General features: G+C 44.7%; 1 protein-coding gene across 3 annotated transcripts; it reads right to left on the minus strand.

Moving 5' to 3' along the window:
* Positions 1-12,388: 12,388 nt before the first annotated feature.
* Positions 12,389-116,201, minus strand: LOC147625897 (K(+) efflux antiporter 2, chloroplastic-like). 3 transcript variants are annotated; one of them, XR_015268737.1, is made up of 20 exons: positions 113,917-116,201; positions 113,601-113,769; positions 101,774-101,864; positions 93,302-93,438; positions 86,934-86,993; positions 86,581-86,700; positions 76,881-76,949; positions 76,564-76,629; positions 67,936-68,025; positions 67,722-67,826; positions 60,982-61,110; positions 17,109-17,318; positions 14,804-14,953; positions 14,659-14,728; positions 14,508-14,566; positions 14,319-14,385; positions 14,067-14,243; positions 13,921-13,977; positions 13,070-13,144; positions 12,389-12,943 (listed from the first exon to the last, which is right to left on the minus strand). XR_015268737.1 is itself a non-coding variant. In XM_086817444.1 (20 exons), exons 1-20 carry the CDS (start codon positions 115,920-115,922, stop codon positions 12,797-12,799), a joined length of 4,038 nt encoding a protein of 1,345 aa, XP_086673570.1. In that variant the 5' UTR covers positions 115,923-116,201; the 3' UTR covers positions 12,389-12,796. The 3 variants fall into 3 exon arrangements, 2 of the variants coding, with proteins under 2 accessions (XP_086673570.1, XP_086673571.1); XM_086817444.1 differs by having other exon boundaries at positions 14,659-14,712; XM_086817445.1 differs by lacking the exon at positions 76,564-76,629 and having other exon boundaries at positions 14,659-14,712.
* Between the last annotated feature and the right edge of the window lie 27,978 nt (positions 116,202-144,179).

Consider the following 144,179-nt stretch of genomic DNA (forward strand, 5'->3'; position numbering starts at 1 on the left):
AATCGCTTGGGTGTGTAAGTGGTGTGACTAGTTTTATGTTGCATGAACTTCCGGCTAGGGGGCTTGGGAACTCTTTTCCCTGGTACCCGTCGAGACAAAACCTAACCAAATTCTAAATTGGATCCCATCACTATTCCATCCGGCCGCCTATGGGTTAGCCACCACCCTACCACTGGAATCGGTAGAACCAAACAATTACTCACCCACCCATAATTGAATGCCTTTCTTAGCTTTAGCTTTAGAAAACAGATACGCACACACTCCTCTTTAAAACTTGAACTTATAAAATGATCCATTGAACACACAATTATTGATCATAACTCAAAATTTCCATCGAGTTCCTTGTTTCTCAAAAATAGGTATCACTCTGGACTCTCCGTCGAGACCAGTACGAGATCCAGTAATAGATTACAATAATTTTTTTCGTCTCATCATACATATATATCTTCTCCACTACATACGCATGGGTGTCCTAAGCACCGCGAGCCCATGCATCGCCTAGTCAGAACCCTCCAGGATCCTCCTTAGGTGTCCTGGCACTTCACTCACGGATCGCTTCATCGGCCCTCACCCATCGTACACCGGAAGCACACCATTTTTCACCGAGGCTAGTCAAGACCTGGGCAGGTTTTTGCCGCGTGAGCCGTCCCTTGAACACTCCCCGCCAGCTGTTACAACCGCACTTCCCTTAGAAAAACACATATACCAAATGCTCCCTCCAGCATTCTGGCGTAAGACAGTCCTTTAAGAAAACAGGGTTTCTATGCAAGTTTTGAATTTTGATTTTCTTTTGAATACAATGAGTATATCTTAAATCTGTATCCAAGACTTCTAGATCGCAAGTCTGAATTCCAAACAGAATTCCTCGAATTCTGTAACCTTGATCCCTTCAAAGCTTTTGATGTTGCCTAATTATTCATCAAGGAGGTCTTCAAGATTCATGGTTTACCGAAGAGGATATTGAAAAATCGAGACTCCAACTTCAGTTGAAAGTTATGGAATTCCTTATTTCAAGCTTTGGGTACTCAACTTTGTTTCACTACAACTTACCATCTAGAGAGATTCATGGGGTGAGATTGAGAGAGGCAACCAAGTAGTTGAAGACATTCTCAGAGCATACTGCTGGTGGGCGGGAACCCAAGAAGATGGATTCAATACCTTTCTCTAATAGGATTTTCCTATAATACATAGAACACCTACTCCATAATGATTGAGTATAGTTTTTAATGACCAACATGGATATTGGCAAAAGACTACAATGCCAAACACTTGATGATTGACTATATAGGGTCCATAATATCTTGGGTTGAGTTTCTTATATTTTCCAAGTGATAGAAAGCTATGCTTGGGTCGCACCCACACAGAACTTTCTCCTTACTTGAAGATCCTTTCAGATCTCCTTGTGTTCGACGTAATGCTTCTGTCAATCTTGAGAAGATTTAATATCTTTTTGCATAACCTTGGTCTACTCTTCCATATCCTCGAGCATTTTTCTGGAGGCTTCGACTCTTAAGGTTTGACCATAGAAATTTAGAGCAGACAAGCATTCCTTCCCATAGAGTGCCTTAAATGGTGACATCCCTATGCTCTAGTGATAAATTCTATAGGAGAAAGGTATTGAATCCATCTTCTTGGTTCTCGCTCACAATATGCTCTGAGAATGTCTTCAATTACTTGGTTGACTCTCTTAGTCTAGCCAATAGTCTCTAGATGGTAAGCTGTACTAAAGCAAAGTTTAGCATCCAAGGACTGAAATAAGAACTTCCAAAACTTTGAAGTGAAGTCGGAGTCCCAATCGCTAACTATTCTCTTGGGTAGACCATGAAGCTTGAAGACCTCCTTGATGAATAGATAGGCAACATCAGAAGATTTGAAGGTTTTCTCTGGTAGCATAAAATGAGCTACTTTGGTGAGCAGGTCCACCACTACAAAAATGGAATCATATCCTCCTTGTACATTGAAGAGACGTGACAAAATCCATACTAATGCGTTCCCACTTCATTTGAGGAATATCTAAGGGTTGAAGCTTTCCAAGCATCTTGACTCTTTCAGCTTTGATCCTTTGACATGATGCCCATCTTCAATAATAATATATGTCCATTTAATAAATGAAATTGATGTAATATGCCCATATTCAATAAAAATATATTTTCATTTAATAGATGATTTATGTTCCTTTTTATAGTATAAAAATCATCACTTTTAAAAATGAGCACGACCAAGTAGTACTAGTTCGCGGGAACACAGGTAAACCCAAGTCTAGGGTAGTCAAAGCAAAATATCTTCCCAAGGGAGCACGTAAGGGACAACAAGTTTTTCTTGTGAATTTCAACAAATCTAGTGAACTCCAAGAATCATCCAACATCTTTCCTAATGAGCTCATAGGACTACCACCTCCTCGAGAAGTTGACCATGAGATCGAGCTAATTCTTGGTGCTTAACTTGTCTCCAAAAGACCCTTAGAAGATGTCTCTCCCAAAAGCCATTGAGCTCAAGGAGAAACTTTGCCAACTCACTGAGCAAGGATTTGTATGCCTCAATGGCACTCTTTGTCTTTGCACAGATTATTGTTAGAATTCATGGTGCTCATGCTAGATTCAAACATGTGGAGGAGAGAGACCCCAAAATACAAGAAGAGATCTTGCTTATTAAGTTGCTCAAAATACAACTAAGCTTCATGCTCCATACAAATGCCTTTGGCATGTGCCTTTAAATAGGCTTGCTAGTGGCCTAGGGTTAGGTGGCTCCCTTAGGACCATTCACACCCACACAACCTTCTACACACCTTAGGACCATTCACACCCACACACCTTCTACACCCTTGTTCACTTAGGCTCCAAGGCCTATATCTTAATACCCCCCCTCAATACCAGCCCCATGAAAAAAAATGAGCTTGGAATGGGTGGTATTGGACATATGAAAGAAAAAAAAACTTGCCTTTATAACATTAGGCTTACAAGAATGTTTAGGGTGGTGTGGTTATCTAGGACTTACCACTATGTTCCTAGAGCCTTAGAGGCTAATACAATGATGCCATCTAAGTCTTTATTTTATGTCGATGAAAATGTACACCTTAATGATGGTGCACCCCACTCTTTGTGTGCTTGCTTGACCTCTTGTAGTTGACATGCTGTGGACATACATGCCATTGCTTCCACATGCTTTCCATGACCATTCTCACATAACGATGGTGCACCCCACTCTTTGTGTGCTTGCTTGACCTCTTGTAGTTGACATGCTTTGGACGTACATGCCATTGCTTCCACATGCTTTCCATGACCATTCTCACACAATGATCAACACAAGGTTGCCACTCTTGCTTAAGTGGTTTTCACATAGATGTTCCTTCAACATGCTTGATGCTTCTCTGCATACCATACTACCTCCATGGGCAATGAGGGAATTCCTTAGAGTAATGGTTATGAGGTAGATTTATATGGGAAAGGGAAAGGGAGGGTCTTACCACTTGCCTTATAGATTGGTCAAGGGCAGTGTCTACTCCATAATTACAACAAGAGTTTTTGTGCATGTTGGTTACATGATACCCAATAGGGTTTGAAAGCACAAGCTTAATGAAAGTGAGTAAGTGGCTGAGGTAAATGCTCAAACCAACAAGGTACATCATTCTTTGCTCAATAAGGTGAGGGCATGGCTCATAATGTTGCTACAAAGACAATGCCAAGATATGCTTATCAAAAACATGACAAACAACAAGGTAGAGTACTTAGATATGCTATGCTCAACCTTAAAACTCATCTTAGGAGATGAAAATGTTGAGTATGTAGCAGAATAACATGCCTTGGGCTTGGGAAGTGAGAGCATATGGCTTATGACATGCCTATGCTTCTTACAAACAAGAGCCTCAAGGGTGATACACAAAAACATTAAAGATGAGCACTTAGTGTACATGTGCCCAACTTTAAACCACTCAAGGAACTGATTTTGATGATGAAAAACCAGAAAACTTTAACGTCTTTGGCTTATGGGATGAAGACAATGGTTTATGGTTGCACCATTTCTCCTTGGAAGCTTGCCAAGGTAAGCATAGAAGCGGGTTGATGATGAAGACTTATAATGTGGCACTTATGGTGTGTGCCCAGCCTCCACTACTGATGTGAAGAAGAGCCTCATTAGTGTTAAAGACCTCCTCCTTTGATGGTTATGACCATTATTAGTGTTAAGCAACACTATTAGTGCTTATAAGTACACTTTGAGAAGCTTTGTGCACTTGAAGATGTTGATGAAGCTTGATGACAATGAGGCTTATGAATACCTCATGGTCCACTGGCTGGGGGGTTCTTCTCTACAAAAAATAAAAGGTGGATAACCTAGTCTACACCAACCAAAATGTGACCTAATCTACCGAAGCTCTAGATACCATGTTAGAATTCGTGGTGCTCATGCTAGATTCAAACATGTGGAGGACAGAGACCCCAAAATACAAGAAGAGATCTTTCTTATTAAGTTGCTCAAAATACAACTAAGCTTCATGCTCCATATAAATGCCTTTGGCATGTGCCTTTAAATAGGCTTGCTACTAGTGGCCTAGGGTTAGGTGGCTCCCAACCATTCACACCCACACACCTTCTACACCCTTGTTCACTTAGGCTCCAAGGCCTATATCTTAATAATTATCAGGGTCTAAATAAGGTCACTGTGTTAAGAACAAGCACCCTGTCCCTTGCATCGACGAGCTTCTTGACAAGCTTCATGGGGCCAAGGTTTTCTGTAAGGTAGATTTACGATCTGAGTACTATCAGATCATTAGTCAAGGAAGTAGACATACCCAAGATAGCTTTTAATACCCATTATGGGCCACTATGAGTTTACTGTGATGTCATTCGGGTTAACCAAAGCTCCTACAACTTTCAAGCACCTAATGTAAGATATATTCCATCCTTACTTGGATGTGTTTGTTCTTGTCTTTTTTTATGACATTCTAGTATACTCTAAGTGTGCATAGAGTGTTGTAATTGCTGCATAGACGTAAACTCTATGCTAAGAAAAGTAAATGTACCTTCTTTACTCACCGAGCGATTGAGTATCTTAGATTCATTCTCTCCCAAGATGGTATCTCAATAGATCCCACCAAGGTTAAAGATATACTAGAATGGCCACCATCTAATTCATTTTGCAAAGTTCGTGGATTTTTGGGAATCATAGGATGGTATAGGATTTTCATCAAAGATACTCCTCGGTAGATACACCCTTGACCAATATTCTTAAGAAGGATTGCAAAATAGTTTGGTTACCAATCCATCAAGTCAACTTTTATCAGCTCAAAACCATCCTTACCTCAATACTAGTCTTGAAACTTCTCAATTTCACCTTGGAATTTGAGGTGATTACTAATGCCAATAGTCTAGCACTTAGTGGTGTCTTAGCCCAAGAAGAAACATGAATGGCTTATACTGCTTTGCAAGCTGAAGCAATATGAGGCCAACTATGCCACCCATGATTTGAAACTCTTATCAGTTGTTCATTGCCTCAAGATATGGGGACATTACCTCTTGGGGCACAAGTTGCAGCTCGTAACCAACCACAAGAGTCTAAAATGGATCTTCACCCAGCCTAACCTCAATATGAGGCACAAAAGATGGGATAAGATCCTACAAGAATGCCTTCGATATCCAATTCTTCCCTAGTAAGGATAATGTGGTAGCAAACACACTTAGCCACAAATCTTTCTTGAGTGCAATTTCTATGCCAAATGACCCCATACTAGTCAAGGTAAAAGAAGTCTCATTTCATGATCTTGACTACCAAAGGAAGGTGAACCTTGTTGAAGATACTCCAAATTCTTGACAAGATGAGGACATCTCAATTTCTTTCAAGGGGAAGGATGTAACATGCCCATCTTCAATAGTAATAATATATGGCCATTTAATAGATGAAATTATTATCCTTTTCATAGTGTAAAAGTTAACATTTTAATAATTAGGCTATTTCTAGTTGGAATCTAAAAATTTTGAGTCCTAATTTGAAATCTGTGCACAATTTTGCTTAATATAGGACTTTTTAGCACTCAAAACGGACACCGAAATAAGCTTCTACGTAAATTTTTAGTTAAATTACATGAACTTTCAAGCTTGTTTGAGTGTTCGATGATGAATGGATTACACTCTTGCAACTAGGAGAACACCCCAAAAAACTTCACCAAAAAACATTTCGACAGTAGTCGCAGCCACACTAGTACACATAGCAAGGTTTGTGCTTCAAAAAAAAGGAGTCCTTGCCCCAATAGATGCCTCCTTGGGAAGAGTGCATCAAAGGACCTTACCCTCAACTGTACACACACCAGGGAACCCATATGCAAATAGTCGCACATGGACCAAAGACCAGCCACCCTAACACAAAGTCTTCCCCTAGACCACGTGGACACCCATGCGGCCACTACCCTGGAAGGCCCATGCATACCCCACCTTTAGCCCACTTATAGGTGCCACCCTTTCTATAGACTCATGCAGCCATTCACTAGCTTGCTTGCACATGCAACCTCGGGTTGGGCTCATCATGCAGCCACAAAATGGCATACTTTCACATACTTCATCCTTTCCACCCCCCTTTTTCTCTCTTCTTACCCATACCCGTACCAGACCTTGTACCAGACCTTGTATAAATCCCCCAGTCCCAGCACCCCCCCTCTATAGCCACCATCCCCCCCTCTCTGGGTGGAATGTCTCCCGAAAGCCCTTTGCAGAGTAGCTAAGCTCCTAGTAACCCTCTACAGCCAAGCTCCCTCCACCCCTATGCAGTCAAGTTCCCACAGCGCCCCCTTGTGTTGTGGAGGGGGTGTTATACACCTCTCCCCCATAGTGAATAGTCTTAAGGGGATAACCCTCCTAATCCCCCCTAACCATGGAAGACCCCTCTGGTCCTCATTCTAGCCAAACTTGCTCTTCATTTAAGGACACTCTACTTTTTGCCCCCTCCCCCCCCCCCCCCCCCCAGTAAAGGGACTTAAGCAAACACACTCTAGCCCTAAGAGGTGGTTTCCACAGGTGAATCTTTTGCTCATAAAGTGAGCAAACGGACTCCAAATTGCAAGCCGTCTGGATCATTGAGTTTGTGATTCTACAAACTCAATGATCCACAGGTGAATCTTTTGCTCATAAAGTGAGCAAACGGACTCCAAATTGCAAGCCGTCTGGATCATTGAGTTTGTGATTCTACAAGCTACAAGAGAATGGACAGTATGGATCCTCCTTTGAAGATGTTAAAATTCTTCCTCGAGAACCGTGCACACAATGACACAAGAGGGGATGCTCCAAACGTAGCCCCAACTCTTCCTTTGGAGTCCCCTCATAGAGGTAACGGCTAGGTTAGCTTGAAAATCATTCAAAAAAAGGTTTTTGGATTAGGAGTTAGGTAAATCTTTAAGATGTTACTTTTCCTTGTTTTGAGAATATAGGCTTCCATATTCATCTAAACATAAAAATCTGATTTCTTGTAGAAAAAGATGATGTGGTTTCTCATATCTTATGAGATTGGGTTGAACTATTGTGTTTCTATGTTGCTAAAATTAAACTGCAAGTACATCTTCTCCCTGCATAAATGCTAGTCCAGTTCTTGTGCTTATGTAGCCAGGCAAAGACGTTAGCGTGGCCCGGAGTTGGCCCAAGGTATCCCTCCTACCATTGGAAAGTTGGAACTCTCCGGTTTGGTGAGAGTTATAGATGTTGTGTAGTTCTGCGGGCCCATGATAGTGCGGTGACCCTAGCATGTAGATATGCCACTGAGAAGAAAGAGGATCAAGTGGCGAAGCATGAGAGGGCGAAAAGCTAGCTTGATTCCTCCCCAGACGCCGAGGTGTATGCAGCTTAAAGTGCTTACCCTTGTACTCTGCTGGAGTATGAATGACCGAGAACTAACGATTCTGCCCTTGATGTTCAATGGCGGCATAAATCTGTCGTCTTTATTCCTCCACTACATCAGCTATTGTGCGGCTTTGGTTGCTAATGTTTGGGGTGGAACTCTCACTCTCTCTCGCTTCCCCAATTCTGGGAGGGGGATCTGAGACTACTCTGCATTGAGGCTGCAGGCTGAACTGGCATTCTTCGAGGGTTTCCCTAACTTTGGGCGAGAGGGACCTTGATTAGATTGATACGAAGGGGTTGGTCTCGGAACTCTAGGACCTTGGCTTCTCTGGCCCACTAACATAGAAGGAGTTGGGTAGTCCTTGAGATGGTGCCCAAAACCTTGACAGCCAAAACATATGTTCTCGCTTCGACGCTCTTCCTTCTACATCCTGGAAAGAGCCAAAGTTCCAGAGAATGTGTTCCGAGGAAAAGACCTTCCTTCTATTCTCAAACTTCTCGTATCCTGGATTTGATTAGGACCTTGCTGTCTTTTAGGAGGCAGAAAGTTAGAAGTACTTCATGGGGTTTGGAATCTTTTGAAAGATGAGGGTGCTGGTTTCAACGGGACCTTGACAACAAAGGCCTTGGCAAAATCCTTCACCATCCGCACTACTTCCTCTATTATGTGTGTTAGTCACTTTATCTTCTTTGTAGACCTCTTTTCTTGTGTGAAGAAGAAAAAGAATTTTCAACCTCTCACCTTGTGTGTTCTCTTCTAGGGTTTGTGTGAGTGTGTGTGTGTGTGCTTGCAAGAGCTCAAACTCTCTTCTCCCCTACATCTTTTCACCTCGCATGCGCCACGTCAAGTTGTGAGTCCGAGATGTCTGGTTCTCAGTCCGAGATGTCTGGCGATCATTCCTTACCCAGTCGCCTACTACCTCTCATAAAGAGATATAATTGCAAACATTATGGTGATTGGGTGGGTGCATCACTTCTGGCTGATGGAGAGATTTTCAGCTTCCAGAGTACTTGCTATGTGATCGCAGCATCTTTGATTGTTGCCAGTGGGGGTCGAGGTCTTTTTATTACACAAGATTTACATATACAAGTTCACTTTAAGATCACTCGTATGACATTTTGTGGACCTATCTATTCATGGGGTCCATGGCATTAGCTTTCTCACTACATCAAGAGTATGACCACATATGGGCTATGTGCTAATGCTCTCTCTCTTGTTGAAGAGGCATTACCCATAACAAATCACAGAGATTGTATATCGATGGCAGAGCTTACACTCAAGGAAATATATCAGGGCTAATCAACAGTAGAGCAGAGGGAGGAATGAAAGAACTAATTATACTTTTGTGAGGTTGTGACAGTGGTCATGAGCCAGTGCACATGAGTAGAGATGTACCTAGATACATTGTAGTTAATGCTATTAGATTGTTGCGTGGTGGTGAGGAGTTGCTATTGAATTATGGTTGATGTAGTGGATCGAGAGCTCCACATAGATAATAGATGTATTTATATCACTTTTAGTGCACATGTCTTTTGTAAAACGGGTTGCGATCCATGACATTCTATTAGTATATTTCTATTTTTCACTTATTATATCTTGTGGCACCAAAGGTCCTATTAATTTAAGTATATTTAAAACATCATGTGTACATGATGCCAGAATTTAATTTGATGAGACTTTGCAAATGCGTTTACTCGTGCTTTGTTGTCACTTGTCTTATTATGAATTATTCTGTCTTTATGATTGTCTAATTCATATTGGATCACGGGTTCCAGACTATGATATTACAGACGATGTGCCCTTATATCGTCAAGGTCACTCTCGATTGTTAGTAGAGTGTATGCAGATTCTTAGAGCACAGGATCCTAGTACTTTTGTTGGGAGAGCAATACACATGTCAAATAAAGCAACCTAACGATGCGGAGCAATATGCGGACGCATGATTGGATTTCATGATGATTGGTTTCAGAGTAATATAGATGACAATGATACTCATGGAAAATATCTCCAAGAATAAGCACTCACAAAGATATATGAGGGTTCTTCTATGACGAGATTATCTATGACCTTCCTCATCCTGAATATCAAAGTTCGCTACTCTTAGAGCAATGTATCAGTTTCAGCATTACTAACGTAAGTGGATCATATACAATAATACATGGATGCCAAGTGATAGGGTATGTTTATTTCCTAATAAATTGTTATTGCTGTTAGATTTCTTTCTATTCTACCACCTAGTAACACCACCCCAAAAACAAGGAATGAGGCACTATTTTTTACCTCTAAAAAAAGATTAGTGCAATGTTCTACACTTTCATATAGGATATAACCTTGTTAAATTTTTACGTAATTCTAATCGTGTTGCATAAGAGCTTAAGGTAATTGACAAGAGGGTTATGTTTAGGCAACTAGGGTGTGTAACTTGGGTTTACTATATCTAAGGTCTAATGGATTGACAAGAGTGTCTTTAACATAACGGCCAAGTGGGATGTTGCTATTCTTTCTTTTCATGCTAAAGCACTTGTGGTCATATATGCTTGCTTGGCTGGTTTATAGTTTTCGGCTAAGGTAATTGACAAAAGGGTTATGTTTAGGCAACTATTAGGGTGTATAACTTAGGTTTCCCACAGCTAGGTCTAATGGATTAACAAGAGGTCTTTAACAAACTCCAAGTGGTATCTTCTTGCAAAACGTTTGGACGTAATAAGCCTGTTTGTTTATTGGGATGAAAGAAATTATCTTGACTCAAAGATATCTTAACTTTTTGAACTTGTCTTCTTATCACCCTTTTTTTTTAACTTCTTATTTGAGCTCTGCTACTATGGATCTCACGGTGAAGTTAATAGCTCTTCTATATGGGAAGGGTTCTTGAGAAGGTTTACTCCCAAGGCTGCAGTTGTCCCTATGTCTTCTTCTCTTGGTAATCACTTGAAGGCTCTAAACAAAGAGTATATTTGAAGTGTACGGTTAGATACACCAGTAATTCCTTTTTGGATATCTCTATAAGGTGGTGGTGGTGGTACAATTTCTCTCTCCATAAGAAAATTATTTAATGAAAGAATTACGTGAATTACTTATACCCTTGAATTACACAATTCATGGATATATGAAATACTTCTCAAGTTTGGTAGACCGATTTTGATTTAAGATAAAGGAAATGCTTTTTATACAAAGAAAAATGCCAAGCTCTGAATACCAATGCTAGATTTTTCCTTTACACTCCCTTTTTTCGTTCTGCTAGGTTTGACTATGGAATGTAGTATGAAAAACTCTAAGGTCAAGTCCCATTGGGCCATAGCAACAAAAATGCAAATTTTAAAATTGCATAGTGTGTAAGAGAACAATGATGGCTAGATAAAAATCATTGGTATAGCTTGTAGGAATATATGGATAGACTTTAGCTTAGTGGGTCGCATTTAAATCCTTTTTAAATTTATTTATGCTTTTTTTTTCTGTCCACATCCTTCTTCTTTTTTGTATTTTTGTTTACATATTGACATATGCGTTTAATGGATTGTGGCTTTCATATTTATAAGAGGAGATCCTTTCAATTTAGGGGTGGATAATTGTATTATTGCCCTTCTTTGGAAAAAGCAAGGTTTTAGTAGCATTCCAATTTTTCTTTAATGAATAATGAATATTTTACAACGAATATGTAACCCTTCACTCAGTCTCTCTCATGGCCCTTTTACATCCCTGTACCCCTTCCCAGGACAATGGCTATATTGAGGAGCTTTGAGTTCTCTTTGTCACATCAGGAACCCATCTATGCTATTATAATGTATATTCGATGTCCTCAAGTTCTATATAATATAGCACTACTTATTTAACCCTGCAATTTGTGCTCAAGTTTTAGCACATTATTATATGGACCTTCAATAAAAATTATAGAGTCATTTTTGGGGAGTTCTTTTTCTTCTTTCAAGGGAAAGATGTTTCCTCCATAGAAAGAAGATTTGCTTCTGCGATTGAAGACCCACTTCTTTGAGTTTGCATATGCTAGAATCTGTTTAAAATGGTGGGTCTTTAGCTAGTTCAGCCAATGTGTCTTTGTTCACAAACACTATCAAACAGGGTGTTCACCAAGGAGGCCAATGACATGTATGAGAAACTAGTAGCAAGGAAGATGTGCCTTGCTTACAGAAATCATGAGAACAAAAAGGATAAGTTTAGCCAGTGCTCACATAACCCGGTTTGTAGTGTGAATTATTCAGATCTGCCCCTCTGGAGAAGAAAACGCAGGCATTAACCACTGTGAACAGCCACCAAGTTTGCGTGAAATCGCAGAAAATGGTTAGAATTCCATGTTGCCTTTAATTTTAAGGGATGAAATTTGTACATTTAGTTATAAATCCCAGCATTTGTATGATTTCTAGTATCAAAATCTTGGTTAAGCCTAAGCATTGCCCTTAGTTTAAAGGGTTGAAAAAAATATTTTTTTCGAGCATTGAGTTGAGTGACAAACCCATTGTAGTTACGTGACACTTACGAGACGACAATCGGTCAGTCTAGAGGACACATACCTGTACATTCACAGCAATTACAATTGATTGACAAGAACGTGTCTCCGGAACCAAAGCCACTGATATGTTATTAAGTAATCAGATATTTGTTTAACTGAAGAACAAGGTATTTGAATGGATTTCATCCAGTTTCCTGACCTTTCCCTTCATTGATTGGGTGTAAGTGGTCCCCCCACACCCTTCAAATAATATGTGTAGGTACAAACTGTACAACAAAGAGGGAACTCTTTGACCTTCTATAACATCAATTGCATGCACTGATATGCCACACCTGTGTTATTCCCGGTTCCAAGGACCGTCTGTGTAAATAAGCCATCCACTAGTTTGATTTCAAGGCCTTGGTATCTTCAAGAACAATTCACTTATTGCCTCCTACTTGGCTGTGCCTTGAGTAATGGCATTATACTGCAATCGATTCAAGGGGGCCTAAATTGCCCTTATTTTGCAACTCACTTTTATGGAACCACTAAGGCCTCTTGCTGTGCCTCACCAGCTTCATCATCATCTGGCTTTCCTTTCACAGAAGGTGCAATTTGCAGTTTTGGTTTACCCATGATGCGTGAGAATCCATACCCCAGCGATGTTCCACTTATCTCGGATAGCTGCCAAAAGTTACAACATATTAATTCATCATAAACTAAGTAACCCCCTTTCCCAACCGACCTGCACACAAATGCAGCTCAAACAATAAGTTAATAGTGCAAAGCTTCCATTTGCAAGCTCTTTACCTCTGTAAGCTCAGACAAGTGCCTGGATCTAAATTCATCAACAGTCGCTGCTATCTCTGATGCCGGGAGTTTAACCTATGAAAAGCATTCAAGTCTATAATTATTGTAGGGCACAATGACAAACAACCGTGTGTGTTTCCTTCACAGATTGCATCTGCTGTTATTTTTATGACACGGTTTTAAATCTGCAGTACAGAAACATCATTATTTTGTGGTGTGGTGCCTTCTAGGGGCATCTTAATAGACCTGTCGGTCTAAGGAAAAGACTTGGCTGCAGTAAGGATAGCATGGCTGACTGAGGCTGCCTCATGTAACCTACCGTGATCAACCTGCATCCAAAGCACCAAATGCAGATGCATGGAAAGCAGGTGACAGACTCACTCACCCAAACCTCGTGCAACCTACCGTCATCAACCTGCATCCAAAGCACCAAATGCAGATGCATGGAAAGAAGGTGAAGGACTCACTAACCCAAACCATGATCTCAACTTCTCTGGACCACACCCCATCATAAGAGAGTGACAGATAATTCGTATACACTACGGTATGAGGCCTCCTGTCCAAAGACCAACGTGCCCATGGATGAATACCAGTCACATCCCATACCATGGCTGGTAAACACCCAGGGTTGCAGCAGTCTTATATCCGTGTCACGGGCTAGCCTGGAACCAGAACCACATAATGTGGCTCCACTTAGGTATGCGCACAACCATGCACTTATAACCAAGATTTTCTGCAATTAATAACCAACTCTCCAATAGGAAGCTGTTAACGCATCACAGCTGTTCCTACCTTGTAATGCATCGTCCCAACCCAACCTTAACTGTATTTTATGTGATAGGGGTACTTACCTGGGCCAAAACTGCTGCTGCTAACTGCAAGCTAGGCTCTAATGTTTCGGGTACAACCTAAAAGAACAAAAAGTGGTAGTGTTAACAAAGAAACAAAACCCTATTGGAGCATATAAAGCTCTGAAATTAAGGTGTTCCAAACATACAGCTGTAGCCCCTGCTTTCTCTAGGTTGATTCCATGCTCGACATCATGTGCACGAACGAATGTCTTCACATTTGGAAAATGCTTACTAAGAGCCCATACCGTGCGGTAATTTGCACCTGGGGTATCAAGGGTGATTACTGCACACGATGCTCTCTCTGCACCAACTTTGTGCAGCACCTGAGGTGGCAGAGGACAACTAAAATCTCAGTAGCAAATATTTCAACTAAACAAAGAGATTTTCCAACGGCGTACCTCCTTACTGCCTGCATCTCCAAAGTATACAGGAAGATCAAGTGCCCGACCAGCACTGACACGTTCACTGAAAATTCAAACTAGCAGACTCAAAAAACCAAACCCTCCCAGGTAGAGTAACATGGTCTTTCAAAAGACAAGATCCCACACCCTGAGGATGAAAATTTTATCAAAATAATATTAACTTACCTCCTAACATCTAGAGCTACAAAAGGTATCAAACGGTCTGACAAAAGCTGGGCAATAATCTGTAAAAAAAGGCATGCGAATGTAAGAGAGCATTTTGAGAAATAGAATGTCTCAATGTTGATCTCAGTTACTCTTTCGCACAATTTCTTACCTGTCCTACACGGCCAAACCCGCAAATTATGATGTGATCTTGCAGGTCATCAGTCTGCATGAACAAGCGGCTACCGTCACATCAGTTTAGTACATGTAGACTAGAGAGAGAATTCATATTGAACATAAGAGCATCATTTCCTTACCTCAGTTTCAGCTGGAAGCAAGCTGCGTACATCCTGTTGCTCAAACCGGGAAGATATGAATTGGCCAAGGGCTCCTAGCCAAGGTGTGAGAGCCATGGACAAACCCACAACTAGAAACAGTAAAGAAGACATGCTCGAAGTCATAATCCTCTGCATACAAACAAGTGGAAACAACGTCCATTAAGGTATAAATCTTACAAACTATAGGACCACGGTTTTCCATTTCCTTCGGTACACAAAACCAATTATAATGCATATGCTTCTAGAGGTTTCTATGGCATGCATACACTGCAAAACGTCATTAAAATAAGCTGGAAGTGTACAGGTCTACAAGTCTCGTCTCTTTATGCGACTCAATAAAAATTTACCTCACACAGTCCATCCATAAGGCTTCCCTAAAATCCTCTCCTCATAGAATCAAGTCAAAAACCACATCATCAACAAGATTGTTCCCCTAAAGTAGCATGAACCATGATGAAGAATGCAAAACTAGTCAAGCTCACTGCAATCAGCCATGAGTTTCACTTGGCCAATAATGCCAAGAGAACACAACAGAGGTTTTGTTTTGTTGGAAGAAGAGAGTCCTCTCAAGGAAGGACGTGGAGAACATGATCGGCCTACTCTTGACTCTTGAGTGATATTTTCAACAACCGTCATAGATTCCTTGCCGAGCAGCCTTCCCATACACCAATCACATGTCCCAAGGCATGGAGTCGATAAACAGAGGCACTTCTTGAGGATCCCAACCACTAAACCAGCCATCACCAGATCTATCCTATATACACAAGCCTTATGAATCAGTTGGTTCACTTTGACATTGTGAAACTGCATACTGGAAGAGCAAGGGATTAGAAAGGATTGCAAAACCTATTTTGGCTTATGGCTGGAAGATCTTGGCTCTAGTATTAGCTAGACTTTTTTATGCATTTGCCTGCCAAACCTTCCTTCTCACTTGATTTTATCCCTATCCAAAAGAATAAAATGACTACAGGACCACACGATGACTCAAACCTACGCATCTAGACTTGCATTAAAGTTGCATATCGATGAGGTGGCTGATATCATTGAAAGGATCATGTTCTACTCAAACAAGCTCTCATTGCTAAATTGCTTTGTGCTGCTATTGTGATGCTGATTTCCTCTTTCCCTGAAAGGCTTCAGATGCAATTGACAGTAGTTGAGTCTGTGTATTGTAGTTGTACTTATTGGCATATTACCACAGTACTAGACCAATTGTGATCTTTTGTAAGCATCAACGAATATTTCTCGTGTTTCTTAATTTCATACTTTACCATCAACCCCTGTGCTTCATATGCTATAGCTCATAATGAAGTGTCACATTTGGAAAGCTTCCATACACCTTATTTTTCTATTTTATTCAAAAAAATCATGGTTTTACGGTTGTGGAGAGCCCTGGCATATAGATAGCTCATGCTAAGCACGGTGAACAGACTCCTAACTGAGGCAGAGAAATTATTCCAGGCTTGATTCCAAAGCAATACACCAGCTGAAGGGGGATGGCTGGAAACCACGTCACATTGCTGGAGTTGGCGAACGGCTCAAACCAGAAGTGCAATGGGTGATTGAACCCCAATGCAGGTCAAACAATAGTCATTAACTTTTGAAACGCAAAGAAGCGGGTTCAGCCAAACAGTGAGTGTGAACACGTCAAGTTCTGTTCATCAACAAGGAAGACGAAGCCTCACAAGTTCAGCAGGTCCAATGATAGATGGCAATTGTAAAACCATCTCTAGCAGTATAATTTTAGCTCATTGAGCTCTTGACTCCGATCTTTAGAGGAACAATTGTATATCCTACTGATTAAAATACAGAATGCATATAATAGCATTACAATTGTCTCAATCATTCTTCAAAACTCCAGTATCTTTAACACACTGCTGTATCTTTATAAATTGTCTACCTGGGTCTTGTAATTGCATAAAATCTCTGTAGCCGATCTCAGTAGACTGAACAAGAGCAGGATACTAACTAACAAGAAGTCTTCCAGCTTAGGTCTGATCAGCCTAGGCTATAGTGTCTTGCCTATCCTGAATCCAGAAGACACCCTCCTACTTGATTGACCCATGTATCACACCGGTGGATGAACCACCGCATGAACCCGCGTGAAGCCTGAGAGCAAGCCCTAACTTCATACCTTGGACTATCATGGAGTAGATTTGCTCTCTCCACCTTGTTGATTTGATACACTATGTTAACTCTCTTCTATGGCCAAGTAACCAATTTTTTGCAAATATCAGACAAGATGCTTGAATGAAGTAAAATAATTGCAAACAAGAAAACCTACCTGATTCACTGCTTCGCCAAAAGCCACAAATGCAAATTCACCACCTGGAGCAAGTAAGAGCCCAGCTCTAACAGCAGCCACAGTAGAAAGCCCAAAAACTCGGCCTACTGAAGCCACCAGGAAAGTTTTGCCTACAAGTAACAAGCTTAATGCTCCAAGAATGATGGGAAATTTTGAGATGAAGAGTTTAGGATCTATGGACATGCCAACCTGCAGTGTAGAAACAGCACCATTAGCACTCCCCCACAGAAAAAACAAAAAACTTAATACAGTAATGAAAGAAAATCATAAAAATATTATTTTTCTTCCACCAGAGTCAAATCATTAGCAGCTTGAAGGCAAGACCCAATGACACATGCTTTGGCAAGGCTAAGGTAAGCTCTTGACTTGAATTTCCCTTTACAAAACAATGCCTGACATTTTCTATACAATGTCATCAAAAGATAAGGATAAGGCAGAAAATCAAGAAAGGGGAAGAAAAAGAAGAGGGGGAAGGGGATGTGGTTGTTCTTTTTTACTCGTCTACACAAGCTGCCAAACAGCTAGCATGTGGATTATTTGGCAAGCTTCAAGAGTCTTTTTTTTTTTTCCATGAAAAGATCCTTTCATTAGTTATAAAAAAGCCCAATGGACTACAAACCCTCTCCTGCTCATAAGAAGGCAGAGCAGAGACCAATCAAGGCAGCTAGGGAGACTCTCCCTCGGTGCAGAAAAGTACAAATAAACTGAGAGGCTATATCATACAATAGGAGGGGGGGGAATCCAAACAGGTGGCCTGTACTGCCAGCGGGGGTTTCCCGCATGTAGAGTATAGAAAGGGCCGCTGCGCCAAGTGGTGTGGAAAGCCTGGCGTCGCAAGATCACTCGATCCGAGTCGCCCCGGATGCGGTCATACTGTCCTCGCAGGGTGTGAATCAACTCCTGCCAGATAGCCCGAATAGTCTCTACTGGTGCTCTCTAGGTGAACCATACGAAGAGGCTGCTGAGGAGCTCCCATCGTAAATCCCTCTCCTGTGTCCAGTCGACTGTCGAGAAATCTGGTGAAGGAACAAGGCGAGGATGGCCCCCAATGAATCTAATGGCCTGGCTGGCCTGTTTTGTCTCATATCCCATAGCCATCCCTGACGAAGTCGACCAAGCAGCGGCTCCCCACGTATACATTCCCTCTGGAGAGAGGGGGGACAAAATACGCAGAATCCTCAACCAAATCTGTTGTGCCTGTGGGCAGTCCCATAGGCAATGTCGCTGTGTCTCCAATGGGTGGCCGCATCGGACGCAGGCCGGCGGAAGGCCACTGTAGACAAGCCAGGTGCCAACTGCATAGCCCCTGTGGACAACCAGCCACTGGAAAGCCGAGATCCTGCGTGCCTGTCTGCTAGCCCAGAGCCTGGTCCAAAAATCCTCCAGGAACTCCTGTGAGAGTCCCTGTAGTAGCCGCCAATGCTCCGATGCAGCTGGAGAGACCATCCTCCACGCAGTCAAAATATGCCTCCCCAACCGAACAGTGTACTGGAAAAAGGTGATCTCTGTGGCCTCGGGGGACGCATAAGGATCATGCCACTCGTACTCGCCAGGGTCCCACTGGAGCCAAGCCAAGGGGCGCGCAGCATATGCCCATATGCGCCAATCAGAGTCCACATCTGCAAGGTCTAGATCAATATGCCACTTCCGAGAAGCGGCGGCCACTACCCGTATCCTCTGAAAGATGCACTCCGCAACCAAGGGCGACTCCGCCTCCACTCTCTGAAGACTGCCCTCATCCTGTATCTCATAGTAGAGGCATCTACCATCCTCAGTGCAAGCTCTGACAGCAATCAGGATCTCCAACTGTGTAAAGGCTCCCATCCACCGTGGGGCCGCTGGCTCGACAGGCGTGAACCACTCCTCAGTGAGTGCCTCCTGAATGTCATCCCTCATAATCAGCCCCCCTCTGAAGTGACTCAACCTCTCCACCTGGATCTCCTCCGGGAGACTGCAAAAGGCTTGCCAATCTCCAAAACTGCGTGCTGGACTTGCCGCCAATGGTCCCCAGGCTAGACAAGGCCAAGAACCCAGCATATGACCCTGCTCTGTGCGTACCGCGGGGCTCCAGATGAGCGGCTGTCTGGCCCGCTCCTCATCACAAGTGGGAGGTCTCTGAGAAAGCCCCGGTCTCAGCAACTCCCAAGCTCGCAGGATGCTCAAGGCAAATCTGTCCTCCCATCCTCTACTGAGGCCTGACCTCCTCATCTCTATGAAGATCCACCGTATTTCTGGTGCCCAAGTGCCCCCTGTTGGGGGAGCTCTAGCCTGCAGCCGCTGAAAAAGAAACTCCTTCCAAGGCTCAGCGCCTGGAAGCAGCCCCCGAACAATAAGCTTCCCCAACAAGGCTCTACTCTGATCAGCTGGATCTATAATGCCCAAGCCCCCCTGGGCCAGCGGAAGAGTAATAACTGCCCAAGCAACCTTTGCTTGGGCCGGCTGACCATCCCACCCTGACCAAAGAAAGTTCCTGATCAGCCTTTGTACCTGGCTGATGCAAAAGCTCGAGAAAATCCAGCAAGACATGATATACCACATAGTCGCTAAACGCACCTGATTTGTCACCTCCCAGCCAAGGAAAGCCGAGCTGTACTCCAATATAGAAGCTTCTTCCGAATGCTCAGAACAAGCAAGGCGATCTGCTGCTCAGGGGACAAATCAAGTCCAATCTGGCATCCCAAATACCGCACTGCTGTGCCAGGAGGAATCCATCTAAAACCCGGGTCTGGCTCCATGCCAGAGCGGGAGCGCTACTGATTCAAAAAGCCACTGTCTTGCGCCAATTGATCAATGCTCCCGAAGCCACACCAAAAACCTGTAGAGACTCCTCTGCCCTCTGTAGATTGGCCTCCTTGCCATGCAAAAACAATCCCGTGTCATCAACAAACTCAGAATCAAGCAAGTCCTCACCCCAGACTGGAAGCTCGAGTCCTCTCAAGCCAACCTCCTCTGCTGTCAGATACATGCTCATAGCCTCTACAAAGAAAAGAAAAAGGAACGGAGCGAGAGGGCATCCCTGACTGACTGATTTTCAACACCTGGCTATGAGCTATGGAATATAGAGCCGCCACTCCTCGAATCCAATCTGGCTCAAAACCTAGGCGAAAGATAGTGCCCTCCAGAAAACCCCAATCGACTCTATCGTATGCCTTCTCAAAATCCAGAAGCATAACGACCAAGTCCTCGCCGAGAAACCTAGCTCGGGCTGTCGCCTCCCAGAAGGTGAAGATGTTGTCAAGGATACTGCGCTCCTTGACAAAGCCTGTCTGGGTAGCATGAATCAGATCCCCAAGGAAGGGCTGGATCCTCAAACTCAAGGCCTTGGCTAGGACCTTGTAAACAGTATTGAGGATCGTAATAGGCCTCCACTGCCGAATATCATCCGACACTCCCTCCCCCTTGGGGATAAGAAAGATCAAGCCCTCTAAAAAACTCTGTGGCATCACCCTTGTGTCCAAAACATGCTAAAAACCCCTAAGGAGGCCTAGCCCCAAAAGGTCCCAATAGCGCATAAAAAAGGCAGGCGTCAAACCGTCCTCCCCAGGGCAACTATGACGCGGGAGGGCCCTCAAAGCCTCAACAAGCTCATCCTCTGAAAGGGGCGCACCCAAAGCTGTGCGCATACGATCTGTGACCCTCCTCTGTACATGGGTCCACACAGTCTGTCTGCAAGCATCACGTGTCTCCGTGGCTGGCTCCGCTGAAAGCAGGTCTCTGTAGAACTCAGTGGCAATAGCTCTAATCTCCTCGGGCTCACTGGCTAAGGATCCGTCCTGCCTCCTAAGCTGGCGTACTCTTGCTCGAGCATGGCAGGGTCCAGTGATCTCAAAAAACTCCCCAATCACTCTATCACCAAGCTGAGTCCACTGAGAGGCCTGGCGATGATAGTAAAACTCGTGTCTCTGCTCCTCTGACTCTCTCGAACCTCCTGACGTGCCTGGCTCAGCTGGGACGCCACCCACTCACATGTGGGTTGCTGCTCCTGAAGGCGCTGGAGCGAAGCAAGGCTACGTCTCAAGCGACGCTCCAGCTCTCGTGTCTCTCCTAGCCGTGTCAAGGCTGTAGCGTGCAAAAAAGAGCTGAGCTCGATGAGCCCCTGGGCACACTGGCCTGCTGCATCCAGGTCAGAGCTCTGGCTATCCTGCCATATCCTCTCAATGTCCTCAAAAAGACTGGGGTCTGTAAGTATCCTCTCTGGGATCCTCAACTGCAAGCTAGTCTCGCGTGTCCTCTCCTCAAGAGTCAAAATAACTGGCGCATGGTCTGAGAAAGAGGTTTCTTTCTAGAATGCCAACGGAGCCACCACGCTCCCCGACCCTGTCACCCACATAGAAGCGATCAATCCGTGATAAATTAGTCCCTCCCTGCCGGCGATCCGACCGAGAAAAACTAAGACTGTCCTGAGAACGGGAGAAAGCCTCATGCTGCCATGCATCAGTGATCCGCAGTGTCATACAAAATCGCTCCCAGGCTGCAAGCTCCGTGCCGTGCACTGTAACATGACTGCCTCCCACGCTATCGGCCGGGTCCTCAAGCATGTTCAAGTCTCCCCCAACACACCAATGTGCGGCCTCGGGCAATGCATCTGTAACAAGCGTCCACAATTCTGCTCTGGCACTAGCATGATTGGGCGCATAGACATTGAGCACACCAATGTGCTCATCGTGCATCCTCAGAATAACATACTGCGCTCTACCAGGCACAATGACCCCGCGATTCACAATGGCCTGCCGCCATGCATCCGCAATGACCATACATACTCCTCCCTGCCCTCCCAAGGGGCCAAAACCTGCAGACCAAAAATTGTCCCATCTACCAGGCATCACCGAACCATATCTCCGAATCTCACTCAAATGGTGCTCTTACATCATCAAAATATCAATACTGCCCCCAACTAGGCATCTCTGAAGCTCCTGCCTCAAGCAACCACGATAACCTACATAGTGTGCGCTGCCAAGGCCCTGTACATTCCATGAGATGATCCTCATGGATGACCTGCTGAGGTGGAGGCTGTCTCAACCATACGGCGGGCCTTCGCAAGCGGCTTGGATGGAGAGTAATCCCCATCCGAGCGACTACGAATTTGCCCACCCGGTGTGCTGCAAGAGTCTTGGACCAAGCGCCAGTGGGACTGTGTCCCATAGCGACTGCCTCCCGCTCGGAGAAAGAATCCTCATGTATGCATACATAGCCAGGGTCTCGCGCTAAGTCTGCCACTATGCGAACCACCAAGTGTCGATTCCTAGAGGCATCCGCACTCCAGGTATCAAAGAAATGTGCCAACTCCCAGAGTCGGCCTACCATGTCTGTAATCTCCAAATCGCTCACATGGTGAGAAAACTCAACTGCCTGTGTCTGCAAAATACTAATAGCAAGATCCAGAGTCCACTCCCGGTCGCTAGTGCCGCAAAGAGGGAAGGAGAAGGCCACCGCTGAATCAAGTGCCTCCTCCCCTCGGGCTGGAAGTATCACCACATGAACTCTCATAGGTGCTGGCTCATGGGGGCCCTCCGCTCCAAATAGGCGTGTAAAGGAGTAGTCGAAAGCTTTCGAGCGCTGTCTAGTGTCGAGACTACTCAGCCGACTGCGGATAGAGGATATCCATGAAGCACGAATCGGCATGGTAGGTCTCCTCTGCGGTACACGAGCAAGGTTGGTGCTCAGTACCCGCCGGACTGCAGGTGAGCGCCAGGGCACTGCCAGTGCCTCCCGGGGGGCTGAGGCGAGCGGAGGGGGAGGAGGGGGGGGGAGAAGGGGGTGGGGAAGGAGACACTGAAAATGCGGGAGCGGGAACGTGAGGAGGCGAGGGTGGAAGCGAGGCGGGAGGGGGGGACGGGGGAGGGGGGGGTGGAGGTGGAGGTGGAGGTGGAGGTGGAGGTGGAGGGGGGGGCGCTAGCATCTCCTGATCCTCAGTCTGCGCTGGGGTCTTCTCCTGGAGGGGAGCAAAGCTGTTCCTCACTGGAACCCAATGATGCTGAGGCTGTGTCTGCTGCTGCGTCGGTCTCGAGGCATGCTGTTGTGGCTGTCTCCCTCTATGGCGCCCCTGTCCAGGCTGCCAATCAAAAGTCTCTGTGGGCTGAGCAGGTGTCTCGGAGGCTGCCTGCCGAGCCACATCTGTGGTGGACGGGCCATCGGAGGTCTGCTGCTGCGGTGAAGGTCGGGGTCTCCTGCGAGGGCAGGCTTTGGCCACGTGGCCGACCTGCCTACATATAAAACACTGGTTCGGGAGCCCCGAAAACTCCACTCTCTGACCGATCCATCCCCCCCCCCCCCCCCCCCCAACCTAGGTAACTGAATGACCTTTGGAAGGGAGGAGATGTCAGGAACCAAAACTCTGACCGAAGGCAGGCCCGCTGCTCTAGCCACCACTGAAGCTGCTGTGGGGCCAGTGTCAAGACCCTGTGTTTTTCTCTGGACAATATGCAGGTGTGCACGGGGACATGGTGGACAGTGTGAATGGCATCAGGTGGGAGTGAAAATGGAAGCCCATGTGTGGAAAACCCCAAGTGTGAAGGGGGGCAAAGAGATTTTAACTTAAAAGGTTTTAAAAACCTTTAAAATCATTTTTAATGCCTTTTATGAAAGAAAACGTGGCCCATATGCTATTTTGGGGCCACGTGTGTGCTTTTCTGAAGAAGAGGGGCTGGCGGGCAGAAAAGGGGCGCCTATCTCTTGTTGAGTGTGTGCTTTTTCGCTGAGGAGGGCTGGTCGCCTGAAGATACATGGGCTGGCTTTTTCGTTGGAAAGCAGGCTGCTTGGCTGGGCGCACAGAACTGCACGCTGAACTCTCTCTCATGCTCGTGTGAAGGGCGGGGCAGGAGATACAGAGGCTACAGGTGACTGGCTGGTTCTCTTCTTGGATACACAGTTAGGCTGCAGCATCTGTGAGCAGGTACAGCTGCAGGAGAAGGAGGCGGACTGGTCAGCAGGGACTTTCCCTTGCAGGCGGCTGTAGGACAGCAGGCGCACAGAGCTGGGCGTGCTCTCTCTCTTTCCCTTGCCAACAGATGGGCTGGACTGCAGGCTTTTCCCATGTTTCTCTCTCTGTTTTCTCTTTCTCGTGGAAGACAGTGGACAGCAGGAGGAGCAAGTGGAAGGCGGTGGACTGTTACTGTGTAGAGACTGCCGGCTACTGTTTATTTTCTCTTCTCTTTGTCTCTCTTTTCACTGGCTTGTGACTGTTTCTCTGGCCCTTTGTGAGAGGAAGGGTTTGGCAGTTTGGAGGGTGGAAACAAGGCAAGGTTTTGGACTGTTTTGAGGGCAGTTTATGGGCTGTTTTTGCTTGGCTGCAAATTCAGCTATGTACTTGGGTTATTGGCTGCAAGTGCAGGTCATTTGGTTATGTTTCTTGGCATGGGAGTGATGCAAGCTCGCATGGCTGCGTGCTCATGGAGCAGATTGTTTTCTTCCTGCTAGAAAGGAACAGTGGGACCTACAATTATGGGCATCTCTATGTTGCCAGATGTTTCATGAGGGAACAGGTAACTAGATGTATGGAAACAGGACAGAAGTTTCAAAGGGAAACAGGCCTAAGAGTTCATGTGGAAACAGGTCGTAGGGTTCTCGAGGAAACATGTTTTTGGGTTTCTCCAGGAGATAGGTCACATGCAGGCAGAAGGTACAGGACTGGACACATGTTTGGTACAGCCTTGCTACTGATTGGGCAGGGGACAGGGAATCCATGACAGAGATGGATAGTACCCTTGGAAGGTAGAGAGGGTTTGTACAGGTGTGTCAACTGTATGGTATGCTCTGCTGTGATACGAGTTCTCTTTTGAGTGGCCCATATGCTATTTTGGGGCCACGTGTGTGCTTTTCTGAAGAAGAGGGGCTGGCGGGCAGAAAAGGGGCGCCTATCTCTTGTTGAGTGTGTGCTTTTTCGCTGAGGAGGGCTGGTCGCCTGAAGATACATGGGCTGGCTTTTTCGTTGGAAAGCAGGCTGCTTGGCTGGGCGCACAGAACTGCACGCTGAACTCTCTCTCATGCTCGTGTGAAGGGTGGGGCAGGAGATACAGAGGCTACAGGTGACTGGCTGGTTCTCTTCTTGGATACACAGTTAGGCTGCAGCATCTGTGAGCAGGTACAGCTGCAGGAGGAGGAGGCGGACTGGTCAGCAGGGACTTTCCCTTGCAGGCGGCTGTAGGACAGCAGGCGCACAGAGCTGGGCGTGCTCTCTCTCTTTCCCTTGCCAACAGATGGGCTGGACTGCAGGCTTTTCCCATGTTTCTCTCTCTGTTTTTCTCTTTCTCGTGGAAGACAGTGGACAGCAGGAGGAGCAAGTGGAAGGCGGTGGACTGTTACTGTGTAGAGACAGCCGGCTACTGTTTATTTTCTCTTCTCTTTGTCTCTCTTTTCACTGGCTTGTGACTGTTTCTCTGGCCCTTTGTGAGAGGAAGGGTTTGGCAGTTCGGAGGGTGGAAACAAGGCAAGGTTTTGGACTGTTTTGAGGGCAGTTTATGGGCTGTTTTTGCTTGGCTGCAAATTCAGCTATGTACTTGGGTTATTGGCTGCAAGTGCAGGTCATTTGGTTATGTTTCTTGGCATGGGAGTGATGCAAGCTCGCATGGCTGCGTGCTCATGGAGCAGATTGTTTTCTTCCTGCTAGAAAGGAACAGTGGGACCTACAGTTATGGGCATCTCTATGTTGCCAGATGTTTCATGAGGGAACAGGTAACTAGATGTATGGAAACAGGACAGAAGTTTCAAAGGGAAACAGGCCTAAGGGTTTCATGTGGAAACAGGTCGTAGGTTTCTCGAGGAAACATGTTTTTGGGTTTCTCCAGGAGATAGGTCACATGCAGGCAGAAGGTACAGGACTGGACACATGTTTGGTACAGCCTTGCTACTGATTGGGCAGGGGACAGGGAATCCATGACAGAGATGGATAGTACCCTTGGAAGGTAGAGAGGGTTTGTACAGGTGTGTCAACTGTATGGTATGCTGTGCTGTGATACGAGTTCTCTTTTGAGAGACAGTTTGGGAGTCTGTGTTGTGATGCAGAAGCACTGGATGTGTCAGGGTGTGATGCTATTCATAGTGTGAGAGGCTATGGATGGTTGTGGCAGCCTTGATCATGGGAGAAAGCTTCTGTATGCAGACTCAATGTGAGAGAGCCTTTTGATATGAACAATGGCTAGACTTGTTTGGGGATGCCGTGTGGATTGGAAGCCATGATGCAGGTTCTTTGCAGGCTTCAGGAGTTCTATTGTGACGGCTGAGTTCCCAGCCTTATATTGTAATCAAAGCTCTTATAATCAATTAAAGAAATACCGCAACGGGCGCCGCTGCGTTTTGGGGCCAATCGGTGTCCGTGTACTGTTTGCAGGAGCACTCTAGCTCCCCTTGTTTGTTTTCCTTTTCTAGGTCCTCAATGGCGTTGAAGTGTTTTATGTGCGAGTGTTTGTTTCACCGCCCGTCAGGCCGGTTTACAAGGTTCCGTTGCCGGGACAATCGCCAACTTTCCTAAGGGGGCAAGCTCGTGGTTGTCTCATGAGAGTCACATCAAAAGCTTCAACATGAGGAAAGTGAAAAGGAAGTGCAGGACACATTGCAGGATTTTGTGTCTTTGCCTATATGAGGTGAAGAGCAAGAGCTGAAGATGAAGTTCAGGAGAAAAGACACCAAGAACAAGAAGTAGTCGGCCAGGAACAAGAAGCAGTTGAAGTGTTATGGTGCAGGAGATGCGTTGAAGGCTATGGCTTTCGACAGTTTGTCACCGGTGGTATCTTCACGGAGGCTTCATGGGTTCGGAAGACAGTTTCTTTCTATGTTTAGCAGTGGTGATCTACTATGCTTTATCGAGGACTTGTGCTTACCACTTGGGTGGAGTGCAAGCAAGTTTTGGGTGCCTGAGGATGTATCAGATGAGGCTCAGACGGAAGTGGAGGAACTTGACGAGGTTCTTATTCCTAAGCATATACTGGTACATAAGGAAAGAAAGGTACAGGGTAAGGTTTCCCGTCGCTATCCTGTGAAGTTCAAGAGCTGTTCACTGATGGATACGAAGTGGATGGAGGAGGTTCACTGATGGATGCGAAGTGGATGGAGGAGGGTGACTTAGCAGATTCACCTCAAGATTTGCAGCTTTATCTTTATGCCTATGAGTTGGAGTCGACTCTTGTTACGGCTCATTCAGGTTCAGCAGAGCATAGGTCTGGAGCATTGCGCCTGATGCTCAAGAGGGGGGTAGCACCTCCGCTCCCTTGTTACAGACAGGCTCAGTTGTTATCTAGGAGTCGCTTGGTGACATCTTTGTATTCACGCGAAGGTACTGAGGCTGACAGTACATCTACTTATGGGACTTCTATGATATTGTGTACTAGTCACATGAGATGGTAAAGTTGGGTATGGTTCACAGTCGCGCGCACCTTGAACTATAACTGCAACTATGGATAACTCTATGGAGGGCATAAGTCTTGCGAGCAGTCCTAGAGTTGGTTTGGTTCATGGAAATATGGATCGAATACTATTTGTGCATGTATGCATACACTTTTTGAGGTAGAGGTATTTTTGTATTCTGGTGCCATTGGATCGTGGTACCACTGAGAATACATTGGGAAATACTCTGCATTGTCATGTGCTGCATGTATGTTGGTATGATACATCAAGTGCTTTATTATGTTCATGGATGCACCATTGGGTGTAACTCCTGCGGGATGGCCATGAGACATATGTGGGAAAGTACTTGGTAGATGTAGTGTTTGGATGCATTGACTGCTTTCATATGCTCATGTTGTACCATCAATCGTGGGTCCTGCGGGATGCCCATGGGCGTAAGGCTTGCGAGCAGCCCTTAGACTGTTACTTTGGAGTAGGTAGAGCATCTTGAGGAGCATATTGTTTGCGAATGCATGTATGTGTCATGCATATGTTTGTCATATGTAGAATGATGCATGGTTTTGTTTTTGGCTAACACAGTTAACGTGTTTCCATTTGGTTTTAGACTTTTGCTGTAGGTTCTAAAGGAACAAGCAAGAGTTGTTCGTCACTTTGGCGTGACAGTATGGCCTATTGTGCAGGATGATTGTTTTATCACCCAGATGCATTGGAGGGCCATTGCTTTTGTCGTTTGGGGAGTCTTTGCATCATAAGATGCCTTACTGTGCCATTGAGTGCAATCGAGGATGCTTGCTATTTTTCAAGAGGGGGGTATGTCACGACCCTGTGTTTTTCTCTGGACAATATGCAGGTGTGATGTCACCAATTGGCCGACCATTTGGTCCATTCCTACTTTTTGCGTCTCGTTCACTTGAGGCCAGGCCAGTGTCTCGTGTGAAGAGGCCAGTATTTTGCTGACATGGACGGGAGCCAGACTGGTGCCACCCGTGTGTTAGCAGGATGGTGTCGTATGGACGGGAGCCAGATCAGTGCCACCCGTGTATGACCTGGACTGTGTTCGATCCATGGGACTGTCACGCCATGGAAGAGCCAGTATTCGTGCCGTGTTTTACCTATGGGACTGTCACACCTAGGGAAACTCGTGCCTGGAACTGTGTCTTACCTATGGGACTGTCACTCCATAGTAAGACCAGGTTTTTATGTTTTATGTCGTGCCAGTTTTGTGCCGACAGATATTTTGTACATGTTCCATGAACGGGAGATATGTCCATGTTACTTTTTGCACATGCACACATATTTTGCATGTTTGAAACTGTTTTCGCATGACATGTATTTGTGTGTTTGCCTGCTTGACGTGTTACTTACTGAGCGGGGGCGCCTGCCAGTGAGTCGTGAAGTTTGCCCTGTATTCTGACAAGTTTCAGTGCATGTGAACAGGTGGTAAGTATATGGTACATGTTGTTTATTGTTATTTTATTCTAACCCCTTTATTTTATAAGGTTAGGGGATTCACACTTATTTAAAAGTGGGCACCCCCTTTGGGCACCCACTTTGGGGCCAAGGTGGGGAGCCTCACTTTTAAGTGAGTGTGGGGGTGGGCATGGTCACCAACCCCCACTAATCCCCCACATGCATGCGTAAGTATCTCTAAGGTTAACTTCACTTGAATTTTAATTAAAAGAAATCTCTCTCTCAAGCGTGGGGACCCATCGCTTCCTTCAGGCGTTTATTTCACCAACCTGCGTTTCCTTTCTTGGAGGCGATTGTGGACTGGCTGCAGCCAAGCATGCTCTCAGGCGGCTGCTGCTGAATCCATATGTGCTTCTGCTCCTACAGCAACCAGGCGCATGCTTTTATCCATCTCTGCTGGCTGCGCCTGACTCTCTACAGGCGGCTGACCCTGTTGTGCTGGCTGCGCCTGCTACCCCAGGCGACTGCTGAACCTGCATCTTCACAAGGCACTGCTGCGCCTACTACCCCAGGCGACTGCTGAACCTGCATCTTCACAAGGCACTGCTGTGCCTACTTCCCCAGGCGACTGTTGAAATCTACAGAACAGGCTGCGCTTACCACTCCTTCAGACGGCTGCTATTGCTCTCAGACGTGGGCCAGCCATCTTCACAGGGCATTGCTACGTATGTGCTGCTACAGCAAACGTGGGCCAACTTCTCTCCACACTACAGCCAGGCTTCTCCACCAAGCAGGTTCTCCTTCTTTCACAGCAGGTGGCTGTGATCTCTTGCAGTGACTCTTGTCTTGGTGGTTCACCACGAGGCAACTGCTTCTTCATCAAGGGTGGTTTCATCTTCTTCATACTTCGAGTATGGGTTTTCTATCAACCATATTCAAGTAAGTGATTTTCAGATTTGAGTAAAGTATTATATGTTTAAATCTGGTAAAAGATTCGTCCCGCTCGGCCTACACCCGTTCGGTGCCGGGTTGTCCAAGCTATATGGGCGAACCTCGGTCCAAAGGTGCTGAGATCGGGAGAGCCAGGCGTTAGTACGAGAGCGCCTGTCTGTGCGTGGTCTCGGAACACCAGTGTGGTGCTCTCCGCGGAGTCCAGTGAAAGCACAGGACCGTAGCGATTGGACCACACCAGTGGTCGTTCTGCTTCGAGTTTTCTTCATCGAAATCCGAGCCTACTTGTTTGGTACTGTTTTCATATGTACATGGACATTATCTGGTTCTCAGAACCCATGGAGCATTGTATTCATTAAATACTCCCAATAAATATATCATATATATTGAGGGGGGGGTCGGCCCGTTCCGGCCCCAGTGCTGGTGTCCATCTTTCCATTTCTGTTCATTTAAATTCAAGTTATTTTAAAGTTGTCCATTTCAAATTTGTGGTTTTAAAGTTGTGCTATTAAGCGTGTGGGTGTCCAATGGAGTCCTTCCCACTTGACGGGATCGGTTTCATTGGTATCAGAGCACGGTTGTTTCCCTCTTCCTAGTGGGGAAACGAACCTGTGTACTGGACATCCCGCTTTTAGCAAACTTTGAACACAATGGACAGCCAAGGCAACCCTTTGGAAGTACCAAATTCGAGGGGTCCCTCTAGTGCTTCTCGTGGGTCTGATGCCCTGCGAGGTAGACACAAGCCCCTTGAAAGGGTTATGGATAGTGAATCCAAAGGTCAACTGTCTCCAGGAAAGACAGTTATGCTTGAACAAGACCCTGATGCTATGAGGGCTGAAATGGAACATATGAGAAAACTTTTGCAGGCTCAAGAGCAAGAATTGAAGTTTTTGCATGAAGATCCTCATCTTCAAAGTGCTATTGAAGCCAGGAAGGCTGATGCTATGGTTGATGTAACCTTTGAATCAATGGCTCGTGAAGTGGGCAAGAAACCAAGGGAGTTGGCACTTGCCTATCTCCTTCGCAAAGGTGATATCAAAGAGGGGGATGACGGAGAGCTGAAATTCAGAAATCCACCTCGTTTAAAGCATGGAGATCCCGCATCCCAGAGGCTGAAATCTTTTATGCAAAAGGAAGAGGTGACTGTCACCTCTCGTCATGCATCCTCTCCACAAGGCACTAAGCCTGATAGATTTGTGTATGCCAGTGCTCATGGAGGGCATGAGAGTCACATGCATGCAAGATATGTATCTCATGGTGACAGGACTACTTCCAGAAAAATTTTGCCTTCTGAGTTGTCCCATGGAGAGACTATGCCATATGCAGGTAAGTCACATGCATCTGAGCTTCGAGTTCGTGGAGCACATCCCACCGTGCCCCATGAAGCTTCTATGACGGCCCATGGAGCCCATGCAGACAGGGCTACCCCGTTGGATAAGGGGAAAAGAAAAAGAGTAGACCATGAGCCTCATGCCAGGAAGCTCAAGGAATTCAAAGCAGGTGATAAATCTGTCAAATTTGATGTCTTTCATGGTGAACACGATGCTTCTAAGGTGTTAGCGTTTGTGGCATAGTTCGACATTGCTTTTAGCGATGAGGACTTTACAGAAAAGTCAAAGGTGCGCCATGCTAGCATGTTTCTGAAAGGCACTGCTGCCCATTGGTGGATCACCGAAAAGATCACCAAGGATCCCATCTCTACTTGGAAGGAATTCAAAGATAGATTTTATGCTCAGTTCTTACCACCCAATGCAGAGCAAACTCTCACTCAAAAGTGGGATAGGCTGGAACAAAAAGATAACGAGAGTGTGCAACAGTATGTTAACAAATTTTGGAAAGTGTTGCTGGAAGTGACTCCCTTCATGCTAATCTCAGAGGAGGAAAGAAAAAGGAAGTTTCGTTCTGGATTGCAACCTGCATATAGATCGGGTATTGAATTGCACCCAAAACATACGTTGCAACAACTCACAGCTTCTGCCCTTGCTACAGAGCAATTGGTGCTCAAGATCAAGCAAGATCAAGGAGGTTCCAAGGCAAAGGACAAGGCTGCCCCAAATCAGCAAAAGGGTGGACAGCCACCTAAAAAGAACTTTCGGGAGCCTTACAAGGGTGGTAAAGCTGAAAATAACACATCCAAAGAACAGGGCCCAAGAAAGAACAAATTTGGATTAACCCCGGAGCAAAGAGAGCAATATGCTAAGGATGGAAAATGCTTTTCTTGTGGTAGCAAAGACCACATGTTTCGGCAATGCCCAGATCGCAAACCAAAGCACGAGGACAAGTACACCAAAGCAAATGTTCATGCAGTTCCTGATGTGCAAGGTAATACAGGTCATGATGCAAAAGAGCGTATGGTTTGCAAGGCTTGGGGGCAAATCAAGGATCAGCCCGCATTATTCATGTTTGATGACTGTGCAATTGACAATTTCATCTCTATGCAAATGGCAGCTGCATTGGGAATTGAGGTTGAAAGCATGGGACCTCAGATTGAAGCCGAAGCTGCATTTATTGGCAAAGAGGTGCAGGTTACCCCTTTGATTGGGAAGTTGCGTATTCATATACAGGGCTACCTTGACAATGAGCATTTCTTAGTTGCTCCTCTGAATGGATGTGATGTATTGTTGGGCAAGCCGTGGCATCATAGGCTTGAGCCCCGCAAAGACTACAAGTCAAATATGATTTCTTTTATGCATAAAGGCCGCATGCACTTTATTGATGCTGGCAAAGAAGGGGATTCCATCCCAGTTGTATCACACATCCAAATTAATAAAGCAATGAAAAAGAGTCTTTCTGCGTACTTGGTTTTTGTGCGTGATAGTCTTGTGCCAAATCATCAAAATGTGGATGCTATGTCTAATGATAGGCTGAATTTTCTTAATGCATTCAAAGACTGTTTTGCTGACTCATTGCCAGGTGAATTACCTCCCCAAAGGCCCGAAGATCACCGCATAGATCTTGTGCCAGGTAGTTCTCCACCTAACAAACCCGCATACCGAGTGAGTGCTGCACAACAAGAAGAAATTATGAAGCAGGTAAACGAGCTTTTAGAGAAAGGTTTGGTTCAGCCCAGTTCCTCACCTTACTGCTCTCCTGTGCTTCTTGTTCAAAAGAAGGACGGATCATTCCGTATGTGTGTTGACTATAGAGCTTTGAACAAGCTTACCATCAAGAACAGATTCCCAATTCCACGTATTGATGATATCTTGGATAAGCTTGATGGTTCAGCTTGCTTTAGCAGACTTGATTTGAAGAGTGGTTATCACCAGATACGCGTGGTGCCACAAGATGTCCATAAGACTGCATTCAGGACAGCCTTCGGATTATATGAATTCTTGGTAATGCCTTTTGGTCTCACCAATGCTCCTGCTACTTTTAATCGTATGATGGATAGGATATTCCGACCCCATCGCAAGTTTACAGGAGTCTTCTTTGATGATATCTTGGTTTTCTCCAAGAATGAGCAGGAACACAGAACTCATTTGGTCACAGTGTTCGAAGAGTTGCGGAAGCATAAACTTTTCGTCAATGCCAAGAAAAGTGAGTTTTTCCTTTCAGAGATTCATTATCTGGGACATATTGTATCCAAGGATGGAGTTACAATGGATCCTGCAAAGATAGAGACTATTCGGAATTGGCCCGAATTGCAAAACGTACATCAAGTACGTAGTTTTCTGGGATTATGTTCGTACTACAGGCGTTTCATAAGGCATTTCGCCATGATTGCCACTCCTCTACATGATCTCACGAAGAAGAAAACTGTTTTCAAATGGACTTCAAAGGAACAGGATGCTTTCTTGCAGCTCAAGCATGCGATCATATGTGGTCCAGTATTGATTGTTCCTGACTTGCACAAGTCATTCGTGGTTGAATGTGATGCTTGTGGTGATTGCATAGGAGCTGTCCTAAATCAAGAAGGGCATGCAGTTGCATACGAGAGCCGTCGTTTGCATGATGCTGAGCTTCATATGGATATCTATGAGAAAGAGCTCTTGGCTGTAATTCACGCCTTAAAGATTTGGAAACACTACCTTCTTGGGGCTGAATTTGTAGTCAAGACAGATCATCAAAGCTTGAGATACTTTCTATCTCAAACCAAGCTTTCAGAGAAGCAGATGAGAATGGCAAATTTTCTTTCCATGTTTCATTTTCAGATTGTGCATACTCCAGGAAAGAAAAATGTCGTGGCCGATGCACTATCTAGGAGGCCTTATATTGCTGCAGTCTCAGTGGCCTCTCATGGAGATCTATCTGCTATGAGAGATTTGTATCATTTGGATGCTGATTTTTGCCATATATGGACTGATTTGATGGCTGGTCATTCACATGCCTCTTATGTTATCAACGAGGGTTATCTCATGAAGGATAATTGCCTATGTGTGGTGAAGGATTTGCGTCCAAAGGTTATGGACGAATGTCACGCTCCACCTTATGCTGGTCATAGAGATATTATGCCTACTACTCACATGATTCAGAGGTACTTCTTTTGGCCAAGCATGCGTAAAGACATTGAGGCTTATGTGCGTGCATGTATCACTTGCCAAAAGGTGAAATTTGATAGACAAAAGCCTCCAGGTTTGCTTCAGCCATTGCCTATTCCCTCGCAACCTTGGGAAAGTATCACGATGGATTTTATTATGGATTTGCCTAGATCCCAGCATGGGAATGATGCTATTTGGACTATTGTGGACAGGTTTAGCAAGCAAGCTCACTTCTTGCCCGTCAAGAAAACCATCAAAGCTGATCATATGGTAAAGCTTTTTCTTGCTAATATTTTCAAGCATCATGGTATGCCTAAATCCATTGTTGGGGATAGAGATCCCAGGACTACAAGCCTATTTTGGAGGGCTTTGTTTGATAATATGGGTACTAAGCTTGAGTTTTCATCAGCTTATCATCCCCAAACGGATGGCCAAAGTGAAGCTGCAAATTCAGCTGTGTTGGATTTATTGAAGTGTTATGTGGCAGATCAAAAGAGTGCATGGGAGAAGTATCTTCCACTTGTTGAGTTTGCCTACAACAATACAATCCATGCTTCCACAGGAAAGGCTCCGTTTGAGATTATTTATGGCAGAGTGGTCTTGCCACCCATCCTTCGTACAAAGGATGAGATTTTTGCAGCTGATGAATATGTTCGTGACTTGGATGTTGCCTTTGGTCAGGTGCGGACAGCCATTGCAAGATCTCAGGATAAGCATAAAATGGCTGCTGACAAGCATAGAAGGGACATGGAAGTCAAAGAAGGTGATTGGGTATTGCTGAAATTTGAGAAGGCTAGGCTTCGGAAGAGGCCAGGACGAGAAGGATCATATCCTAAGCTTTCTCCTCGCTATTATGGACCTTTCAAGGTGATTCACAAAATCAATGAAGTGTCCTACAGGCTTGCTCTACCTAGTCATTGGAAGATTCACAATGCTTTTCATGTGAGTCTATTTCGGAAATATGTGGGGCCAGATCCTGATGAGCCTGTCACAGAAGATCCGCCAGAAATTGAAGAGCTTGAGGAGATCCTCCAGCCAGAACAGATTGTTTTTCACAAGGAGAGAAAGTTACCCGCAGGAAAGCTTTCCAGGAGATACCTTGTGAAGTTTAAGAATTACTTGCCTATTGATGCCAAATGGGTAAATGAAGATTACTTTGCAGATTATCCGCAATTGTTGCAGGCATATCTTGAGGCTTTTAAGTTGAGGTCAACTCTTTAGAAGCCCGGGGGGATGTCACCAATTGGCCGACCATTTGGTCCATTCCTACTTTTTGCGTCTCGTTCACTTGAGGCCAGGCCAGTGTCTCGTGTGAAGAGGCCAGTATTTTGCTGACATGGACGGGAGCCAGACTGGTGCCACCCGTGTGTTAGCAGGATGGTGTCGTATGGACGGGAGCCAGATCAGTGCCACCCGTGTATGACCTGGACTGTGTTCGATCCATGGGACTGTCACGCCATGGAAGAGCCAGTATTCGTGCCGTGTTTTACCTATGGGACTGTCACACCTAGGGAAACTCGTGCCTGGAACTGTGTCTTACCTATGGGACTGTCACTCCATAGTAAGACCAGGTTTTTATGTTTTATGTCGTGCCAGTTTTGTGCCGACAGATATTTTGTACATGTTCCATGAACGGGAGATATGTCCATGTTACTTTTTGCACATGCACACATATTTTGCATGTTTGAAACTGTTTTCGCATGACATGTATTTGTGTGTTTGCCTGCTTGACGTGTTACTTACTGAGCGGGGGCGCCTGCCAGTGAGTCGTGAAGTTTGCCCTGTATTCTGACAAGTTTCAGTGCATGTGAACAGGTGGTAAGTATATGGTACATGTTGTTTATTGTTATTTTATTCTAACCCCTTTATTTTATAAGGTTAGGGGATTCACACTTATTTAAAAGTGGGCACCCCCTTTGGGCACCCACTTTGGGGCCAAGGTGGGGAGCCTCACTTTTAAGTGAGTGTGGGGGTGGGCATGGTCACCAACCCCCACTAATCCCCCACATGCATGCGTAAGTATCTCTAAGGTTAACTTCACTTGAATTTTAATTAAAAGAAATCTCTCTCTCAAGCGTGGGGACCCATCGCTTCCTTCAGGCGTTTATTTCACCAACCTGCGTTTCCTTTCTTGGAGGCGATTGTGGACTGGCTGCAGCCAAGCATGCTCTCAGGCGGCTGCTGCTGAATCCATATGTGCTTCTGCTCCTACAGCAACCAGGCGCATGCTTTTATCCATCTCTGCTGGCTGCGCCTGACTCTCTACAGGCGGCTGACCCTGTTGTGCTGGCTGCGCCTGCTACCCCAGGCGACTGCTGAACCTGCATCTTCACAAGGCACTGCTGCGCCTACTACCCCAGGCGACTGCTGAACCTGCATCTTCACAAGGCACTGCTGTGCCTACTTCCCCAGGCGACTGTTGAAATCTACAGAACAGGCTGCGCTTACCACTCCTTCAGACGGCTGCTATTGCTCTCAGACGTGGGCCAGCCATCTTCACAGGGCATTGCTACGTATGTGCTGCTACAGCAAACGTGGGCCAACTTCTCTCCACACTACAGCCAGGCTTCTCCACCAAGCAGGTTCTCCTTCTTTCACAGCAGGTGGCTGTGATCTCTTGCAGTGACTCTTGTCTTGGTGGTTCACCACGAGGCAACTGCTTCTTCATCAAGGGTGGTTTCATCTTCTTCATACTTCGAGTATGGGTTTTCTATCAACCATATTCAAGTAAGTGATTTTCAGATTTGAGTAAAGTATTATATGTTTAAATCTGGTAAAAGATTCGTCCCGCTCGGCCTACACCCGTTCGGTGCCGGGTTGTCCAAGCTATATGGGCGAACCTCGGTCCAAAGGTGCTGAGATCGGGAGAGCCAGGCGTTAGTACGAGAGCGCCTGTCTGTGCGTGGTCTCGGAACACCAGTGTGGTGCTCTCCGCGGAGTCCAGTGAAAGCACAGGACCGTAGCGATTGGACCACACCAGTGGTCGTTCTGCTTCGAGTTTTCTTCATCGAAATCCGAGCCTACTTGTTTGGTACTGTTTTCATATGTACATGGACATTATCTGGTTCTCAGAACCCATGGAGCATTGTATTCATTAAATACTCCCAATAAATATATCATATATATTGAGGGGGGGGTCGGCCCGTTCCGGCCCCAGTGCTGGTGTCCATCTTTCCATTTCTGTTCATTTAAATTCAAGTTATTTTAAAGTTGTCCATTTCAAATTTGTGGTTTTAAAGTTGTGCTATTAAGCGTGTGGGTGTCCAATGGAGTCCTTCCCACTTGACGGGATCGGTTTCATTGGTATCAGAGCACGGTTGTTTCCCTCTTCCTAGTGGGGAAACGAACCTGTGTACTGGACATCCCGCTTTTAGCAAACTTTGAACACAATGGACAGCCAAGGCAACCCTTTGGAAGTACCAAATTCGAGGGGTCCCTCTAGTGCTTCTCGTGGGTCTGATGCCCTGCGAGGTAGACACAAGCCCCTTGAAAGGGTTATGGATAGTGAATCCAAAGGTCAACTGTCTCCAGGAAAGACAGTTATGCTTGAACAAGACCCTGATGCTATGAGGGCTGAAATGGAACATATGAGAAAACTTTTGCAGGCTCAAGAGCAAGAATTGAAGTTTTTGCATGAAGATCCTCATCTTCAAAGTGCTATTGAAGCCAGGAAGGCTGATGCTATGGTTGATGTAACCTTTGAATCAATGGCTCGTGAAGTGGGCAAGAAACCAAGGGAGTTGGCACTTGCCTATCTCCTTCGCAAAGGTGATATCAAAGAGGGGGATGACGGAGAGCTGAAATTCAGAAATCCACCTCGTTTAAAGCATGGAGATCCCGCATCCCAGAGGCTGAAATCTTTTATGCAAAAGGAAGAGGTGACTGTCACCTCTCGTCATGCATCCTCTCCACAAGGCACTAAGCCTGATAGATTTGTGTATGCCAGTGCTCATGGAGGGCATGAGAGTCACATGCATGCAAGATATGTATCTCATGGTGACAGGACTACTTCCAGAAAAATTTTGCCTTCTGAGTTGTCCCATGGAGAGACTATGCCATATGCAGGTAAGTCACATGCATCTGAGCTTCGAGTTCGTGGAGCACATCCCACCGTGCCCCATGAAGCTTCTATGACGGCCCATGGAGCCCATGCAGACAGGGCTACCCCGTTGGATAAGGGGAAAAGAAAAAGAGTAGACCATGAGCCTCATGCCAGGAAGCTCAAGGAATTCAAAGCAGGTGATAAATCTGTCAAATTTGATGTCTTTCATGGTGAACACGATGCTTCTAAGGTGTTAGCGTTTGTGGCATAGTTCGACATTGCTTTTAGCGATGAGGACTTTACAGAAAAGTCAAAGGTGCGCCATGCTAGCATGTTTCTGAAAGGCACTGCTGCCCATTGGTGGATCACCGAAAAGATCACCAAGGATCCCATCTCTACTTGGAAGGAATTCAAAGATAGATTTTATGCTCAGTTCTTACCACCCAATGCAGAGCAAACTCTCACTCAAAAGTGGGATAGGCTGGAACAAAAAGATAACGAGAGTGTGCAACAGTATGTTAACAAATTTTGGAAAGTGTTGCTGGAAGTGACTCCCTTCATGCTAATCTCAGAGGAGGAAAGAAAAAGGAAGTTTCGTTCTGGATTGCAACCTGCATATAGATCGGGTATTGAATTGCACCCAAAACATACGTTGCAACAACTCACAGCTTCTGCCCTTGCTACAGAGCAATTGGTGCTCAAGATCAAGCAAGATCAAGGAGGTTCCAAGGCAAAGGACAAGGCTGCCCCAAATCAGCAAAAGGGTGGACAGCCACCTAAAAAGAACTTTCGGGAGCCTTACAAGGGTGGTAAAGCTGAAAATAACACATCCAAAGAACAGGGCCCAAGAAAGAACAAATTTGGATTAACCCCGGAGCAAAGAGAGCAATATGCTAAGGATGGAAAATGCTTTTCTTGTGGTAGCAAAGACCACATGTTTCGGCAATGCCCAGATCGCAAACCAAAGCACGAGGACAAGTACACCAAAGCAAATGTTCATGCAGTTCCTGATGTGCAAGGTAATACAGGTCATGATGCAAAAGAGCGTATGGTTTGCAAGGCTTGGGGGCAAATCAAGGATCAGCCCGCATTATTCATGTTTGATGACTGTGCAATTGACAATTTCATCTCTATGCAAATGGCAGCTGCATTGGGAATTGAGGTTGAAAGCATGGGACCTCAGATTGAAGCCGAAGCTGCATTTATTGGCAAAGAGGTGCAGGTTACCCCTTTGATTGGGAAGTTGCGTATTCATATACAGGGCTACCTTGACAATGAGCATTTCTTAGTTGCTCCTCTGAATGGATGTGATGTATTGTTGGGCAAGCCGTGGCATCATAGGCTTGAGCCCCGCAAAGACTACAAGTCAAATATGATTTCTTTTATGCATAAAGGCCGCATGCACTTTATTGATGCTGGCAAAGAAGGGGATTCCATCCCAGTTGTATCACACATCCAAATTAATAAAGCAATGAAAAAGAGTCTTTCTGCGTACTTGGTTTTTGTGCGTGATAGTCTTGTGCCAAATCATCAAAATGTGGATGCTATGTCTAATGATAGGCTGAATTTTCTTAATGCATTCAAAGACTGTTTTGCTGACTCATTGCCAGGTGAATTACCTCCCCAAAGGCCCGAAGATCACCGCATAGATCTTGTGCCAGGTAGTTCTCCACCTAACAAACCCGCATACCGAGTGAGTGCTGCACAACAAGAAGAAATTATGAAGCAGGTAAACGAGCTTTTAGAGAAAGGTTTGGTTCAGCCCAGTTCCTCACCTTACTGCTCTCCTGTGCTTCTTGTTCAAAAGAAGGACGGATCATTCCGTATGTGTGTTGACTATAGAGCTTTGAACAAGCTTACCATCAAGAACAGATTCCCAATTCCACGTATTGATGATATCTTGGATAAGCTTGATGGTTCAGCTTGCTTTAGCAGACTTGATTTGAAGAGTGGTTATCACCAGATACGCGTGGTGCCACAAGATGTCCATAAGACTGCATTCAGGACAGCCTTCGGATTATATGAATTCTTGGTAATGCCTTTTGGTCTCACCAATGCTCCTGCTACTTTTAATCGTATGATGGATAGGATATTCCGACCCCATCGCAAGTTTACAGGAGTCTTCTTTGATGATATCTTGGTTTTCTCCAAGAATGAGCAGGAACACAGAACTCATTTGGTCACAGTGTTCGAAGAGTTGCGGAAGCATAAACTTTTCGTCAATGCCAAGAAAAGTGAGTTTTTCCTTTCAGAGATTCATTATCTGGGACATATTGTATCCAAGGATGGAGTTACAATGGATCCTGCAAAGATAGAGACTATTCGGAATTGGCCCGAATTGCAAAACGTACATCAAGTACGTAGTTTTCTGGGATTATGTTCGTACTACAGGCGTTTCATAAGGCATTTCGCCATGATTGCCACTCCTCTACATGATCTCACGAAGAAGAAAACTGTTTTCAAATGGACTTCAAAGGAACAGGATGCTTTCTTGCAGCTCAAGCATGCGATCATATGTGGTCCAGTATTGATTGTTCCTGACTTGCACAAGTCATTCGTGGTTGAATGTGATGCTTGTGGTGATTGCATAGGAGCTGTCCTAAATCAAGAAGGGCATGCAGTTGCATACGAGAGCCGTCGTTTGCATGATGCTGAGCTTCATATGGATATCTATGAGAAAGAGCTCTTGGCTGTAATTCACGCCTTAAAGATTTGGAAACACTACCTTCTTGGGGCTGAATTTGTAGTCAAGACAGATCATCAAAGCTTGAGATACTTTCTATCTCAAACCAAGCTTTCAGAGAAGCAGATGAGAATGGCAAATTTTCTTTCCATGTTTCATTTTCAGATTGTGCATACTCCAGGAAAGAAAAATGTCGTGGCCGATGCACTATCTAGGAGGCCTTATATTGCTGCAGTCTCAGTGGCCTCTCATGGAGATCTATCTGCTATGAGAGATTTGTATCATTTGGATGCTGATTTTTGCCATATATGGACTGATTTGATGGCTGGTCATTCACATGCCTCTTATGTTATCAACGAGGGTTATCTCATGAAGGATAATTGCCTATGTGTGGTGAAGGATTTGCGTCCAAAGGTTATGGACGAATGTCACGCTCCACCTTATGCTGGTCATAGAGATATTATGCCTACTACTCACATGATTCAGAGGTACTTCTTTTGGCCAAGCATGCGTAAAGACATTGAGGCTTATGTGCGTGCATGTATCACTTGCCAAAAGGTGAAATTTGATAGACAAAAGCCTCCAGGTTTGCTTCAGCCATTGCCTATTCCCTCGCAACCTTGGGAAAGTATCACGATGGATTTTATTATGGATTTGCCTAGATCCCAGCATGGGAATGATGCTATTTGGACTATTGTGGACAGGTTTAGCAAGCAAGCTCACTTCTTGCCCGTCAAGAAAACCATCAAAGCTGATCATATGGTAAAGCTTTTTCTTGCTAATATTTTCAAGCATCATGGTATGCCTAAATCCATTGTTGGGGATAGAGATCCCAGGACTACAAGCCTATTTTGGAGGGCTTTGTTTGATAATATGGGTACTAAGCTTGAGTTTTCATCAGCTTATCATCCCCAAACGGATGGCCAAAGTGAAGCTGCAAATTCAGCTGTGTTGGATTTATTGAAGTGTTATGTGGCAGATCAAAAGAGTGCATGGGAGAAGTATCTTCCACTTGTTGAGTTTGCCTACAACAATACAATCCATGCTTCCACAGGAAAGGCTCCGTTTGAGATTATTTATGGCAGAGTGGTCTTGCCACCCATCCTTCGTACAAAGGATGAGATTTTTGCAGCTGATGAATATGTTCGTGACTTGGATGTTGCCTTTGGTCAGGTGCGGACAGCCATTGCAAGATCTCAGGATAAGCATAAAATGGCTGCTGACAAGCATAGAAGGGACATGGAAGTCAAAGAAGGTGATTGGGTATTGCTGAAATTTGAGAAGGCTAGGCTTCGGAAGAGGCCAGGACGAGAAGGATCATATCCTAAGCTTTCTCCTCGCTATTATGGACCTTTCAAGGTGATTCACAAAATCAATGAAGTGTCCTACAGGCTTGCTCTACCTAGTCATTGGAAGATTCACAATGCTTTTCATGTGAGTCTATTTCGGAAATATGTGGGGCCAGATCCTGATGAGCCTGTCACAGAAGATCCGCCAGAAATTGAAGAGCTTGAGGAGATCCTCCAGCCAGAACAGATTGTTTTTCACAAGGAGAGAAAGTTACCCGCAGGAAAGCTTTCCAGGAGATACCTTGTGAAGTTTAAGAATTACTTGCCTATTGATGCCAAATGGGTAAATGAAGATTACTTTGCAGATTATCCGCAATTGTTGCAGGCATATCTTGAGGCTTTTAAGTTGAGGTCAACTCTTTAGAAGCCCGGGGGGATGTCACCAATTGGCCGACCATTTGGTCCATTCCTACTTTTTGCGTCTCGTTCACTTGAGGCCAGGCCAGTGTCTCGTGTGAAGAGGCCAGTATTTTGCTGACATGGACGGGAGCCAGACTGGTGCCACCCGTGTGTTAGCAGGATGGTGTCGTATGGACGGGAGCCAGATCAGTGCCACCCGTGTATGACCTGGACTGTGTTCGATCCATGGGACTGTCACGCCATGGAAGAGCCAGTATTCGTGCCGTGTTTTACCTATGGGACTGTCACACCTAGGGAAACTCGTGCCTGGAACTGTGTCTTACCTATGGGACTGTCACTCCATAGTAAGACCAGGTTTTTATGTTTTATGTCGTGCCAGTTTTGTGCCGACAGATATTTTGTACATGTTCCATGAACGGGAGATATGTCCATGTTACTTTTTGCACATGCACACATATTTTGCATGTTTGAAACTGTTTTCGCATGACATGTATTTGTGTGTTTGCCTGCTTGACGTGTTACTTACTGAGCGGGGACGCCTGCCAGTGAGTCGTGAAGTTTGCCCTGTATTCTGACAAGTTTCAGTGCATGTGAACAGGTGGTAAGTATATGGTACATGTTGTTTATTGTTATTTTATTCTAACCCCTTTATTTTATAAGGTTAGGGGATTCACACTTATTTAAAAGTGGGCACCCCCTTTGGGCACCCACTTTGGGGCCAAGGTGGGGAGCCTCACTTTTAAGTGAGTGTGGGGGTGGGCATGGTCACCAACCCCCACTAATCCCCCACATGCATGCGTAAGTATCTCTAAGGTTAACTTCACTTGAATTTTAATTAAAAGAAATCTCTCTCTCAAGCGTGGGGACCCATCGCTTCCTTCAGGCGTTTATTTCACCAACCTGCGTTTCCTTTCTTGGAGGCGATTGTGGACTGGCTGCAGCCAAGCATGCTCTCAGGCGGCTGCTGCTGAATCCATATGTGCTTCTGCTCCTACAGCAACCAGGCGCATGCTTTTATCCATCTCTGCTGGCTGCGCCTGACTCTCTACAGGCGGCTGACCCTGTTGCTGGCTGCGCCTGCTACCCCAGGCGACTGCTGAACCTGCATCTTCACAAGGCACTGCTGCGCCTACTACCCCAGGCGACTGCTGAACCTGCATCTTCACAAGGCACTGCTGTGCCTACTTCCCCAGGCGACTGTTGAAATCTACAGAACAGGCTGCGCTTACCACTCCTTCAGGCGGCTGCTATTGCTCTCAGACGTGGGCCAGCCATCTTCACAGGGCATTGCTACGTATGTGCTGCTACAGCAAACGTGGGCCAACTTCTCTCCACACTACAGCCAAGCTTCTCCACCAAGCAGGTTCTCCTTCTTTCACAGCAGGTGGCTGTGATCTCTTGCAGTGACTCTTGTCTTGGTGGTTCACCACGAGGCAACTGCTTCTTCATCAAGGGTGGTTTCATCTTCTTCATACTTCGAGTATGGGTTTTCTATCAACCATATTCAAGTAAGTGATTTTCAGATTTGAGTAAAGTATTATATGTTTAAATCTGGTAAAAGATTCGTCCCGCTCGGCCTACACCCGTTCGGTGCCGGGTTGTCCAAGCTATATGGGCGAACCTCGGTCCAAAGGTGCTGAGATCGGGAGAGCCAGGCGTTAGTACGAGAGCGCCTGTCTGTGCGTGGTCTCGGAACACCAGTGTGGTGCTCTCCGCGGAGTCCAGTGAAAGCACAGGACCGTAGCGATTGGACCACACCAGTGGTCGTTCTGCTTCGAGTTTTCTTCATCGAAATCCGAGCCTACTTGTTTGGTACTGTTTTCATATGTACATGGACATTATCTGGTTCTCAGAACCCATGGAGCATTGTATTCATTAAATACTCCCAATAAATATATCATATATATTGAGGGGGGGGTCGGCCCGTTCCGGCCCCAGTGCTGGTGTCCATCTTTCCATTTCTGTTCATTTAAATTCAAGTTATTTTAAAGTTGTCCATTTCAAATTTGTGGTTTTAAAGTTGTGCTATTAAGCGTGTGGGTGTCCAACGGAGTCCTTCCCACTTGACGGGATCGGTTTCACGTGCACAGGGACATGGTGGACAGTGTGAATGGCATCAGGTGGGAGTGAAAATGGAAGCCCATGTGTGGAAAACCCCAAGTGTGAAGGGGGGCAAAGAGATTTTAACTTAAAAGGTTTTAAAAACCTTTAAAATCATTTTTAATGCCTTTTATGAAAGAAAACGTGGCCCATATGCTATTTTGGGGCCACGTGTGTGCTTTTCTGAAGAAGAGGGGCTGGCGGGCAGAAAAGGGGCGCCTATCTCTTGTTGAGTGTGTGCTTTTTCGCTGAGGAGGGCTGGTCGCCTGAAGATACATGGGCTGGCTTTTTCGTTGGAAAGCAGGCTGCTTGGCTGGGCGCACAGAACTGCACGCTGAACTCTCTCTCATGCTCGTGTGAAGGGCGGGGCAGGAGATACAGAGGCTACAGGTGACTCGCTGGTTCTCTTCTTGGATACACAGTTAGGCTGCAGCATCTGTGAGCAGGTACAGCTGCAGGAGAAGGAGGCGGACTGGTCAGCAGGGACTTTCCCTTGCAGGCGGCTGTAGGACAGCAGGCGCACAGAGCTGGGCGTGCTCTCTCTCTTTCCCTTGCCAACAGATGGGCTGGACTGCAGGCTTTTCCCATGTTTCTCTCTCTGTTTTTCTCTTTCTTGTGGAAGACAGTGGACAGCAGGAGGAGCAAGTGGAAGGCGGTGGACTGTTACTGTGTAGAGAGAGCCGGCTACTGTTCATTTTCTCTTCTCTTTGTCTCTCTTTTCACTGGCTTGTGACTGTTTCTCTGGCCCTTTGTGAGAGGAAGGGTTTGGCAGTTTGGAGGGTGGAAACAAGGCAAGGTTTTGGACTGTTTTGAGGGCAGTTTATGGGCTGTTTTTGCTTGGCTGCAAATTCAGCTATGTACTTGGGTTATTGGCTGCAAGTACAGGTCATTTGGTTATGTTTCTTGGCATGGGAGTGATGCAAGCTCGCATGGCTGCGTGCTCATGGAGCAGATTGTTTTCTTCCTGCTAGAAAGGAACAGTGGGACCTACAGTTATGGGCATCTCTATGTTGCCAGATGTTTCATGAGGGAACAGGTAACTAGATGTATGGAAACAGGACAGAAGTTTCAAAGGGAAACAGGCCTAAGGGTTTCATGTGGAAACAGGTCGTAGGTTTCTCGAGGAAACATGTTTTTGGGTTTCTCCAGGAGATAGGTCACATGCAGGCAGAAGGTACAGGACTGGACACATGTTTGGTACAGCCTTGCTACTGATTGGGCAGGGGACAGGGAATCCATGACAGAGATGGATAGTACCCTTGGAAGGTAGAGAGGGTTTGTACAGGTGTGTCAACTGTATGGTATGCTGTGCTGTGATACGAGTTCTCTTTTGAGAGACAGTTTGGGAGTCTGTGTTGTGATGCAGAAGCACTGGATGTGTCAGGGTGTGATGCTATTCATAGTGTGAGAGGCTATGGATGGTTGTGGCAGCCTTGATCATGGGAGAAAGCTTTTGTATGCAGACTCAATGTGAGAGAGCCTTTTGATATGAACAATGGCTGGACTTGTTTGGGGATGCCGTGTGGATTGGAAGCCATGATGCAGGTTCTTTGCAGGCTTCAGGAGTTCTATTGTGACGGCTGAGTTCCCAGCCTTATATTGTAATCAAAGCTCTTATAATCAATTAAAGAAATACCGCAAGGGGCGCCACTACGTTTTGGGGCCAATCGGTGTCCGTGTACTGTTTGCAGGAGCACTCCAGCTCCCCTTGTTTGTTTTCCTTTTCTAGGTCCTCAATGGCGTTGAAGTGTTTTATGTGCGAGTGTTTGTTTCACCGCCCGTCAGGCCGGTTGACAGCCAGTCTCAAGCACCGAGCCCACCAATGATCCTATCCTGGAGAGGAGCGGAAGATACTCGCGGCGAAGTCCAGGAAAGCAAACTGTGACATGGAATAGGTGCTCTCCCTGTTCGGCCGCTGCTAGGTTGAAAGCATGCTACCAATGTTTGAAGAAGGCCCGAGCGCCCGTGATGTCAAGGGGACTCATGGCTACAGTGAAGAGTGTTGAGTACAATGAATCTACTCTAAAGAAACCCACAGGAACAAAGTTGTCACTAGAAAATGACTCTGATAAAGTTTGAAGGACGTGTTTTGACAAGCCAAATCATCCCCTTCAAAAAAGAGCTCAACTCAAGCCAAATATGGTGTTCCAAACCTGGCCGTGGCAAGGAAACATTTGACAACACAACCAGAGATACCCAAGACCCACCTTTGAGAGTGCATTAACCAGCCTGAAAGTGAAGAAACTCATCTCGTGTAGTATAAATTTGCAATTAAAATACAGCCAATCCTTGGCCAATCTGAATTAACCATTTGTTATGCTGCAAGCATCACACAATGCACTCAATCTTTCTTGAGAAAGGTACCTGAACAACTGAAAACAGAAAATGTGTCATTGGCATCCGGCACTTGGATGCCACGTGGACATAATCTGTACAGTACAGGTGCAAGGCCTAAGGTGGTTACTTGGTCCCATGTGAGCCCTTGTCCGGGACAAGTCAGCCAAGGGTCTGCTTTAGAGCGTCATGGTAAAGTGTACAAGTCCCATACATGGTCATGGTCAGTTGTGCATGTCCCGCACATGATGTGAGTGCATGTCCCACACGTCTTTGTAACGCTCTTGAAAGATGTAGATGTGTTTCAGGCACTTATTAGGCTTGCAGCTAGGTGTGTGGGCACCAGTCTAGGTCTAGGAGTCAATAGCCATGAGTACAGTGTGTGTGAAACCATATTGGTATAATAGTAACAAAAAAACCTGTTTCTAGCTTTCTAAACCTCGAAACGGTTTTTAAAAACCTCGAAAAACCTCCAGTACAGCAGTTTCGCCCAAATTTCAGGTTTAGTTTTTTTTTCCCCTTCGATTTTTCCAAGATTTTTTTACTTTTGTTTTTCTTCCATATCCTCCTCATCACCTTCCTTCCCTCTTCTTCTCTTGCCTCCCTCCTTCCCTTTTTCATCTTTTGCTACTTCTTTCACCTCTACTCCTTCATTCTCTTCTTCTCTCCTCTTCATGTTCCTTTCTCTTCTCCTTTTCTCTTTTTCTCCTCTCTTCTTTCCCCTTTTTCTTCATACACCATCCTTCAATGTCTTAAATCTTTCCCAATTTCTACCTTCTCTTCTTCAATTGCTTAAACCATTTGTGACATCTAATCACACAAAATTGCCATAATACCTCTCCAAAATAAGGATGGTTCCCCGAGATGTGTGAGAACACACCATTTTTTCATCATTACACTATGTTTTTGGATGGCTACTATAAGTTCTTTAGGTATTTATACTTTATGAAAATTTTGATTTTTCGAAACCTCGCGGTTTCTTAGCCGAGGGTGAAACTGTGACATGTGAGGGATTGACCGTCGTAAACACAACCTTGGGCTAACTAAACTGCATTAATGATGCTTAAGAGATAGACAAATAGTGTCAATGCAATGCAGCTATATTAAATGAATGGGTTACAATGAGATCTAAATAGATCTATGATGCTGTCCTAGATGGAGATCCTTCTCGGGATGAGATGGATGGGCTGAATGCTGAAGATGAGGACTGTTCCTTGCTCCAATGCTGAGTTTATATTACACGGATGGATGGGACTTGTACACTGAACCCTCTTTGATGATGGATGTCATTCTTCCCCAGAGAATTCATGGGTAAACATGTATGCCTTGCAGATGCAAGACTACCTGCTAAGATGTCTGCTATGCAAGCCATGTGCAACCCTATATGCTGTGCAAGAATGTAGATGGATGGGTTACTAATGCATGCCTAAGGGAAAATCCCTAAGGATGGCCTGCAAGATTTTGAGAACTGGGTTTAACTGTGCGGAAGCGATTAACATGATGTCTGACTGAATGACTGATGGAATGAAAATGATCTAAGGTTGGTTACCCTGTAACGCTCTGTTACCAATGTGACATGTGAGGGATTGACCGTCGTAAACACAACCTTAAGCTAACTAAACTGCACTTAATGATGCTTAAGAGATAGACAAATAGTGTCAATGCAATGCAGCTATATTAAATGAATGGGTTACAATGAGATCTTAATAAATCTATGATGCTCTCCTAGATGGAGATCCTTCTCGGGATGAGATGGATGGGTTGAATGCTGAAGATGAGGATTGTTCCTTGCTCCAATGCTGAGGTCCACCCTTCGATGCCAGCTTCCCTCTATGTAGGAGGTAGGAATGATGAACTATATGCTGAATATGCTGCCTATGATGCTGAATATGCTGATTTGAAGACTATATGCTGGATGAACTGCTGTCCCACTGACTTTCCCTTGTCTCATGGGAAGGAAACGCTGAAGGGAATGCTTGGAACTGATGTATGCTGTCTATATGCTGAAAACGCTGATGCTCTCCTTGTTGCCTGGGAAGGAAACGCTAAGGAGATGGATGCTCAATGCGTTGCTGAACTGATATCTATGTGCTGATGATCTGAGATAATGATGGATTGAATGGATGATGATGCGCTGAACTGAGATATGCTGGACTGAAATGATGCGCTTCTATTTATATGGGAACATGGCTGCTGTTCGGCCAGTTTGCTGCAGTCGACCAGCCCCCCAGATGCTCACGACTTGTCATAAATGCCAAGAAGGCTGTCGGCTGCCCATACCATGCTCTCAGCTGGTGCTAACAGTCCTGACCAGATGCAAATGAATGCCTTATATGCTCATGATGACTAAAGTACTGATGTTGGTGCTGAAACACCCCCATATACATGCTTATGCTGATACATGCCTGAATAATCCTTAAATGTCCTAATTAATGCTTGATGATGCCATGCCACTTGTACACCTAATGGGTGTGCACATGACAGAAACCTTTCGAAACAAAACCCCAAAAACCTCAAAATGTTTCTTGTGACTATGATTTGTATGCTATCTAGCAACACCAATAAGGGAATTCTGGACCAGCTATGCCTTGAGGACAAGGTCTGGCACCTTTGGCAGCCTTCAAGGCTTGTCCAAGATCTATTGGGGACCCATAGGAGAAGCCAGCCCTAGGCGCGCAGATTTTTTTTATTTTTATTTTTCAAAGAAAGACTTCTATTAAGTATGAAAAAAACATACAACAATCACGGCTATAAGCTGGAATAGAATAGAATCACCCCAATATGTAAGGTAATCTCAACCACTGAGGAGCATCATGGTGCCATGAAAGACCTGTGGGACTAGAGGAAAAGAAAATGACATGGTCCCATTCCCGCATAAACACAACACGCTTTGCCTGTGTGGATTGAGAGGACCCCTGAATACGAGCCAAAGTAGCCATGAGAGTATGGATGATATCACCCCATATAGTGCTGATGCACTGAGACTCAAAATCAATTGCCAGTGCTTTTCTGCATGATCGGTTCCTGAAAATCTTTCTTCGGACAACCTCCCTCCCAAGTTCCCTCGTCTAGACTAGAGGATCACAACATTTATCTCCTCCCCGGCCCAGAACCACCAAGCAAGTTTCCGTACCGCCTGAGCAAGGCTATGGAAACGGAGTTCCAATCCACAAATTGCTACAATCAAGTTTCATATGTTCTAATGTGTCTCCGTTTGCAGTGCCGATCCTTTTCACCAAGAAAAAGGATGGATCCGATTACCGTGCGCTCAATAAACTAATAGAAGAGAGCAAGTTCCCGATACCTCGGATAGATTATAACTTAGAGAGGATGAATGCAGCAAAAGTTTTTTTCTCAAAACTTGACCAAAAGAGTGGGTACCATCACATACCTAGTAGAGGGGGACATACCCGAAACAACATTCACTACCTTGGCTACATCATTAGCTCTCAGAGAGCATCCGCTATGATCTCACCAAAGTGGCCAAAATATTGGATTGGGAGATCTCGATTACAGTATATGACGTGCAGTAGTTTGCTAGGTAGATTCTATCCACATCAACAAGTTTTTGACTTCTTGACAGCTCTCGCAAATCTATTCAGGGGTGTCAACACTCGTAGGCAGTGCATCCAAATGACCTAGGATGGGCTGCAAGCTTTCAAGGACCTGAGGATTGCTTTATCCAAGGCTGCTTGCCTTGTGGGATGATCCATTCCAAGTTATCACAGATGTGACTAACATCGCCAAAGGAGTTGTTTTACAGCAAAATGGTCATCCAATTACTTAAATGTCCCATAAGCTGAATTCAGCAGAGCGGAATTACTTGGTCTAAGATCTAAACTCCTTGCGGTGATCCAAGCCCCTTTAACGCTAGTAACATTGTCTTTATGGGTGCAAGTGTCTTTATAGGTACAAGTGACTTTAGAACACTTGTGCCTAGGTGCTAGGATTTTCTAGAGATAGAAAGAAGAGTGTGACAAAATCACACATACAGCACACACAAGAACCCTAAACTACTATTGTGTTTTATGTACAAGCTAGAAATAACACAACTAAATTCAAGTACAAGACGTGGCTGAGAATGAAGGCATCAAATCATAGACCTTTGACCTACTATACACTTCTGGCTAGCACTTCAGCTACAGAGAAACACTCTGTGAAGACCAACACTAAGAAAAGCAGATAAATATGACGATTTGGCTACCCGTGTATATATATATATGTATGTATTTATGTATGTATGTATGTATGTATGTATGTATGTATAACGAGGGGGTGCCAGATAATGGGTGGGACCTGTGTCGGATGATATGTATATATATATGTATATATGTATATATGTGTATATATATATGTACATAAATATGTACATATATGTGTACATAAATATGTATGTATATATGTACATAAATATGTGTACATATATATATATATATATATATATGTACATATGTATATATATGTACATATATATACATATGTACATATATATACATATGTACATATATGTATATATATGTACATATATATACATATATATACATATGTACATATATATACATATGTACATATATGTACATATATATATATATGTACATATATATGTGTACATATATATATATATGTACATATATATGTACATATATATGTATGTACACATATGTATGTACACATATATATGTATATATGTACATATATATGTACATATATATATGTATATATATGTACATATATATATATATACATATATATATGCACATATATACGTACATATATATATATATACATATATATATGCACATATATATATGTATATATATGTATATATATATGTGCATATATATATATGTATATATATATGCACATATATATATACATATATATATATGTATATATATATGCACATATATATATACATATATATACATATATATATATGCACATATATATATACATATATATACATATATATATGTGCATATATATATGCATATATATATATACATACATACATACATACATACATACATACATACATACATATATATATATATATATATATGTACATCTATATATATATGTACATATATGTGTACACACACATATATATATATATGTATATATATATATATATGTACATATATATATATGTACATATATATATATATGTACATATATATATATGTACATATATATATATGTACATATATATATATATGTACATATATATATATGTATGTACATATATATATATGTATGTACATATATATATATGTACATATATATATATGTTCATCTATATATATATGTACATATATGTGTACACACACACACATATATATATATATATGTGTGTGTACATACATATATATGTATGTACATACATATATATGTATGTACATACATATATATGTGTACACACACACACACATATATATGTATACATATATATATATGTACATATATATATATGTACATATATATATATGTACATATATGTGTACACACACACATATATATATATATATATGTGTGTGTGTACATACATATATATGTGTACACACACACACACACACACATATATATATATATGTATATATGTACATATATATATCTATATATATATATATATATACATATATGCACCAATGCTCCTAGTTGGCCAATAGTATTTCTCTCGGTAACTTGTATCCAACTGTGCCCTGAATACTCGTAGGTGTGTCACATTCTCCCCTACTTGCATGGCAATTGTCCTCAGCTACATGGTGTCCATATAGAGTGCCCTTCCACAAAAGGAAAAGATAAAAAGCTCATCCAAGATACCCAAGATCCCAAACACTGTGAGATCACTTTGTATCCACTACGAAGGCTCACATTCCATCCTCGTCTCGCGTCAGCACAAAGACTTGCAAAGAAACCGTGGATGACCAACTTCCACCGGATCGAGCACTTTTCGTCTGCCCAACTATCCATGGAAATACACTGCAAACCACTGAGTATCCTCCCGTAGCCCACGAGAAGAACACTCGAGAGAATGGCCAAGAAAAACTCCGCTATCCAAACTCCAACCACTAATGCATCGGCTCAGATGGAGCACAAGAACTGCTTGCACCGGCTCCAATGCACCCTGAAAGAAGAAAGCAGATCCAAGAACAATATTCTTCAAAAACGCTGCACCAAATCTGTATCTGCTCGGCACTCGTATATCGAAACCACCCATGTCCTCTAGAACACACTCCAAGTAATACATCTATTGATACACCAAAGTCAAAACCCCGGTTGTTGTCGATACACTCTCCAAGAAATCTGTGTACTATGAAGATACACCAACTCGCTTGTAGGACAGCTGGGGTTAGGCTTACACAGGCCAGCTATGGAGGCTGAAACTCCATGGTGGAGTAGAGAGAGAGAGAGAGAGAAACTCATTGTTCCAGAGAGAATATATCCGCACGACGCAAAGTGATGTGACTTGCTTGATTTAAAATGAACAAGCCCATGTATATAAAGGCCTTTCCTAACACCAAACCATTTGACCTTATTTAATGCATGCTTATCCACCCTAAGAGGCAATTCACATGTAAACACACACATACAGTTAACTCTCTATAAGAGAGTGTACACACACACACACATGAAGCTCTGATTTCCCAACAAACTCCCCTTCGGAGCAAAGATGATGTCGTATGAAGCAGCCTTCATATTGATTTGGGCTCACTTGCACCATGATCAACACGAAAAATCACCTATGTGGGGAACTGATAGTGGGGGTACGCAGTGATGGCCCTCCAGAGGCGATGGTAGGGGTGGCTGCAGGGATGGCGGTGGCCACCCTCGAGAATGTCTCCTGAGCAACTGATGGAGGGAAAGAGATGATGTGGGTGGGGAAACAGGAGAGGTGGAGAAGGAAGAAACAGATGATGTCGAGGATGGAGTGGTGGAGAGGGAAGAAACAGGTGATGTCAAGGATGAAGAAACAGCTGAAGTCAAGGATGGAGTGGTGGAGAGGGAAGAAACAACTAATGTCGAGGATGAAGAAACAGCTGAAGTCGAGGGTGGTGCGCGTAGAGACGATGGTAGGGGTGGCTGCAGGGATGGTAGCGGCCACCATCTAGGATGTCTCCCAAGCAACTGATGCAGGAAAAGAGATGATGTGGATGGGGAAACAGGAGAGGTGGAGAAGGAAGAAATAGCTGATGTCGAGGATGGAGTGGTGGAGAGGGAAGAAACAGGTGATGTCGAGGATGAAGAAATAGTTGAAGTCGAGGATGGAGTTGTGGAGAGGGAAGAAACAACTGATGTCGAGGATGAAGAAACAGCTAAAGTCGAGGGTGGTGCGTGTTGGGATGGCGCAAGGCTGCTGATAGTGGGCATAGGTGGAATGGGTGGAGGGTCTGGGGAAGCCCTGAAATGGTTGGGGGTCAAAAAAGTTGATGGTGAAGGGGGTGGTGTGAGATTGAGGCAGGAAGAGGAAAAGGGCAAATGGAAACAGGGGAAGAAGATGGAGTCTGGGCGGGGTGGGGGCGAGAGCAGGTGGTTGAGGGGGTGGGTTGGAAGTGGACGTTACAGCCTCGTCCTCAGAGAGAATATACTCGCTATCGGAGGAGGACGTGGATGATGAGGAATCAGAGGAAATCAAAGAGGGGGTGGGATAAATTTCCTTTGAAGCTAGGGTGGCTGGAACGGCCGATGTAAGAGGCGGAGACAGTGATGCAATAGAGCCAATGCCAGATGGAGGTGAGGTGGAGCCACCTGCCGAGGGTGTGGGCCCAAGTACCTGGGGTTGTAGTGTGGTAGAGGCACTTTCCACTGCTCACCGTCCTCGGTGAGGAGATAAAAAAGAAATGGCCTCAAAGAAGCGAGCATGCTGGTGAAAATAAATAAATAAAGTCTCTTTTCTTCTTTTCTTTTCTTTTCTCGTCTCCTTTTTTTTCATTTTTTTTCCCCCTTTTTTTTTTTTGAGATTCGGCATAGTCCTCGAGAAAAAAGGATCCTCATCTTGTGCAGAGAGTTCCCCATAAGAGCAGAATGCCGGATTTTCAAGGAGGCATTTATCAGTAGGCAGTTGAAGTAATTACTCAGATTCACCCTTCAGAAGTTCCAAGAATTCAAACTTCAAAGGCTGATGAGTCCAAGAGCCTTCAAAACGAGATCTTTCTGCATGAGCCCTCCCCAAGGTATGTGCTCCTAAGAGGGCAACAATATCCTTGTTGAACATACACATTCAATAAAAAATATCCCACAAATGCTGAGGCTTGTCTTGGCATCTGGAAGTCGTGATAGGTCTCCACTGGCCAATCAATGTCTTATCCCCACTCTTAGGAATAAGATAAATAAGCCCCTCAGTGAGAGAAGAAGGCGTAGAGCCTGTGTCCCACATCTCCTGCAGAGCCGATGTGATCTCAGCCCCAATCTCATCCCAAAAAGTAATGAAAAAAACAGGGGAGAGGGAATCCTCCCCTGGACACTTACCCATGAGGTAAGGCATGAAGAGCATGACTGAACTCTTGCATAAAGAAAGGGGCATCCGGAGCGGCACACATCTCCTTAGTGATCAAATGTGGCAATGCACTAAGAAGCTAGCGATAGAAATCGGTGGCAATTTGTCTAACCATAAGAGGATCTTAGTGAAGAGTGCCATGTGAATCCTGCAACTGCCTGACACTATCTCTGGCATGAGATGGGCCATAAGTAGCAAAGAAATGTTTGTTACATCTGCCACCCATCTGTGTCCAAAAGGATTCCTGGTAGAATTTCCTATCTTTAGGAGATGTCATTGGAGTGTTAGTCGGTGCTGTCAGTGCCTTCAATGCGGCTGCATGCACCTCTTTGTGTCAACATCTCCGCTTTTGATGGTCCTAAATGCCTCGCGCTCCGTTGACTCACTATGACAGTGTGGTAGTGTTACACTGTTACAATGTGGCGGTGACACTATCACATTGTTGTGGAATGGCGGTGTGACACTGTCATACTGTTGAGGCATTCCGTCAGTGTGGGCACCGGCACCCTTGGTGGCTACACATCCACAAATTGCTCATATCTGCTCTGACCATCGGAGAGTCCTTGGGAGCATCAATAAAAGCCTCTAGAAACGAGCGAGATAGTTGGTTATCGATTTGCCATGTTTCTGCATAAAACGCTTTTCTTTAATTGACGCTGATAATCTACGAGAATAAACTGCTTCAAGCACCCCTTGTGGCAGTCATCCCAACGAGTCACGGAGTGGTGCCTAAGGTTGTGGCAGACAACCATCAATGATGCGAATGACGTCCCTCCTCTCGACTACGTGCACATGTACAATGATGACTATTAGATTGGGAGAAATGTTCATCCAGTACATCCTTGCCTGCATCAAAAGGAGTGAAAAATCCTTATCCTAAAAGTTTTGCCACTTCCTCCTCGTGGAATCATCCAACACTTGCTCTGAAGAACGGGCCCTTGTAGATTCTAGATCCAGAATACTTGGTGCTCGAGATGCTGACATCCTATGAAGACGAACAGATATAGCCCCTATTTTAGCTACCTGTGTGTCCATGGATATCTTCATGCTAACAAACAAATCAGTGAGTTGTGAATCCATGATAAATATCGAGTGATCAAGGACCAAGTGAGAGATTTCAGCCCTACGCGATGACTTAAAGGTTTAGGGGGCAGGGACACACAACATACCCCAATTAAACCAAGTGCAATGAATAGAACCCAAATATTCACTTTCCCCAAACCCAAACTTGTGCACTCTTGGAATCTAAGTGCTCTGCCCTACCCAAGTAGTCAACGCACACAAGTGCCAAAAAAGAGAAAAAAATGCAGGTTTCCTCTACTCTAATACCAACTATAGAAGACTTGTGCCTATGTGATAAGGTTTTCTAGAGATAGAAGAGTGCAATGAAATCACACATACAACACACACAAGAGTCCTAAACCACTGCTCTGTATTATGTAAAAGGAAGAAGGAATACAATTGAAACTCAAGTACAACATGTGGCTGAGAATGAAGATATCATATCACAACCTGATGACCTACTGAACACTCCTAGCTAGCACTTCGCTTATAGAGAGATGCTCTCTGAAGTCCAACTTTGAGGAAAGCAGATGAACATGACGATTTGGCTACCCACGTATATATATGTACCAATGCTCCTAGTTGGCCAGTAGTATTTCTCTCAGGCACCTGTACTCTTCTGCCACATCATCACCGCCACATTACACTACAACATGGCAGTGCCACATGTCACCTGCATTGTGTGAATCTGCTTGGCAGCTATCTGATGTCCGGCTGTCCCCTGCATACTCGTAGGTGTGTCACATGACAGACCTTATCAAGACATATCTATGGATTTTGTGAAAACTTTGCCTCTTGGTCAAGGTAAGCATAACACACAATGTCTCAGGATAGTTGATCGTTTTAGCAAATTTGCTATGATGACTCCTTGCGCAAGGCTAATGTAATTGCCAAGGACCTTGCCAAGCTTTTTCTCCGGCATTAGTACCCGATCGGTGGCATTCCTAGGACAATAGTATTAGACTGTGATGCCATGTTCACAAGTCATTTTTGGAGGGCATTGTTGGATAATTTTGGGACTAAGTGAATTTTTCCGGTGCATTTCACCCTCAGCCGGATGGCCATACAAAGATTTACAATCGATTGACCTTCGATGTGCTGAAGTGCTATGTCCATGACCAGTAAGGTAAGTGGGAACATTATTTGCCTTGGTTCAAGCAATGCTCAATGATTCTTTTTCTTATGCTATTGGCAGGACTCCATATGAGGCAGCTTTTGGAGGACGGTTGTTCCAGTCATTATTGAACAGGACATCTTTAGTGCATGAAGCAAACCAAGTGACAGAGTCTTACCAGGAGATCTTAGAATCTGTGAAAGACAAGTTGGTCAAAGTGGAAGAGGCATATACTCACCAAGACAACAGGGATAGAAGGGATGTGAAATTCTCTAAAGGGGAAAGGGTTTATCTCAAGATTATGAAGCAAATTTTGAAACAGGTGGGCAAGCACTTCCCAAAGTTATCATTTCAGAGCTTCGGACCTTTTCCCATCATCAAGAATATCAATTACGTGTCCATGAAGTTGAAGTAACCTTCTTCCAATTGGACTATGCATGATATGTTTCATGTTAGGAGGCTGAAGCACTATGCCAAACCTCTTCCCTCAGATGTCCAAGATGAACCAGAACCCAACATCATCAAGGAAACATAAGTGCTGGTTCCATAACATATCCTTTTGCACCATTTTAAGAATGGCTCTAGCCGTAGCAAGTGTCAAGTTCTAACAAAGGTTCAGAACCGAGGGACGCACGAGGTAGTACAACTTGACAAGAGTTTCTTTCAAGACTATCCAGCATTATTGATAAACTATTTGGAGGCTATGTAGCTTCATCAAGTTGAGCAAAAGGATGTCATGTGCATCCCGCACTTGGATGCCACGTGGACATTTTTGTACAGTATAGGTGCAAGGCCTATGGTGGTGGTTACCTGGTCCCATGTGAGCCTTGTCCGGGACAAGTCAACTAGGGATCCACTGTAGATCGTCATGGTCAGGTGTACATGTCCCTATATGGTCATGGTCCTTTGGCATGTCCCGCACATGATGTTAGTGCAGGTCCCTCACATCTTTGTAACCCTCTAGAATGATGTAGATGTGGGCTTGCAGCAAGGTGTACGGGCACTAATCTAGGTCTTGGAGTCAGTAGCCAGGAGTACAGTGAGTCTGAACCCATATTGATATGGTAACTAGCAAAGCCAATAAAGATTGTGGACCAGCTATGGCTTGAGGACAAGTTGTGGCAACTTGGGCAGCTTTCAAGGCTTGCCCAAGACCCATTGGGGACCCACAAGAGCAACCAGCCCTAGGCGCCCAGATTTAGGGGACCACACATGAGAAAATGCATCATTAAACGATTATTTTGTTCTTTTTTTTTGCTGGTCAGCCAGTCGGCCTCTTTGGGACAGCTGCATACCCCGACATATAGATCACTCTAGCCCTTGGGTCATTCATCAGAAATTTCTACAAGTTAGTGAGGCTTGTGCATAGCCGAATGCAAGGTAGAGGTCTTGATACAGGGTGGCCAGCAGCGTTTCTACAAACGCAGCAAGAAGGCCTCCTAGTCGTCATCTACAGGCTATTTACAGTCACACAGACAGTCCTTTACACATTCAGCTACAAAGCAAATGCACCATTCATGGTGCGGGCCCTTCAGAGGGTATTTGGGACCCAATACTGTGTTTTCTCTTCCTCTCTCTCTGCACTCTATCCACTTCATATTAAACTATTCATCGTCAAGATTGAAGGTGCTGAATTCCATTAATCAAAGTACAATCCTTGTCTATAAGCTTCTGCATGTAACATACAACCCAAGTATAATCCTTGTCTGTAAGCTTCTGCATGTAACATACGACCTAAAATCGTCCAAAATCCAACAAGCAATGAGAAAAAGTTATTAATATACGCCAATGAGGTGATAGTCCAAGTGGTGAAGGTCTTTGCCTAGGACCAGGAGGTCCTAGGTTCGAAACCCCACAACATGCTTCCTCGGCGGCATCGCGTACGGGTGGTGAAAAATGGCAACTACGGGAGGGTCTTGGGAATAAAGCTAGTCGGAAAAAAAGAAAGTTCTTAATATGCAATGCGTGTTGACTTTGGCTCAAATCAAAACAAATAGAAGCCGCAATTTTCAAAAGTTGAAAGAGATAATTATGCCATGTCATCATATCACAATTTCAAAAGTTGAAAGAGATAACTGTCACCATGTCACAATATCAACATGCATAGTAAGTAACTGTGGGATTCTAGGCTGTAGGTGTGTGGTATTATGAACCAAAATAGACACGTACATGCCCTAAATTTGTGAATCTTCATATGGCACTGGTCAAACATATTAAGCCATTTTTCACTACTAGCATACAAATTTCAAGCATGCATACACCGTAATACTCCCTTTCTTATTGGTGCTGATGCCATGTTACTAGCATACATGCAAAATGGTAATCCTTTTATGCACCTGTGGGTGTGGAGTTTGCATTGTCTAAACACCATGTTTATGCAACTATGCAAAAGCCCTGGATTCAAAACAAGTCTTGGAATTGTTGCCATATTTTTTTGCTTGATACGTAATGTTAAGAAACAACACACATATTTCCACATGTTCCTTCACTGTAGCCTGACATCTTTACACATGTAGCAAATATTCAAAAGGTTTTTTTTTCTACTGTTGGGAAAATGTTTGATTATTGATATTTCTTATATTCTTTTGACATTTGGTAAGCCATAGTAGGGACTCCTTCACAAGTACTCCATCAGGCTCACTAGGTTAAATCATTCTAAGATAGAAGCACATGAGAGTGGTGGGCTCTTGGCTGAAATAGGGAATGGGAAAGCTGAGGGTAGAAGTTTGGGTTCCATGTCACTTTTTGTGAAGGTGTCCCAAGTGTGACCAGGCTGTCTAGGCAGACGACATCTTTTTGCATAAGGTATCTGTGAGTTGGCAAGAGTGGTGGGCCCTCAGCGAGGGCAGGGGGAAGCTGTTGTGAAGATGAAAGTGAGCAGACCTGTTAATTTTTCCCAACTGGAGTTCTTAATATCAGCAGCACACTGTGTCCAACAATGAAGGGTGCCTAAGGTTTACCACATTGTATCTTGGTCCTAATCTAGAAGAGGTCTCGAAAGTATTGGAGGCCCTTGAAATTACAGAAAATAATCTTGCAGATGCATCAAACATGCGCATCTTGCCTTCTTCTAGAAGGAAAAAAATGGACCCAATTGCTTCTCATAAATGCTTGTCATTCAGAATAAAACTTACAGTCATGAAAAATAGACCCAGTAGCAAGCCACGGTATGGTGCAATGTCAGATTCCACCTGCAGAGCAAACTCGGTCTCTGCCAGTAGCAACCCAGCCAAGAAAGCTCCTAGAGCCATAGAAAGACCAGCCTGTGAAAGGGTTCAGTACAACATCAAAAATAATTAGGCAAGAGCATCCTTTCAGAAAAACATCAAATTTAAAGACGTGCAACCTTGACTTCAACAAAAGATGACACAGACGCACAAGTTAAAAACCAACACGAAACATATAAAAAGTTGCGAATGCTTGTATATTCATAGATGTTCACGTTAAGCTGTCTCCAAGAATACAATTCAAAAACAAAAACGAGCTCTCTCTCTCTCTCTCTCTCTCTCTCTCTCTCTCTCTCTCTCTCTCTCATCAGCTCATCAGCTCCAGATCCAAGACATGCTCCACCGCCATCGAGGTACCTTTCCACGTGACATAGCTGAGGGAGACCTCTCGGCCATACTCGTCAACCCCATGCTTGACATTTTGGAGGGTGGTATACCATCTACTCGGAGCTGATGTTGCTCCCACGTTTTTATGTTCTTAGTATTCCATGACGAGTTTCCATGGACAGTTTTGTATCACCCAGTGAGACAGCTATATTTATGTTTTCATTCTGTTTTATTTTCCATTCCATGATGAGATATGCCATGGACATTATTGTACCACTTTGGTCTCATAGGTCCATTGGGTCTTTAGTAGACGCTTAATATATCTTTCTTTCTTTCTTTCTTTCCCTCTCTCTTGCTCTAGCGGTGGCGATGAGCCTATGCCCCCTTGCTCGCACTTCGCGCCGCTGGCGTTAGTACGCGCTGCCCTCTGCTTGTGCACCGTTTGCCAATTTCGCGCCCGCGGCGCCATGCGCACCCAACTTCACTGCCTGCCCCTGTGCAACCCACATCCGTTGCACTGCTCACTCCGCCTCCCTATGCCCGGCGCTGCAGACTAAAAATGTGCTGCTCTCTTTGCCTCTCTGTGCCCGGCGCTGCAGACTGAAAACATGTCTCAATCCCAGGAGGGAGAACAGCATGGTGAAACCATCTTTCACACCCCCACAAAGGCACCAAATGCCTACCGTAGAAGAATGAGGGAAGGGATCATGTCCCCTGCAGGGCTCACAAGGCTTGCGAAGATGGCCCGACGAGATGAGGCCCTTTATGAGGAGATACATCTGCATATAAGGACAGAGATGAGCACCATGCGACAGGAGCTTGAAAAGGAATGGACTGATAAGATGCATGCCCAAAAGAAAGTGATATACGAAACGCTGAAGGAAGAGATGTATGCCCAATTGAAGGGAGAAATGCAAGCCCAAGTACGGGTTGAGTAGAATTAGCCCAAGCTTTGATGTACACGGCAATGAAAAAAGAGATGCAAAAATGGAAGGATGACATGCTCCGGGAGATCAGCACAACGGTTGCATCGTACGAAGGCACCTTGAAGACATGTATGGCTGACCACGAAAAAGACATCACAGAAATGCAAAACACTTTGGAATCATGTAAGGCAAAAGTGGCTGCAAGTGAGAAGGAAATGCATTCATGGGCTGAAATTGCCAGCGCCACAAAGAAACAAATTGAGGAAGTAAGCCCATGGATTGTAGTAAAGAAGCAAAAGGATACACCAGTCAATAAAGTAGAGGTGATAAATGCTGCATTGGAAGAGGAAGCGAAGAGACGGGCACGTGCCTCACATGTATGCGTAGTTGGTTGGGAAGATAAGGGGAATCCCCAAGAGGATGCAAAAGCTCTTGCAACAAAAATTGGAGCCACTGATGTACCCATTGTTGGAGCATGGCAAGTAGGCAGAGATGAAAACAAGGCGAAGATATTGATCATCAGGTTTGGTGACTTGGAGAAGGCGGCCTTCCTCTCCATAAGGATGGCCCTTAAGGGGGAAAAGATTTATTTGGATGAGGACCTTACACCGGCACAAGTAGCACACCGGAAGGAACACATGCTGCATATGCTTGAGGCAAGGAAAGAGGGAAAATGGGCGGTATACAGAGATGGCCGAGTCATCATTACGGAGAGGAGGCCCGCCTGACGGTGCGCAACCTATGAGACCTTGCAATTCACAGTGTGGAATTGCAATGGAGCCCTTAGAACAGATGCAGGATACTTTGAGGATATTTTCAAACACAGTGATATTGCTATGTATGTGGAGACCCATTAGTGCACAAACAAGAGGCTTCTTGAGGTGCAAGGTTATAGGTGGGAATCAATGTTCCGCCCTCAACCACGCACAGTGGGAGGTACGAGAGGATCTGGAGGAGTGGCAGTACTCTTCAGGGAGGAGCTTCGTGACAGAATACATGTGGTACATAGAGATGCAGATGCGAGGTACATGTGGATCCAAGTATGCAGAGAGGGGCTCTGCGACCTATATGCGGCGGTATGCTACTTTCCCCTAGCCAACTCCAGGTTTGCACCATCAGGAGAGTCGCCCTATACGCCACTATATGATGATATCATGAGGTTTGCCAGCATGGGAATCCCAACATATTACTATTGGGAGACTTTAATGCACGTACAGGCACAGAGCAGACAAAGCTGTATGATACTCATGAGGCTATGTACCGGGAAATCACGACAGAGGATGTAGGGTTGTAGAGATCAGCACATGATGAGGGGGAGATTACAGATTATGGCAAGCATTTTATCACACTCAGGAGTGCTCATGGGTTGGTCATATACAATGGCCTATCAAGATGGCTGTGCTGGAACTCTAAAGGGGGAGCGAGCACAGTGGACTACTTGATGGGATCTCTTTCATTGATACCTCATGTGCGGGATTTCACGATTTCCAATCGGCTCATTGGCAGTGCAGCCGATCATGCATTCCTGAGTTTCACACTAGTAGATAGATCCCCAAGAGATGGGCCAGCCACTCATCTACCTAGGTACCCGAGATATCAGTTTACACGTGAGACAGCTGGGGTTTACCAAGATGCAGTATCTGATGGCTTGTTTTCTTTAGACCTGCATAGCCTTCTGGACGAGATTACGAGAGGATTGGCAGGTGTACTACATGCATCCGCCTTATATGCGTTTCCCTGCACTATGATCCCTTCCACCCCTCCCCGCAGCACTGCCCCACAGAACAGTTGGTATGATGATCAGTGTCGTGAGACACAGGCACAGTTACAACGTGAGATTGCCATTGGGATTCACACACATAGACAGGCCAGGATGATCTTTCGACGCCTTGTGCGGAGGAAGAAACGAGCCTACCTGGCTAAGTTAGAGGAGGAGATCTACCAACTCTTCCTTGGGAAGGATAGCAAGAGGGCATGGAAGATGTTTCAAGAGAGACAACCTAGTACTCCGATTACTACACCTGAGGCATGGCATGCGTATGCTAGAGAGCTATATGATGCACCACGACAACCCCCCACCCCCCCTCCACTGGGAGCTAGACCGGCTAGCAGCACCTTTTTTACTATGCGGATGGTGCTAGATGCGATACACAGGTTACAGAATGGAAAGGCACAGGATCGTGATGGGTTAGTTGGATGCGATACTTTGGCTCCGCAGATTGTACATGTGTTTAATGTCATTTGTGAGGGTTTCCCGGCAAGCTGGACAGAGCATACCATTGAACCACTCTTTAAGAGTGGGGACCCCATGGTACCAGGCAACTATAGGACGATCATGATTGGTCATTACTTGGCCAAACCATATGGCTCTATATTGGAGTCGGAGCTGAGCCGCTGGGCAAAGAGGCATGGTCACCGAGCACAGGGACAAGCCGGCTTCAAGAGAGGATTTACTACCTTGGATCACATAGTGACACTTCGGGCACTTATTGAAGAGGGCAGGGCACAGAAGAGAAGGATATACTGTTGCTTTGTGGACTTACGCAAAGCCTTTGATACCGTACCACGTGCTAGGCTTATGCACAGATTGCATGATATTGAGGTACCTCAAGATATGCAATGGGGGATATATGCTTTGTATGAGTATGTGACAGGCAGAGTCCGAGCTCCAAGTGGACTATCCGATATGGTGACCAGCGCGATAGGGGTGAAGCAGGGATGCCCGCTATCACCCACCCTCTTTGGACTGTACATGGATGTGGTCTCCAATTATGTAGACAGATTGGGAGGCCCAGGGGCATGCCTGGCGGGGGTGTTGATACCCATCTTGTTATATGGAGATGATATTGTTCTAATCTCAGACTCTCCGGAGGGATTACAAAGACATTTGGATGCATTACAGGCATTCTGTGCAGATAGAGATCTGACAGTGAACCTTGGGAAAAACAACGTTATGGTGTTTAACACCACACAAGCATGGGTGACAAGATCAGAGCATCAGTTCACTTTCCGAGGGAAGCCGGTTGAGTACGTCAGGTCATATGTCTATTTGGGAGTTACTTTTACAGGACCACATTTCTCCCTGAAGGAGGCAACACTAGCTAGATCAGCTCGAGGGCTTTGGGGCACTTGAGAGGTAATGTGCACACATACAGTTTCAGGAACCGCCTACTAAATTGTGGCTATTTGATACACTTGTCACACCGACCCTCCTGTACGGAGCTCCAATTTGGAGGCCCAGCATACATCACAGATCTCGGAGAGGGACGGATGAGGGATGGAGGCATATGGAGAGACCACTGATTATGATGATTGCCCGCATGATTCGGAGCAAATCATCGGTACTACATGAGATTGTTCGGGCTGAGTTGGGTGCTGCACCAATAGTGACAGAGGCCCTATTCCAGGCAGTTACCTTTTTACAGCGGCTATGGGAGCTCCCTCAGCAGAGGTACTCCCAATTGGCATTGACCTCATCCATACAATTGGCAGAGAATGGAGATATTCATTGCTAGTATGCGCAGATGAGATCATGGTTTGACCTACATGGTTTGCGGATAGAGGCACTCCCACCGTTTCAATACAGCTTGGATTGTCCACTTTTGGATCTCACCCGCTCAGAGCAGAACCGAGTGATTAGGATGGATATCGTCAAAGTGGACAAAGAGAGGACATGGACTAGTCCCCTTGATCCCTTAGGCACGAAAATGGCTCGTTACAAGAGCCATTTTCTGGACCTCTCACCAGATGGTTTATCACCCGCCCGGCGTACATGGATGTACACCTATCACATGCGATACGTTGTGCCATGGGACAGATCCGGACCTCATCAACTACGGAATGAGATAGGGCGATATGTGCATCAGATCTCAAATGACCGCATTTGTCAACTATGCTACCACGAGGCGGAGACAGAGGAGCACTACATTTGCCAATGTACAGTCTATTATGAGATCCCAGGGATATATCATTGCCTCTTCTGAGAGGGTTTTGGGCTGTTACGCAGGGTCACAGTGTTTGAGGATCAGAGCTGCCTGGGATTGTTCCTACTTGAGCTCAGGAGACACAGAGAGACCCTCTTGGCAGATAGGAAACCGAGCCATGATGTACCTAGACAGAGGATCCTGACAGATTTCTTTAGCACCAGCACCAGCAACCCAGCCCACACACCTCCTAATACCTCATCCATCGGGCCATCAAGACACCAGCCATGCTCCTAAGGAGTCACCATTGATAGAGCAGTCGTCTTATGTCGTGCTCGTCAACCACGCCCACCAGGATCCCGACCACGGCATCCTCACCATCGCCAGATCAAAGCCATTATTGCTCGGCATGGGAGGCGCCTACCTTGCTTCTACGACCTCTCCATTCTAGACAGCCCCATGGCGGAAATATTTGATCTGAGGAGAGGGCAACACTTCAACCGATCAGCATACATGGATCTACTTGATATACATTTTCCAGTATTTTCTACTCTCTATCATCTAGGAGTCTTACTTACAATTCTTATAAGTGTAAGATAGTCAGTTTATTGTACTTTTCAGTTTCATTTGGTTGTTCTCTTTGATGGGACACCAACTTCAGATGTACTCTCAGTTTTGGTCTCATAGGCCATCATGGCCTCTTAGAGACTTTAAAATATCATGTCATTTCTCTCCATAAGACTGGCGACCCTATGGACCCGGGTAACTACAAGACTGTGATGGTAGGCCACACATTGGCCAAACTTTATGGGTCAGTCATTGAGCATGAGCTCAGTAAATTGGCACAGATCTCTAGATTCAGAGCTACTGGGCAGGCTGGTTTCTGCCGAAACCACTCCACTCTTGATCATATCTTCACACACTCAGGAGCCTCATAGAGGAGGTGAAGGCACAAAGACGTAGATTATATTGCTGCTTTGTGGATTTCCGCAAGGCATTTGACATTGTGCCTCGCGACAGACTTATGCAGAGATTGCAGACACTTGGGGTACCACAGAGATGATATGGGGGATTATTGCTTTGTATGAGAGAGTTGTGGGTCATGTGCGATGCCCAGGTGGATTATGAGATGAGCTTGCTAGTACTACCTCAAAAGCATTAAAATAATGGCATCACTAGGCTCTCTATTAATGAGAGCTACAGAATACATCAATTTATAGCTCAAGTGACAGCTAGCATGCCACTTACACTTGCCCATGTGCCCAAGACATCATCAATGACCTTCGAAATCTCTTCTCTCACCAACTTACATTCACCAATATCCAAACAAAAAACCTTTGAATCTAGGCCTTTAGATATTTACATGCATGCGTCCAAATTCAAGAATTCTTGCTCACTGTAAATCATACATTGTTCATCACTACAATCTCTCACAAAGGGTTCATTTTGTGTATAGGTAGGTGGATCTTACCCTAGCAGTCAACACACTAGTCCCAAGTACCACAAACAGAGTATTGGCAGCAAAAATCTCCGCATTGTGATTCTCAGCCATCCTCTTGTATATAGGACGAAGAAGCTGCATGCAAACAGTAAATTCCAAAGGAGGTAAACCTATGCACGTGTGGTAAAACTGCATTGTTGCTGGTGCTGCATTCTAAGCATGGTGAAAGTTCAACAGAACTTACCAAGCGTCCGCCAGCAATTATAGCCGCTATAGCTACAACACCCTTAACAGCAGCAACTCCAAGAGCTTCAGCTATGGCTTGGAAGCCAACCTGCATTTTCACAAGTAATCATAAAAGTTTATTACTCCGAAAAATATACATGTATATATATTTAACCTATCATGGCATTTCTTGTTCTCACACTATCTGGCTGTTGCATTGTAGCTTACAGCACACAAAAACTTCTGATTTATATTGTGCCAGCTCCTAATAATTGTTAAGATAACAGTTTTCTCAGAGACCTCCGTCTCAAGGTCCAACTGCAAACAGAAAACTCTCTCTCTCTCCACACACGTTTCACACCCGCCCATCCCCCTCATGGGCAGGCGCATGTGTGTGAAGACCCTTAGACCCTTAGGGAGAGTGACTTGGAACTAGGAATCTATTAATTATCTCATTGTTTCTGATCTTCATAATTTTTAATAAGTCAAACTGGTAGCCAATGCCAAGATAGAGACCATACAAGAACGCCAAAACTTGATGCATTTTCTTCCATAGCACATTCAAAAAGTTCACAGCCAAACGCAAACGCAACCAGAGAGATCAAAGCCTGCGATTCAAGAGTGCTAACAATCACCTGAAGAATAGTGGCCTTCATTCACGTTTTGTCAATTGGTGGAACAATGTGGGAAAGATTGGCAATGACTCAAATTTTTTTACCAAAAATAGATCCCCAAAAAACCAGGAAGTAGTAGGGCATACAGTGAAGAGAAGCTTAAATTGCCACTAGGAAGCTATTAATTATCTCATTGCTTCTGCTCTCATTTTTTCAAATAAGTCAAACTGATAGTCCAAGATAGAGGCTACGAGAACACCAAAACTTGATGCAGCTTCTTCCATCGCACACGCATCTTTATCAAGAATGTTCACAGCCAAACACAAACTCAACCTGAGAGATCAAAGCCTAAGATTCACGAGTGCTAACAATCACCTGAAGAATAGTGGCCTTCATTCAAGTTTTGTCAATTGGTGGAACGATGTGGGAGAAAGATTGGTAATGACTCAAGACCCTCTCTTTGTTTGAAAGAATAGATCCTTCAATTAGTCCCCCAAAAGGAGTTAATACAACTACATCCATGACAGTGAAAAAACTGGAAAAATAAAGGGATGGCTCCCTCCATGGCTGGCCTCTCTCGGAGGGAGGCAACATCACAGGGGTGCCCCAGCGTTCACATGTGCCAGTCTCTAGGATCCAATGTCGCACAGGGGCTGTGACCACTGACACCACTGAAATGTGGCAGTGCGAGAGCACAAGGGCTAAGGCTCCCCCGTCCTCGTCGTAGAATAGTGCTGGGCCCGCCTCCGCCTCCCAGCAGCCCCGAGGTAACAGTGCGGGTAGTGGCAGGATCCGAGGTAAAAAGGCGAAGAATGTGTGGCCAAACCTACTCGACCTTCACATAATCCCAAAGACAACGTCGCTGGACCTTATCAGGGTCCTCGCACATGCGACACTGTTGTCCATCTCGAGATCACAAGCCATGTGTCCCCCGCAAGGCTCCAGTGCGCCAACAACCACAAGTGGGAGGGGCGAAAGCTGCGCCAGAGGTGCTGCCAGAAATCCTGAAGGAAGGTGATGGGGATCCCCTGAGACTACCAGTAAAGGGAGGCCGCGGGGGTGCTGTCAATCTGCTGCTGCAGAGGGATCCGCTGTCCCAATCGGGCCAAGTACTCGAAGAAGATAATGGGGTTCAGGTCGTGTCAGCTCCACTCGACCTGAATATGTACCAGGGGTCTGTTCTCCCAAAGCCATAGGCACCACAAATAGCGACACCCATGACCTCGAGAGCTCAAGAGGGGGAGGGTCGATGCGCCACTTCTGCCCCTGTCGACCCACAATCCAGACCCTTTAGACTCTAGAGGGGAGTGGGAGTAGTGCCGTTGGTGGAGAACTTCCGGGAGCACATGAGAGGCTGTCGTGGGACCAACCTCCATGGTCATCAATGGGAGGCCTCCCACCAAGCCGAGAATCAATGGGACCAACCTTCATGTGATCAATGGGAGGCCGCCCACCAAGTTGAATATCAGGAGTGGAAACCCTGAACTGGAGAAAGAAGCCATCCAGGCATCATGGGGAAGTCAGGGGAGATGGCTGAGATGATGTCGTGGCGAATGATGGAGGCACCACCCAAACCCGGGAGGTTCTCCTGCTCGGTCTTCTCAGGAAGACGAAAAAAGCGCCTCCAAGTCCCAAGAGTCTGGACTGGGCCAAAACAAAGTCTCCCCAAAAGTGATTGTTGGGGTAAAGGCGTTATGCCCACCCTTATAGTGTGTACAAGCCCATAAGTTATAGTACATAGTACACTTAGTACTTTTAATGTACTAAGTGCACTATGTGTACTAGTGCAATATACATGTGTGATAGGGGAGTCACACATTCATGCCTCATGAGTTGGCTTATCCCCACAACTCTCTCTCTCTCTCTCTCCCTTGTTCTCTCTGTGTATGTCTCCCACACATGAATTAACCTAACCCTAATTCTCACTCCCACACAACTGGTATCAGAGCCGGTGCCCTTCGAATCTCTGACGCAGGCAGGCAGCAGCTCGACTCTCTCATTAGCCTGTGTGTGAAAAGCCAGAAGCGACCAAAAGGCCCTTCAGCGTGAGCAGCCTGCATCAAGGTCACAGCAGCCAGGCAGATAAGGAGTCACGCGCAACTAACCAAGTGAAGAAGCAGGCGGGTGCCCGTCATCAGCAGGCGCTACAGATTTTGGTCCACGTAAAAGCAGTCGAAGCGTGGAGTTCTAGCGCTGCTGGCGGAGACGGCGAAGTGAGCGTTGGCGAACAAACGCTGGGCGTAGACTGGCGCTAGGCGAAGTCTGGCGGGCGTTGAATCACACGCAGGCGAAGGCGAGCTCGTTGCGAACCAATACGCGAGGCCACCTAGAAGCACGGCGAAGCCATAAGGAAAGCAACGCACAAGGCGTAAGACACGTATGCGGGCAGTAAGGCTGTATGAGCGCTGGGCGTTAGAGCGATTCATATCGTAGGCTGCCCGACTAGCGATTCATGAAAGTCGCCTAGTCGACCTGCTCAAACCCGACTACAAAGCTGCCATCCGTACAGCTGCAGGCGCATAAGCACCTCCTACGTTTTCAATACGACTGTAGAAGCCTGACGAGCAGCAGCATCATCATCGTGCAGCACTCTTTCTGCAGCAACATCAGCAAGAATTGCCCCCCTCTCCTGCAACAGCATCTGCAATCAAAATTCAGCTTGCAAATTGAAGAAAAATCAGAAATTACAAGGTATTTTCCTCAATTTTTTTTTGGGATTTGCAATTGAGCAATTGCAATTGAGCAGATACAGGTGCCAAATTGCTCAATTTTTGAGCAAAATTGGCAAAATTGGGTGACATTGGTCACAATCAGGATCAATTTGCAGGAAATTGGTCAAATCAGGATCAATTTGCAGGAAATTGGATGTCAAAATTTAGGGCTTTTGATGTAATTGTGCAATTAAGCACTCATACATGCTGTATGATGTGAAAAATCGCACATTTGGGCAAAATTGCAGCAAATTGTAGTGCAAATCAAGGGGCTTTTGTGCCGATTTGGTTGATTTGCATGCAGGCAATCGCATTTGATGCTGTGGATAATGTGTTGATGCCTTACAAGCACTCAATGTGCCTGTAAATCAAGGGGCTTTCATGTATTGGATGTATATGTGGCCAGGGGGAAGCATCGTGAACACTCTGGATGCCTTCATGTGCGTCAATGTACCATGTATGATCAGAAATTGATCTTAAATCAAGGGGCTTTTCAAGTTCGTATGCTTGTTGAGCTTGGCAAAGCAGCAGGCAAGACATTTATGCCTTGAATCCTCAAAAATCAGCTTGCAGTCAAGGGGCTTTTGCCCAATTTCTGTTCGGGACTGTTGTATGCAGTGTACGGGACTGTAAAAGTCTGATTTTCACTCATTTAGACAGCCAGAAGAGCATTTATTGCTACTGTACCTGCTGGTACAGATTTGGCACAGCTTTGTGCATGTTTTGGCATGGCTGTACATTGATTTGAGTGGGGAAAAGATTCAATTTCAGCTGTTGTACTTGTCGGTACAGGTTTGGTACATCACAGGTGAGCACTTAGTACTGCTGTACAGTACTTTGGAAGGGCAACAGAGCACATTTAAGGTGCTGTCCAAAATCTGCAGCAACCAGATTTTGGTGATTTCATCACAAACAGTGGGAGAAAAGTTGCATTTGTGCTTCCGCAGTGGGAGATAAAGCTTGGGAGAAAAACTGTGAGCACTTTGTGTGCTTTTGGTGCAGTGTTTGCACATTTTGCAGGGAGTCAGGCATTGACAGGTTGCATTTTGCTATGGCAACCACAGGTGAGAGCTCTTCATTGCTTCACGAAGCTTGAAGGCTCGCATAATTATGATATTTGGCAAACCCAGTGCTACAATGTGTTGCTCCAAAAAAAGCAGCACAAGCCTATCAAAGAAAGGGGTGTAATGCCCGCTTCTCTTACTGCTGAAGAGTGGGAAGATATGGATGAGCTGGCAAGATCTACTATCATGTTGTCTGTGTCAGACTGTTTACTTTTCAGCATTCGTGAAGAGAAGACAGCTTGGGGAATGTGGCAGAGATTGCAGGACTTGTATGCCCAACAAAGTGCCTCAAGCAAAGTGTATTGGTTGAAGAAACTCATAGGTCTTCAGATGAAGGAAGGGGCGTCTATGACAGCCCATCTAAATGAGTTTAATGGTATTGTCAGCCAGGTCATTAATCAAAAGTTGGCAATGGACGATGAGTTCAAAGCCACTTTTCTGTTATGCACTTTGCCAGAGAGTTGGGACACATTCAGGACAGCCACTAGCAATTCGCATGCTATGCTGTCATATGCAGATGTTGAGGGTGCTCTTCTTCAAGAAGAGATGAACAGGAAAAACAACTCTGTTGGAAAGTCCAATGCAATGAATGCACGTGGGAGATCCCAACAAAGGGGTAAAAGCCAAGAAAGGGGAAGGAGCAAGTCCCGCTCCAAAAAGGACTTGGAATGCCATTATTGTGGCAAGAAGGGACACATTAAAAAGCAATGCTACAAATGGAAAAATGATCAAAAGGAAAAGGGAAAAGGCAAAGACAAAGAGAAAGATGAAGCTAAAGATGTAAAGCCAAAGGGCAAAAGTGGAGTCAAGATTGAAGAAATCAATGTGTCACATGCAGGTGGCAGTGAGGATGAGGTCCTATTTACGTCTTCACTTGATGCCCATTCACTTCTTACAGGTGGTCATGGTATGCACTCATGGATCATTGATTCAGGTGCCTCCTTTCATGTCACAGGTTGCAGAGACTTGTTTGTCAGGTATACTGCTGGCAATGAAGGAGTGGTTTATTTGGGTGATAACCATGCATGCAAAATTCTTGGCAGAGGTGATGTGAGGCTTGTGTTTTCAGATGGCTCACAGCTTATGCTCCATGATGTCAGGCATGTGCCTGAGATCAAGAAGAATCTGCTTTCTACTGGACAGCTTGATGATGCTGATTATGTTACCACATTTGGTCGTGGAAAGTGGAAGATTAGTAAGGGCTCACTCGTTGTTGCCAGAGGCTCTAAGGTGGACACTCTTTACTTCATGCATGCAGGTGTTTGTCACCATGCTAATGTAAATGCAACCGAGCTGCCAGAAATCTCTATGTGGCATAGCCGGTTGGGACACATGAGTGTCAAAGGAATGGAGCAATTGTCTCGTTTGGGTTACTTGCCTTCTCTAAAGTTTTCAAGTTTTCAGTTTTGTGAGCATTGTATATATGGTAGGCAACTACAGTGCCCCCACAAGAAAGCTCTTGGACAGAAAGATGCTCAGTTAGAGCTTGTGCATACAGATGTATGTGAGATGCCTCAGCTTTCTTTGGGAGGGGCAAAATATTTTGTGTCTTTCATTGATGTTGCCACACGCAAGGTGTGGGTCTATCCTCTTCGTTTGAAGAGCGATACATTCTCAGTGTTTGAGAAGTTTGTTGCTCTTGTTGAGAATCAAACTGGCAAAACACTGAAGGCTTTGCGTTCCGACAATGGTGGAGAGTATATGTCCAAACAGTTTCAGGACTTTTGTGATGCTAAAGGCATCAAGAGGGAGCTCTCTACTCCTTATGATCCTCCACAAAACGGGACAGCAGAGAGGATGAACAGGACCATACAGGAGAAGGTCCGTTCTATGTTGTCACATGCTGCATTACCTGATTTATTTTGGGCTGAAGCTGTTATGACAGCCGTTCACCTTATAAATAGGTCACCTAACACGAGGCTTGGTGGGAAAGTGCCAGAAGAAGTATGGACAGGGAAGCCTCCGTCATACAAGCACTTGAGAGTGTTTGGTTGCGTTGCGTACGTGCACATACGCAGGGAAATGCGCACCAAACTTGATCCTAAGTCTCACAAATGCATATTCCTAGGATATGGTGACAGAGGTGAAATGGGGTATAGACTTTGGGATCCCGTGAATAGAAAGATTATACGCAGCAATGATGTCATTTTTGATGAAACATGCATGTATAAGGAGCCTGCAAGGCAACAGGAGCCTGGCAGAGTCATCTTTGATGATGATGGACATCATGGACAACAACAAAGGGCTGTAAATCAGCCATTACAGCAGGAAAACCAGCCCTTAAATGGTGCTGAAAATGGTCCAAATGGACAGCCAGAGATGGCAAAAGATATCCCTATGGATATACCACAGTTAGAGGAGATACCGGGCATGATTTTTCAGCCTTATGGCATGGAACAGGAGCCACCAATGGGTGATATGCAGGCTGGACAGCAACCTGCAAATGATGGTCATTGGGTACGGAGGTCCACGAGACCCTCCAGAGCCCCTGACAGGTTTGTTCCAGGGGTTGACTACTTGATGCTTACTGACTGTGGGGAGCCCTCATGTTATAAGGAGGCTTTACAGAGGGCAGACAAAGCTCTATGGGAGCGTGCCATGAAGTCAGAGATGGATTCTCTGCATAAAAATGGAACTTGGAAGTTGGTGCATTTGCCTGCAGGCAAGAAGGTTTTGCCATGCAAGTGGGTTTACAGGCTCAAAGTTGCACCAGATGCAAAGCCAAGATACAAAGCCAGGTTAGTGGCTAAGGGCTTCAAGCAGGAATATGGTGTGGACTTTGATGAGATCTTCTCTCCAGTGGTCAAAATGACCACAGTTAGAGCTGTGTTGGCTTTGGTTGCGCATGATGATCTGGACTTGATTCAGATGGATGTGAAGACTGCTTTTCTTCACGGTGATCTCCATGAGGAGATATATATGCAGCAGCCAGAGGGTTATGCAGTGAGTGGAAAGGAGAAGCTTGTATGCAAGCTGAAAAAGAGTCTTTATGGGCTCAAACAGGCACCAAGGGAATGGTATCATAAATTTGATACATTCATGAAATCACAGAAATTCAGGAGAAGTGACATAGATCACTGCTTGTACACCAAGAAAGTTTTGGATGGCAGTCTATTGATCCTCATCTTGTATGTTGATGATATGTTGATTGCCGGGAAATCTCGTAAGGAGATGGATACCTTGAAGCAGAGGCTGCATCAAACCTTTGATATGAAGGATTTGGGTGATGCAAATCACATCTTGGGTATGCGGATACTTCGGGACAGAAATCAGCATGTGTTGTGTTGTATTTGTCTCAGAAGGAATACATTGGCAAAGTCTTGCAGAGGTTCAATATGGACGGGGGGGAAGAAGACTAGTACTCCTTTGCCTCCATATGTGAAACTCAGTGCTATGGACAGCCCACAGTCAGATAGAGACAGGGCTGATATGGCCAAGATTCCGTATGCTTCAGCTTGTGGCAGTCTCATGTATGCCATGGTTGCTACTAGGCCGGACATTGCATTTGCAGTGGGAGTGGTTTCTAGATACATGGCCAACCCTGGCAAGAAGCATTGGGAAGCAGTGAAAGGTGTCATGAGATACCTGAAGGGCACACAGGATATGTGCATTTGCTTTGGCAAACAGGATGCATTAGTGCATGGTTACACGGATTCGGATTATGCCGGTCATCCAGATAACCGGAAGTCTACTCATACATGTGACATTGGGGATATGGGCATATGGTTCATAGGTCTTATAGCATCATACATTTGGTAGACTATGGTCCAAGGAGGATCCAAATGAGCATATTCTAGGCACCTACTACAAGTGGAGGAGGATCTTACTTTCCCTTAAAACTAGGCAATGGGTGCTCGCTTCAAGAGGTTCTTAGGGTTTTGCTTAAGGGTTAATCATGCCCTAATCACTTGTACTCCAGCCTATATAAGAGGCTCACATCTAATGGAAGTGTACAACACTCTCACTTTCTCATCCATCTTGTTGTCATTATGCTCCTCATTACTCTAATCTTATGTGATTAGGTTAATCTCATTTTGCTTAGCTTAATGTTGCCTGCACCATGACTTTCATCATCATGTTTGATCCACCATCTTAGCCAACAGCCTTGACGAACATTAAGACCTCAAGCTAATCCATGTTTTTTATGAACAGGTTTAAGCATTTTCTGAAAGAGTTTATGTTTCAATGTGCCTTAATAATGCATACTAAAGACAATGTGCAAAAAGCATGAGAAAACACAATGCATGGCTTTACGCACCCCTCCTTTTGAAGAATTCGGTGAAATAAGAGGAAGCAAAATGAGCAACACGACAACAGCAAGGTCCTGGATTTTTTTTCAAATCACCAAGTGTTAATCTTGATAAGCTTTACATAGGAACCCATTTGATCACACAACAAATTTTGAAAGCAACCTTGTCAAGATAAGCAGCTTTAGGGTCTTTACAGACATAACCCCCACGTGTGAAAATGGGACATCTCAATCGCCCGTGGGGGATCTCCCAAATCCAACTCCTGCCTGTCCAATGGGCAGAGGGATCTGTCGGTAAAGACCCTTAAATGCTATGAGCACATCACCTGAAACAGCAAAACTGAGAATGTCGCACGTCCATGTCGGGAGGTACTCTCTCCTCGTTCTTGAAGAACCTACAAAATCAAACACAGGGCAAAGATCAATACGGATTAAAAATGCTGATTTCTTATGGCAGCGACATCATGCAAAAAGCTACCAAAAAATAATGGTGCAAAACATAAGCTTAAAATTTTTCATGATCATGGCACAACAGAGTTTTTTTGCTTAAATGTGAAAGGCACAAACACATGCACACATACACTCGGGCACCACACGGGGATATTTCCCTTTCCAGTAAAGGCATTGGGCAAGCCGTCACAGGACATGCTTCAGTAACTGATTCAAGTGAGCACACTGTACAGCAGTTAGAGAGCCAATCTTCAATGATCTGAGAGACGAATCTTCAGAGATGCACAGCCAAGTTCCAGATCCAAAGCGTAAGCAAAACCAATTAAATCTTCATGGATGAGGTAGGGAGGCAACAAACAATGGTCGTGGCAACCATCATGCCCACCTGCATGATACACCCAGCAGGCCATGCGAACCCCCCTTAGGAAGAGAGAGTGGCGTCCCTGAAGATTTGAACCCACAACCTCCACTTTATGAGGGGTAAGCCACTAGGCTGAATTACTTGGGGACATGGCACATACGAGACCTCCTCCAGAAAGTTGAAACTACTATAAGATCACCTTTTAGTAGCGTAGGTAACACTTGAGAATCCTTACCTTTCCATTTGCAGTACACACACGTGTGCTTGATCCAAATCTAATATTGTCGAGTGACTGAATCCTAAATGTGGCCACTAATACACTGAGTGTTGTGTTCTTTCCCCCCCATCACCAGAACATTAGAATAGAAAAAAGATCTTATGCAATCCAAGTAGCATAGAAGCCACGTAGGACAAAGGTACTCCTGATGACAATTACAAAAGTCAAATCTTCATCCCCATGTTTACTGCATTTCTGTGTATTACACAATAACACATGTAAAAATTAGCTACTTAATGGTCGGGAGTCTTCTCAGTGACAGGTGTATCTCTACAAGTTATGGCCTCCCCACACCGGACGAGGCTGACGCACTGGTCTTTTTCTCTGTACAGGTTGGATGGTATTTGGAGAGGTGTGACATGGAGGATGTCACCAAGGGCCCGTTGGTGGGTCACTGGGTCCAGTAAAAGTTGTTGGTAGAACAGGGAAGAACTTTTATATTGCAGATGCCCTATAAGAAGGTATTTGCATTGAGACCAAGGTGAGTGGGAGTGGAGGGATGCTACCAACCTGACGAGAAGCATGCCTTTCTTTAGTTATACTGTGCAGAACGCCAAGCATCTTGTCATGGGACATAATCACAGAGTCCCTACTCTTAGACCTCATATTGGGAGGCTTATGGTATCACACCTGACATTCAAATGACTTTTTGGCAGAGGTGGTGGCATCCTTACAAGAGCACATATATCCTCCTTTATTTGGCTTTCTCTACTTGGGGTTCACCACCAACCAGTGGAGGTCAATCGTTGGTGTTAGCCCATCATGCCCGAGATGTGCAGGAGCTTCTAAGACAGTCTACAATGCATTGCTTATGGGGGTGTAGGGAAGCACAAAGGATTTGGACTACAATAGCACATCACTCTCGAAGGACGAGCAGGGATATCCGCTTACATTTTTTTTCGTGCTATCATTTGATTGATATAGTCAGGCCCACAGCTCAGGTATGAGCAGGTATGAGGGGAACGACAGGGATCTGGTCATTATGATCAGTCAGGGAGTTGATCGGCATTGTTGACTTTAGGACCTGTCGGAATCAAGATATGTCCAACCTGCACAGAGGTTGGACAGTGCATGGGAGATCATTGCTAGCACTGCAGCCTGGCACATTTGGAAGGCTAGATGCACTGAGACCATTGAGGGCACTTAGGTTTATGATACACAATACATTTGCAAGATTTGAAGTAATATCATCCACACCCTCATGGCTACTTGGGCCAGAATCCAGGGATCTTCAAGGCTGTGGAGAGAAAGCACGGCCAGTTTATGAGAGAGTGGGATCATAGCATCTTTTTCACTGCCACTCATATGGGACCTTGTTGGTGGCAGCACAAGGCACCTGATTGGTTGAGATTTTCCCCTTGATAAGTTTGAAATCTCCATTTCCTATATTTTTCATACTTAATAGAAGTCTCTTTTCTGAAAAAAGACTACCCATACCTACAGTCAGGCACACGGCGAGCAGCAGAGGACATGCATAAATACACATTAAATGCCGAACTGCCTGTAACTGTCCTCCAGCTCCTTCTGGCTGCCTTGGGTAAAAGACAGAGAATTAACCCTGGCTGTTTACTACCCCAAAAGGTTCCTAATCACACCCTAAAACTGGGGATTAGGCATCTCCACAGGCATGTCCAGCATGTGACAGAATTGCATGTGCACACCTACTGTACTAGGGTGCCACATGGGCATTCTGGCTAGTCAAAACAATAGGGGAACCTTTTGGAATGGGCACCATGCGTTTTGTGAGCCCTTGTGTAGGGACATATTGCCAGGTGTCTATTGTGCAAGTGCCACGCATATCAAGCCTAACCCACTTGCAAGCTGTAATGATGTTCATATGTCAGGCATTTATTACACCTCTAGCCAGGTGCCTGGAACAATGGTCAAGGTCATTCAGAAGGTAAATGTCCACATGTGAAAGCCTTTTGTCCAAGGTACACCGTACCTAGCAATGTGAAGGAGGATCAAATGCGCACAAGAGGGGCCATGGGCATCGACCAAAAGCAGCCCATGGACACCCATTTGGGTGCCCAAAATACCAAACAAAAAGGGCTAAGGGCTGGTCAGAGGCAGCCCATAAAAAGGGGAAAATAACTTTTTTCCCCAAACTTGTCCATTTTCCCTAGTCAGAGAGGTGTAGGGACTGGCCAACCAGCCATTTGGGACCTATACAAGGCTTCCCTACGTGCTCCTCACCTCATAATCATCATTCCCATATTTGAGTGTTGATGTAGCCCTCACGCAAGCAGAGACAAAAATGCAAGGCAGGAAGGAGGTGTTTGTGCAACATTGTTTTCAGCCAGCTGTGTTGGCTCAGAAAATGCAGAGCTTCAGCCATCTTGTGGTCGCCTACAGGAAGGGATTGTACTCTTCAGTCACCAGAGCCACTACATTCAGGAAGGAGGGTGTTTCTTATGGGAAAACCCTAATTCAGGTCAGTTCTCTATTTGGATAGAATTCAATCCCATTCTTGTAATCATTCTCTTCCAGCAATATAAGGAATTACACTGGCAAGTGGTGGGGGCCCTTAAGTGGGCAGATGGGACCCAGAGCTGTGTATTGTGTAAATCAGCAAATTGAGATGATAATGAATGTGAATGTGTATGTGAGGAATGGATGTGAATGAGTATGTGAAAGAATGGATAAGGATGTGTATGAGAAGAATGGAGGTTAATGTTCATGTGAAGAATGGATGTGAATGAGTATGTGAAAGAATGGATATGGATGTATGTGAAAGAACGCATATAGATGTGAATTGAAAGAATGTGATGCGATGTGACATGAATATATGTGGATGTGAAGTGATAGATATGAATGTATGGATAGATATGAGTGGTCGTACATGTGAACGATTCCATGGATGTGGATGAATGAGGTTTCAAGAGATGAATATGGAAAGAGTTGTGGATATTCCAATTAGATGGCAACTCTAGTCAATAGGCCACATCGTTAATCTTTTCAATAATTTTAAATGGTCCATAGTATCTAGGTGCAAGTTTAACTGCAGGGAATTTTTCTACACTCTTCAATCGTCTCTTCTCAATTCTCAAAAGTACATAGTCACCTTCTTGGAATGAAAAATCTTTACGCTTTGGGGACCACCAAATACTTAGGCTTAGACAAGTGTGGCAAGCACGAGGGGCATCCACTGTCTTGATGGGTGAGCCACCTTTGAGAATGAAGCCCACACGTCCACGACCTTTGCCTTCTATTTAAAGGCGAGATTCTAAACTCTCTTTTAACCTTAGACTTCTAATTTTTAAGACTTACCTAAAATATTTACAAATTTCTCAAAGGTATATTGTCATGCACTTGAGGACCCCCTAATGTATGCTAACCCAAGTAACTATGGCATGACCCTAGAACTATTACACCAGGGAACCATGACCCTAGAACTATTACACCAGAGAACCGTCTTGGACTTTCAAGGTGGTGTAAAAAGGGGCTACTAAAAATTACCTTTACATTCTCCCTCTCCCCCCCCCCCTCCCCCAAAACAAAAAAAAAAAACTGAGAAGTGGACATTGATGTGTGCTTCCCAATCTAGCTCTTGTACTTCGTATTATCTTGGCGTATCAAACACCTCTCTTGCCACCAGCATTCCTGCTATTCCCTCCTGCTAACATCAAGAGGAGTCTGCACCTGTAATGATATCCGTGCCCACCTGGTAGTCTCCACCATGTAGCCATCATTTCATGAGAAGCTCCCTGGCACCAAACTTCCTCATGCATGTCATCAGAGATATCCTGAAACCACTCCATGTTCAAACCATTCACCTCTTAGCGTGTGAAACATAGCTTCATGAACACCTTTCTATTTCCATTTCTATTTCACCTGGCAAGCTGAGCAAGTACAAGTTTTTGAGGTGTCACTATCACCTCGTCTTCATTCGAACTTGTGACAAGTCTTCCTCATCCCCATCCTCCATATCACAAGCTCTTACTCTTTTGTATGGTTCAAAACCTCTATCTACTCTCATTGGGATCCCCCAGGCTTCGGCAATAGACCCTTAGAACAATTACGTATCCCCATTCCAAACATGATCTACTGTCCACCACCCTTGAGGAATCCCCTTCTACAACTACATGGTTTTCCTTCTCCGAGACCGTCTCTTCCAGCACCAACTCACAAGGGACTCCTGCCCTAGTCCTACACGAGACTCTCCATCAAGCATGGTCTCACCACCTATGTTGCAATATTCCTTATCAAATAACCCTGGACCAACTAGATCCGACTTTGCCATAGAGCATACATCCATTACCCCGAAACTAATGCTTCTCTCTCTTCTTTCTCATGTGAATCTTCTCCTTCCTGAATAGATTCCCTAAGTCATCTACTGATTTTTCTTTCTCCACTATGAGCTCTACTTTTCTTAATAGGCAACAAGCAAATTCCCGAATTTCTCTAACTCGCCATGATTCAAAAGTTCTACATCCAAAGAAAAACACAGTTATGCCACCTTGAACCTTGATTTATTGTCCTCTTAGCTTGAGGAAGCCTCCTCAACCGCCATAGGAACCTCCATCTTCCTACAGTGTCTCACATGGCAACACCTGCCCTTGACCTGGATAAGGCTCCCACCTAAGCATGGACTCCACTCCTATGCTGCCATCTCCCTCTTCACACGCATCACCACTCCTTTGGCCCAATGCAACTTGACCAAAGGGTAGTACATGCATCACCACTCCTTTCCATCAACCCTTCCCAATCTCTTGGTTTACATACAACCATTTCTTCACAATGACCTACAACCTCAAATGCGTTTGAATCAGCAAATTTATACACCATGTCCTCTACCTTTGGGACATAGTCAGCTGCCTCTGGGGTTGCATCACTTTGTGGTTCCAAGGCAATTTCTTCCATCTTTGGAATGTTCCAAAGTTGCACACTTCCGAATTGCATTCGTGACACTTGTTCCTACTTTGACAGCTATCTCATATGCCTCCTCCAAATTCAGGATTTCTTTTCATCACCTTTACCTTCAACCTTGGTTCCAATCTAGCCAAGATAAAAACGAAAAAACCAAAAAAGAGAGAACACTACATCAATGTCAACAAGCGGGCCTAAAGCAACACCAACGATGGAGCATCATCAACTATTACCATCCAAGAGCGCCATGTGCATACCCATGAAGCCAATGCAACAAACTCAAGTACAACACTGCATGAGGAGTGAGACACCCCTCTTATTCTTATAGTTACGTCCTTGTTCTCCCAAATCCCCCTTGCCACTTGCGTTACTAATTTTTTAAGTTTTATCGCTTCTAACCCCACATCTATTTAACATCGTTTGACCATTGCTCCAAAAATAAGAATCTACAATACTCATGCACCTGACAAGGATGCAAAAGAAACAAAAACAAAGATCTCTTCTCCTTCTTTCCTTTCTCTATTCTCTTCTTGCAGGTCTAGGCGTTGCAAGTGGGTGGATCAGAGCTATTGGCAACCACACAAACCTTGTCTTCACGAATGCAGCACCTACGATGCGAGGAGCCACCTTGGTGTGAACAGGATAGGAGGAACACTTAATGAACCAGCTAAGCTCTTGAGCTTGGTAGTTTGGTAAGTCTCCTAGCGACTTTGTGAAACAAGTAAACAACAGTACACCAAATAGTGTCCCAATCCAGACCACTTAAGGGCCCCCACCGGCAAGCGGTGTATTTAGTAGTATTACTCGATTATGAAGAGCACAAAGTGATGTTACCAAAATGTGGAGTGCCTAGACCTTGATAAAGATGCGTTTAGTTAATTCCTGGCTGATTGATAGCAGCTGTACACACTGGGCTACTGGACTTGCCTGCACGGATGACCTGCTGAGTTTAGAATTGTTTGACAATGGTTGATCGGTCTTCTTGAACCAGCCCTGCATGCAGGCTGATCTGATCCTTCTCATAATGCGTACATTGGCCATCGTATATGCATTAAGCCGGCATCAAGGTCTCGCAAGTTCAAGATCGTTTCCACACGTGTGAAAACTTGGAGCTCTGATACTATTTTCAAAAGCGTGCATTTTCCAACAATGTTAATTATCAGAATAAGCCGGCATCAGGATCGTTTCCACAAAAGACTGTGGAAAGTTGGAGCTTTGATATATTTTGTCACAAGTGCACATTTTCCGACAACCTTAACTAGCCACTCAATTATTCACATAGCCAACCGTCACATAATTTCACATAACTAATCCACATAATGCACAAGCTAAAGATGAACATCTACAACACTATACACAAATGCTGTGTATTGTGTATTCATGCATGTACACGACATTGAGGGCCAAAAACAGGCTGGCCCTCCTTGCTTGTATTTTACTACCAAAAGAACATTTATATTTTACAAAGCTTTTGGGTTCCCGTGTAAGTCCACAGCCGGGGTAACCAATATCTTCCAAGCTAATAGCATACATAAAACAATGAATTTCATGACCGTATCGAGGTTGAATCAATTCTTTTTTTTTCCAACTAGCCTTAGGCCCAAGGCCCTCCCATAGTTATCGGTTTTCACCCCCCGTAGGCGCTTTTTTATCCGCCGATGACGCACCTTGTGGGGTTTTGAACCTAAGACCTCCTAGTCCTACAAACACTGTTACCACTTGAGCTATCACCTCATTGGCTAAGGTTGAATCAATCTTCAAGTCTTCAAATTCATAATCAATATCCAGGTTGAACTCGAACTCCAGCCAGATTTTGAGGGCCAAAAACAGGCTGGCCCTCCTTGCTTGTATTTTACTACCAAAAGAACATTTATATTTTACAAAGCTTTTGGGTTCCCGTGTAAGTCCACATCCGGGGCAACCAATATCTTCCAAGCTAATAGCATACATAAAACAATGAATTTCATGACCGTATCGAGGTTGAATCAATTCTTTTTTTTCCAACTAGCCTTAGGCCCAAGGCCCTCCCATAGCTATCGGTTTTCACCCCCCGTAGGCGCTTTTTTATCCGCCGATGACGCACCTTGTGGGGTTTTGAACCTAGGACCTCCTAGTCCTATACAAACACTTAATTTAATATGAGCAATATGTACCAAAGGCTTCTCAATACATTTTTTCTGGAAAAAGGACTCCTATATTAAGTACGAAAAAAGATGTACACAGACAGAAGACTCAAGTACAAATACACCATGCCAAGCATGGAAAAGCCATAAAGGTCGCTGAAGACACCAAAATAATACAAAAACTCTCACGTAAGAAAAGGTGTTTCTTCCATTATGTGAGAAAGCTCTTTCTTTAAGCTGTAGCAAATCTTGAGGAGCCCTGTACTTTGGTCCAAGTGGCCATTAAAGTATGAACAATGTCACCCCAAATGGAACAAAGCGTCTGTGAAGGATGTGTCTGAGTATCTTTAACGGCCTCTGTGCATCTGGCTCTCCATATGTTCCACACAGTAATGCTAGCAATAGTCTCCTAGAATGTGTCTAGTATATGACATGCTTTGAACTGAGAAACTGATACCTCATCCAAGTGGAAAAACTCAAACGTGTGATGATGTATTCTCATGGCTCTGGATGAATCTTCTCTCATAGAAGGGCTGAGGACCTGACTGGGTGAGCCAGGCAATTCAACCCTAAGTCATATAGATAATGGACAACACAATGGATAATACAAATATACCAATCAGGCTTCCCATCACATAGCAAATGATCATCGTCTGTGTACAGTCCCATAAACAATGCTGGACGGTCTCTGTATGTGCCGAGCAATGCCTGGTCCCAAAAATTACCCTCCACTAATTACTGGAATCCGCAAGCCAGAAAAATAAAGCGATCTTTGAATTTCTGACAGATTTCTACTCTCCTCCAGAAGCATCTCTGTAAGTCCTATGTGATACAAAAACTATCCATGTGCTGCTGTTTAGAGAGTCTCCACTGTCTGGACTGAATCTCAAATGTCATTGCATTCCTAACAGTGTAGGTGCTAGCTATAGGATTACCTGCTGAAATCCGCTCCCACTCTCCTATATCCTACTGCAGGTAGCTGATGGCACATCCTCCATAAAGCCATAGTCAACTAGTGCCATATCTGGTTTGACTCCAATCTGGGATCAATGTAACAACACTTACGAAGCTTTGGCAACGCACACTGGCTCAATAACTGCATCCGAGATTGCCTGTAGGAGTACCTGCAGAAATCTTCTCCCACTTAGATCCCACTGCAAGTGGCACATCCTCCATAAAGCCAGTCTTTAAGTGCTATATCTGGAAGACTCCGGTCTGGGATCAACACTTACAAAGCTGCCCGACAATGTGCACTGGCTTCTCCAAGGAATGCTATGAGAGAAGTTGTGAAATGGTGGAATTGGTAATATGATGAAGGGTCTAAAAAGATGTGCACCTTCCATAGAATTCAATATGTAACCTGAAAGATTGTGGAGGGATAAGATGTTTGTAATTGTTGAGATTTGGCCAGCACTCGCTTATGTATCACTCTGCCTGTTGGCCCAGGTTAACAAACTCCCTGTCAGTGGTATTCATGGCTACTGTGCACATCTCCATAGTTGTGCAGTGGGCAAAACAAAATTATCAGGACAATAATGGGGCATTGGGCCACGACCTCACCCAAACTCAGTCATGCACCACTTGCTGAGAACAGGTCATGAGAAAAACCCAGTAAACAGGATCAGCCGCGTAATTTCAGTACTCAACTGGAATGCCACGAGTGTGCTCAGGCGTTGCCCCTTTAGCCTTAGTCATGAAATAGCATCCCCAACCACATTTCTGTGATTCATGTACCACAACTAACAAGTGCTTACATGGATTCAACAGCATACTCCTCAACTCCTAGATATACATGCTGCACTTCAATGCATGTTGGAGTAGCCTTGCATAAAAAAATTGTCTGATTGGTTTTCTCTTTGCCCGCTTATCATCATAGAGCAAATAAAGTCGAATATAGAAATAGGCAGAACTAGAAAGGATTAAAAAGGTCAATTGAGATGCACTACCTGAAGGACAACAGCAGTTGAAGAAAGAGCAAGCCCGTTGCCTACAACAAGGGCCGCCGGTCCTGAGAAACCAAACACATAATGGGAAACTAAACCCACAACAAGTGCTGTGGCAAACACCTGCAACATGCAGCAATAAGTGATTATATGAAAAGGTTTGCAATCACAATGTGTAAAAACTTAAAAAAAGATCCCCAAATAACACATGATTTAAATCAGATGGTGCTGCAATAATATCCCTTACGCCTGGAACGCTAAAGCAGGTAGATCCTTATCCTGACCCAAATAGTGTGTAGACCATGCATTGCAACTTACTTTACAGCATCACATGCAGAATTATCACTAAAACATACCTGTGATGTCCCAAGTCCAAAAACATACTTCTTCATGGAGCTCAGTCTTTCAACAGAAAGCTGCAGGACAAAAAGCACCATTGAAAATCACATAAAACATGACCAGGAGAAAACAGCATGATCATGTAACCAAGGACCATTGATTACAGCTAACACGGAACTGTTACAAAGAGACCTTTCATTAGTTTTATAGCATCCACACTGTTCTTTCAATCGAAGGCTTTGATTCCTTCACCAAAACCTCAACTAAAACACCCAAAAAAAAACGCTTGATGTTGCTCATTGCAAGCAAGCCATGTGATGCCTTACTGTACCTTGAATTGTTTGGAAATTATACTCTAGAATAAGTAGCATATATTGTTAGTTTTGTTTATAACAGCAAATTTTGAATTTGCTATATCAGCTGCATTATTTAAACGGTGTGCATTTGTAAATCATATTTCTTAAATCCAACATGCCACACACAAAGGGGGCGAGGGTCCCATGGAAAGATCAAGAATGTGTGCCTTGCACTTTTACTGACTCTTCTCCATAGTTGCACTCCATTTTACCTCTTTAGAATAGAAATTTGCAATAAATATATTGTAGCAATAAGTTATTTCCCCCACACCACCCCCTCCCCTCCGTCCTCAGGAGAGACGATTTGCTCCATTTGATTAGATGTTATCCACACCCTAAAGGGACGCTCGTAGCCTCTCACTGGCGATTTTGAACAGATGCAATGTCATTGCGTCATCTTCCTACACACTTGGAGTCCGGGGCCCTTCCTCATTCAAGGGGGGTGATGGCCTGATTTGGCACTATAGGCCCTGTGTGTGGCTTTTGCCTCCCACTCCCCCGATGTAGCCTCACTCTGAGGGTAGCCAGCCGGAAAGGCAGATCCCCTCATTATGCATGTACATATCAGACTCCACTTTGGAGTTGTTTTGTAATTCGCTATTAGCTGAAATTTATCTTTTATGACTAATGAAGTATCTTTCTTGAGGAAAATATATATATATAAGATCCAAGTCCCTTGAGAGAATCTGTGGCACCAGTTTGCTAGGTCACTGTTAGCAATGGCACTTGTATAAAACAATCACCTCTTCCTTCCCTTGAGTGGGAGCTTCTTGGATTCTGTGTGAGTGCTACAGAAGACAGGGAGAGATAATACAAGGAAGTAGTAACCCTGAGGCCTGACCAATCGCAAATGGTGAGAGCCAAAGGGTTCTGACAGAGACCTGGCTGCCAGGCTAGTAGGCCTTTCAAAGGGGGCAGCAGGGAGGAGATAGGACAGCAGGAAGCAGTCTGGAGTCAGGTAAGGGCAACAAGAATCTGCTGAAATGGATACAATTGAGGGAAAAACAAGGAATGGATACAATTAAGGAAAAAACAAGACACAGACCAGAACCCAGGAAGCTCCAAGTAGGAGGGAAAGGCAGCAAAACCAAGTCAGAAAGAAGAAACCCTTCACTCAGGCTCGTAGCTTGACCTCAAGCTCCCCCCCCCCCCCCCCCCCTCTCCACCTACGCTCCCCCGCCTATGCCCCCCTCCCTGTCATTTTCTCCTCAGCACAACCCCCCCCCCCCTCCCCAGTCTCTACTTCTTGCCCTTGTAGCCTCTCCTCCGTTCCCTCGTCCCCTCGTTCGCCTGCAGGCAGTTTTCTCAGCTCAGGGGTTTTTCTTCTTCTGCAAGTCTCGTCTTCATTCTGGTCTTCAGCCTCATGAGAACTCCATGGCAACCGCTCCGTCATCCCCGACCAAGGCCGCCGTCACTTGCTTATCCTTTTCGGAAGCGGATCTTCAGCTTCTTCCTACGACTGTTGCATCACTCGAGACATCCACTCTGGTATGCAAGATTGTCGGTAGCCACCCAGCACACAGACAACTCAGGGATCTTTTGCAAGCCAGCCTCATCGGTGGGGATTACAGACATTCATTCGTTGAGACGTGGCTACTATCACGTTGAGTTCGACTCGCCAGCAACGTTAGACTGAGTCATGCAGCTGAGCCCCGTTGCACTGCGTACAGCCTGGGCTTTCTTTGCACGGTGGCAACACGGCTTTGCCCCTGCATCCGATCCACTTGCTGGCATGACGGGCTGCCCAGTGACAATCTGCTTCCCAAGCCTTAGAAAGGAATACCTTCCTCTTCTCCCAGTGATCGGTGGTGCCCATAGTAGTTAGAACAGGTTTTCTAAAAGTTTCAAACACATTTCAAACGGGTTTCGTAAAATCAGCCCAAAGTTTCCTACCTGCAAGGATTTGCATGTACAAAATTTCAAATATATACTATATAAAATATGTAAAAATAACATTGAATGCATACAATACATGAAAACATCGATTTGAAGCCTACATGTAAGTCATAACAATTTACAAAGTACACACTGGTCATTGATAAAACTAAAGTCTGAACCATCCAACCTAGAGAACTATTTATCGAAAGAGACGCCTAATGTTGACGTGAGATTTTTTTGGGGGGGGGGGGGGGGGGGGGGGGGGAAATGTTATAAAACTTGTGTGAAAAAAACATGTTTCCTACAAGGAAACGTCACGTTTCCTTCCATGTAGGAAATGTGTTTCCTGACTACTATGGTGGTGCCATCGGGAGAGTGATGGAATCCTCCCCCCACTACTACCTTGGCTCTCACATGGGCACCCAGGATTCCATCTCTTCGCATCTGTGTTGCCTCGTCGGATTCTGTGCCTCATGTTATATCTATTCCATGCCTGCGGGGCGGACCTATCCTTCCGCAAGTGGAGTATTCGGGCCTTCCAAGCCAATGCTTCATTTGTAGACAGATGGGACATCTAGCCCGAGCTTGCCCTCGACGTCCGTCCAGGAGACCGCCTCCTGTGATCCCCCCCCCTCCCCCTTTCCGTCCCCTGTTTCCCGATCAAATCTACACCAAGGAGTAGAGAGAGAGGCAGATTCTCAGACAAAGAGGCACCAGGTCCTGACTGCGGACAACCCAGCGGCCGGGGAGTGGCAGACCGTTGGCCCACGCCTGGGCCGGCCGACCACCCAACGCTAAGCGCCATAGCAACGCGCGCCAGGCTAGCAGATTTCAAGAGGATTCCGTTCTGTCATAGAACCGTTTTGAGCATTTATTAGAGCACCCACCCACTGGCAACAGGCCCCCTCCAGTCTGAGCGGGCCCATTTGGCTACCCTGGTTTGGTGGCTGACTTTCCTGGCCCCCCAGGATCTTGGGGAAACCTCTGGATTATAGTTTCTTCCGATGTCTTCTGGGGGAAGGGACAGATATGTTTGAGGAGATAGCTGGTGCCCCATTATCCCCACAAGTGATGGATGCGCACACGAGAGTCTAACAGCACAGAAGAGAGGTGGTTCCCCTCTCTCTTCGGTGCTTATTGACTCCATTTTCTGCTGCTAGTGGAGGCATTGATGGCACTTCCCAGGGGCAAATGCCCGGGGCCGAGGCGAACAAGCTTCTAGTCTCTTTCTTTCTTTGTCATTGGGACTTCATGGGGAAGGCAGTCTTCGAGCTGCCTTCAAGGAGATTACGCTCACATGTGCCATGCCAGAGAGGCTCTCAAAGGGTTTGATACACTTGATTCCCAAGGAGAGTGGTGACAAATTGGAGATCCGGCGGAGGAGACCCATAACTCTTCTAGGGACCGCCTATAAGGTTTTGGCCAAGGCCATCAGCAGGCGACTTCAACCTTTCCTCCCCACCTTGATTCATGACACTCAATCAAACTTTGTTCAGGATCGGAGCATTCTGGACAACTTCTTCACCTTCAGGGAGATGACCGCTTCGACAAGGATGCGGGAGCAGGACCTCATAGAGCTTCTTCTAGACTTTGAGAAAGCCTATGATAGGGTGGATTGGAGCCTTCTGGAGGACACGACGAGCAGGATGGGATTCCCCGTGGAGTGGATTTGTGTGGTATCAAGGCTTTACTTAGCCTCGCACAGCCAAGTTTTCATTCAGGGTGCCCGTAGCGACAAATTCCCCCTTTCTCGCTGGGTTCGGCACAGCTGTCCTCTAGCACCTTACCTCTACTCTTTCTATTTGTCGCCAAGGTCATGAGTTGTTTCCTCTCAACCCAAGAGACCGGGCTTCACGGATTGCGTCTCCCCCTCCGCACTCAAGAGGAGTTGCTTGATTCAAAGTTTGCAGATGACACAGCAGCTTATCTCTCAGAGGATGTGGGGAATCTCCAGAGATTCGCAGACGTGACAAAGAGATCTTTTGTCATGCATCAGGAGCACATATCAACTAGCACAAGTCGTGCGGTTTCTAGGTAGGCTCTGCACCCGCCCCGACTTGGCACCTAGTTGAGGCTTTCCAGTGCATCCCAAGGGACACTCCTGTTCGTTATCTTGGATGCCAGGTGGGCATTGATATCTCTCCTGAGCAGCAGCTCGCCCCTCTTCTTCTGAGTATTCGGAAGAAGCTTTTATACTAGAGTTCTACGAGGCTCTCCTTAACAGGTAGAGTGGTGGTGGCGAACCAGGGCCTTCTCTCGAGCATGTATTGGCCACGTACAGTGGTTGATCCGGAACTTTTTATGGGCCGGCAGTGAACGGGAGGCCTACCAAGGCCAACGTGACATGGAGGGTGATTATTCAGCCACAATGTAGAGGGGGACTTGGCATCATCGACTCTGCTATTTAGAGTCGTGCCCTGCTAGGCATGCGAATGACTTGCCAAGTCCCTAGGCAATTGGATCGCACACACGCAGTTACCCCCGCAGGTGCAGGAGAGAGGCTTGACAAGGATCCAGGGTAGAGATAGGCTTAGCATCGACATTGACTCAGCTATTCCTCAGGAGTGGCTAACTCCTATCCCAAACCCGACTCCCCCAATGTGGCTAGGCGTGTTTACCAAGCATGATATTCTTGTGGTAGTTCACGAAGCGGACGAGGACACTAGGCTGCTCACTTTTTCTATTGGATCCCATGGCAGATCAGAGAGATCCGAGCTTCCCTCAGAGGATTTCAATGCCTACACCCTAGAGAGGGTGAGGGTGATTGGATTTAAGGCACAAGAGTGGCACATCGACCTGCCACCGGCGAAGGTGGCCATGGAGAGATTCTGGCGGCTATGGATATGGGAGGGCCGCCCTCTCACGCACCTACAGTGGGACCCAGGCGAGTGGACTTGGCATGACCCCGCTGATCGAGAGGAGACTCTGGATGCCCCCTTCTTTGCTTATACAGCGCGGCTAGGCCATAGGGATCCAAATGCCAGAGATAGATGGCACCCCGGCAGCAGCAACACATTGGCAATCACAAGGCCTCTCACAGCATTTCCACTCAGATTTTTGGAAGAGGCTTTGGGACAGTTTTCGGCCCAGAAAGATCACCTCTTTCTTTGGCTAATGGCACACATGAGCTTGGCGATCGGCACTTAGTTGGCTGTTGGAGGTTAGCCAACAACTTGTCCGAGATGCAGCCACCCCCGGGAGTTTCAACGACATTGTCTTTGGCATTTCCCGAAGGCTCAACAGGTTTGGCAGCGGATCCTCTACAGACAGGTTCTCGACCCGGATCATTACTTTGGGCAGTCACTTGGGCCACGGAGGCTGGGGTGGTCAGGGCTTACGACGAAGATGGTGGAGGGCTAGCTCTTCAGGTCTCTCACCACTGCATTTCGGCAGAGTACCAGTCACTGCCCCCCCTTACAGACCACTGGCGACTAGGCTCATGCCAAAGACGGAAGATTTGCAGCAGCATTGCAGCTTCTAATAGACTCTCCTAGCGGAGTGTGGGTGCCTATATGAGATAGCCTTCTTCACATAGAGCGGCCAGCCGGAGGAGAAGCCCCTCTTTCCCCTCCTTTGATTACTTGATCCCCGCCCTGTACATGAGGCGAGTTTGTATATAGCCCTTTGTGGTTGTTTTTAGCCCTTCATGGCTGTTTTTTAAGTAACTAATAGAAGGATCTTTTTCCCGGGAAAAAAAAAAACCAAGTCAGAAATCAGTGAATTTTAAAAAAGGCAGGGCAGGCACGTCTTCAAGCATGTGCTGCAAGTAAGAGGGTGGGCGATTCAGATTGTAAAGGCAGTAGGATAGAGGGTAGCACGCAGAGCCAATGAGGCAAAGCAACGGCACAAGCAGATAGGCAGGAATCAAGGGATCCAAAAGGGCAGCAGTGCACAAACTAGGGCAGCTCACTGCTTCCAAAGTTTATCAATATCATTCAACTTCTAACCAAGCAAACTTCATCAACTGAAAGCAGAAACAAAGCTGGAGACTGGGCGTACATAGATTTCCAACAATTTGGGATTATTTCAAACACAAATTGAAAAGCAAATAAATTGATGCTCAAAATAAATTTCAGATACATGGAATGACAACATTGAGGTTACCTCAAGTCCAATATTCCAGATACATGGAATGACAACATTGATATTACCTCAAGTCCAATATTGAAGAGCAAAAACACTACACCAAACTCTGCAATTGCTTTTGTTCCATGAACATTCCGTATGATTGACAAAGCAAATGGCCCGATCAATACACCAGCTGCCAAGTACCCTAGCACAGGACTACCTACAAAAACAAGATAAAGCATTCAAAAACCAGCCTTGCACACTGTCGTTCCATTAAAACAAAAATTGAATTAGAACCTGCAAAGAATAGCTGATACAGCTTCCATGTCAGCCTTTAATACAGTGAAGAGTGAAGTTGAGCATTAATTCTTATTGTACATTCCGTGTCACAACATAAGGCAGTTAGAACTGCTTAAGTGTCCCAACAAGAGACATAAGACTTGCATCCTGGCATCTCAACAATCTACCTGGAGTAACTATCAGACCCGCCTCTCAGCCGACCTCTAGGGTCGGTCACAGTTCATGCAAGAGCAGCCCCCACTGCCCTTTCTCTGCACTTGGAGATCGAGACCCTTTCTCACCCAAGGCGAGGGAGAGGGATAAGCTCAAGTCACTACCCTAATGCCTTGGGGACAGATTTCAGGTGCTTTAACTTTTTAACCCACAAAGCATGTATAGACAGTAACAACCTCTAGCACAACCACAAACACAACACAACACAAGTCCCAGTGGCCAAGAGAATGTGAAAGTCAAGGCTGAAACGACTGAAATCAAGCTCTCGATCATTACCAAGCCTGGAATAAAGAAAAGCACTTCTCTCCTCCAAATCTGTGGGCTATGATTTGTAGGCCCTGAAGAAGTCCTTCTCTTTGCTAGAGCGATTCCAGGGCTGACTGCTGTTGGCTTCTGTTGCTCTGAGTGGGTTGAGGGCTGTGGAAGCCAAATGCACACATTAGGGAAAAGTAGGTGCTGAATTATTTGAGAGGATGAACTTATTGCAGTCCATCTCTTTTTTCCCTGTTTTTCAGGTATAAAAAGACCCCACTACTCTCATTTTTAGAGCTCTATTTCTTGGTCCGACCACATTAGCATATTTATGGCCTCGTGGCACCCTTTTCACTTCCCAAACACCTGTTTTGGTTTCTTTTACATTATCATAAACTTCTGGCTCTGTGACATTAGAGTTTCGGATCACACTGCACCTATTACTACTGCAGTGCATATGCACCTACTACTACCAAAGTGCATATACCTTTATAAAACTGGAATATGTCCACCCTTACAAATTAAAAGAATAATTTCACTTATTTAACAACAAACAAACGCAAACAAGCAAAACACTAGAAAATATTTGTGCAAAAATTAAGAACATAAGCAAAAAGACATGTTTCTGGAAACTTGAAGAAAGTAACATCTACAAGAGAGAAAGTAAGAGGGCAGAAACTAATATCAACATCTACAAAAGAGAGAGAGAGAGAGAGAGAGAGAGAGAGAAAGATTTCATTAACGTCTTCCAAAAGACCGAACTCGGCCTATGAGATAAATCGGTGTACCTGTATGGGGTATCCTCTGTCATCCCAACAAAATGAAAAAGTACTGAACTAAAAAGCTGAATCTGGGTGTGCAATAAGTACAATGAGTGGGGGAGGGGATGGAGCTCTACTACTAGGAGAATGCAAAGCTATATGCATGGAGTATACAATCATGATATGCAACCTAGCTAGCTCCATCCTGTACCATACTGGGGGTATAAAATGGTATACATCAATGAAGGGGGTATCCACAGCTCCCTGAAGAACATGCCTGGGTCTGCTCTGAAGCGAGCCAGTCGCTCCGCACCCTCTCTGTGAAACTGAGCTCTGATCTCTGTCATCTCTCTTTGGTATAGGCGTGGTGTCCGAAAGCCAGGTGTCCTCTGTCTCCTGCGGGCTATGAGTATCTCTGCTCTCTAGAGAGTAATTCCCTGCCGTGTAGGGGCTGGGAGTGGGATGGATCTCTGAAAAAATGTAGTAATCTGTGTCTGTCGTCCCCCCTCTAGAGCTGTCTGAGCCTGTAATGATGTCTCTCTATGACGCTGTATGTCTAGAATGAATCTCCCCAGTATGTGCTGGTCTGCTGCCTCAAAGATCTGGCGTAGGGAATGTGGCTCTCTAAATAAAATGGGATATCTCTCTCTGATGGCTGTATATGCTCTGCATCTGCATACATAATGCTCCTCACTCTCCACCTCCTCTCTGCACAATCTACATACCCTCTCCTCTCGGGGGATCCGTGCTGCTCTGCCAGTCTCGATCTCCAATCGATGTGATGAAACTCTAAGCTGACCAATAGCCACTCGGAGCCGTGTGGTAAAAAGCCCTCCATGTATCTAGGCCTCTCTATAAATCCATCATCAGTGATACTCATGAAGTGATCTCTGTAGTATAGCATCTTCAGTGGAAGAGGCTGTGTAGGCGATATCCATGTCTCTCGTGTATAGAGCTGCCATAGGTCCTGTCTCGATACTCTGTTCCTCTCACTATGAGAGAGACGGATATGTGGTGCATCCCTGTCATACTGGAATGGTGGTAGATGATCCATGTCTAGGCCATGCTGTGAGAACCAATGTGTGACCTGTGCATACCATGATCCTCTGTCTCCTGCCTCAGCCAGCTGTCTAGATGCCTCAGAAGCTCTGTATGACAATCTGTCCTGTGGCATCTCTCTGAATCTGTCTAGCAGGCATATAGTATGGAATATGGCCTCTACCATCATAGGAGGCGCAGCAAACTCTGCTCGGATAATGTCATGAGGTAATGACGGTTTGCTGCGTATCATGCGTGCCATCATGAGGGCCTGTGGTCTCTCTATCTGTGTCCACCAATGGGTAGAAAGGCCTGGCGCCCATACCGCTGCTCCATACATCAGTGCCCGTGTGACTAATGTGTCAAATAGCCACCCCTTCGTCCGGGGCTCCTGAAAATGCGCCTGGTGGCACTGTCTCTCTAGCATAGCCAATGCTGCATATCCCCGTGTCAATCTAGCTCTGGCTCTGCTGAACCCATGGTGAAGCGTGTGGCTGCTGCAGAGAAGGTAACCCCTAGGTACACGTATGATGTCACCACCTCCACCTGGCGTCCTACGAGAGTGAATGTCAACTGGCTCTTGCCCTGTCTCGATGTATGAAAGACCATAACCTTGGTTTTCCCAAGGTTCACAGTAAGACCCCTCTGTGTGCAGAAATCATCGAGTGCATGTAGATGCTGCTGTAGACCTCCTGGAGACTCAGACACTAATACAATATCATCAACATAAAGCATAATATGTACTGAGGTACCTGCTAAATCAACTCCATCTCCGCCTCCCCGTGTAATGAAGTCAGCCACCTCATCAATGTATAACCCAAATAGTGTGGGGGAAAGTGGGCATCCTTGCTTCACACCAATGGTGCTAGCAATAGTCTCGGACATACCTCCTGGACATCTGACTCGCCCAAAAACCTGCTCATATAATGCATAGATGCCCCATGTCATATCTGCTGGTATGCCAAGAGACTGCAAGCGCTGAAAGAGCCTCTCTCGTGGTACTGTGTCAAATGCCTTGCGGAAATCCACAAAGCAGCAATAGAGCTTTCTCTTCCTCACTCTGGCCTGATCAATCATACATCTCAAAGTGAATACATGGTCAGTGGTAGAGAAAGCTCTCCTGAAGCCTGCCTGCCCTGATGAGCGTAAACCTGCTCGCTCAGCATATAAGCTAAGCTCTTGTCCAACACTGCACCATAGAGTTTGGCCAACACGTGGCCAACCATAACCATCCTGTAGCTGCTCAGATCGAGCATATCCCCTGTTTTGTGAATCGGCACAATGGTGTGCATCGGCCACTCCGTAGGCAAACCCTCTGCTAGTGCCCTGTTAAACAGGTGTGCAAGAAAAGGAGCGAAAGAATCTACTGCATATATGAGATGCTCACCCTACAGGCCCATATGGTCGATGGCCGTCCATGCTGTAGGCAGCGGATAGCTTCCTTTACCATCGAGTGGGTAAAGAAGCTAGCTGTGGTAGGTCGAGGCTCTTGTGGCTGAGGTATAGGTGGCTGCTGTGGGGCGTGGTATAGGCCCTCTGCATATGTGTGCCATGTCTGTGGGTCTGCAATAGGTGTCGGTGTCCGGGGCTTTTTGAAGTGCCGCCATGAGATAGGGCTATCTCTACTCATGAAGAAATGAAAGATCTCTAGATCCTGTATCTCTGCGAAGGCCTACCTTTTGCGGCGGCGAGTAAGTCTCCTCATCTCTCTCCTCGACTCCTGCTCTGCGATGGCTCCCAAGGCTCTCTGTATGCGGAGCCGTGAGTATAGGGCTCTACACTCGTCATCATACCATCTGTTCTATGGCATAGTCCCAGATCTCGCAGGCTCTCCTGAGTGGACACGATGTGGGAAGCTCTGTAATGCAGCCGTGTGTAGGAGTGATGCCGGCTGGGCTGTAATGGTATCCATAGGTGCCAGGGGATCCATGAGTAGGAGCCCATCCTCTACTCTGCTAGTGTATATGTTTGCCATGTCATGTGTGAAGTAGATGGTAGTGTGTGGGGGGCTGGTGATACTGATGATCCGGCTAGTGAAAATGCCAAGTATGTATGATCTGCCCCAATAGGACGAGGTGGAATGGAGAATGAGGTGACAAGCTGTGATGCCTCCAAAGACCCCATAATGTAGTCTACCACCGTGCCTCCGGTCCGTCTATGACCCCCATGTGGGAAGCATGTCAACCCTCTTTATCCCAGCCACTGTAGCATCCCGTTATAAATAACGAGATGATGCCTGGCTCCCAACTCTAGTAAGTGGTCCCCATAATGTCCTCTGTCTTGTCCAGTGTCCTTTGATGCCCGACTAGCCCCTATCTCCTCTGGATCCACAAGGTGGAGGATCTCCATGTCATCATAGTCATACACCTCACACTGTCTGCTCTGTGTGTGGGCATTGAAGTCGCCCGTAAGAAATACTTCCCCTAGTGTAGAATAATGCATAATCTCCTTTGACAGACAAGTGTATGGCGAGGCTCTTGTCTCCTCCTCCTGTGGCATGTCCTCTCTGTAATGACACAGGAGGATCCTAATGGAGGAAAGTAACATAGGGCTATGTATATAACCCTATCTTGTGAGAGCTGTAAGCTGATCCACATGTATCTAGCCTCTGGATCCTGTGCTACCACTCTCAGTCTCCCCTGTAGCTCCCGTCTAAATAGAACTGCTACTCCCCCCGACCCTCTCGAGGTACCCTGGCGTGTGGTCCTCCTGTATGCTGACCATAGTTACCACGGAACGCCGTTCCGCCTTCCTGGAACGCCGTTCCGAGCGAAGGCACGTTCCTAGAACGTCAGGACGTTCCGGAAAAAAAAAAATTTAAGGTTTTGCTTGCAGAAATGTATGTTCATGTCTTGGGGGAGCAAATATTATGAAGCATATTTGGCTATCCGTATACAAAAAGTTACATTTTTTTGTGTCATATGCTGACATGTCATATGACGTGGCGTTCCGCGACGTTCCCGATCCGCTCCCGTTCCCGCTCCCGTTCTAGCATCCGACGTTCCCAGAACGTTCCCGTTCCGTGGTAACTATGATGCTGACTCCCACTGGAATCCCTCTACTCGAGGTAGCCCTCTCTGGGCTCTGATGTGTCTCTGTCAGAAGTATGATGTCTCTCCCCACCATAACATGCTCCAGTCGTCCAGGCTGCACCCATAGTGAACCATTACAGTTCCATACTGCCATGTGTATCTCTGTCAGTGGCTTGGTCTGTGTTCCATAGGCCCCAAACCGCTAATCCATGGGCCGGCCATCAATGATGACCCGACCATCTCGATAGAAGGCCTTCTTGCCTTCTCTCCTCGCGTGTAAGACTCATGGCATGCAAGCTCTTCAAGCTGCATCCTCATGAGATCATCCAAGGAAATAGGAGCTCCCTCTAAACCTCATAGTATGACCCTCTTCCTCATGAAGGTGACCCTCTCCGTCTCTCTAAGCAAGGGTGGGTGGGGAAAGGGGGGCACATAACCTAGCGGAGAGGGAGGCGGGCCAGCATAGTGAGGCGGCGGCGAACAGTGAAGCGAATCAACGAGGCGGAATCACAGGCGCGAGGCGGCAGCGGCGAACAGTGAAGCGAATCAGCGAGGTGGAATCACAAGGCCTACCGGAGAGGAAGGCGGGCCAGCATAGCGGGCGGCGGCGAATGAATCAGCGAGGCGGAATCGGCGAACAGTCAGCAGGGCAGAGAGAGAGAACAGTCAGCAGGGCAGAGAGAGAAAAATATGTTGTAAGGTCTAGAAAAGACCGAAGACCAAAAAGATAATACGTGTGATCCATGAGTATGCCAAGCACATGTTACAGATGGACCGACTGCCACCCTTTTGAGTCCATCCTTGACTCTCTCTTCTAGATCTGAGACCAGACATATCTCTCCAGCCGAGCTTCCACCAAGACATACAAACAGCATTTCTTGAGGGTCACTATGGATGGCTTCATTGAGAGGCCCTGTTATCTCTATAGACACATGTCCCATCCCATGAGGATTGCCATTGGTCAGCTGCTGAGGGTGTCATCATACCGCCTTCAGATTGAGACATGGAAAGCAGAGGGCATCTCACGAGACAAATGGGTAAGTAGGCTATGTAGTATTGGTGAGATTGATTCTAAGAAGCAATACATACTTAGATACCCAGTTTACTATGAGATACGCCAACGCTACCACTGTCTCTTTAGGGAGAGGTTTGGGCCCTCGTTAGTGATGCATTACAGAGACCATGGATGCTTGGGACTACACCCATTGGAGTTCAGGCACCACAGAGACGGACAATTTAGGCAGCAGCCTGAGATGCAGGATGCCACAAAGACATATATCACTGACTTATTTCGCCCCAAACAGAGATCCCCAGCTATGTCCAGGGAGGTGAAGAAGAGGGTAGCGGGTGGGGGTAGGGGAGGAGGACAGCCCAATGGGTTTTTCCCGACCTCAGTTTTCCCATCCACAAAATGCTCTCACTATAGGTTGCAAGTTGGGCCACAACCAAAAGCTCCGATACCAATGTAGAGGGCCTTGTTTTTATTTGTGTGTCTGTGTGTGTGTGTATATATATATATTATGCAGAGTATTTGTACTCAGATGTTGATGAATATTGTAATTGAGTTTTAATATATATATATATATGGTACATGGTACATGGAATTGTCATGGGAAAAGGGGAAATTTCTTTTGATTATATGCCTATATAAAAAAAGTATATGAAGTACTCGTGGGGTTAACTTTTTTTTTAGCGTGCTAGTTGTGTGCATATTATATATTTATTTATTTATTTCTTTCTTTAAAAGGCTTTGTACTTGGTTATAGTTGATGTTTTACTTGGTCGGACCCGGAGAGGGAAGTGTGACTATTGTAGTCCTTGCAAAGAAGTAAAAGAATTAAATTACTTAACTAAGTAACAAAGGTGAAGATCATAGTTGCATGGCATTTCTGCAATGACTCATACAAAACACGTTAACAGAATCTATTTTTGACCTGTAGCATACAAACACCATTTCATATCGTAAGAAACACATATCTATGCAACGGCAAAGATAGAAAATCTATGAAATAGGAAAATAACTAACGTAGTATATCCTCACCACTCTGTACACTCAATGGCCTTATTTCTTCATCAACTAGGGCTCACAAGTGGCTGATAACTCATCCACTCTACCCTGTAGACAGCGTCAACAGTCAGAACACATGAATCTGAGGCCCGATGCATGTGACATCTCCTCCTTGGTAATCCAAGAAGACATTCTAGAAAGTATTATTGTGTCTGAGTGTATGCCTCCACTACTGTGGCAGCATGAAAGACCTAGCATGCATAATTTCGAAGTACATGACTCTGCATCTGTAGGAAAAAGAGACTGATCGTAAAGATTCCCAAAGGGCTGCTATATATATATATTTGCATTACTAAAAAACAATCCATTTGAGTGAAAACTCTCTTAGCTTCTAGCCATGAACTTCATTTTGCTAGGAGCCTCTGAACTCTTTTTGCTCCTAACTGCAAGCAATGACCAGGGCTGTCCTTTTGACTTTGCTCCTAACTGCAAGCAATGACCAGGGCTGTCCTTTTGACGAGGAGCCCCAGGTGACCAACCAAGCACATCCATTGAAATCTGCTAGTCTACCTAGACCATGGGAATCGGACCCATGCACAAGGCATCCCCTCTTGCTGATCTTCAAAGTCAAATTTGATGCCTTTCATAAAATTGGTTGATGAAACAAAATTGAGTGCATGCCTCCATGAAAACCGCAGAAATACTTCTCTTGTAATCAGAGTGTTAATGAAAGAACCTTGTTGTGAATCCTCAGGAGTGCCCTTTGCATGACAAAAAGCATGCCTGCTAGTCATGGAGATACATAAAGCTTGCATAACTATTTCATTTCTTTAAACCTGGGATATCTTGTTTAAACAGCACTGTAAAAACACAAAGAACTAAAAGTGTCGCTGATGGTTTAGTCCAACATTAGAGCAACAAACAGAGAGCATAGCGACAGCCTAGACTCACCACCAGGAAGCTTCTGAAAAGTTGGTACAAAGATGACACTCGCTAGAAGTAGCCACAAGACATCAAAAAGGGAAGTTTCTTCTTCATTCATCTGTAAACAAACACCGACTTCTTAAAAAGCAACATTAAGAGTGCTTCAAACATTCACAAAAAATGTTCAAATTACAAAAGGAATCTGGGCAAGCACTCCAACAGGCATCCTTCACCCATTTTCCCAGTTGCTACAGCTACATCGCACCCTTCACACAATTTCACCTAAGTAGGTCTGTTGGTCACTAAATGGATCTACTACTAGTCAGCAAGCACCCTGGTTCGCTAGCTGCCTGGTCACAGCTGCAAACTTCTGCCCTTACTCTATATACCTAAGAGAATTACTTATTTCACAAAAAACATATGCACGCAATAAAATGCAATAGACAATACTTCAGAGAATTTACTAAAACAAGAAACTTAGGAAATTAAAATCTAGATCAAGAAAACTAGTCTAAAATTTTTTGAAAGGAGAAGCTGTAGGAGAAAGAAAGAAAGACAGTAAGTTGGTACAATGATTCCATGGGAATAATGAGTCATGGAAGAAAACTGGAAAAAAGACTAACAATGTTGTGAGAGCCAAATTGCTGATGCAATATATTGCTATGCAGGGTCAATAGATCGTATAACAAGACTCAGCTAATGATGCCATCTTCTTGCTGTAGTAATCTCCAAAGGATATAACTATTCATTCAAGAGTTACACCCTTTCATCAAGGATGTGCCTCTTCATTTGTACCTATTCTTGCCCTATTTAACAAGGCGTTGTGTCTCAATGCAACACCACAGCTTTCCGCTCTAAGTATCTTACTATCAGCCCTTCCAACAGGCGCCACCCATTCGTTGAAGAACACCCACGCCTCTTCATTTTTTAAACACCTAATGTTTTTAAAACATTAAGGCTCTTGAGCGTTAGCCTTATACCTTAAGTATTTCACAAAAAGCTTGCCCACGGGCCACTTACCAGCTCAACTACCATAAACGAGCCGCCCAGCGCACCGATAAACACAAAACAAACAAAAACCCAACGTTTGCGACCTGTGCACATGTGTAAAGCTTTTATAGCTTTATTAACATGATTAAGACTTAATTAATAAACATAAGACAAATGCTGATAGAAAGATTGAGATGAGATGTTTGCATTGAGACAGGGGCCTGTCTTAAATAGAGGCCGAAAGGGTACAAGTGAAGAGACACATCCCTGGGAAGGGGTGTGGCTCTTGAGTCAACGGTTATGTCCTTTGGACTTAGGGGTGTGCCTTTTAATGAATAGACATGTCCTTTGATAGTGACCAATGTGTAAGGGTGTGACCCTTCACAGGTGTCCTTTCAGTTAATAAGAGATTAATGAGTAATTAAGGAGAGATTAAGAGAGTTAGTCACAATCATGACATTCCCTCCCACTTAAAATAAGACTCCGGCTAAGAAGAGATGGTTGTCTTTGAAAGAATTCCCTAAGAAGTTCTGGATATTCCTGTAAGTCTTCATCACGTTGCCAAGTAGAGTCGGAATCATCAAGATCTCTCCATTTAACCAAAAATTCTGTAGTGAGTTTATGTCGTGTTTCTTTCTGTCTGACATCAAGAATTATCTCTGGAATTAAGAGTATGTGTTCATCTTGGATTTCTGGAACATAATCCAAATGATCTAAAATTGGAAAATCACCGTCCACAAACTTCTTGAGCCAAGAAATGTGGAAAGTTGGATCTACCCCAAGAAGGTGGTAACTCCAACTTATAACTGAGAGATGAGTTCTTCTTAATAATACGAAAGGGTCCATAATATCTTGCTCCTGAGGAAAAAGATCCAAGTATGGAGCAAAGAAAGGTTGCCTGAGATACATCACCTTTGTATCTATATCCTCGGGAGGGTCGTTTGCTGAATAGACCATTAAAAGTGCTGAGAAACAACCACTCTTGCGGACCCACCGTTTCACTTGAAGAGCTGAAACGGTTGGTGTAGAAGGTTGATCTCTGATTTCTTCGAGAGCCACAAGCATACCATTTTGAGCAAATTGTATAGAATGGTTTCGGAAACTGATCAGGGGATCATATTGACACAACCATTCTTGACCAAGGATCATATCATAATGTGCCAAATTCATGACTTGGAAATCCAATTTGTCACGATAGTGCTGAATTCGAAAGGAGAGGTGTTTGACAATGGTGCTACACGAGGATGTGGAACCATCGGCAAGGTCTACTTCATAAACAACATTACTTGGAGAAGTCCGAATCTTCAATCTTTGAGTCAAGGTGGTTCCCACAAAATTATGAGAACACCCACTGTCAATCAGCACCTGAATAGGGTGACTGGAAATAGAACCTTGAAGAACCAAAACCTAAGTAGACCGCTGAGGCAACGGTGAAGAGGCAGGTTGCGCTGTTGTCACCAATTGGCCGACCATTTGGTCCATCTCCAGTTTTTGTGTCTCGTTCACTTGAGGCCAGGCCGGTGTCTCATGTGAAGAGGCCAATATTTTGCTGACATGGACGGGAGCCAGACTAGTGCCACCCGTGTGTTAGCAGGATGGTGTGTCGTATGGACGGGAGCAAGACTGGTGCCACCCGTGTATGACCTGGACTGTGTTCGACCCATGGGATTGTCACGCCATGGAAGAACCAGTATTCGTGCCGTGTTTTGCCTATGGGACTGTCACTCCATAGGGAGACTCGAGCCTGGAACTGTGTCTTACCTATGGGACTGTCACTCCATAGGAAGACCAGGTTTTATATTTTACGTCGTGTCATTTTTTGCCGACAGATATTTTGTACTTGTTCCATGAACGGGAGATATGTCCATGATACTATTTGCCAATGCACACATGTTTTGCATGTTTGAAACTGTTTTCGCATGACTTGTATTTTTGTGTTTGCCTGCTTGACGTGTCACTTATTGAGCGGGGACGCCTGCCAGTGAGTAGTGAAGTCTGCTCTGTCTTCTGACGAGTTTTGGTGCATGTGAACAGGTGGTAAGTATATTGCACATGTTAATTTAATACCTTAATCTCTAACCTTTTGATTTATAAGGTCATTTGTTCACACTCACTTAAAAGTGGGCACCCCCTTTGGGCACCCACTTAGGGACCAAGGTGGGGAGCCCCACTTAAGTGTGTGTGGGAGTGGGCATGGTCACCTACCACACCCCTTTGGAACTGGCCACCCACATGCAAGCGTGGGGGGCCAGCCAAATCACTAGTCGTATTACTCCCTCTCCAACCTTAATAAAAGAAAGCCATCACCTCCATCGAATGCATGCTGGCGATCATCTCTTTGTTTTTATTTTTTTACAAACGGCGCCATCTTCATGAAGGCTGCAGGCAGTTGTATTCGCTCAGGCGGCTGCTTCTCCCTCCTCCAACCGGCGGCTGTACTCTCTGCACTGCAAGCAAGCGCAGGCTATGTACTCTCTCTCCCAGGCGGCTACATCTCCCCAGACTGCAGGCAGTTGTACTGGTCTAGGTGGTTGCGCCAGTTATCTCAGGCGGCTGTTCACCCTGCACTACAGGCGGCAGTATTTCCAGCAGGCGGCGGCACCTGTTCTCCTAGTAGGCTGCGCTGCCCTTCTCTTTTGCAGGCAGTCGTGGGCCATCTCCAGAAGGCTCTGCACCCCATCATTAGGTGGCTGCGCCAGTCATCCAATAGGCTGCCCACTGCACAGTAGGCGGCTGTGCAGGTTGCAGCCAGGTGACTGTGTACAGCAACCAGGCGCCCCTTCTCATCTTCTCAGGCGGCTGTACCCTCATCAGGTGAATGCACTTGACCACAGCTGGCAATTGCGCGTGCCACTCATCCCATACAGACTGCTGTGCCTCGGTGTTTCTCTCAAGTAACTGCACACATGGGTATTGGACTTCCTTTTGCCATCCACAAGTAAGTGAATTTCCATATTTAAATAAAGTACTTTGTGTTAAATCTGATAAGGGATTCATCCCCCACGGTAACACCCGTTCGGTGCCGGGTAGTCCAAGCTCTATTGGAGAACCTCGGTCCAAAGGTGCTGAGATCGGGAGAGCCAGGCGTTAGTACGAGAGCACCTATTTGTGCGTGGTCTCGGAACACCAGTGAGGCGCTCTCCGCGGAGTCCAGTGAAAGCACAGGACCATAGAGACTAGACCACGCTAGTGGTCGTTCTGCTTCGAACTTCTATTTCGAACGTCGACTTCGAGCCTATTTGTTTGGTACTGTATTCATATGTACATGGACATCATCTGGTTCTTGAAACCCATGGAGCATTGTATTTGTTAAATACTCCCAATAAATATATCATATTTTGAGGGGGGGGTCGGCCCGTTCCGGCCCCAGTGCTAGTGTCCATCTATCCATTTCATTTCATTTTTAATTTCAAGTTGTATTAAGTTGTCCATTTCAAATTGTGGTTTTAAAGTTGTGCTATTACACGTGTGGGTGTCCAACGGAGTCTTTCCCACTTGACGGGATCGGTTTCATTGGTATCAGATCACGGTTGTTTCCCTCTTCCTAGTGGGGAACCGAACCTGTGTGCTGGACACCCCGCTTTTAGCACACTTAAAACACAATGGACAGCCAAGGCAACCCTTTGGAAGTGCTTGATTCGAGGGGTCCATCTAGTGCCTCTCGTGGCTCTGATGCTCTGCGAGGAAGGCACAAGCCCCTTGAAAGGGTTAATGATAGTGAATCAAAGGGTCAACTGTCTCCAGGAAAGACAGTCATGCTTGAACAAGAGCCTGATGCAATGAGGGCTGAAATGGAACATATGAGAAAACTTTTGCAGGCACAAGAGCAAGAATTAAACTTTCTGCATGAAGATCCCCATGTGCAAAGTGCTATTGAAGCTAGGAAAGCTGATGCAATGGTAGATGTAACTTTTGAGTCTATGGCACGGGAACTGGGCAAGAAGCCAAGGGAGTTGGCACTTGCCTACCTCCTCCGCAAAGGTGACATCAAAGAGGGGGATGACGGAGAGCTGAAATTCAGAAATCCACCTCGTTTGAAGCATGGAGATCCCGCATCTCAAAGGCTGAAATCTTTTATGCAAAAGGAAGAGGTGACAGTCACCTCTCGACATGCATCTTCTCCACAAGGCACGAAGCCCGACAGGTATATGTATGCTAGTGCTCAGGGAGGGCATGAAGGTGACATGCATTCGAGACATGTATCCCATGGTAAGTACTAAGGGTGACAGGTCTGCTGCTAGAAAAATTTTGCCTTCTGAGTTGTCTTATGGAGAGACATTGCCATATGTAGAAAAGTCACATGCATCTGAGTTTCAAGTTCGTGGAGCACATGCCACCGTGCCTCATGAAACTTCTATGACGGCCCATGGAGCCCATGCAGATAGGGCTGCCCCGTTTGATAAGGGGAAAAGAAAACGAGAAGACTATGAGCCTCATGCCAGAAAGCTCAAGGAATTTAAAGCAGGTGACAAATCTGTCAAGTTTGATGTTTTTCATGGAGAGCATGATGCTTCTAAAGTGTTAGCATTTGTGGCACAGTTCGACATTGCCTTTAGCGATGAGGACTTCACAGAAAAGTCTAAAGTACGCCATGCTAGCATGTTTTTGAAAGGGACCGCTGCTCATTGGTGGATCACTGAAAAGATCACCAAGGATCCCATTAGCACCTGGAAGGAATTTAAGGATAGATTCTATGCTCAGTTTTTGCCACCAAATGCGGAGCAAACTCTCACCCAAAAGTGGGATAGGCTTGAGCAAAGAGATAATGAAAGTGTGCAACAGTATGTTAACAAGTTCTGGAAAGTGTTGTTGCTGGAAGTAACTCCTTTTATGCAAATCACTGAGAATGAAAGAAAGAAGAAGTTTCGCTCTGGACTGCAACCAGCATATCGTTCGGGAATTGAATTGCACCCGAAACATACTTTGCAACAGCTCACAGCTTCTGCTCTTGCTACGGAGCAATTGGTGAGCAATTGGTGCTCAAGATTAAACAGGATCAAGGAGGTTCAAAGGGGAAAGACAAGGCTGTCCCAAATCTGCAAAAGGATGGACAGCCACCTAAAAAGAACTTCCGGGAGACCTACAAGGGTGGTAAAGCTGAAAATACCACATCTAAAGATCAGGGCCCAAGGAAGAACAAATTCGGCTGAACTCCGGAGCAAAGAGAGCAATATGCCAAGGATGGAAAATGTTTTTCTTGTGGTAGCAAAGAGCACATGTTTAGACAATGCCCTGACCGCAAACCAAAGCACGAGGACAAGCACACCAAGGCTAATGTTCATGCAGTTCCTGATGTGCAAGGAAATACAAGTCATGATGCAAAAGAGCGAATGGTATGCAAGGCTTGGGGGCAAATCAAGGATCAGCCCGCCTTATTCATGTCATATGTATTCCCATCGTCCTTCATCCATTCTCATCCAATCACATCATTTTCCAATCACATCATTTTCCATCTCCCCCCGTGCTCCCTCGCGCCACCCCCCCTGCCCTTGCCGCCTGTGTTTGTAATCCCCTCCCCTCACTTTCTTTCCGTCCCCCTTTCCTTTGTTCTCCCCCTCCTCCGCCGTTTGTGCAGCTCGGTTCCTGCAGGGTTTTCCGTTCTCGCTTCGCCTTCGACAAAGCTTCAGACACTGATGGAGACTCCTCCCGCCCCACCTCAGAGGGACTCTTCCGTAGCCCCCTCGCCCGCCCCTCTGAGGATACCCCCATCAGGCTTTCTCTTTCGCCGGAAAAAGAGGAAGCGAGCCTCGCCGCAGAGGTGGAACGCCTAAAGGCACATTCCCCCGCCTTCTCGCAGATGTGGGCAAGATCCTGGACGTTCAGCTACTAGGCCGCGGACACTACCAGATCGAGTTCGAGACAACCCAGAGCGCGGCCCAGGTCCTAGCCATGAGTCCCCTAGACATCAGGGGCGCTCGGGCCTTCTTCAGACCTTGGCAGCATGGCTTCGACCCAGCAGCGGCCGAGCAGGGAGAGCGCCTTTTTCATGTCACAGTTTGCTTCCCTGGACTCCGCCGCGAGTACCTTCCGCTCCTTTCTAGGATAGGGGCATTGGTGGGCTCGGTGCTTGAAACTGGCCCCACAGCAGCTTCAGTGGTGGCTAGAGCAGTTGGCCTGCCTTCAGTCAGGGTTTTGGTTCCTGACATCTCCTCCCTTCCGAAGGTCATTCAGCTACCTAGGATAGGGGGGGGATGGATTGATCAGAAAGTGGAGTTCTTGGGGCTCCCGAACCAGTGCTTTATATGCAGGCAAGTCGGTCACCTGGCCAAGGCCTGCCCTCGCAGGAGACCCCGACCTTCACCACAGCAGCAAGCCCGCGATGGCCCGCCCACAGATGCGGCTCGGCAGGCAGCCTCCGGGACACTTGCTCAGCCCACGAAGACCTCAGATTGGCAGCCTGGACAGGGGCGCCGAAGAGGGAGACAACCACAGCAGCAGGCCCAGAGGCCGATGCAGCAGCAGTCACAGTCTCAGCATCACTGGGTTCCAGTGAGGAACACCTTTGCTCCCCTCCAGGAGGAAACCCCAGCGCAGCCTGAGGATCTGGAGATGCCAGCACCCCCTCCTTCGCCCCCACCCCCCCCCTCCCCCGTCCCCCCCTCCCGCCTCGCTTCCGCCTTCGCCTCCTCCTGTTCCCACTCCGGTTTTGTCAACGGCTCCTTCCCCACCCCCTTCTCCCCCCCCCCCTCCCCCTCCGCTCGCCTCAGCTCCTCGGGAGGCCCTGGCAGTACCTTGGCGCTCACCTGCTGTCCGGCGGGCACTGAGCACCGACCTTGCTCGAGCTCCGCAGAGGAGACCTTACCATGCCGATTCGGGCTTCACGGATATCTTCTATCCGCAGTCTGCTGAGTAGGCTCGACGCTCTACAGCGCTCGACTACTCCTTCACACGGCTTTTTGGAGCAGAGGGCCCCCATGAGCCAGCACCCATCAGAGTGCATGTGGTGATACCTCCAGCCGGAGGGGAGAAGGCACTTGATTCAGCGGTGGCCTTTTCCTTCCCTCTTTGCGGCACTAGTGACCGGGAGTGGACTCTGGATCTCGCTCTTAGCATTCTGAAGACTCGGGCAGTTGAGTTTTCTCACCATGTGAGCGATCTGGAGGTGACAGACGTGATAGGCCAACTCTGGGAGCTGGCTCACTTCTTTGATTCCGGGAGTGCGGATGCCTCCGGGGTTCGCCACTTAGTGGTTCGCATAGTGGCAGACCTCGCACGCGACCTTGGATATGTATGTATACACGAGGTTGCTCTCTCTGAGCGGGAGGCAGTCACCATGGGACACAGCCACTGGCGCCTGATCCGAGATTCTTGCAGCACACCGGGTGGGCAGATTCGTAGCCGCTCGGATGGGGACTATTCTCCATCCAAGCCGCTTGCGAAGGCCCGCCGTATGGCTGAGACAGCCTCCACCTCAGCAGGTCATCCATGAGGATCATCTCATGGAATGTACAGGGCCTTGGCGGCGCACACTATGTACGCTATCGTGGATGCTTGAGGCAGGAGCTTCAGGGATGCCTGGTTGGGGGCAGTATTGATATTCTGATGCAGGAGCACCATTTGAGTGAGAGCACCATTTGAGTGAGAGCAGGATTCGGAGATATGGTTCCGTGATGCCTGGCAGATGGGACACATTTTGGTCTGCAGGGTTTGGCCCCTTGGGTGGGCAGGGAGGTGTATGTATGGTCATTGCAGATGCATGGCGGCAGGCCATTGTGGATCGCGGGGTCATTGTGTCGGGTAGAGCACAGTACGTTATTCTGAGGATGCATGATGAGCTCTTTGGCGTGCTCAATGTCTATGCGCCTAACCATGCTAGTGCCAGAGCAAAGTTATGGACCCTTGTTACAGATGCATTGCCCGAGGCCGCACATTGGTGTGTCGGAGGAGACTTCAACATGCTTGAGGACCCGGCAGATAGGGTGGGAGGCAGTCATGTCACTGTGCACGGCACGGAGCTTGCAGCTTGGGAGCGATTTTGCATGACACTGCGGATTACTGATGCATGGCAGCATGAGGCTTTCTCTCGCTCTCAGGATAGTCTTAGTTTCTCTCGGTCGGATCGCCGGCAGGGAGGGACTAATCTATCACGGATTGATCGCTTCTATGTGGGCGACAGGTTCGGGGAGCGTGGGGGCTCCGTTGGCATTCTCGCTGGCACTTCTTTTTCCGACCATGCGCCAGTTATTTTGACACTTGAGGAGGGGAATTGGGGGACCAGCTTGCAGTTGAGGATCCCAGAGAGGATACTCACAGATTCCAGTCTTTCTGAGGACATTGAGAGGATATGGCATGATAGCCAGAGCTCTGACTTGGATGCAGCAGGCCAGTGTGCCCAAGGACTCATTGAGCTCAGCTCTTTTTTGCACACTGTAGCCTTGACACGGCTAGGAGAGACACGAGAGCGGGAGCGCCGCTTGAGGCGTAGCCTTGCTTCGCTCCAACGCCTTCAGGAGCAGCAGCCTACATGTGAGTGGGTGGCGTCCCAGCTGAGCCAGGCACGCCAGGAGGTTAGAGAGGCAGAGGAGCAAAGACATGAGTTCTACTATCATCGCCAGGCCTCACAGTAGACGCAGCTTGGTGATAGAGTGACTAGGGTTACCGGACCCCGCCATGCTCGAGCACGTGTACGCCAGCTCAGGAGACAGGTCGGCTCGTTAGCCACTGAGCCCGGGGAGATTAGAGCCATTGCCACTGAGTTCTATAGAGACCTGCTCTTAGCGGAGCCAGCCACGGAGGCACGTGATGCTTGCAGACAGACTGTGTGGGCCCATGTACAGAGGAGGGTCACAGATCGTATGCGCACAGTTCTGGGTGAGCCTCTTTCAGAGGATGAGCTGGTTGAGGCTTTGAGGGTCCTTTCGCGCCATAGTTGCCCTAGGGAGGACGGTTTGACGCCAGGCTTTTTTATGCGTTATTGGGACATTTTGGGGTCAGGCCTCCGCAGGGGCTTTCAATATGTTTTGGACACTGGGGTGATGCCACAGAGCTTTTCAGAGGGCTTGATTTTTCTTATCCCCAAGGGGGAGGGAGTGTCTAATGATATTCGGCAATGGAGACCTATTACGATCCTCAATACTGTCTACAAGGTCCTGGCCAAGGCCTTGAGTTTGAGGATCCAGCCCTTCCTTGGGGAGTTGATTCATGCTACCCAGACAGGATTCGTCAAGGAGCACAGTATCCTTGACAACATTTTCACCTTCTGGGAGGCGACGGCCCGAGCTAGATTTCTCGGCGAGGACCTGGTCGTTATGCTTCTTGACTTTGAGAAGGCATACGATAGAGTCGACTGGGGTTTCCTAGAGGGCACTATGCTTCGCCTGGGTTTTGAGCCAATCTGGATTTGAGGGGTGGCGGCTCTATATTCCACAGCTCGTAGCCAGGTGCTGATGGCAGGAGGACGGGGGCCGAGTTTTGAGTTGACCAGATCAGTCCGTCAGGGATGCCCTCTTGCCCCGTTTCTTTTTCTCTTCTTTGCTGAGGCCATGAGTATGTATCTGACAGCAAAGGAGGTTGGTTTGAGAGGACTCCAGCTCCCAGTCCGGGGAGAGGACCTACTCGATTCTGAGTTTGTTGATGACACGGGATTATTTTTGCATGGCTAGGAGGCCAATCTTCAGAGGGCAGAACAATCGCCACAGGTTTTTGGGACAGCTTCGGGAGCATTGATCAACTGGCGCAAGACAGTGGCCTTTTGGATCAGTAGCGCTCCCACTCCGGCATGGAGCCCAGACCCGGGTTTTAGATGGATTCCTCCTGGCACAGCAGTGCGGTATTTGGGATGCCAGATTGGACTTGATTTGTTACCTGAGCAGCAGATCGCCCCGCTTCTTCTGAGTATTCAGAAGAAGCTTTTGTATTGGAGTACAGCTCGGCTATCCTTGGCTGGGAGGGTGGTGGTGACAAATTAGGTGCTTTTAGCGACCATGTGGTACATCACGTCTGCTGGATCTTCTCGAGCTCTTGCATCAGCCAGGTACAGAGGCTGATCAGGAACTTTCTTTGGTCTGGGCGAGACGGTCAGCCAGTCCGGGCTAAGGTTGCTTGGGCAGTCATTACTCTTCCGCCGCTGGCCCAGGGAGGCTTGGGCATTATAGATCCAGTTGATCACAGTAGAGCCTTATTGGGGAAGCTTATTGTTCAGGGGCTGCTTCCAGGCGCTGAGCCTTGGAAGGAGCTTCTTTTTCAGCGACTGCAGGCTAGGGCTCCGCCAGCAGGGGGCACCTTTTTATGTACTTGATGTTAACCCTGTACTTATTGGCTTGCTTGGCATATGCTAAAAGAGCCTTGGCAATCACAGCTTTGACTGACTCAAAAATCTTTTGAGCAAGTCCATAATGCTATTGGCTTCTAGCACCTTGATCTCAGCAACAAAACTGGAACTGGTTCCACATGCTGCTCGTATAGAATCTAAATTCAGGCCAATAGTCAAATACAAACAGTGCTTTGAGCTCGAGAGCTATGATACACCAAGCTCTTGGACTCCATATGTGGCTTTTGGCTGAAGATTGCAACGTGCTGCATGCATGAACTGGACCACAGAGCCAAACATAAATCATCTTTGTACATGAGCAAAGCTCTGAAACCAAGTGAACAGTTCTGAAACCAAGTGAGCTATGTCCAATAAGTTTAGTTCAATCCTAACGCATGAAACGTGTAGCCCAGAGATCAAAGACCTGTCCTAAGCAAGCCACCTAGACTTAAACAAAAGACAAGGCTGCTGTCCTGAATAGGAAGGTTCAATGTTGACTTGTACTGGAGGCATAGGAGCTTGCTTTAATTAGTACTCCATATTCTTGCATTGAGAGGGAGGAGATAGTGATTCAATGGATTAAGTAGCTGACTCTGACAAAAGATGTAAAACTACCTCCTGGTGTGGAATCTTTTCAAGAACCCTCTGCACCCTTTTTGGAAGCTTCCGCAACTCCCTCATGAGGGGCTTTGCACTAGTGGTAACCTCTTCAAAACTAGCAACAAACTCTGTACGTTCAGCTAGCTGTGCATTATTTTCCATCCTATTCTTCAAATATAGACTCCTGAAAAGATGGATTCAATCAGTACTTTGGTTAAGAAAAAAAAAGCATGATGATGCCACTCATGTTAACAAAGCTCTTTAGGGTAAGATATCCAGGGAGAGTTCATATTATTTGATAACTAGAGAAGACAAAACCTGGCATACATACCCTCCGCAAAGTAATAGCAAGCCAACTGACACCTTCAGAATTTGCTGTTTCATTCCATGGAAAAAAGTGGTCGGAGTGAATTCTGCTTCGTCATCATTATAAGAGAAATACGAAGCAGAAAAGAAGCGAGAAGATCTCTTCATTGACGACTTGGGAGCTCCAGCAGGAGGGCCCTCTTTCACATTCTCCTTCTTTTGCTGGTGTGCCATCTTAGGCTTCTCAACCTCAGTCTCCTGCAAAATACCTGCTTCTACTTTCAAAGTTTCAGATGCCTTTCTCCCAACCTCACCAGTGGCCTCTTCGACTCCAAAAGGTGTATATACAAGCATTTTTTGTTCCAACTCTAGTCCTTGCTCAGAGCCAATGTCACGACCATCGCTGCTATGAACAATTTCTTTCACGACTGACTTGTCGAAGCCAATTCCTTCAGGTGATGTTTCATGAACAGGTATACTCGTGACTCCTTTATCTGACTCATCTACTGCAATCCCACCCGAATGCACCACTCCTGCCAAAGTTGCATCAGATGGTGCTGCCTCAAGTGCAAGTTTTTCTGCCTTCTGGAGGGCTATCTCAGCAAGGCATACCATTTGTGCTGCATCAACTTCTAAAGCAACAGCCTGCTCCGCCAAGGACATTACTTGAGCAACTTCCTCGTCTGCTTCCACAGCATCCGCTCTTGCCAACTTTGCAGCTGCTGACATTTTCAAAGCCTCTTTTTGAAGCTCTGACCTTGAGCTCTTAATGCGTAGAAGATCCTCCTCATACTGTGCAAGGGTGAGCCCACGAGCCTTCAGCTCTGCCTCAGCTGCACTTAGTTCTTGTTCTTCCTGCAGTATTGTGGATGTTTCCTCTGGTGATGTATCCTTGGCATTCTCTGCATCATTAACATCTTTCAATGATTCAGCCATGCCAGAAGAAAGATTCGCAATGCCATCTTGCATGGATGCATCTTCAACCATATTACCTACCCCCTCTCCAGAGGTGATCAGTTGCTGATCCTTCAGTCTTTCTCGTGCCTCCATCAGTGCTTTTTCAGCATTGGTCACTTGTGCCTCTGCTTCTGCTAACAGAGCTCTTGCCTTCAGAAGAAGCTCCTCTGTCCCAGATTCTTCGCCTGAGATCTTGTCCACCATGGCCATCACATTCTCAGCCTTCGTTTCTGCATCAGCAGCTTCATCACGCAGTGCAATTGCTCTTTCTGCTATAGCTTGCGCATCTTCCTCAATTTTAGAGCTATTCGATCTGGCTATTTCCAGTTCTTCCAATGCAGATTGGAGCAATCCCCTGAGATGCTCAACAGAAAGGCCATCCTCTTTAACAGCAGCCTTGTCTGCCACTGTGCCCCCTTCCTTGTCACTCCCATCGACCTGCACACTACTTTCTAACCTATCAGGTCTGCCTCCAGACTCAGCTAGAAGGTTATCTGCATCACCAACAGATGATCCACAGTGACCATTCTTCCCTCCCAAGCTTTCTACTAAACCAAGATTCTCAATGTCAACTCCATCACGAGGGTTGCAAGCAACCAGTATAAGAGTGCCACACTTTCTTGTGCGATCATTGGAAGGAATCTGATTCAGCAAATGTCTTTCCGCTGTGGCTGGAGATGATCTATGAATTAGCAGATGTTTCTCCATTCTTTCTGGAACAGATGAGCTATGGCGATGATCGAAGTAAACCTGGAGACCATGAAAGCTTTCCAAATGCTTGCCATGTCGACCTTGAAACCCTAAACCAAACCCTAACCCTAGAAAACGTTTGGAAGATGATCTTCGTCCTCCTGATGATCGGGGGCTTCTTCTGTGCCTTTGTGAGGTTTTGATGGCGATTTTCAACGATGCAGAGGTGCATGATTCAGCAGGAAGACGCCGAAAAGGCCATGTGGGAGGGACGCGGTGAGGAAGGGGGATGAGGTTATCTCGCCATTCTTTGGAAAACTCGGGTTGCAGCAAAGATGGCCGGTTGGAAGCTCGGAAAGCACTGACATCTCCGAGCATCGCCATCGCCCGTTGAACCTACGCGAGCTCAGAGAACGTCATAACCTCTGCACCTTCCTTGTGTCTTGCCTGCTCTTTCTGCGTCTTGTCTTCTCTTTACCTGAATCTGCTTTAAAATCCTTCAATCTCCAGCTTGGTGTACGTGGAGCACTTTCACCGTACCAATGCTGTTGCCAAGACAGGAACACTGGAAGATGGCAGGCTGCCGAAGATCCGATTCGTGGCATATGTACCTAAATATCTTTTTTTCAACTAATAACATAAGTACAACTCAATGAAGGTGCTAGGAATGCAAAAACAAGCCTTGAAGCATAGTCATCATGTGATTGGCTGAAAAACTCAAGCTTTGGAAATTGGCATAACTAGAAACAAAAGCCCTCTTGTTTTTCCTCCTCACAAAATTGGAGATGCTACACTTGTGGAATTGGCAAGTGTTGACATCATTGAAGAGGAGTGTTGACATCGTTGAAAAGCTACAAGCACAGCACGAGTGTGTTGAAGAGGATTGGCATTGATCACTGTAGGACACAAAAGCAAGATGTTGATGGGCGTTCGTCGCAGCAATGCACACTCCAATCGGTATGGCCATTATACCTAACCTAAGTTCATGTGGTTTGCTATTTTCTTGTTCTGTACTAATAAACAATCGAAATTCCATACTGTAGTCTTACGTTGTTTGTTTACGTTTCTACACAGTGAGAATGAATTTCCAACATGTTAGTGCCTTGTGAACATGTTATGGCCATTATACCCAACCAAAGTTTGTGTGGTTTGCTATGTTCTTGTTCAGTATCGATAAATAATAGGAATTTCTTATTGTAGTCTTATGTTGTTTGCTTATATTTCTACACACTGAGAATGATATTCCAACATGTTACTACCTAGTGAACATAGATTGATTAACAAAGACTTGTGCGGTTTCCAAACAATAATACATGTGATTCCACTGGTGTACTAAGCTAGGTAATAGCTTAGTAAACACAACAGCGTACTCTCAAATGTATGCATCTACATGTATCAGCACATTAACGAATGACCACATGTATAACTACCCAAAAATCCATTCCTTAAAGCAAGGGCTACAATAATCAATGGTTCGTTTTCTTTAATTTTAATTGGTAAAAATGCATTACAAGGTGAAGGTGCCATGTCCTAATTAAGTGACATATTTTAGTGTCAAAATAACGCCAATTGAATGTGTGCCTTAACCCAACCAAAAAAGGGTTAAATCTATTATAAAGTACCTTGCCATTCAACGACCTATTATAACATTTTCGATACCTATAAAGTCACTCTTTAAGAAATGTTCCTATCACCTATGTTCAAGCCCCATATGAAAAGCCCCTTTTACATTTTCGACACGTTTTTGGATCCCCTAATGTATAAAATCTCTTATTTATCAAAGGGTCCAATGTATGTATGCATTCATCCTCCTATATTTTGAATTCTACACGTGTACATACTCTAAAGGAGGCTTATAAATACAAACCCCACATAAAACCCCCTTTATACATTTTTGAGACATTTTAGGATCCCCTAATATACAAATCTCCTATTAATTAGAGGATCCAATGAATGTACAAAATCTACACATGAGGCTTATAGAGGGCTTATATATGCCATGATCCATAAGCATGGTTTTAAAAAATCCCCACTGTAGATATGAATGTTTTTCAATGTTAATAATAGAAAAAAATGCTAATTTTGTAGCACAAACTTTATCACATAGATTACTTGACAATGATGCATTTGTTCTTACACCGACATGATGCACAAAAGACAACTAGGATTATTTGGTATCACTAAATTCACAAGCCAAGAACTTGCATCTTATAGCTCAGCCACATAAACCACGCAAACCAATGGTGTCCAAGACTATGCGCCGCTAGTGAGCCAACACAAGCAAATATAGTTATTAGAGGAGTGGATGGAAGGTGATGTGGCAAAAGCAGTCATAACCCATCAGATCACTTTGAGAAAGTGCTCCATAATGTATGGAATTTAGAAGAGGAGGATGCCTTAGTTGAGTGGTGCTTTCACAAGTGTGAATCTCATTGTGCATTCTCTGTCATTGATGTAAAGCTTGAGGTAGCATAAAACTGACAAACTAGGGAATCTTTTCACCCAAGGGATTTCCAAGAAGAGCTCGTGAGATGGGATTCTCAAGCACCGCCACAATGGCTAGACCTAAAGCAAACAGGGTCTATCAATTTTTAGCCTGAGGTTGTGTGATGACTTCTTTTCATAATAACTTGAGAGTCCTTTATTATCCAATTAGATTTGAGGTTGTGATGACTTCTTTTCATAATAACTTGAGAGTCCTTTATTATCCAATTAGACTTGAGGTTGTGATGACTTCTTTTCATAATAACTTGAGAGTCCTTTATTATCTAATTAGATTTGAATGAAAGCGGGTTCCAAGGTTCAAGAGATGAGGGGATGAAAAGGGTCTTATGCAATATATGGCTTGAGTAGTGGTTATAGGGAATAAATGGCCATACTTTGTCTAGCGATGTTGATGGTCAAGTTATTCTAGGGTACTACATTTTAGTGGCTACGAAGAAGCTGTTTTGGGTGGCAATGCAAAAGAAAGCATGAATGATTGAGGAGCTCTTTTGTGCATTGTTGGACCACTCTCATAATGCAATGGTGAGAAGTCTCAATTTTTGTAATGGGCACTTGCTCATTCTAGATGGGCATGGTAGTCATGTGTCATTGGGTGTAGTGGAGAAAGTCAACGGAAGGATGTTAACCACTTCGTAGGTTAACATGATTTCAGTTGCCTAACAGCACTTTATCATCTTACTTGCTCGAATGAGCACCGAAGCCGCTGGACTTTATGCAATGCATGGACAATTTTCAAAGAGAATGATGTCATGACTATTAAAAGTGGTCTTGACATGACAATAACTCCAAATCTCCCTCCCTCTTGGAGACAAACGGGTGATCTCCCGCTCAAACTAGTTGTCCTAAAGAGAAGAAACCCATTGACTACACAAATCTTCTAAAGAAACTTGGAGTACCCCAACCCTACATTGGAGAAGGAGCAACTAAAACAAGTAGATGATAGCTCCGAAGCTGCCTCGCTCTTAGAGACAATGGGCAATCTCTCGCTTAAACTAGCTCTTTCTAAAAAGAAGCTACCTCCCTCTTGGAGACGACAAGCAATCTCTCGCTTAAACTAGCTCTTTCTAAAAAGAAGCTACCTCCCTCTTGGAGACGACAAGCAATCTCTTGCTGAAACCAGCTTAAACTAGCTCTTCCTAAAGAGAAGAAACCCATTGACTACACAAACATTCCCAAAAAAACTCAAAGAGTACCCCAAGGAGCAAATGAAACAAGCCCAAGCACTTGTAAGGAAGGTGTAGGTCAATTGGAGCTAGTACTTTAGTAGGTGGTTGAATATAAACCATTGACCGGGCTTGAGTGTATTCCTGACCGCATTCAAGAGTCATCATAGAACAAGTAAGGGAACCTTAGAGTATGCCAAAGGTTATATAGCTTAAGAAGCTACAAAAAGAGCTAGTTCTTGGAGCTATGTTACCCCCATGACCATTCTTAAGAAGGCTATATGTGATAGGGTAACCAGCCCTTGAAAATAAACTTAAAAATAGAGAAGACTTATCCCATGGGTTGAGGCATTCTCGCCAATGAATCTAACACAACCACTTTGACCATGTCAATTGATATTTGTAGAGCTTATAACAAGATGTGAGATGGTGAAGATGAGGATCAAGAATATGAACCCCTCCTAGGGAGGTTGCCAAATCTCAGGATTGGATTCACATTCCAGAAACCATGGACACTCTTGCACAAAAGCTTGGGACAAGGTTTGCACTATTGGACAATGCCAAAATCACATATTTGTTTATGCTTGATGTATTGGAAATGGAACCAACGGCGGAACCCGCTCACCTCTTGACCTAAAGTACCCCAAAAAAGACCACATAACTGTATGGCTTGCCTTAGTTGACACTAGGGCTAGCCACCACAATGTGTTATCTTGGGAGACATAGACCTCATTATGGCACCCATCCATGGCATCATTTACAACAACCATTACTACAGCAACTACCGCATGGTAATGGTTGTTGCAACCATTACAATACGGTAAAGAATTCCCAATGTATGATTGCTTGTTTTAAAGCTAAATTTTATATATTAGAACTAAACCTACGCCTTGCAAGTTTTATGTGACCCTTGTAGGTACAGACAATGAAAGAGAGCATCATCCTTAGGAGGGGATGGATTGTAGCCCCACCACTATCTTTGTCGTGATTGGCAACCATAACTCAAGCTTCCCCAACCATAACTCAAGCTTCCCCATGGAATGGTTACCATCACAAGCCATCCTTAGCCTCCCTCCCCTTAACGCGCTCAACACTCCTCTTGCCTCACCATGTTTACCACCCCCTAATACTCAACACTCCTCCTCTTCACCACATTGACCACCCCTCAAACCATAATGGATCACAAATAACCAAAACCTTATTGATGAACACCCCCCAAACCTCACCTAAACAACCCTAGAAGGAGTGAATGCCTAGGAGTACCATGACCGTAACTAGCCAATGAAAGTATGATGCCCAAGAAAAGACGTGGTAGTAGCCACCATTTAGCTAGAGGCTTATAAATCTAAAGAGATTTGCCAAGCAGGAGCCCTATACAACAGAATTTTATGCAACCCATGAGCTCCGTTGGATCCCCGTCAAGATGTTAGAAGTGCAAGGCTTCTATGATAGGAAACCTTCCGCTTGGGTCCCAAAAACCTCACAGACCACACCCCAATCTCCAAAGTTAAAGGTAACGAACTTGAACGCTAGCTTGAGCACCAACATAGCTTACATTCTATTGGGTCCCAACCAACCTACTAAAGTGCAAGGCTTCTATGAAGGGAACTCCTACATTTCGAAGTGAAGAAAGTCCACACGACAAGCCTTTGTAACCAAGCCATCAATGCCAAACAAAAGATGGGCTAGAGACTAAAAGACATGCCTTCGGTAGAATCCGAAAACTTAAGCAAGAGTGGATAGCAATGGGTTCTACCTTTAACCCATGTGTTGACACTACCTTCAGAGAAGTCGGAGGAGTGTGTTGGTATGACCGAGCACTTAAGTGGTTCCTAACCACCTAGTCGGCTCTAGAAGAGTGACGACTAATGCAGTTGTACCCAATGCAACGATACTAATGCAATGACGACTAATGCAGTTGTACCCAATGCAACGATACTAATGCAATGACGACTAATGCAGCTATACCCAATGCAACCGACTAATGCAGCTGTACCCAATGCAACCGACTAATGCAGCTGTACCCAATACAACCGACTAATGCAGTTGTACCCAATGTACTTATACCTAATGCAGCGACTAATGTAGTTGTACCTAATGTAGCTATACCCAACGACTAATGCATCTGAGTAATGTAGATGTACCCAATGTATCTATACCCAACGACTAATGCAGCTGAGTAATGTAGATGTACCCAATGTAGCCAACCAATGCAGTTGTATCCAATGCAATAAGCCAATGCTAAGACGTTAAGCTACATGTATGCCTAAGCTCATGAAGTTAATCATGACTACAAACAAGTTAGTTCCTATGTCTGTCATGAATCCAGACTGGAGTCCACGTCCAAATAGGAATACACTTAACACATAATGAATGTAGAATAGACAAACCTATGCAAAGTGCAACGGAGATAAGACAAGACAAACCCATGTGTCATTCTTCAGTAATAGCTTGAACAATACAATATAATGCTTTAGCAGCAAGAGCTCAGCTCATGTATTAAGAGACTAAGGTTATGTAAAAGGGGAGGAGAAGGGTGTGTGTGTGAAGGGACTTAAGGTCCACTAGCTCACCTATTTAAAGGTGAAGCTAGGAGGCATTTTGTATTGCGCAAGAAGCCTAGTTGTAGTCATAAACAAGATATTTTCTTGTATTCTTTGAGTGAATCTCCTCCACATATCTCATACACCACGTTTTCTCTTAACATGGTATCTTGAGCTAGGTTGTGTGGTGGAAGTTCTCCATTTTTTGAACCTTTTCTTCTCAATCTCCATAGCCTCTCTGCACCAGCCATCAGTGGAGGACGTGGGGAGGGATGTAGAAAGTGTTTCAGCGTCTGCTTTCTTCTAGAGAGATCATCATCAGCTCAAGGCGCTTCAGCTCAACTATTCACAATGGCGATACGCACGTGGTACATCTCGGCATTGTGTTTCTTACAGACAGGTGCGTTTCTTACAGACAGGTGCGTTTTTTCAATAGTGCTGAATGTCGTACACGAATTTGCCTTGTGTGGTGCCCTTCAAGCTACATTAGCTTAGGGCTTTTGAAGCCCTAAACCTCACAGGTCCACAGCACAAATCTCAGCTGAAATGAAGGCGTAGAACGCTCGTGGAAAGAAAAAAATCAGGCGCCTACTAGTTTTTCCATGGAAGCTTGCTCAAGCTTTTGTTAAAAGTGTTCATAAACACTAATAAGTGTTGATTAACACTAATCATGCTATTAATCTAGCAAAGGAGAGCCTCTTAAGAGTGTTTCTAAACACTAAGTGTGTCTTGAACACTAATGTTGGTGAATCTAATCACCAACACGAGTATCATTAGATACTAATAATGTGCTTTTAAGCACTAATAGTGTTGCTAAACACTAATGGTGATTTTAATCACCAAAGAAAGTGTTTCTTAACACTAATTAAGCTCTCTCAATTAGTATTCATGGTTGGGCATAAGCCCTAAGTGCTAAACCATAAAATTTACCTTCTTAATCTCCTTTTTATGCAACATCCTTAGCTTGATTAAGGGTTGTTGCACTCTCATAAGCCTTTCTCTTTCTACTTAAGCCAAAACATCAAAATTTCTGGTTTTTTCTTCTTTATAAATCAGCCCATTACTCTCTAGTAATCCCCTTCAATACCCAATGTCAAAGGACAACACCCAAATCAAGAAGTTCTCGGTAGAGGGCTTCCACACTTGGCAAGTCCTTGTCAAGTACAAGATGATGTCCAAAGGTTTTTGGCCATTCATCTCCGGCACTAAGGTTATTGATCGAACTAAGGCTGAAGATATTGAGGATGATGAGAGGGCACAAGCCATCATCATGCTCCATCTTGATGAGGCTCTCATTCACCATGTGGACCAGCTTCCGATTGCAAAGGAGAAACGGGATGAGCTTGATAAGCTCTATGGAGCTCGTGGTAAGAATTCCAAGATCTCACTCAAAATTGAATTTTTCAGCTTGGAACTCAAAGAGGGAGATGGCATTGGAGCTTTCATCTCTCACTTGAAGGGCCTTATGGCTCAGCTTGCATTGGTAAATACGAGAATGGATGAAGATGATGCAATGGCAGTTTTGCTAAAAGCAGTCAAGAAGGTGTACCCCACCGTAGTCACCACCCTGAAGAACATACCTAATCCCACCCTTGAAGGAGTCATTCAATCTTGTCTTGATGAAGAAAAGAGGCCAAAGGGAGGAGCTGAATCTTCAAATGCAACAACTTCATCGAATATCGAACAAGCTTTGTCACATCAAGTGATCAAAGTAAGATGTGTCCATTGCAAAAAGGTGGGTCATTTGGCAAATAATTGTTGGATCAAATATCCCAATTCTAAATGTCCTAACAAAGAGTTAGAGGCTAACTTTGTATTAGCCTCTAACTCCACTGAGAAATTGTTTTAAATCTCAATGTAACCACACCTATATTCCTAACCTTGTACGCCTAATGTTATAAAGGCATCCTATGTCCAATACCACCTATTCCAATTCTTTTCATAGTTGGTATTGAGGGGGGGTATTAAGAGACTAAGGTTATGTAAAAGGGGAGGAGAAGGGTGTGTGTGTGAAGGGACTTAAGGTCCACTAGCTCACCTATTTAAAGGTGAAGCTAGGAGGCATTTTGTATTGAGCAAGAAGCCTAGTTGTATTCATAAACAACTTAATAAACAAGATATTTTCTTGTATTCTTTGAGTGAATCTCCTCCACATATCTCATACACCACGTTTTCTCTTAACATCATGAACTGCTCACTCCACTCTCTCCTATATTCCTTATCCTCTAATCCATACATCTTTGGATAATCCCCTTTTCCACTTACATCCATCTGGGTACTACCCGTTGCCAAGAAATGGCTACAAGTTTGTCACAAAATAAGAATATTCAAACTCTAATAGTTTGTTGCACAACGGGTCAGCCTGGGCGGCGATCTAGGCACCGGGCAGGCGGCCAATGGGTTGGATGGCCCCCCCCCAACACCTGGCGATGACGGTGGACAGTGAAGCCCAAAGTTGTTGTTGTTCTAAAAATTTTGTGCATCCAAATTGCCTCTGAGTCCGGAGCCTGCAGTCCACATGCTTATGGCTTGTTCCTTCTTTTGGTTCCTCTTTTGTTGCAATTCCTCTTGAAATGAATTTAATAGGGCAATCCTTGGCATATCTTGGCTCATAATCCCTTTTCCTACTGCTTACCTAGGCGTGCCCTAAATCAGTCCTCTTGTCGGCCCATCGGAATTGAACATCTATGGGCCACACCTCTAGATACCTTACCTTGGCCCTTTTCATTGTATTAATAGCCATGTTTGCTACAAAGGCATGGGGATCTATCTACTTTAGGGTTATGATGTCCTCTTCAAACATTGTTTGCTCAGGCTCCCTTGGCCTTATTCTCCCCCCCCCGCCCCCTCCCCCCCCCTCGGCGCCCCCGACTCCATTTCCACCCGTAGCCTGGTATGCTTGATGGTTCTCGCTTTTGCCTTCTTTTTTCTCTTTCTGCTAGGTGACTCCATTTGTGAGGGGCACTAGCAGTATTGCTCTTTGCTTGAGCTATTGCCTCCTCACCCAGATTCGCAAGTCATAAGAGCCCACTACTTCCCCGCACGGCTCTAGATCTGTGGGGGAGGGGCTTCTTCCTTGTTCAGCTGCCTGCTATGGTCCTGTCTTGCTACCTTAGACACTTTCAACTGGTTCATGAATTTGGTAATTTCTTCCTAGTTGGAAGGCCTCAGGGCACCTGCCTGCTATGCCGTCTAGATCGGACTCTACATGTGCTTCAGGGCAGTCTCCTTCTAGATCCCTATGCTTTCCAGGCCCATTTCTTCTTGCACTTTTTTCTATAGGTCCTTCCTTGCCCTTTTTTCTCTTTTGGCCCAGCTTTCGAAGTCTTCCAACATCTTTTCCTTGGTCTACACTTCCTATGCATGTGTCTTTCTCATGATCTCTATTTGATTTGCTTTCTTCTTGAGGTCAGCATATTGGATGTCGTTAAAGTGACATTCAGCTCATTTATTTTCATTTCCCCCCCTTTACCTCTTGTCACCCTTATAGGTGTAGCTGCCTCCACCTCCTTTTTCAGGGCCTTTATTGTCTTGCCATCCCATTTTTATTGTTATTTGAATTATTCGACGAGTGCCTCTAGCTCTTCAATTTGGACTTTAAGTGCAGGCTCATCGCTTTCTTTTTCCTCCAGATGCTTTGTAGCTACCCATGCATGCTCTTTTAGTTCATGTCGTCAGGGATTAGGTCCATTGATGTTGAGGATAAGGTCCAGATTCTTTGTAGCTGCCCATGCATGCTCTTTTAGTTTATGTCGGGGATTAGGTCCATTGATGAACCTTTCCATAACACAATCTCTTTATCCTTTCCTTCTGATTGAGCGGCTGGCTTCTTTCCATCTCCCTTCAAGACTGTGAATTTTCTTTTCTAGGCCTCTATTTCTTGCCGCGCTGCTCATTTTCATTTTGCAGCTCTTCCTCTCTCTACTGGCGCCTCCTTCACTCTACTGCCAGCCTCCTTGCTCACTTGGTTGGTTGCTCTGCTACTAAGGCCTTTGTTGGCTCTCCGGGCTTGCAGTCAGGGTTGGATTCGGATTTTTGGACCCCTCGTCTGAATCTCTACCTTTTAATTGGTGGGAAACCAACTATTTGCAGGAAGGTGTGGGGGCTTGCATTATTGTTGTTAATGATATTCTCCCCACACCTCCTTAAGGTCATCTATTGCATGACCTTCCCACCAATGTTTCATCTTCTCGATGCGTCAAGCTCGTAAACCTAACGGAACTCCTCTGCATCTAGCATTTCCAGCCCTATCTTGTCTTTGTTAGCCCTATCTTGAACTCTACCTTGTCTTTGTTAGCCCTATCTTGGACCTCTTTAATGATTTTGAGGTGCTCCTCACGGATCAGGGTGACTAGGGCCATTATTTCTTGGCTTTCTTTGGTCTTGTCTAATTCTTCTTGCATTTGTGCAGTAATTTGTTTTTTTCTCAGCATTATCTCCTTCATTTTCTCCATTTCACCCTTCATATCTTTGTTGGCTTGCGGGAGTTCTTGGATTTGTTTTTGCATCTCATCTAGCTAGCCAACTTCAATCCTTCTCCTACGTAGCTCCTCTTTGCAGGGGTTCATGCTGGCTCCTCCACCACTTGGAGGGCAGCATCCTTCTCCTTGGTGACTGACTGTAGCTTTGTCATCTCCTTTAGCCCATCAGTCATGCAGCGTTGGAGGTAGTTAAGGGCTCCCTGTACCTACTCCGTGTGTCAATGGAATCTCAAAAGTTTACAAAATTGGTTGGGCAGAGAGATCTGATTGTGCAGGTTGATTTTCCAACTACAAGTTCATGGTGGTGGTAGCCTCTTGTTATTGCTGCTCTAGTCTCTAGGATAGAACTAACTTGACAATATCGGGCAAGTCCTCTTTTGGCTATCGCCTAACTACTGCCTTCATCGCCCCATTGGCCCCCTCCTTGGCAATCCTCCCCTTCTTGCTACCCATCTTTCTCTCACAAAATTAAAAAATTCTTTTCTTCCCTAATCGAAAGTTTTAGAACTGGTTGCAGAGAGATCTAATTTTTCAGGTTGCTTTTCCAACTACAAGTTCATGGTGGTGGTAGCCTCTTGCTACTACTAATCTAGTCTTTAGTATAGAACTGACTTGCCAATATCGGCCAAGCCCTCTTTTAGCTACTGCTTACCTACTGCCTACTGCCTCCGTTGGCCCGTTGGCCCCCTCCTTGGCAATCCTCCCCTTCTTGCTGCCCATCTTTTTCTCACCAAATTCAAAAATTCTTTTCTTTCCCAATCCCGACTTTGCCTGGTCTTGAGGCTAGACATAGCCTGATTACCCTGTTTGGAAGTTGTCTGTCCCCCCCCTAAGGTTTTCCTACTGCTTCCTCCTTGGGGCTTTCCTCCTTGTCATTTCCAGCTCCTTAGTGTGCTTTCCCTTTAAACATAGCCGTCAGATATGGGCCATTTTTTGTTTTTGTATTGGGCCAGGTGAGTTTCCTTATCAGTTCCTTTAGATTGTGATACAAGACCTCTACCCATGCCACTTTCATTCCAGCCTCATTAGCCTTTACCATCCCGAAGGTCTTTTTGGACATTTGTGGGTGAATGATCATCTCCACCACAAAATGCATTTTCTTCTGTCTGTCCTCATCCGCTGTGCTTGTGATTTTGAATTCCTTGGCCTTGCTCTCTAGTGGGCTGAATTCCCTGATCAAATCCCCTTCATCGGTTAGCTTGATCTCGGCCTCCCCCTCAGCCGGTAATTTGAACACTTCAACAACATATAGGGGTCAAACACTTTCTTCTCACATGATGGTGGCGTGATGACATTGGACTTTTGGAACAGCTCCAATTGCTCCGCAGCTCTGAGGTTGTGCTGGAGCTCCTCCCAGGGTAGCTCCGCAAATTGTTTTAGTCCCATCCTATCCAGCCATTTGGCATGCTTATCTGTCTCCTTGTACATGGTGAACGAGAGATACTCGAATTCCACCGTCCTGTAAGCTGCAAGAGAGTTAGGGTTGAGGGACAGAAGGCAAGGATGAAAGTAGAGTTTAGCAAAGAGAATTTTGGGTAATTGAGTAGAATATTTTTGCACAATAGCGACATGCAAATTAGGCCTTCGATAGAGTGATTTCCAATCATTGTCGTTGCACACACCTCCCCTTGGTACGTCCATAACTGCTTGACATCTCCATGATTTTCCCAAATCCTTTTCAAAATTTGACCATGAGTGGCTACTACACGAGTTGCGAGGTCATTAATGGTCGGGTTGAGGAGAGGCAATGGTAATGTGACATGTTTCCCTTTCCATCCATGCATTCTTTTTTAGGGCGACAATCTCGATTTTCTTGCCGCCTCCATGCTGTTGCCAATTGGCTCCTCATTCTCTCTACACACTGCAATCATATTTACGTAGGTAGCACCTAATTTTAGATTTTGTTCTTTTCTATTTTCATTCTCTCCAAAATCCTATCTAGGTTCTGATTCCCAATCCTCATGGACTCGAATTCTACTTGTTGGGCATTCTCCAGATCCGGGACACACTTTTCCTTCTTGTTCTGGCATTCGTCCATGATAAGGCTTTAGCATACATCCATTCACTAGTTTCCTTAGTCTTTCACCATCCAGGCTTCCATTTTTCTTACAATTTTGAATGGGCCCATCCATCTCATTTTCAACTTTCCTAGGTGGGGTCCCATTCTTAACAAGAAAAGCAAGATTCATCTCCTTCTTCGAAGATCTTCAACTTTGTGTTTCTGTCCACCTAGAGCTGTCTCCGCTTACATTGCCATGTGGCATACATAACCCTAATTTTTATTTATTTATTTATTCAAGTTATTTTGGGTCATGTGGCATCTATTACTACATGGCATCATGGGCTTGTGCTATCGTGTGGCACACATAACTTTATTTTATTTTTAAAAATTTGTGTGTGTGGGGCAAGGGGGCGGGAGTTCCAAAAAATTGGGGGGAGAGAGGGGATTTAAATGGCCTACAAGGAGTATTTTTTTAGAGAAGAGGGAGGTGGTGTTTAGAGAGGAGGGAGGTGGTTTTTAGAGGGGATTTAAATGGACTACAAGGAGAATTTTTTTAGAGAGGAGGGAGGTGGTTTTTAGAGGGGGTTTGTGTGTGCTTGCATGTATATATGTATGTTACCATGTGTAAAGAGTGTGCATGTGTGTGTATGTGCGCTGTGCATGTGTATTTTTTTAGTTTTGTTTTGGGTTTCAAGTTTTAAATCATTCTCAGGTATATAGTATGTAGAATTACTAGAAAGTGCTTTGTCACATATGCACAATGGGGTTTTAAAGTTTCAGCTTACTGTGTGGTCTCACTCAGTGAAGGTAGAGGGTCTATTACCTATCCATGATAAAATCCTTAACATCATTGCCACTAGCTTTATTGGTGCACTTCATTGAGCTTTGTATCTCTATGCCAATGGTGAGTTGGTGTTGTGGTGTGGTGTACACAGGTGCTATGGGGTTGTGTGGTGATCTTTTTGAGCCCTAGGTTTTCTTGACGGTGCACATAAATGTGTGCATTGCTCTTTTTGGGGTTTGGCACAATGGGTGGCTCTTCTTTGATGAGAGTAGTGAGGGTAAGGGTAGTGAAAATGGGCAAGGTACTACCTCTTTTTGCTGCTTGGCATCATGGACTCTTCCGACTTCTTGAAGGCGGTGTTGGCTCATGAGTTAAGGTGGGGTTAGCATTGAAGGCATAGATTTTGGTCTCCCAAAAACCAAAGCAAAAGCAGCCTGATCCCCCTGCTAGCACGTTTACTAGTCCCCCCAGACTCTCTACTACGTCGTCGTCATGGTGAAGATGGATGTGAGGGAGTGGGGGTGAGTTTAGTTGAGGAAGGTGGTGTGGGGTCATCATAACCATATCGTGATGGGCCTACACAACCATATCATGATGGGTCATCACAAACCATATCGTGATGGGCCTACACAACCATATCATGATGGGTCATCACAAACCATATCGTGATGGGCCTACACCACTTAGCCCCATGCCTATCAAAGGTGTGGTCTGCCCTGACTGGCCAAGTGGGGTAGATTGCCCCCATAGCATCGACGACTGGCCCGCCTGTATATAAGATTAAAAAATAAGACTTATAGAACACATAAAAGGTTAACTTTGAGTATGTGAAAAGGTTTGATGGAACCATACCTGTGTCTGAGTAAGCTTAGACCAAGCTTGCTGCCCATATTGTTTGTTTATAATAGATAGCATATTTGCCACATCTAGGTCTTGTGAGGGGTCGATCTACATTGCCTATACATACATGCAGGAGGCAACAAAAACCAATTGCTTTAAAAAAATCCATGCTTAAAGCTTAGACAAAAAAGGCAACATGTGATATTAGAACATTGTTGAGACCTCCTACAATACTGCTTAGACAAGCAGGGTGGACAGTGCCCCTTTCAGATGATAGCTTTTTAAGGACTGACAAATCCTCTTTTATAAGAGAAGGATAGTGAGAAGATTAAGGGCTCCCTCTCCAATATAACCACCTAATTGCGGGATAACCACTCCTAACTTGACATAAACAGTACTCTAGATGGCCTACAACAATGCCCCATATCTCTATGCATAAGCTTAAACCCTAAACTCAGCACCCAAGGGTGCAATAAACATGAGGTTTAATGAATAAGAGAGCTTACCTTGATAATGTCAAGCCAACCATGAGAAAACAACAACACAAGCTTAGACAAAAAAGGCAACATGTGATATTAGAACATTGTTGAGACCTCCTACAATATTGCTTAGACAAGTAGGGTGGACAGTGCCCCCTTCGGATGATAGCTTATGACGACTTTCCACACGCTCCCCACTATTAAAGCCAAAGGCAAATTCTCTTTTACAAGAGAAGGATAGTGAGAATATTGAGGGCTCCCCCTCCACTATAACCACCTACTCGTGGATAACCACTCCTAACTTGACATAAATAGTATTCTAGATGGCCTACAATAATGCTCCATATCTCCGGTATGCATAGGCTGTGTAAAAGCACTATGCAAAGGGTATGCATAGGCTATGCATAAGCACTATGCATAGGCACTATGCATAGCCTATGCATAGTGCATAATCCTATTGACCTAACCCTAATCCTTGGTACCCAAGGGTGCAAAAACACAAAGAGAATAAACATACACAAAGAAAGGAAAAAGAAACACAAAGAGAATAAACATAAACAAAGAAAATAAACATAAACAAAGAAAGGAAAAAGAGGAATTATCTCTTCTAGCCGAATCCGAATGAGCCGCCCGTGACCTAAACCATTGGTGGTTGTTCGCTTGAATAGACCTACAAAAAATTATCATAATAAATGAAAAAATTAGTTCATTTTAACATATTTTGCAATAGGCCTTATGCATAAGGCTATTGCATAAGACTTATGCATAAGGATATGCATAAATCTATTGAATAAGGGCTTATGCAATAGCTTGTTGCTGTAGGCCTATGCATAAACCTATTGCATAAGCCTATGCATGTAAGGCTTATACATAAGCCCTATTGCAAAAACCTATGCATAAGGCTATGTATAAACCTATTACATAAGGGCTTATGCAGTAGCCTATTTCAATAGGCCTATGCATAAACCCTATTGCATAAGGATTATGCATAAGCCATATTTCATAAGCCTATGCATAAGGCTTATGCATAAACCTATTGCATAAGCCTATGTATAAACCTATTGCATAAGCCCTATTGCATAAGCCTCAACATTAGGCTTATGCAATAGCCTATGCATAAACTTATTGCATAAGGCTTATGTATAAGCCCTATTGTATAAGCCTTATAAGGCTTATGCATAGGCTATGTATAAACCTATTGCATAAGTCTATGCATAAACCTATTGCATAAGCCCTATTGCATAAGCCTCAATATTAGGCTTATGTAACAATGTTATGCATAAGCCTATGCAAAAACATATTATATAAGCCTATGCATAAGGGTTATGATTAAGCCCTATTGTATAAGCCTAGTGCGTAGGCTATGCATAAATTTATTGCATAAGGGCTTATGCAATAGCCTATTGCATAAGGCTTATGTATAAACCTATTGCATAAGCCTTATGTATAGTCTACTGCATAAGGCTTATGCATAAAACTATTACGTAAGGCTTATTGCATAAGCCCTATGTATAGCCTATTGCATAAGGCTTATGCATAAACCTATTGCTAAGATTTAATGAAACCATAGTGTTACTGATCATAATCCTCCAAAATATCCGATTGAATCCTAATTTCTAATCATTCCTTCATCAGTGTACCTATGGCATCATTGGCAACCAGAACGCTCACCACCTGTCCGTTCATGGGCCTTTTCGATAGTTCCTAGCTCACAGTACCCGGCATTATATTCACTTATAAAAATCAAAATGGAATCTCCGTTGAAGATCAGCAAGATCAACCAACAGATCCATATAAAAAAGCCATGGACTCATCCGTTGAGGACCAGCAAGGTCAATCAACCAGATCCATGTTCGGTTTCAGAAACCAACTCTTACTCCTTGTTCCAATATCTTCCCCGACACACGTGTGGCTATCTTTGTTTGGCAACCCAGAGCCCGAGCACCGTATGGTCAGCACCCTCTAGGATCCGCAAGTCACCTAGCGCTTCACTCATAGGCCGCTTCCTTGTTGGTCCCTCATCCACCGTACCACCGGCGGAAGCTCACCATTTAAATCGTCAAGACCTCGGCCGACCTTGCTATGTGAGACGTTCTCCGTTGATTCTCCGTTAGCTGTTGCAACTTTATCAGGTAGGTCTCCACGACCTCTTCACAAGACGATCAAAATGCTTCCCCAGCATTCTTGACATAAAACAGTCATTTAAAAACAGGTATAAATATAGTTTCTATAACGAACTCTCGTCTTTCCACATTGTTCCACATCAATCCACATTATTTAATCCACATCCATTTCATATGTATTCCCATTCTCATCCAATCACATCATTTTCCACGCCCTCTTCACAAGACGGTCAAAAAGCTTCCCCAGCATTCTTGACATAAAACAATCATTTAAAAACAGGTCATAAATATAGTTTCTATAACGAACTCTCGTCTTTCCACATTGTTCCACATCAATCCACATTATTTAATCCACATTATTTCATATGTATTCCCATTCTCATCCAATCACATCATTTTTCATCTCATCACATCTTTCCTCATTTATCCTCATCAGAACTCATTCACTCGCATCTACCCATATCCACATCTCATCGCATCACATTCATTCACATCTCATCCATTCATATCTACCCCGATCCACATCACCTCACATCCATTTCACCTCATATCTCATTCATTCACATCTATCCCGATTCAAATCCCATCACATCTCATCCATTCACATCACATCTCATTCATTCACATCTATCCCGTTTCACATCACATCACATCACATTCATTCACATCACATATCATCCATTCACATCTATCCCAATTTATATCACATCTCATCACATCCATTTCACATCACATCTCATTCATTCACATCTCGATTCACATCACATCACATCTCATCCATTCACATCCCATATCATTCATTCACATCCTGATTTACATGACATCACATCTCATTCATTCACATCCCGATTCACATCACATCTCATTCACTCACATCTATCCATTTCACAACTCATCACCTCCATCCATTCACATACATCACATCACACTCATTCATATCCATCACATCACATTCATTCATATCCATCACATTCATTCTCATCACCATCCCATCACATACATTCTATCCACATTACATCACATCACATCACATCTATCCACATTATATCTCATTCATTCCATCCATATTACATCACATCCACATCATGTCTCATTCATACACATCTCATCTCATTCATCCACATCCATCCAATCGTTCATATGTACACCTACCCACATCTATCCATACATTCATATCTATCACTTCACATCCACATATATTCATGTCGCATCACATCTCTTTACATCACATCACATTCTTTCACATACACATCCACATCCATTCTTTCACATACACATCCACATCCATTCTTTCACATACATCCACATCTATTCTTTCACATACACATCCACATCCATTCTTCACATACACATTCACATCCATTTTTATCACTTACACATCCACATCCATTCTTTCACATACACATCCACATCCATTCTTTCACACACACCCACCCTCATTTTTTTCACATACACATCCACATCCATTCTTTCACATACACATCTACGTCCATTCTTCACATACACATTCACATCCATTTTCATCACACACACATCCACATCCATTCTTTCATATACACATCCACATCCATTTTCATCACATACACATTCACATCCATTTACTTCCCATCTCACCCTTTCACATATCCTCTCTTCTCATTCTTATCTCATCATTCACATCCACATCTATTTACTTCACATCTCATCCACATTCATTTTCATTGCACCACATCCCATTTACATCTTATCACATCTCATTTATATCTTATCACATCCATTCACATCCTATCACATCCATTCACATCTTATCACATCCATTCATATCCTATCGCATTCCGTTTACATCTTATCACATCCTATTCCCATTTAGTAGCTTTTTCGACTTTGATACCGATAATGGGACTTTTTCTAAATTTTTGCCAATTGCTTGGCTTAGATCCAAAATATTTCTTTTAGATGTAGAAATGGTGGGAATCACTCTTTTGGAATAACATAAAAATAAACTTTCTTTATCACAAAAATTTTAAAAAATTTCACCATAACCTCCTTTATATGGCCGATCATTTCTCATTCTTATCTTTCTTAACTTAATTAACCCAATTTAGAATTATAGAACTCTAATCTACACAATTTTCTAAATTCAAGAGTGTAAACAATAAGAAGAGTTTAATTAATCACTTAGTTAATCTTTCTAGGATTAAGAAAGGTTGGAATGTAAAGAAGAGAAGGGGGTGGCCTTTTCATCAAAGGCATAGCATTTGAATTTAATTTAATCATTTGTAAAACATAAAAATCAAGAAAACCATAGATTTTTCATTAAAATTCGTAAACAAAGTAAGAAAATTAGCTTACATGGAGCTTGTAAGCTCTCCTTTGGCTTGAGGGATTGAGGGTTCTACTATTGTTTGAAGCAATAGTGGCCACCAATTCACTTTGGAGAGGATTAGGCCAAAAATAATTGAATTATTAAAAAATTCAATGTAGATGGCTCAGGACAGGATGGCTCAGGACAGGAGTAGAGTAACAGATACATCTACCTCCACATTCACATCCACATCTATACATCTACATCTACATGCATACATCCACATCTCCATGCATCCATCCACATCCACATTCTCATTCACATCTATACATCTACATCTACATGCATACATCCACATCTCCATGCATACATCCACATCCACATTCACATCCACATCCACATTCACATTCACATTCACATCCATACATCTATATCTACATGCATAAACACCATTAAGCTTCTACAAAGGGAGAGGCTTCTATTTATAGGAAAAAGGGAGCCTCTAACCAAGCAAATTGATTCTAGAATTTTCCAGATTAGTTTGGTCAATTTTTTGACCATTTTTGGGTCAGTTCAGCTTACTTTTTGGATCTAGTTTTGAAATAGGAGAGAGGAGAGATGAAAATATCTTATTATTTTTGAGTTTAAAACTCCTCCACACATGTGAAATAGACGCCTCCTTAAAGATCTCCCTTCTCCTTACCAAGGTGTCAAAAATGTATCATTATACCCAAAATATCTCAGTTTTTTAGTAATATTCATAGTTTTTTAACTAATAAACCTTGTACTCAGTCAACTCTTCATCTTATGTGAGCATTTACTCATTTTTGGATATTTTTCTTTTATAAATTGGATTTATCTTCTCCCCACACTTGGATTGATCCTATTGGCCCATAGGAACCTTAATTGGACCATAATCCAAATTTTTTTGAAAATCTAGACCCTTAGGCTAAGGTCCTTTATACCCATTTTCAATCAATTCCAATTGCACATTGGAAAGTTCTTTATGAATTTTTGTTTCAAGGGAAACCATTTTAGATACTAGGAGGATTTTTATATTCAAAAATATCTTAATTTTGGATTACCTCCCTCTAGACATTTTCTCTCACTAGGCCAAAACGGGGTAAAACAGGATCTTTCTTTTATTTCAGAGAGGGGAATAATTATAAGATCAGAAGGGGAGGTTCTTACACTTGTACACCTCAAAAGTTGGAGGGAGGAATCTTACATCCTATGCCACTTAAAAAACGTGATGTCCTCATCTCGCAAACTAGAGGACAACTCTTTCCCTTAAGATCCAACTGATTCTGGGGTTCCTTATAGTCTGGTCAACCTAACAGAATCCTGGGATAAAGATCCTTTATATAGAACTCATCATCAGAACAATTTATTCAGATCATATCATTCATATCTTTAACACAATAATGGTCCATTAGACCGAAATTTCCATCTGAATAGTCCTCCATGGAATTTCAACTATACAGATTTTTAATTTGTCATCCCTTAACTTGATCCATTGGGTGAAGTGTTAACAGTAGCAATCTGTCAGCACAATCCACTAATCTCATAGTGATTTGCTGAAGTCATTATCATCATTCTAGTTACGAACATCATCACAGGGACTCTGACATTAGGAATTTATGATGGAATCCTTGGGATGGATTGGTTAATTGCAAACAAAGCTAGTATTCATTGTAACCAGGGGAGTATCACTTTTGAAAATGAGCATGGCCAAGTAATATCCGTTTAGGGGATAACAAGAAAACCTAAATCTAGGGTAGTCAAGGCAAAACATCTTCTCAAGGGAACACATAAGGGTCAGCAAGTTTTCTTAGTCAAGCTCAACAAAGCCGTTGAACCTAGTAAGGAGACAGAACCCTCTTGGCTCCAAGAATTCTCTGACATCTTCTCTGACGAGCTTACAGGGCTACCGCCTCCTCGAGAAATCGATCATGAAATCGAGGTGATCCTTGGAGCTCAACCCGTCTCAAAAAAACGCCCTATAAAATGTCCCTTCCTGAAGCCATTGAACTTAAAGAGCAACTTTCCCAACTCATTGAGCAAGGATTCGTACGCCCTAGTAGCTCTCCTTGGGGGCACTTGTTCTTTTCCAAAAAAAGAAGGGCAGAACTCTCCGCCTCTGCATAGATTATCGAGGGCTAAATCAAGTCACTATCAAGAATAAGTATCCTATCCCTCGCATCGACGAACTTCTTGACAGGCTTCATGGGGCTAAAGTCTTCTCAAAAATAGATTTAAGGTTTGGATACTATCAAATCAAAGTCAAGGAAGAAGATATACCCAAGACAACCTTCAATACCCGTTATGGCCACTATGAGTTTACTGTAATGTCATTCGGGTTAACCAATGCTCCTGCAACCTTCAACCGCCTTCAACTGCCTAATGCAAGATATATTCCATCCTTACTTGGACGAATTTGTGCTTGTTTTTTTTTTATGACATCTTAATCTACTCCAAATCAACGGAAGAGCATGAGGAGCATGTGCGTAGAGTTTTGCAATTATTGTGCAGACACAAACTCTATGCCAAGAAGAGCAAATCTACCTTCTTTACTCATCAAATTGAGTATCCTAGGTTCATCATCTCCAAGGATGGCATCTCAGTAGACCCCGCCAAAGTCAAAGATATTCTGGAGTGGCCACCCCTAAATCAGTTCGTGAAGTTCGTGGGTTTTTGGGAATCACGGGATGGTATAGGATTTTTATCAAAGATTATGCATTGGTAGCTGCACCTTTGACGGATCTTCTTAAGAAGGATTGCTAAATAGTGTGGCTGCCAATCCATCAAAACAATTTTGATCAGCTCAAGGTTATTATTACTTCTGTCCTAGTTCTAAAACTTCCTGATTTCACCAAGGAATTTGAAGTGGTTACTGATGCCAGTAGTCTAGCACTTGGTGGTGTCTTAGGCCAAGAAGGAAGACCAGTCACTTATACTTCCCGCAAGCTCAAGCAATATGAAGCGAATTATGCCACCCATGATTTGGAGCTCTTAGCAGTCGTTCATTGCCTCAAATTATGGAGACATTATCTCTTGGGGGGCAAATTCCAGCTTGTTAAACTGACCACAAAAGTCTGAAGTGGATCTTCACCCAGCCTAACCTCAACATGCGGCAAAGGAGATGGATTGAAATTCTACAAGAATATGACTTCGACATCAAATTCTGCCCTAGGAAAGATAATGTGGTAGCAGATGCACTTAGCCGCGCAAATCTTTCTTAAGTGCAATTTCAATGCCAAATAATCCCATACTGGTCAAGGTGGAAGAAGTCTCATCTCATGATCCGAATTATCAGAGGATGATGAAGTTAGTAGAAGAAGGGGGAAATTCAGAGAAAGAGAAGAATCTAATCAAGGGATACTCCACTCATGAAGGAAGCCTCTACTTCAATCACAGGCTATGTATCCCTAAGGATCCTATTTTAAAGAAACTAATCCTCCATGAAGCTCATGATAGTCCTACTGCAGGACACCCAGGCTATGCAAAAACATTAAATGCCGTAAGAAGGAGCTTTCATTGGGTAGGCTTGAAAAATGATGTCCTTCGGTACTTGAAGTAATGTCTCTCATGCCAAAAGATCAAAGCTGAAAGGGTCAAGATGCCTAGGAAACTTCAACCCTTGGATATTCCCCAAATGAAGTGGGAGTGCATTAGTATGGATTTTGTCACAAGTCTCCCCACTGTTCAAGGAGGATATGACTCCATTCTAGTAGTAGTGGACTTACTTACCAAAGTAGCTCACCTTATACCAACAAAGAAGACCTTCAAAGCTTCTGATGTTGCTCGAATATTCATCAAGGAAGTCCTCAAACTTCATGGTCTCCCAAAAAGGATAGTAAGTGATCGGGATTCTGACTTCACTTCAAAGTTCTGGCAGTCCTTATTTCAAGCCATGGGAACTCAACTTTGCTTTAGAAGCTTGACGTCAACTTGTGCCAGTTGCACTATGTGCTGGCATGTTAGGTAGGAACATGTGTGAGACATAAATGACCGCGTCCAGCTGGTCATAAGTGTGTGGACATAAATGACCGTGTCTAGCTGGTCATAAGTGTGTGGACATTAGATAGGGTTAGCTGTGTGTGGACACAACATATAGTGTGTGTTGTGTATTATGGATTATGGCTTTATGCATTGTGTGAGAAGGGAGATGGCTTTTCTCTATGGTTAGGGTTTGCAATATACATTAGGGTTTGATCCTGTGTGTGTGTCTCCTCTCCCTCTACCTATTTTTCATCATGGTATCAGAGCATGGTGCTCTCTATTAGGGTTTATGAGTGAGAGAAGAGGGAGAAGAAGCTATGAAGAAAAGCTGTGAAGCTTGCCATTGATGCTGTGAAGCTTGGAGCACACCGATTTCCATCAAATCTGAGAGCTTGGCCTACCGAGTAAGGACTAATAAACATGCTTGAGTGGATTGCAGGTGATTCAAGCACAAACAAGGCAAATGCCCAAAGCAAAAGAAAATTCTGGTTTTTTTGCAAGCTTTCCATTGGAGCTTGAAAGTAGTGATGTATTATGAAAATAGATGCAATCTGGCAAAGGAACATGTATGTGACAAGATTAATGTATTGGCAACTCATGTGCAAGCCCTATATTGAATTTGGAGCCAAGTTGATGTATTTATGAGAGAGGAAAATCACTGGTTTGAAGCCTTCATAAAACAGAGAAATGATTTTCATTGTGGATGCAATTAGAGCTAGTTTTTTGCAAAAATCACTCAATTGATGGATTGTGCTCATGACTTGGAGTGTTAGGCAACTATATATGCTTTCAAACACCACAATAAACTCACCAATTCTCCTCAGGAGTAGGCGGCGCAGATTGTCATGTGATGAAACAGAGCAGTTTTTCATCTTTTTGCTAGGTGGAGGCCAAAAATCAAGTCTTGTGGTTGATAAATTCCAAAATATCCTTAGCAATTGTGTGGTTCATACACTTGAGAAGAATGCTATATGATTGGTTGAAGCAATTATGCATTATGGAGCTAGAAATGAGCTGATTAAACAGGCTATCTACAGTGATTAGTGAGATAGTGAGTGATTAATCGACTAATTACTCACTTGTTATTCACAATTAGACTAATTTCTTTTACATAGAGTTAGTACACATCATTGCTAAGATAACGAATGCATGGGCTCTCAATTTGGACAAGGATTAAAGAAATTAGAGTGGGATTAATACTGGTTTTATTGGTTTTTCTCAAAACAGAGAAGGGGGTCTGACAAATTTGGTATGTATGCACCGTGGTTGGTGTTGATATGAAACATTGAGCTTGTTTAGGTGTCAATGAAAGTTATCCACACTTGATTGAACCACTACATTGCAATTTGAGGCCTTGGAAAGCGCACCAAAACATGGTACCTTGGACTATTTATGCCAGTTCATTTTTGGATGCAATCAGTTTGATTTTCTACATCAAAAGTGAAGTTTGTTGAGTACTTTGGAGTATCTAGAACACTCATTAGAGTGTGGTTGAGATGAGGAAGGCTCTTTTACAGATTTGGACATGTGCAAAAGGTGCATTTGCATTGAGCAATTATGTTGGACGACCCAGTACAAATAGTGGGTGAAAAATTGGATAGGAAGAACTTCCAAGCATGGAAGTATAGGATCAAAAGCAATCTAAAGGGAAAAGGTTTTTGGAACCTTGTTACAGGTGCAGAGCCAGAGCCGGAACTACCTCGACAACCTACATAGCAACAGGTTGTAGCTCATAAGCAATGGTCAGAAAGAGCATACAAAGTTTTGCATTACATGTCTATATGTATCTCGAATGCTATACTCATACATATACATGATGCTGAGAATCCCTAGAATGCATGGGACATTGGTAAAGTTGTTTGATATACAGACACTAGTGCACGCAAGTCTTAGTTGAGATAACAGATTAATGATGTGAAAACGGAAAGGAAGGAGCATCCATCATTATGTACAAGAGATAAAGAAGTATGCAGAGCATTGGCAACAATCAATTCCCCCATGCCTGATGATGATTTGGTAGACATTACCTTGCTTGGTCTTGGCAAGGAGTACAAATCTTTTGATACATCTATCTCGGTTCGGAGTATAGGCTTTACTAGATTTTGATGAGTTGGTTTCACTCTTGCTTGTTGAGGAAATTAAACTCAGTGACTCTTTTCATGATGCATCTACTAGCCATGATGATAATGGCAGAAATCAGGCTTTCTATTCACAAAGGAGATTTCGAGGTAGGGGGAGATTTGCATCACGTGGCCGTGGTAATGGTCGTGGATGGCAGGATAGGTCACCACAACAGAATTTTCAGCCTACATATGGTGCTAGAGGTGGTCGTCGTGGTTATACACCTCAGAGAGGAAGAGGTAATCCTCGCGGTAGAGGACATTGGCAAGGCCAACAAACATCTATGCAAAATGTGGAATGCCATTACTATGGGAAATTTGGTCATATGGCACGTGATTGTTTCCGCAAACAAAATGATTTGAGAGGGGGTAGAGCACAACATAGTGGACATTATGCACAACATGGTGGAAATTATGCATCAAGCAGTAATGATTGCAGCGCAAATCACTTGTTTGCCATGAAACATGTTGTGGGATCTATGATGACAAATGGTGAAAGTGATGACACTTGGTATATGGACTCTGGAGCATCAAACCATATGACTTGTCATGGCGAATGGTTTGAGCATATGAAGTCTATGAAAGGCTATGTGGAAACAAGAGATGATACCCAACATGCTATCACACATGTTGGAAGTGTACCATTGGTTATGCACAATGATGAAACAAAGTCTATGGCAGATGTCTTGTATGTGCCTTCTATTACAAAAAGTTTGACCTTAGTTGGTCAAATGGTGGAACAGGGTTTACAGGTTCGTTTCAACGAGCATGGTTGCTTCGTTGAGGATTTCAAAAATGGATGCAGAGTCACCCCAAAGGCAAGAAAGAAGGCAGGTTATTTAAGTTGGATGCTGGGATTCCTGAGTTGAATCAGCCATGTTCTCTAAAAGCCAAAATGTGGTAGAGGACATTGACATGTGGCATAAAAGGATTGGACATGTGAACATACAAAGGTTAAAAAACATGTAGGCAATAGGCATTGTTAGTGGGCTGCCTAGATTCAAGTATGATGGGAATATGCATGTTTGTGATGCCTACCAGTTTGGAATGCAGGCGAGGTTGCCGTTTCCTAAAGAAGGCAACATGAGTAGTAGGCCACTTGAGATAGTTCATAGCGATGTATGGGGTCCTACACAAAACCCATTCATTAAAGGCAGCTTGTATTATGTGATATTCATTGATGATTTCAGCAGAATGACTTGGATTTACTTTCTCAGAGAGAAAAGTGAAGTGTTGGGAAAGTTTATGGACTTCAAAGCTTTTGTAGAGAAGCAATATGGCTCTTGGATAAAATGTTTGAGGACAGATGGAGGTGGTGAATACTCACATGCTTTTGAGAATTTCTTAAGGAAGCATGGCATAAGAAGGCAGTTAACTTGCAGGTACACACCTCAGCAAAATGGTGTTGTTGAGAGGAAGAATAGAGTCATTTGTGATGTGGCCAGGGCGATGCTCAATGAAAAGAGCATGCTAGACTATTATTGGGCAGAAGCATGTGCCACAGCGGTGTATGTACTTAATAAGACACCCATAGTAGCCATACATGGAAGTACGCCAGAGATGTGGCTTACACGTTTTAGGCCAGACATTGGACACCTCAAAGTGTTTGGTTGCATAGCCTATGTACATGTGCCTGAGACAAGAGAAGAAGGAAGTTGGATCCTAAGGTAGAAAAGTGTGTGTTTGTTGGATATGCACAGGATCGCAAGGCATATAAATGTTACAATCCACAAACTAGGCAAGTGGTTATCTCACGAGATGTGGTGTTTGATAAACTTGCTAGTTGGTACAAGGAAAAGGATGAGGGTGTCATTGATTCCGTTGATGCTGATGTGCATGTGAACTTGCCACAAGCAAGTTCTATTTCTATGTTTGGGCTAACAGAGTCTGAGCGTAGCACTATACGTCCATGGTCAGGACGCTTGAAGCATGAGAGTGTGAGCACTGGGAGTAGTGCTGTGGATAAAGGAAAAAAGAAGGTTGAAGGAATTGGCATTACAGGTTATGAGTCGTCAAGTTCAGAGAGTTTGGATGAGGAAGTGTAAGGTTCCCCCCCTTCCAAAATAGGGGAAACACTTAAGATAGTCCACTAAGTCTTATCTTGGAGAAAATTTCTTACTCATCGACACCTTGACCATGTAGAGATTCAAGGATACAATTCATAGGAAAGACCTAGTCCTATCCCGCAAGGGGAGCGTGATCTTCTAAAAATCAAATCACCCATAGGGTATTTGATCATAAATTGGGCAACTTGATTTCTAGAGGCAACACTTTTTTTCTCATCCATGCAAGGCATAGCCGATTCATGCATAAACTCATATTCTAATGATAAAATTTTTGCCATAGTTTCCCTGCATTTTCTATCAAATGAAAATACTCAAAATTTCACTTTTAGTATAAAAATTAATTTATGCATAAAATTAATGATATAATTTTGCCATAGCTCCCCCACATTTTCTATAAATTGAGAATGCTCAAAATTTCACTTTTACCATAAATTTGAATTTATGAATAAACCTTCATTTTCTAATGATCCCCGCATTTTCTATGAAATGATAATGTTAAAAATTTCACTTTTAATAAAAAAGTTAGTTTATTCATAACCCTAAGATTAAACATAAAAACTAGTTCATCATAAGTCAAGAAAAGCATGGTTTTAAGAGGAAACCCATAAAATAAAATGCTTCCCAAGCATGAGGGAGGTCAGGAAGAAGATTAACAACAAAAAGAGAGCATAAACTTCATTGTTTAGGCTTACCCTTGGTTTGCTTGATTCTTTACCTTAAAAAAGTTGTGTAGCCCTCAAGGAAGAGGCTTGGCCACCAAGGGAAAAGGGTAGTCTACAAGAGAAGAAGAGGTTTAGTGAAGCACCAAAGCTTCACAATGGAGGGCCAATGAAGCGGGAAGAGGAAAATACACTAAATTAAAAATTACACTAGTATAGAATTACTCTAAGATGAAAATACAAAGGAATGGGGGTCTATTTATAGGTGAGGGAGGCCACCAACCAAGCCCAACTGGGATCTAGAGGCTTCCAGCTTTAGTTTGATCCAATTTGGACAAGTTTTACACTAGTTTTGCCCACTTTTTGATCTAGTTTGGAAGAGGAGAGATGAGAGATGAAGTATCTAGCCGCTTTTTGATATTTTTGAATTAAAAAAAATTCCCCTTTGATGTGATTTCTAAGCGCCTCCTTGATGAAGGATTTTCCCTCTTCTGAGGTGTCACAAAACCTCCAAAAAGTCTCCTAAAATATCTGAAAATTCATAATTAAGGAACCTTTACCTCATGTGAGCCTTTCTTTATTATTTTCTT

Source organism: Cibotium barometz, chromosome 23 (genome assembly GCF_041138505.1).
Source record: "Cibotium barometz isolate CiBa-2024 chromosome 23, ASM4113850v1, whole genome shotgun sequence".
Taxonomy (NCBI): Eukaryota; Viridiplantae; Streptophyta; class Polypodiopsida; order Cyatheales; family Cibotiaceae; genus Cibotium; species Cibotium barometz.

Bases quoted from the DNA above. Each gene is read 5' to 3' on its own strand.
- LOC147625897 (XM_086817444.1), bottom strand. From the start codon at position 115,922: ATGGCGATGCTCGGAGATGTCAGTGCTTTCCGAGCTTCCAACCGGCCA. The intron at 93,439-101,773 runs GTGAGTCTAGGC...TTGTTTTTGTAG, and splicing joins TTTTCAGAAGCTTCCTGGTG to GTAGTCCTGTGCTAGGGTAC. The intron at 68,026-76,563 runs GTGCGTAAAGCC...GTGAAAATGCAG, and splicing joins CGAATTCTTCAAAAGGAGGG to GTTGGCTTCCAAGCCATAGC.